General features: G+C 50.9%; 3 protein-coding genes and 1 long non-coding RNA gene across 21 annotated transcripts; 2 read left to right on the top strand and 2 right to left on the bottom strand.

The window, feature by feature from the left end:
• Nucleotides 1–6,757: 6,757 nt before the first annotated feature.
• On the bottom strand, nucleotides 6,758–84,710 carry KCNQ2 (potassium voltage-gated channel subfamily Q member 2). 18 transcript variants are annotated; one of them, XM_075438427.1, is made up of 18 exons: nucleotides 84,397–84,710; nucleotides 59,723–59,813; nucleotides 58,342–58,468; nucleotides 57,007–57,182; nucleotides 55,743–55,868; nucleotides 53,377–53,487; nucleotides 52,617–52,712; nucleotides 51,795–51,889; nucleotides 48,499–48,528; nucleotides 43,933–44,001; nucleotides 41,923–41,952; nucleotides 36,311–36,364; nucleotides 28,505–28,728; nucleotides 27,961–28,069; nucleotides 27,296–27,427; nucleotides 24,349–24,456; nucleotides 18,419–18,542; nucleotides 6,758–17,672 (listed from the first exon to the last, which is right to left on the bottom strand). In XM_075438427.1, the coding sequence occupies exons 1-18, from the start codon at nucleotides 84,690–84,692 to the stop codon at nucleotides 16,953–16,955; spliced, it is 2,718 nt and encodes a 905-aa protein (XP_075294542.1). In that variant the 5' UTR covers nucleotides 84,693–84,710; the 3' UTR covers nucleotides 6,758–16,952. The 18 variants fall into 18 exon arrangements, 16 of the variants coding, with proteins under 16 accessions (XP_075294542.1, XP_075294544.1, XP_075294533.1 ...); XM_075438429.1 differs by lacking the exon at nucleotides 36,311–36,364; XM_075438418.1 differs by lacking the exon at nucleotides 24,349–24,456 and having other exon boundaries at nucleotides 28,505–28,692.
• A 13,739-nt stretch (nucleotides 84,711–98,449) lies between these two features.
• On the bottom strand, nucleotides 98,450–113,158 carry EEF1A2 (eukaryotic translation elongation factor 1 alpha 2). Its single transcript, XM_075438750.1, has 8 exons — nucleotides 113,027–113,158; nucleotides 111,233–111,455; nucleotides 107,319–107,498; nucleotides 105,812–106,108; nucleotides 101,563–101,713; nucleotides 99,877–100,133; nucleotides 99,556–99,790; nucleotides 98,450–98,824 (listed from the first exon to the last, which is right to left on the bottom strand). The coding sequence occupies exons 2-8, from the start codon at nucleotides 111,374–111,376 to the stop codon at nucleotides 98,697–98,699; spliced, it is 1,392 nt and encodes a 463-aa protein (XP_075294865.1). The 5' UTR covers nucleotides 111,377–111,455; nucleotides 113,027–113,158; the 3' UTR covers nucleotides 98,450–98,696.
• Nucleotides 113,159–118,410: 5,252 nt separating this feature from the next.
• On the top strand, nucleotides 118,411–121,102 carry LOC142363560 (uncharacterized). Its single transcript, XR_012765816.1, has 3 exons — nucleotides 118,411–118,686; nucleotides 119,329–119,506; nucleotides 119,911–121,102. It is a non-coding gene; the product is annotated as an uncharacterized LOC142363560 (long non-coding RNA).
• A 2,807-nt stretch (nucleotides 121,103–123,909) lies between these two features.
• On the top strand, nucleotides 123,910–128,104 carry PPDPF (pancreatic progenitor cell differentiation and proliferation factor). Its single transcript, XM_075438960.1, has 5 exons — nucleotides 123,910–124,018; nucleotides 124,935–125,024; nucleotides 126,425–126,502; nucleotides 127,461–127,557; nucleotides 127,774–128,104. The coding sequence occupies exons 2-5, from the start codon at nucleotides 124,970–124,972 to the stop codon at nucleotides 127,883–127,885; spliced, it is 342 nt and encodes a 113-aa protein (XP_075295075.1). The 5' UTR covers nucleotides 123,910–124,018; nucleotides 124,935–124,969; the 3' UTR covers nucleotides 127,886–128,104.
• Nucleotides 128,105–133,010: the final 4,906 nt, after the last annotated feature.

Genomic DNA, 133,010 nt, shown 5'->3' on the forward strand with positions numbered 1-133,010 from the left:
TGGAAGAGGAATGTTCAAGGGGCTTGGCTCAGCCTATGACCTCATACTTCTCCCTCATGTGCTGTAAAATCTCTTCTGTTCTCAATTAATTTGCAACAGGATTTCAAGTTAAAAGAAAAAATAAATACAGCTTTCAAATGAAACAGAAGTTGACGCTGTCTCAACTGTTTCAGCCGTCACTTGCCAAGTTCTGTTCTGGCATAAACGGGTCTCTTCCATCTGGTGCCTATTTCCAGCCCTCTAAATTGAAGTTCTGTCCACGTGATCCATTTTCTGTAACAGAAAATTTCATGGGCCATTTCTAGCAGCTCTCTCTGTCCCTCTGTCCCTCTATTTCTTGGCTGTGCAGGAGACAATGGGTTTTCTGCCAGCACGGACCATCAGCATAGGCTGCTGCATAGCAGCTGCGCTGAGCACATGGGCTGGGACCCCACCAGAGGTTCCTGGTGCCACTTTAAAAAAATACAACCCCCAGTGGAACACCACCTCCAGCACACGAAGACACTATGAGATGCAAGAATCTTGGTTCCTCCAGGACACCGTGCTCAGATCTGGAGGATGGGATTTAAACCTCTCAAAAATGAAATGTTACCTGATTTCTGGTTTTTTTTAGTTTTGTACCTTGGCCTCCATTACAGTTAATCATAGCTGTAACTTGTTCTTGCATACATTTTTGCCTACACATTTCTTTACAGAAAGGCAAACTTTCATAAAACTCTTCTTCAAAAAGAAATTTTCTATTGAAGAAAGACTGGAGGCAGTGGATAACATTCTCTTTAAATTGTCCAATTAAAAACCAAAGTGTCCAAGAGCTAATAACCAAAGCAAATGTTAGCTCAAAATCTAAACCAATTATTTTTAAAATCTGCTCTTGATTGACTTATGTTAATGCACTATTCTATTATCATGAGAAATTGTAGCTTGCGCTGTGGTTTAACAGTCTAATTACAGAGATAACACTTGTGTTGTGTGCCCACGATAAGCCCAGACTTTCAATTCACTCGGCAAAGAGCAGCATGACAGAGACTGGCCAGGGCTCTGCATCTGCAGCTCTACAAAGGGGAACAAACAGGAGCTCTCGACATCTGAAGAAGCGATCGGAATTTCTCTGTGTCTTGTCTACATGGGGATTTAATGAGAATGTCACCAGCAAAGTATTTCTTTCAGCAGTTGTCCTTGTGGAGACCCCAAGGAAAGCTTGCTCGACTGGGCACACAGCTGGTGGCTGCGGGTACTAGGACTAACAGATATTTAGGGTATTTATTTATTTTCTATGCCCCCCCTTGCTGCTCCAGAGAGGGAGATACACTGGAGATGGTATCCTTCAGAGGTGAAGAGCAGGCTGTGATGCTCCTCTGTTGGCTTTTGATTTCTGACCAGGGAACTGATTAAATGCTTTTAAAAACCCTTGCAATGAAAGCAGATTCCTGTAACAACCCCCAGCCAAGGGGAAAATCTCTGTGCCTGTGAAAGAGGGGTCAGGATTCAGTCTGGAGCTTTCTTCACAAGCCCTCTGGCTGTCTGCTCACCTGTCTGTGAAAAATAAAGCTTGTTTTTTTTCCTTCTATTTTGCCAACATTACTAAAGATACTTGAGCCAAAGGCAAGAGAACAGAATCTCTTTTTTCCTTTGTAGAAATTGCTGCTTTTTCTTTTTTCCACTTAGCACAAATAATGCCTTGCACAAAATTGAAAACTAGAGTGCAAGGACTCACAAGCACAAGAATTTCAAGAAATCAGATACCAGTCTCATCAGTCACCACATCTATGAGATGCCTGGACATTTCTCTGACTACACATTAATACAATGTCCATAACCAGGAAGGTTTTACGACTTTTTCCAAAACCATGTAAGCAAAAGCCTGTGCATTGCCTTCAGCAGACTCTGGCTGTATCAGAGCCCACAAACTGCGATTAAGCTCACTCACAGTCACTAGATCACCCGTCCATGCACGTGTCTTGTGAAGCCCTTCATGTGCTGCTATCAACCAAGCACATACCTGGTTTGCTTAGTGGCATGTGGGCTGTGCTTGGAGCATCTTCGTTGCTGTCCCACAAGCCACATGCAGCATTGGAGAGAGTGTCCCTGGGCAAAGCCCAGCTATGTGGCTCCTGAGAAGGATGCTGGGCATCCCACATGATGTGGATTAGAGGAATGCATGCGGGCAGGGGTAATGGGGGACCTCATCAACTCTTCTAAATGTGAGCAGCTCCAATAGAGGTGCACCCAATGGCCAGCAGATAAATGAGAACCATGTTCAGACAATCTGAACTCTTCGTCCAAAGGGCTGAATAGGACAAAGAAATCACGGCACGCCCTCTGGAATAAGTCTTTCTTCTGATTACAGAGGCAAGATCTGCTGCTTGTGTTGCCCTCCTGCCCACATTGTCTGCCCTACCTTTCTGCTCTGAAGCAGCCAGAGAAAACTGCCAGGCTATAATCAAAATATTTTTCAAGTGACTCTGACCGTTAAATAAATATGAAGGTCGTGGGGCTGTTTTCTTCCCTCCTTTTTCTAAAACACATTTTTATACAGATCGATATCTGTAAAGATCGAAGAAGAAAACAGACTTTGGGAAGCAAACCTTATCTGCTTGGAAGCAGGGCAAGAACATGACGCTGCCCAGCAGTGTTTTGTTAAGGAGCAGCATTTATCATCGCAGGCCAAGGTTGGCTTCTCTTTCATTCTTCAGCCACATCCTTCCTTTCAGTGTCTCTCATTTCTTCCCAGTACAGCAAGAGGGTGAGAGGGGAATAAAGCTCAGCACATGGCACATCCATTCCCCTACATTCAAAGGAATTTTCTCCTTGCACTGCACAGGACTGAGCGTTCATCCCACCAGCTGAATTAGGCAGTTTTTACTGGAAATCTTGGAAATTAAAGGAATGGGAAAGGTTCTTGCTTCATTTTTTCTCCTCCCTTCCCCCACCACCCCCATTTACCCAGTATGATTGAGGTGCAGTTTTGAGATTCAGCAGTTTGATCAAATTTCCCATTTTACAGGCAATGTGGTGAAGAGCCTATTTAAGATTTACTCTTAAAAAAACCTCATGATGCAGCAGATAAAATTCTCAAGTGCTGCTGAACTTTGTGTTAGTGATCCAGTGTGCGGCTTTTTTTCCTTCTCTCTCCAAGAAAAGCCTCAGCTGCTGGGCAGCAGTAGGAGCCTTCCCCCACATCCCCATGCAACTGTGTGGGGTGTTCTGCTGTCAGATGAGACAGTCTGGGATGCCGTGGGGAAATGAGATTTCTGAAGAGCTCACATTTCTGCAGAACCACTGGCATTTGCACCCACCTTTGCAAAACTCCAGCCCATTACAGCAGCTTCTCTTGCAATTTGGATAAAACCATCTTGCCCACTTTGTACCCTGGAAACCTGCAGAAATTTGATTTGCAAAAAGCCTACCTCTATTGCTCTCTCAGCAATCCCTTTTCTCTATCAAAAACCCCATCGATATCCATCACATAGCATCTCCTTCAAAGACGAGCTTCAGCCTCCCAAACCTCTTTCCATTAGGAAGACGAAGTAAATCAGCTCTCCAGCTGGTCCCGAAGGCTTCCACACTGTAGTAGAAGATGAATTGCACCATTGCTTTTTATGACTAATGCAGAGTAATCATACTAAGACTTTACAGAGTGCCATACATCTTCAAAGAGCTGTATGTCCATTAGCTAAATAGCACTGCTCAACACAGGAAAGCAAGCAATAATGCAAGATCCTCCTTCTGAACTACAACTGAATCTGTGTGGGAGAGTCATTCCTTTTTCGCAGGACAGTGTCACCAGTCTTTGGATACAGATGGGCACAACCCCCGTAATCTGCAGGACACAATGCAAGCAAGAGAAGGCAGGATCTAATTACCACCACTGCACTAATAAATATTCCAAATGAACTGAAGGATGCACTATCGACTCTGCAAATAAAGCTCCTGCACCCTCTGCTGGGGAGAGGGTCGTGGCTGCGCAGCCTGGCAGGACACTGCCCTTTCACAGGAGACTTTAGAAGTGCTTTTTACCAAGGACATACCAGCAGGGCTGTGGCTGAGTTGCCCTTCCAGGGTCAGAGGGGTCCCTGCACTCCAGAGGCACCGTAGGTTGGATGGGAGGAACTGGGACCTTTGTGCTTCACATCGCCTTTATTTCTCCCTCATTTTGAGGACAGACAACCCAGATTTTTTCCCTTACTTTCTTTCCTCGAACCTCCCAACTCAAGCCCAAGCGAGGACCAGAGCATATGGGGCATCTGACATTTCAGTGTAGCAGTGGGCAGCGTGGACGAGGTGACAGTGACGGACGTGTGTGTGCCCGGGTCTGCTGCTCCCGAAGGATTCGCACACTGACTCAGACCTCTGCAGACACTCGGCTTTGCCATATGCCACCAGCAGACAAATGGGCTGGGGCAGGAGAAGACCTGATGTGCAGGTGGTCCTCACATCACCCCTGACTCGTGCCAGGAGCCCTTCACCCTTCAGTTTAGGAGTAGCCAACTTTGCTAAAGACCTAATCTTTTCTTTCCTGATACTAGAAAAATTCATTATTTTATGCAAGAATGAAAATCAGGATAGACCTGAGCACACCCCAGACCTGAGTCCCTGCCCTGGTACCCCCTCCCTGGACTGGTGCACCCCCAGTTCACTGACAGACCTGCAGCTGTGCCTACAGGTATCTGAGCTGCAGCATGTTCAGGGGCATCGAGGCACCCACAGCAAAACCAGGTGTGAAACCCAGCTGGGGGAGACGAGATAGGATCTGCCCCTGCCCCAGACTTTCCTGCCTTGCTGCACTAGAAAGCCTGCAGACCCCAGATGAGAAGGAAGCTTTGACTACTATATTCAACGCTATCAATAAATCATGGAATAAAAAGAAAATGTTTTTCTTCCCCTACCACCCTCAGATTGAAGGGAAAGAGGCCAGGAGAAGTTAATGCTCTAGTCTTTGGTAGCTGCCCGCCCAGCAGCTTTGCACCCTTCACAGGATCCCCCATTCCTTACAGAAATACGTGTTTTGCCCCATTTAGGAAACCAGTCTCACTGGTTTTTATTTCTGTCAGCAATGCTGTTTCCACTCTACAAACAGCAAGGGTGAGACATCATAAGGGAGACCTCCTAAAACTGGGGAAAACCCCAAAATTTGCCTGTGTTCTCCCCTTATCTAGGAGAAATGAAATGCAGACACTTTGCACTGCTGAGCTGGGGTTGTGGGCACAGCCTGTGTGTGTGCTCAATTCTGGGAGCAAACTCCTGCTTCTCCCCAGAAAAAACTGCTCTGAGGTGGCTGGTCGTAAGGGATGCTTCCCCAGAACCTCACTGTGTTTGTCCAGTTGGTGTTTCACTGTAATTACTGAGCAGGTAGGTGGCTTTCTGGACTCTGGAGGACCCAGAAGTCCATCTGGAAAAGGGAGCAAGCCAAAGCAATTGCAACTCTAGAATTTGGATGGTTTGTTTTCATACGAATTTCTTCTAAGGCTCCAGCATTTACTTCTGCTCCACAAAAAGGCACATTTACCACAGCAGGGAAAAGGATCCGCCTGATTTTTCCTCTGAACCACACTATCAGGGCAGCGGAGGCCGATTGCCAAGGCAAAGCAATGCCTCCTCGTGTGTGGTCTCCACTGTTGGCTTGGCGAATGTGTGAGCAAGGACTGCAGGTCTGCTCAGCAGCTCGCTCCCCTCCAGCACGGCAGGTACCACACCTGGCTCCACCAGCATCCCCGTTCGGGTGGCAGGGGCAGCTGCAGGACCGTGTTCGGATGCAGCCCACGCCAACACACGAGCCTGGTCAGATGACAGCAGGATGTGATTCAGCAAGCTGAGAATTTTCCTGTTTATCTCACTGGTGTGAAACACAATGAGATAAAATAGAACGATGTTATTTAAGTATACATTAATGTGCTGTATCCATTGGGAAACGCTCACACCTGGCCTTCTTTAATAGCTTTGGGGAGGATGGGAGCTGCTGAAGGCTTCGAGCCAAGTCGTCTGGTACAACCAGTGGGCTGCTGTGCCTGAAGCAAACCATTTATTCCGCCAAGCCTCTCTCACTGCCTTGTCCAGATGACTGGCAGGCTTGTTAAAATCCAGGCACTGGTTCATCTAGATTCTTATACTTCATCCTCCTGGAAAAAAAACATCAGTGTGGAGAGAGAAATTTTGGGTTTTCCTTTTTCTTGCAAAATGGAACCGCTGTTTCATCAGCCAACCTCACCATGGAAAATACTGTCCATCCACCCACTTCACTCCTAGAGAGTCCTCCAAAATCCAGCATGCGCTGTCTTAATTTAGGACTGGTGCCTGGTAAGCAAGATAATTTGTGGGACAGATAAAGGTCCCTTTCCAGTGCCATTCCTTGGCTCTGAGCCCACTTGGATGACACCAGCCTCAGTTTTTAGCACGGTGATAAGGAGCTGGCATGGGGGCCAAAGAGCTACGATAACCATCCTTTATCTGTCAGGATGCGGCTGATATCTAACCTTAAGAAAATCGATATTGTTAAAGGACTCTGAAGGGACAGCGTCCTCGTGACTAAGGGCACTTGAGATTTCTGAGCTTGATTTTGTACATCAGAAACAAAATGTTGTCTAACTTTAGAAATAAGAAAGAGAGGTGTGAAGGTTTAATGCCAGGAATGGTCAGGTCCTCAGTCACCATCTTACTCTTCTTCATCAGCCATTAAGTATGTGCCCAAAGCACCAAGAAATTGCCAGAAATAAACAAACAAAGTGAACAGAAGAAGTGCAAAGAAAAATAAATGTGTATTTCATCTCATGAAGGTTAAATCTCTGGTATTTTTACTGAATGCAAATTTTCCATTCTGATGCTTTGAGGCTTAAATTAATGATTGTGATTATTTAATTTTCCTCCATTTCTCTCCCAATTGCAACCATTGCTATTCTTTTTAGTATCGCACATATACAGTTTTGCAGCTGCCACAGTCATTCGTGTGAAGGTACACGCTGTATCACGCTCAATGCCTCGGTGTAAACGTCTGGGCTACGTTGCTCTTCCACAGTGCTAATGTAAAACCATCTGTGACTGCGTCGTTCGGCTTCTAGCTATTCCCTTAGAAAACTACAGGTCATTCCCTTGGCATCTGTCCCTAGAAAATGTACATTGCACAAATTCATGATTGAAATGTACAGAGGAAATAACACATTCACCAAAAAAAAAAAAAAAAGTCCGATTGCTATTTTACAAGAGAAAGTCTGGACCGTTCAATACATACAAAATGTTTTCAAATTGTACAGAAGTACCAAAGGCATTATGAGAGATTCTTTGGAGATGAAACGTAAGTGCAAAAAAGCCAAGGCAACAGAGCAAATTAAAGGAAGCAAAGCAGCAGCTGTCTTTGCTTTCTAAAGGACAACCAAACTTTCATGCTCAGCTGAGCCCCAGATTTCTGCGAGCGCGAGGCGAGGGCATGCAGTGCCTGCACTTGTGCCAAGCGAGAACGGCCTGGCCCAGTGCAAAACTCACCTCTCAGCTCCCTGTCAGGACAAATGCATGAACCGTTTTTAGCCTAGTTAAGGCCAAACGAGCCAGATGCTGTTATCAGCCGTGATAGCTTTAAGGTATCTTAGGGAAATGGCAACATACTCCAGCAATAGATGTACCCTTTGCTTAATAGCACATTTGGGACTGAAGTGGCTCTTACAGCTGATAACTTTGGACCTAGAGATGATTTTTCAGGCCAATGCAAAAATCTGATTAGTATTCTTCCAATGGCATCCAGCAGTATTTAACTGGAAAAGTTAGCTCTTTGTGCCTTTATTTAATTTAAATTAAACACTGAAGTTGCAATACAGATCTTACATTGGTGAAAATACGAGCAAAACTAAATCCTGGAGGATGATTCATTTGATGAGGTTGGTGAAATCTCTGCATAGGGGCAGTCGGAGTCTGGGGGCTGACCAGCTTGGATAATCAGATTTATTGATTATAACTTTGTCATTTCTTTTATATCTCTGTGATAAAAAATGGGCTCTTGATGACTGCTTCTCTCACTCTACTTCAATGACTCTTAACTAGGGGCTTTTTAAATACATAGCCAAAGGTAAGAGCAGGACCCACCGGGCAGCAGGATCTCTGCCTGGGCAGTAGCCCGTACCAAGGGGGGATGTGATGCTGGGTTTGCAGGACACCGTGGCACTGCCCATCAGCCAGCACCTCTGCCAACAGGGTCACCCTGTCACGGCACAGAAAGCCTTTGCCCTTGGGTCTCCAACAGCACAGGACAACTGTTTGGCCACGCATCCTAGGAATGGGACTTGGAATTGGGACTGGCCGCTGTATTCTTTTGTTTGTTGGAAAGGAAGCCAAAGAAATAACCACTTAAAGCAGCTGCATCACTCTGCTGCATGGCGTGTGCTGCCCTCACAAGTGGGATTTCTCCTTGGGAGGGCAGTTACGCATCAACCCCCTTTGCAAATCTTCCTTTTTGATCAAAATACATTATTGAAATAGTCTTTTGTTTTGGTTTTATCCACTCTCCCACCTCCAAAAAAAGAACTTTTATCCCCCCTGTGTATCTCAGATGCAGCTTTCTCTGTTCTGAAGCGCATGTGTACATGCGTTTGTACACACGTGCACGTACAGCAATGCGTAGATGCATGTACGCAAACAACATGCCCATGCTTCTGCAGCCAAAGTTGTGTTGTCCTTTTATCTTGCGGGTTATGACAAAGATAAACTGTGAACTTCATTCAATCTGTACAGAATTTACAGTTCAGATGAACAGCAATGAAGAATAGACAGAAATACAGCAACTGTTTGGTATTTTGGGGCTGTGTGTTTCTGTTTTTATAAGAAACATTGCTGAAGCAATAGAATTTATTTTAACTTCCTGGCAAAATCTGTTTAAAGCAGCATTTGAATGCAGTGTATTTCTTAACAAAACAAGAGCTTGGTTTTCGTCTTTTCCCCTATGTTGAGTCACATCACAAACCAGGCAGGTAACACTTTGTTCGATGTCTGTTCCACACCTGTACACTTATCACATGTGGTGATACCTATCAGCGTTTGGCATGTGATGTGCAATCTGTGCACAGAGTATGGGGACAGTGTGCCAAAGTGACACCGAGCAAGATAAATTGCATAAATACGATGTCTATACTGTAGAAACCAGAATATAGTTTTAGTGTGTGGAGCATTGCTGTGTAAGAGCAGTGGCACCCACCTATACGAATTACTGATAAAAGAATAAAACATTTATAAGAATAATTTATTGAATCTCCTAAAGCATTTGACACACCACTCAGCAACTGCAACTATGTTTAAAATCTGCTCTTGATTTAAAATAGAAAAAATCTCTGCCATTTATCAGCTATATCTTCTTTTGCCTCGATGTTCCTGCAAGACTCAGGTTCTCTACCCCATGTGTGAATTTTTTGAGAAAAAGTGAAGAAATTTCAATAGTTAGGGTTTGGGTAGTGGGGAAGAGTAATGAACACAGGAGGGTCCCCATCCTGCTTGCTGACAGGAGCATGGGGTATCTTCAGCTCCAGGGAAGATGTGAATAACCAGACAGGGCAGAAAAGACCTTTGATGACTTCTCCTCAGGTCAGCAGCAAGCCTGAACACGATGTCTAGAGATGCTAAAGGACTCAGCCCTCTATATCCACATCTGTAATAAATCCTTTTCATGAGCATCACTGAAAATGTGAAACACTGGGTCACGGCCACTGTCTTGGTCAGGTTTAAGGATTTATTGTGAAATGCTGCTTCTACTTTTAACAGGAGGTGCCCATGGCATGCTAAAATAAGGAGGCATTTTCTTATCTTGGCTTGCAAGGCTTGTGCCGACCTTTTCTCGCGTGCAGTGGGAAGGAGAGAGCACCTTCCCAGGTCCACAGCCATCAGTATCAAATGGAGCTGAAATTCCAGGGGAAGCTTCACCGACAGTGTGACATTCAGCCTTGGTTTTGGGCCAGAATCACCCAAACTGGAGAGTTGGCATGGCCTCTACCTGAAACCATTAACCCTGCCCTAAAATTATAGGCATAGCTGCAGGTGAAATCTAGCCCGAGCTTGGCACTGAGTTTTGGAAAGCTTTGCGGTTGTGGTAGCTCAAGTTTCTCAGGACTAGGCAAACAGATGCTGCTGGAACAATTCATCTGCAGCTGTATTCACAGGAATTCGGAGAGGGCAAGATGCTTCCAGGCTCACTGGCAGCTTTGGAAATAGCACAGCTTGGACTAGCTGCTTTCCGTTTCTCCCCATTACCAAGCTGGAGCCTGGCATGCAAAGCCATCCATGTGGACCACTGAAGGCGACTGGGTCTCGAAAGCAGCTCTTGCTTCGGGGAGCAAAAGCATCAACAGGGTTAGAGTCTATAAGTTCTTCTCTGAGACATTCAGTTTGACAAGAAAACCAGAATTGAACTCTCCTCCCTGTTTCACCACAATCAGCTAAAGCCAAGGGGATAAACCCTTAACGGGTGCTGTACAGAGCGGGGAAATCCATCCCTGCGCTGGAAGGCCCCAGCAGAACAAACCAGGGACGTTTTGAGGCCACAGTGGCTCAGTGAGGATGCAAATAAATTGCCAATAAAAAGCAAAACAGTCTTGTTAACAAAACACGAAGGCTCCCTGGCGTATCTAATGATACCAGGCCAAAAAGAAAGTCTCAGAGCAGAGTTCTGGCATTACATCTTCACTTGTATATTGTCTGGACTAGGAAGGTGAGGATATGGGACCAGTGTCAAACCAGATTACGGCAGCAGCGCTAAGAGACAGAAGAGACTGCAAACACCAGCAAGGTGGGCAAACCTTGAAGCCTGAAGGCCTCATGAGAATCTGGTATTACAAGCTAGGAAAGTGGTGGCACAACATCTATGGAGACAAAAAAGTAGCTCAGTGCCTTTCCACGAGGAGAGTAAGAGATGTTCCCACAAGGAATGGATACGGTACAGCTGCAGGGTCCCTGAGACCCCCAAGGGCTGTAGCCAAGGGTGGATGAAATTTCCAAAGAGGGGCTTCCAAAGTTTGGGAGTCACCTTCGCCCCTGCCCCTCGGGCTGGGCTGCAGGCACGAACACGCATGCACACCAGAGCTGGATGCAGGCGAGAAAACCCTGTGGGAATTAATACAGAAATATGGCAAGTCCCACACTTTTGAGTTCATATGGCATCTCCTAAATGAAGACCAGGCCTCCATCCTTGGCACTGCCTGCCTTGTTCTGCCTGCTCATCCAAACCCTCAGAAAGGAGTATCTGGGATGCTCTTCCTCAGAGGCATCTGGATGGAAAGGAGGTCGTTACATACAGCCAGCCCATTTCGTATTTTTTCCTCCCCAAGCACACGTTCCGAGGAACCACAGGTACAAACATGGCTTTTTTACCCCTTAGTTACAAGCAGAAGAAGTGGAGTTCATGCATGCTGTATCAGAGAGATGGGGCAACGATCAGTCGCAGCATGAAAGACACTTGGTACATAAGTGTCACTTGCAGAAGCACCGCAGCACCCTACGTGATGGGTCACAGGGACGACGGCCGGTCCCAAAAATGATGCTTTTTGGCAATGTCACCTCCTCAGGTACTACAGCAATCTGGGAGTGCAGATACAGCTGGAGCGTATTGCTGTCTACTCATCTCAGGCTGCATGCAGTAGCAGGCAAAATTGAGAGTACAGTCAGTGAGATAGTCCGGAAAGCACATTCATATGTTAAAAAGGATCCGGCTGCTCCTCCTGCAGCAGCCGCTCCTTGCTGCTACCTAAATTATAAGCGTGATTACTACTGTATCAAAACGTGTGTAATCCCTCTCCCTCTAGACACTAAGATAAGGCAAGCAGTATTGTGTCACTGGGGCATCAAACACTACAATATACTAAAGAAGATTCCTATGCATTATTATTATCCTTATTTTAAAAAACCCTATTGTTATTGTTAAAAAACCGAACAACCCACACCCTTGCTCTAAGCAGGTTTTGCTCTGCCACACAGAAAAGTCGGGGTGTTTGTGAGCTAAAAGCAAGAGTTTGCTGTTACACCACTGAGCAACAGTGATCCACGCGGGGCTCGGAGGGGGCTGCTGCCCTCCCCCCCGTGCCACAGCCCTCCGCATCGCAGCCTCAATGTTACTTGCAGGTGAAGGAGCTTTTGTATCTGATTTCCTTGTTTCTGGTTCACGAAAAGGAAACTGATGAAAACAGAAGGTGCTGACCCGTGATGGAGAGGGGGTGACAGAGGACGCGGGCACATAGCCATGGGTCGGAGGACCACAGGCGTGCTGGGAAGAAAGCGATGGAGGCTCAGGGCTCGCTCAGTCTGAGGGTTCACATGAGCATGGGTGGAGAAACAGAAATCCTTAGCCTGCTCCTGGGTTTTTGAGCATTCCCAATAAAATACTCACTGCTAAGGGTCTTTATAAACGATAACTCGTGGGCATATTCCATAGGAATTTCATTTCCTCTTTGAATACTTCCATTTTGGTTTTTAGCAATAATGTTGCTGAGACCGTAGTGGTCTGACGATATATGGGAAGTGAGGTCTGCAGTAGCCCCCTCTTGAGAAAAATATGAGTACATGTGTTTTTCTTTTCTCTTGGGTAACTGTTAGGGAGGGGAGCATTCATATCTGAGGTGATGCTCTGGCTTCTCAGGCAGATTATACAAACTTTTTCTAAAAATTCACTTAATTTAAAATCTTAAAAATCAATTAAAAATGTAAAAATATACCTATTTATCTGTAAATAGCAATGACCCTGCAGAATTTATTTGGATCTATTAAGCATTTGAAACAAAATATATTTTTAGAAAACCTGATCTATCTCACAGTCTGTCTAAAGAAATATAGTGGCTTTCTGATCTCAACAAGAGGTTTATTTTCAGTGAGTTCCTTGACATTTCTGTCTTAAAAATTATTGATAAGAAAATGAATTAACAAGGAAATTCACATACAAAATCTGCACTTGAGTAACATTAAAGTCCCTTCCCAAATGTTGGGAAATTCGATTTATGGCTAGTGCTCTGTTCCTGTGTCTCGGGGTCACATTATGAAAGGCCACCTGCACAGAGATTGCAACATCTCCACTCACATCTCCTGTTCAGAGACATGAACTCATGAGACAGCTTGAACTCACACTTGGACTTGAAGCACCCAAAAACTGACTCTGGCTTCAGGTCCCGATCTCAGGGATTGCTCCATCCTGCAGGTGGGACCATTTTCAGTATTTCTCTCCAGACTTAGACCCAGATCCTGAAAAAAAAGTCCAAAAGTTTCTTGGAGACCAGGTCCCAGGCTCTGGTCCAAGGCCACAGCTTCACATTCAGCACAGACAAATCTCGAAACCAGGCTCTGTGCACACAGCCGCGTGTGGGCACGGGCACCCCCGGAGAAGTTCAAGACAGGCTGCTGGATATTTGGCTCTCACATGTCTTCAGCTCTCCCTGGTCTCTCCTCTGTCCACATTTGGCATTGTCTGAAACCCGTTTCTGTCGTCCAAAAAATATAGAACTAGACTTGGGAGGAACAGGGGAGCGAAGCCAGCCCGAGAGAGGCTCAGCAGGGGGATAAAGTTTGCCTGTCCATCCTTTTAAAGGTCTTTATCATCAGGACTGCCTTATTGGCAAAAAAAAAAACCATCTTCTTTCAATCTAGCAGTTAAAACTTCTTTCAGGAGATAATCACCAGGAGTGTGTGACACGGGCAGAGGGGAACTGAGAGACCAAAAGTGAAGACTTTGCAGGAAGTATTGGACCGTGATTTAGGACAGGAATTAAATTATTTATGTCAATAAGCAATGAAACCTTCAGTTCGAGCTGGCTCTGTTTTCATTCACACAGGAATAAATCATTTCACAGAAATAAGGAGCATTATTTGGAGTTAATTCTGGTAAAAGTTAACCCAAAAGTCTGGGTCAAGCCTCTTTGCCTGGATGAAGAAGTGATGATTTACAGCATGGTTGTGGATGTCAGAATTTCTTTGAAATTATTCTACGGATGAAGGTGGAATATTTCTTACACCTTCCAGAAAAACTTTAATGTGAAATTTGTAGCAGCAAGATACAGTCTGTACTGCACGTATTTAAAACTTGTTTTCTATTATCAGTGATTGTGGGACAAATCCAACACCTTTTAAAGCTGCAAGTCAGAAGAACTTTCTAAACTCTGGTTAGTAACTTACTTGAAGAGGGAAAACACAATTCTTCCTATACAGTCCCTAAAGGAGGTAAAAGACTGCCAGGTTCCAGCCTGCGGAAAACTCAGAGGACACAGTGGAACTGCGTCTCCTCGGGACACGCTGACTGTATCTACTTTCAAGGGTGTAACATCATCTGGACAGGAGAAAGAGATTTTGCCATGAGACCTAGGAAACGGACATTCAACAGAGAGTCAACAGGGCTTCAAAATTAGGACATGATGAAAATTACATCCAAAAAATTGTGCCTTGAAGTCCTGTTGACTTTGCCTCCTATATCAAAGACCAGCTGTGTACCCGTGCTGGAATAGGATCGCATGACATCATCCTCACCCTCATCTGGAGTTCCTCACCTTGTATCATACCCTTCTGTGCAAAATTTCCAGCAGGCCTCGCAAAGTGATTGCAAACAAACAAAATAATAAATCTTTGTTATCTCTGACTTGGACAAGATTTGCAGCAAGCAGCTGGCTGGAGCAATGTTGACTTCTGCCTCACCCAATGGAATTTCCATTCCTGTGGTCACCAGAAAACACATCACTAGATTTGGGACCTGCTGACATTTCTTGCTCTACCAGAAGGCATCTCATTTTGCAGGCCAGGGGCAAATCTGCACAATTTGCAGCCATTTTGCATTCAAAGATTTCTTGGTGTGGAAGTCAAAGGCATCACTGGGTTCAATTTGCACAAAGAAATCTGGAGACAAAAGGAGTTTGGGAGGACAAGCAGAGAGGGGAAAATTGCAGCAGGTAACAAAAAAATGGATCAAATGGGAAAGAACGGAACTAGCATGGCTGGAAGCCCAGGTTCCCTCCAAGAAAAATGTTTTTCCCTCCTGAATGGTGAAAAATGGCAGGAAAAATTGTGCAGAGCCTTTCCCCACTCCTCAATCCCATGTGAAGACCTGTGCGTCGGTCCTGAGCACTGCCAAAAGGATGGTCTTATTTCCTGTCTGCAAGCTGTCACAGTGCACCCACATCTTCCCTAAGGCCAAAATAGTCCTGAGGCTCCCCTGGTTGCTGCCTCTGGTCAAGCAAACAGGAGGAGAGAAAAAGGCTGTGATTCTCCCTTCACCTCAAGCAAGTCAATGCTCAGCCTCTCAAAGGCCACACAAAAATGTAGTTGTCACCTAAATATCCTTAACAGACTTTTGTAACACAGGGAAAATGTGGAGAGATGGGGTTTAAAATCACAGATACAGCTAGAGCAGAAAACACACATGGGATTTGGGCTGTAGATGCATTGGAGTGCTCAGAGGCATACACCGGCCATGGTGTCCCAGCCCCGGAGATGGATCCCAAACACCCTTTTCCTGATCCACCCCCTTGCAAAACAAACCCAACCAGCCTATCCATGTAAAAGGATCACTTTGTGACTTCGTTTTGGTCCCAGAAAAAACTTTGAGCATCACTTTTCCCTTTGCCCTCCCCCAGCTTGAATGCGCTGCTGAGGTTCCTGGTAATGACACAAGGATCTTTCCAAGAGAAAGTACTTCAACTACAACAAAATTGGGCAAATGCGGATTGGCACAACTTGCAGGCAAGCACAGGTAAGAGGCTTCTGAAAGACCATGAAGAAATGAAGAAGCACCTCTTAATTCAACTTCAGGGATCCAAACGAAACTGAAGGATGTCCCAAGAATATGGGTGTGAGATTCTTGGCAGGGCAGAAGAAGGGAAGATTTTCATGGGGCATAGTGTGTGCAAAAGTGTTCAGGCACAATGCAAACTGTAAGAAAAGTGCCCAGTCTGACCAAAAGGGCTTCAAAAGGACGGAGCTCAGCACGTAACTTGCAGCAACGCGGGGACCACAGCATCTTGCATATCCACCCTCTCCCTTTGGCCTGGTGGCTGTGACTCCACAACAGCACTATTGGCCATGAGAATGGCTTCACACCATGACAGCCCTCCAGAGGGGCTGCCTTTGGTTTGCCTTTGCATCTCCAGGTCCTTTGTCAATGGGAGGAGAGATAATTAAATATAATACATGGTTTAAAACATAAAATTCCAGACCCATAGTCTCTTGTCCTTCTTTGCTGTCTCCTGTCTCTGCTCTCAGGGTTGTCTCTATGCTTGCACTCAAGCTCATATTTCTGAGTTTTTCGGTTTCCTAAGATGGGATAATTTCCAAACCATTCTGGTTCAGAATGGTATCCTAACCTGTCCCACTTTGAGGCCATGTCTTCTGTTCAGGAAAATATTCCAGCGACCATCCCCCTTCCTCCAGGGGCCTGCGCAACGTTTCCATGTATTATATTGGAATTATGCCACCTTCCTGATGGTTAATGAGGAACCACAGATTAACAATCCACAACCCCCCGTAATTACACATGGCCTGAAATCTAAGCCAGAAACAGACACATGTTCATTCCACGATTCCAAAACACCTAAAAGCGTAATCACCAGTGCCATGGTGTAGCAATTCCCACGTAACACGTCAGCCACCCTTTACTGTGACCTCCAAAAGCTCTGGCTAGGTGATTTATTCCTGCCCTGCACTTCTGAAGATTCCCAAGAAACGCAAATTGCCTACCCTGCACCATGAAATATTTTCACCTAATGATCTTAGAAAGAGAGTATGAAAGAAATCTGAACTTCACAGCTCCAGTTCGCCCACCAATGTGGCCTCTTCTACAAATGCAGGCTCGGACCTGCTCATTACTCCCCCCAGAGTAAGGTGCAAGAAAGCATCTGCCAGCTAAGGATGTCCTAGAAGGAGGAAAACCTTAGCTGTCAATCTCCTTGACAAGTTCGACGCGTGGACAGCTGGAGCGGGCAGCTGCCAGCACTCAGATGTGGCTCGGCCGCTGCGAGAAGGCTTCACTGCCTGGGGGCTGACCAGCCCATGTCACTGAAGGGTCCCTCACCCGTGGCTGACCTAGGAGGAGGACCGCAGGGCGTGCAGAGGTCAGAATCGGTGTCTGATTCCCCTTCTGCAATGTAGGGTCTGATTTTTGCCACGGCTGCATAGCAACCGTTGTTAAGGATGTCCAAATTCTCTTTGGACTGGGAGATGCTAAAGCCGCTGAAAGAGCGCTCCAGTTCCTCGTGGTCTACCGAGGGGATGGAGATGGACGTGTCGCTGTCTCTCATGGCACTCTCATGGTGTTTGGTTGTAATGTCTTCATTTCTCAGGTACTCTGAGCTCGCCCTGTGCCCACCGCTGTATGCTGACAAGGAGCGCTCGTGGGAGGGTGGAGGTGGGATGCGGACCAGCGAGCCGGGGTCTCCGACGGGTGAGGAACCATGGCTTTGCCTCTGGTACACCTGCTGCTGGCATGACGTCGAGGGTGGGCATGTGTTGGTCGGGGCTGGTGGGGCAGAGAAGTTCTTCTGACCCATGGAGCTGGTGGACCTGATGATCTTGATGATGCAGCCATTCTTGTCAATGTGCTCTCTGCTGTCTTCAGGGCTGTGGTAGGGAGGTGCTGGGTCTGGTTCCTTGGACCCAAAATAAGCCTCTGTCTCCGTTGGTGGGATGCCCATCCGCTGCATGTAGATGTTCACCAGGAAGTCCAGCTTCTTCTCCATTGACTGAACCTGCAAAACACCACAATTCCAGCACCATACACTGCACGCAGGTTGAAGCACGTTAACACCCTGAGTAGAAGCAAATCCCAACCCGCCTAGGCATGAGCATGGGTCTGGGCTTCACAGACAACCTCTGCCTACACTGACCTACACCAAACTGAAACTTTTAGTAAATATTTAATTGAAGTGTTCTGAAAATAATCCCTTAATTTTCCACCTTTTTATGGGGGTTTCCTTAAGCTCCTATAATCTTTTTGACAGATACCAAATACCAGGAAAACTGGAGCACACTCGCATCCTCCCAGTGACTTTCAGCTCCTTGATGTGTTTGGCACTTCCCCGGGCTCAGGTGGTCATGGGGATTTCTGAGCCTTATCCTCTAGGAAGATTTTCACCTTCGGTGAGGCCAGCAGCTACAGCAGCCAGGCTCCTGGACTCATTTCAAACATGTCTAGTACGCTGGCAAAGAAACCAGTGTGCCTTTTCAAAAATAATGTAGACTTTCGGTAGACTCATCAAAAAACAAAGTCTGTATGTCAGAGACTCCAAAGTGCCTGTGTTGAAAGGAGTACTTAGGCTCGTCAGACATTTAGTTCCCTTTCATAACACCTACCTTGTTTCTTTTTCAAAATATTCTTAGCTCTTGATTTTTTTTCCTAAATGGTGATGTCCCACTGGGGAAAAATAAGGCAAGAGAAAAACAACACAATGCATGCAACACCCTCTGCTGAGAACTCCCTCCTGACCCAATATACCTGTTTTTCAACTTTTCCAAGCCTGCCCATCATGCTGGGGTCTTCAGGTAGCTCCCCCTCCGCTGGGCCTTTGGTCCGATCCTTGTCAGTCATGGAGGATCCTCTCCCAACGATCTGGTCAACTCTACCGGGATCAGAAAATCCCCCCCGCCCCCGGAAAAGGACCTGGAGTCAGTTGGAGGCAGCAGGCGAGGAGGGCTCCGCTTGTCGCGCCTCCGTGGGACACAGCAACAGCCCCTCTCCCAACTAACACTCCAGGTTACTCACAGACACGCAGTGGCACTGAAGTGTTAATTCAGATGCAAAATTCAGAGCAGTATTAGCAGAGTTTGAAATTATCCTTTTCTGTTTATACAGACAAAACCTGGCACATTATGCACAGTAAATTTACCCACTGCAAAGAATTTCTTTAACTGGCTTTCTTCCAGATCAATTAACTTATTTGTAGTAAGAAATTATTATTTTGGGGGAAGATCAAGTTTTCTGTCTAGCATATGTCAATGGGATTTTTTTCAGTCTTTGCAGCAGTTTCCTCTCTTCAATGCAAATGTAAGTGTGTAATTCTGAAAATGAGAATTCATGAAAATGAGATGCTTGCCCTAAGATCCAGACAACAGGTGCAGTGCTAATTGCTTTAGTGGAATTACATCAAGGCTGAATTTGGTCATAACTCACCAAACATTACCAAATTGTCTTCATCTCGATGCTACTGCAATACACAACTGTATCATGAGATGGTTTCTATCAGGAGGGCTCCAAGGCAGTAACAGCAGAGGACACTCCTGCCAAATCATCAGCTAAAGGTACTGGGCATGCTGTTTGGCACCAACTTCTTTACACATGTTACATTTGCAGCTCCTCCTTCCCAGCCTAGAAACACCTGGGCTGAAATACAGCTCTGTATGCAGAGGAAGAAGGAGGACAGAGCTAGCATGGAAGCTAGAAGTCAATTCTATTTGAGGTATCAAATATAAATTTTCTAGAGAGTAAGCACTGGAGCTTCTTGATCCCTCAGAACTCAGGAGCAACTAAATTTTGGAACAGCTTCTTAATGGCAGCCCGGTTTATAACTTAATTCTCTGTCAGGCAAAGTTTACTCTTGCATAATGCACCAAACTTAAGGGTGGTCGGGGAAAAGAAGGGTTAATTAATCTGACTGAAACCAAGTTGAGGTATCTTGAGCAGAAAACTCAAAATGCTTCTTACGCAGTTCTGCTGTGTGGGCCATGGGTCCATGCACCAGGAGGAGGAAGAGGAAGGAGCTGAACACAGACAGACAGGGGAAAATGAACAAAAAACCAAGGAAAGGAATGAGACGTGAGGCTATTTCCAACAAAAGGGCCATCTGTTTTCTTTACATTTGACGGGGACTTAATACGTATGTTGGCTGTTGACATTAAGGGACAGATATCAGTGGGTATGCACCAGCGTGGCTCCCTTGGCTTATATTAGAGCAACAGCAGTTTACAGCACCAGAAGATCTGGCTTGAGAGATGAAGTGGACGAGCACATCACACCAAAGACAGAAAATACAAGCCAACAATTGTTTTAGAGTTTATCTTTGATACCCAGAAGATACTTCATTTGGGCAAGGACGCGACAGAATACTGTTCTGTTTAAAAAGTCATGTTTGATCCTTTGCTTAGCAATATAAGCACAGGAGTACAAGGAGCACCAAGTGCTAGAATTACAAGTGTGAGGAATATGCATGCCTTATTTCTCGCTTGTAATGGGAGAAGCAGGTTACTGACATGTACAGGAACTCCCCACAAGGGATGCAATTACTGACATGACATACAGCACGAGAAATCCTACGACAATGTTGCTACCATGTAAGCAAAGAGGTATTAAATTGGATACCTTGGGCTACCTTGGTTAGGAATCACAAGTCAAGGCGTAGTACAGCCACTGTACGAACTCCTCTCCTGTATGCACAAGCAAGTAGACTAGTAAAACAATGAACATGCGTTTAAAGAGGCCCAAAGTCTAAACGCTACTGAATATTGCGGAAGGCCAAGAACAATCAGGGTGCTCTGTCCTCGTGTCCCATTTAGCACAGCACCAACACTGAAATGTGTCCACTGATGGAAATGAGATGTCCCTCAATGGTTGCTGAGTAGAGCAGGGAGGCAGGACAGACTGTAACACAGAGAGGAAAACTGAACATTGTCATGATATAGAGTATCATAAACGCAGAGATAGTCTTGTGCAACCCTATTTCTAATCTCGCAGAATTTGAGGCAGGACATCTCTCATCCATGTCCTTCAGAGAAGAGCTATCCATTAAATGAACCTCACATGACCCACGTGAAGCACGAGAGGCCAGCTGCGCTTCACAGATGAATGACCACTAATATATAGAAAAGCACTGACTTTTTCCATCACCTCCAGGCTGGACATGCCTGTAGACCTTCTGTGATTTAAAGGCAGGACTGAAGCACTTCATAGAGCTCACCCATAAAGCATTCAGAAGTCCTTGCCCATACATCATTGACACCAGAGCCCAGGAGAATTCCTGCTTGACACCCTCTGTGTCTATACTTAAACGTAGTCCTGACCCCTGAGCTGGTCATCTTCCACAGCTCTGAGAAACCAGAGACCCAGATCTCACGTTGGAGGCAGGGTCTGCACTGAGAATGGTGCGATTGGCAGCAGTGGGCTACTGATTTCAGTGCAGAGAGGGGAGAAGAAGGTGAACTGAGTCCTCCTCTCTTGATGGTAGAGCCCAGGCTCAAGGTCTCCTATGCCTCTGCTTCCCATGGCAGAAGTTAGACCAGGGGAGAGTGCTCCTACTCTCAGCAAAGTGCAGTGATTTCATTTGTGCCTCATCTGACACAAAAGAAGAGAAGAATTTCTTCATGAGCTCCCAACCCACCTGTGCCTAGCTGAGCACCACAAAAAACAGAAGGTCCTTTTAGCCGTTATAGAAGAGTTTGAGGTTTTGTTCAAATTGGGCAGCAAAGCTCAAAAGATGAAGAACAGAGAACATATTCCACCTTTGAAAGCAGAGGGGGATAGTGTGTGTTCCTAGTGCATGACAAGGGACCATGAATGTTCTGAGATGCCAAACCTCCCTTCTGCACTACTTCTTGTGGGGAGCCTTGTGCCTTCCCGAGCCTTTTCTTGGCTGTGCTGAATACACGTGTGGAGGGAAGAACTCAGCTGAGGCTTTGGAAGAATCAGCCCCGTATTCTTCGCTTTGTGGCAGCAGAGGATTCAGAGTTTTCTAACGATGCACGACAAACTGTGCCATCTGCTGTCCTTGATAGGCTTTGCTAGGTCTGAGTTTTGGAGGGAGAGAGAAAGCTCTTTAAAGTGAACTTTGATTATCTTTCCTTCTTTCTAATGACACAAAAAAAAAAGTAAAGTCTTGCATCAGCCACAGTGCAGGTTTTCTCATGCTTCATTACGCTTCATGCTAACAGTGCATGCAAAGAGGTGTAATATGTCACCCTCGGGCCAGAAGCAGACATCAAAAGGTAAAACGGCTCAAATGAGATAAAAATGAAGTGTTTGGGAATATATATTCAATTATTTTCTTTTTTCTTTACCTCTTTTAAGTTTTTGTACACAATCCAGGCATTGAAGCCAAACCCCCTTCATCCATGTCACAGGACTGGCTACTTACCTCCCCATTTGGCAACAAAGTTTGCTCTAGATATATTTTGACCAATATCTGTTGTCTAAAAACTACATCTGAGGTTGCACCTAGTCTATGCTAAATCAACTGATCAAGGGAATTTAATCCAGATTGTCTGTGTGTACAGCATGGAGCGAGCACCTTCAGCCAAACCAGAGCCATGGACATCCATGAGTCTCCAGCCGCCTTTGCTGGGAGCTACTTCCAGAAAACTCTTGGCTGAACGGAGCCCTTGTCACCAGAGCACCACAGCGCAACCCACAGGGTTCAGATAGCTCATGGGACATCACTCAGTTTTGTTTCTCTTCCTTCACTGGGTGTTTTCTTACAATCTGAGCAGCGTTTGTCTAAAACAGGGATGTGCTGTCTAAAAACGAGAGGCTGGTGCAGCCTATGTGGACCCCAGTGCATGTGTCCCACGGCAGGGACCCACATAGTGCTGAGATGATGTCAGCCATGGCAGCAGCAGACCCTGACCCAGAGTTTCTGGATTTGGGCTTGGGGCTGCTCAGAGCTCCAGTTCCCATCCATCGGGCACCTCGAGCATCTCACAGGTCCCACTGGGGTCCGTGGGAGGATGCAGCTGCCAAAAATTAAGCACAGCATAAACCTTGTAATGAGTGGGAGCAGAGATTTCAGCAGCCTTCTGTACTCTTCTACTTTCTGGAGCCTCTCAGCCACAGCTCAGTAGAGGAGAAATGAGAAAATTCAATGCATTAAAAAAGGGAACAATTATAAAAAAAGTCTTAAGGTCCCAGGAGCCTAGTAGGCATGTGCAAACAGATTTTAATCTGGCCAGCAGTATTAGAAACTGTAAAAACAGGAAGGGAAAGTCTTTAACACTACAGTGACACAGCAACAGATTTGGACTGAATAAAATAAACATTCCAGTTCGAGGCCACCTCCCCTAGCATCCATTGGTCACCTTTTCTGGGTGTGAGGCACAAGCTTTCACACTAAAATCTTGTCTGTAGTGAAGGCTTGTTGTACACATAATCTTTTAGGTGAAATACAACAAAAATCATTTGAATATGTATTTTTATTTTAAAATCAAGGGGTTTCTGCAGATAAGAAAGTCATTTCATTGTTAAAGACTAGTTTTGGGCTTCATCATTTGGCAGAGAGGAGAAATGGAAAAAATGATTTTCTGAGAGCATTTTTTCCAAAGCATAAAGCTTGGGGCTTCTGGAAAATTCTCTTATTTTTTTTAATCTTTGAGCTAGCTGAGTGGGAAAAGGTAAGCTTTCAATATTCCTTTTACTCACTTTTCTCTAGTGAAGATTACTCAGAGCAGCTTAAATAAGATCAAGAGATTTGTCACGTATTAGCTCTTAAGGAGGGCAAGTATATTTAGAAAAAAAATATTTGAGGCTAAACTTATTGTATTTAAAAATCACCTACTATCCATGCATGGAAAATGGCTTTCTGGAAAATATTTATACCTGTCTTGGGCTCCGGTGGTCTCAATATAAGGTGAAAACAGAGCATAGCTCCTGGCCCTGCTGACCAGACCTCAGAATGCCCTCAAATGGGAACTTCAGTGAGAATACGTGCCTTGTGGCATCAGCTTCATGTACGGTTTTACCTAAGGAGAGAACTTCATCAGGGCAAAGAGGAAAATCTCACTGCACGACTGAGGGCTGGGTTTGACTCCTGCTCTTCTTTCTGCTTGCAAAATCAGCATCTTATTTTTTTTAATATGAGTCCTGTGGTTCTAGTATTTTAAGACAATTTTTTTCCTCTGTGGTAGGTAGAGTTGGTATCAGCAAGGAAAAGAGACTGCTGTGTTCATCAGGTATGAAACACTTCATTCTTACTTTGCCCAATGGCATAAACTCATTTCATAGCACAACGAGCTGCAGAGGCTCCTTCTCTTGTGTGTGGAGTGTTTCATCTTTTAGAAAGCAGATTGTTTATATTGGCATTGTGGGTAAATAATCCACCTTTCACATTTGAAGAAAGTCTTATGAAATATGAGATTTTAAAAAGATGTATTTTTTGCTTTCCAACACCTACAAGAAGACTGAAAATAGAAAATATGCTGGCTGAAGAAACTGATGGTTATTGATGACTGCATGAGTGTCCCTTTTTTTTTGCTTTGGCTTGCCTAGTGTGAAAGCTCATTACTGAAAGTAAATCAGAGCATACCCAGAGTAGCCAGCCCTTCTGAGTCATGATTTAGCCAGCTGCACTGCTAAGTGATAAATGCCGTCATATAACTGGCATGAAAGGGGTTTGACATTAAGCAAATGAAAAGTCCAGAGAAAGCGGCATTTTGGTGAATCCTAACCTAGGCGAGTATTGGGGAGATTCTTTGGAAGAATACATGGGTCCTTTGGTTGGATACTTCTTATGCCGGGGAGTTGAAGGGGGCGGGGGACCCACAATCATATCTATCCTGGCAAAGTAAATAAGAAAGAAGACACCAGCAAAATGCATAATGAAGCAACATGTAGAGAAAAGTTGGTCAGAAAAGTTGCAGAAAGAAACAACTGAAAAACAGAACGACAGAGACAGAAAGAGAGAGAAATTGAAAATATATTCCGCAGGAAACAGAAGGCTCTCTCCTACGCCTGGGTGTTGGCGAAAGCCAGTCTTACTCACCCCAGGGTAAGATTTGGAGATTTAGGCACCACTGAAACATCATTAGGAGACCCCACCCCCATCCCAGATATAATAGGCAACGTGCTTTACCCTCTGGAATATATTTGCATATGTGTAGCAATATCCCATTGAGGCGGTTGGATATGAAAAACCATATATTCATTCTCCTTTCAGTTCCAGTGCTAGGTAACACATCCTCAGCTAGTTCAGAAAATCACGAGTTGTTGGAGTCGGCGAGATATGCTGTGGGATTGTATAACTCAATGAATGGGAGACATCCATGGTTGGCAAGGTGTCAGGATGAGATACCAGACAGTGTGAACACAACACTGAAAAGAGTACGTTACAGACACAGTGACAGAGGCATTCATGATTAAAGAGGAAAGTGCATGTAAACACCCCAGAAATTTGTTTGAATGCTGCTTTAATCCACCAAAGCCCTGGCTATGGGAGGTCACAGCCAGCCCTGCTGAGCTGAGCTGGCAGGGAGAACACAGTGCTTTGACTGCTGAAGGAAAGGGAAATAAAAATATCTGTTCTCCTCTGAGCTGCCCCGTGACAACCTCCCTGGGCTCCACTGTATGGGTGCACTGTACTTCTTGTGCAAGTTGGTCATGCCCCGACGTTGGCCATGGCCACCCCAGGCACACACCTCATCTACAGGGTGCCCCTTCCAGTCGTACTGGGCAGGTGACCAGCCATGGGACCTCTTGGTACCCATCTGGCTCTGATGATGAGTGCTTCGAAGGATGACCTCAAAGGGGTCTGCTCCCATCACCATCACTGGTCTCCTGCTCAGTGGGGACAGGGAAACCAGTGAAGCTGCCTGGCAGCTCTGGATCCTAAATCCAGGTACTTTACACTTTTAAAGAGGTTCCTTGTCCTCCTGATGTCCCTGCAATGAGGTGGATGGCAGCCCTAGCCTAGTCCAGCCTGAGCAACCTCAGCTGTCCCACGGGTACAGCTAAGAGAAGAATTCGGTTTTGTCTTTGAGAGCTGCAATTCCTTACCCAACCAAACCATGCCACCTTTGCAGCACATCACCTTGAAGGTTTGGCAATGGGAGACTTGGAAGGACGGTGAGGCAATCTGCTGCACCAGATCAGGGTGCTGAAAACTCAGAGGTCTCACCTGGAGCCAGTGGAGATGACAACACCCAGTTCACTACCCACTGTGGAGGCAGCCTGGAAGCCTCAAGTTTCAAGTTATTAAAGTTAGGAAATATAAATTCCCTCCTCGTCTTCTTTCCTCTGCAGATTCAGCTACACATCTTCGGTCTATAATCATTGGATTCATACTGAATGGGGGTGAGAGGATCAAATCCTCCAGGATATTTTAGTCTCCATGGAAAGGGAGAATTTACCTTCTGGCTGCATATCTGGAAATGGGAAATGCACTGCATATAGCAATGCTAACAAAGTTACCTCTGCTGCTTGAACATCAAAACCAGCAGAGTTAAAATGGTCTCTGAGAGATTAACAAAATGAGAGATTTCTCTTTTACCAGAGACAATTTTCCTATTCCGTTCCTGGCGCTCACATTAGCTGTTTGCATACCCAAACACATTTTTTTTGCACATTTGCTGACTCTGCCAGGGATCTAGATGGGTTTGAAATCAAAGCAAAACTTCTCCAATGGCTTTCAGAGAAAGCTGGGCTGCCATAGCTAAGGAGGGAAACATTTTCTTTCTCCATGTGTAAAAGCAAATGGTAAACTCTTGTGACTGGAGATAGCCTATGGCCAAGCTCTGGCTCTGTTCTAGGTGTCCTTCAAGCTCAGCAGAACTGGGGCTGCTTCTGCTGAGCCAACATAGCCAGGAGGTGTTGGGGGTTTGGGGTCTGGGGGAGGAGTGGTCAGACAAAAAGGCTTAGCTCAGATCCTACATTCAGGGGATCAGATTAATCTGGGCTTTTTCCAGGAGAAAATGCAATTTTAAATGCCCTTCTCAGTTCCATTTGTCCCTTATTCACATTTCTTCCCCTATTAAAACTAACTCATCTCCCCCTAAAATTTGAGCACAAAAGCTGAAATGCGGCTCGGCTAAACCACACCTGCCTCAGTGGGCTTGAATGAGAAATCTCCATCGGCTGTGTTTTCGGCAGGCTGTGCCATCTGAGGAGGGATTCCTCCTCAAGCAGCTTAGCATCCAAAGGGCAGGAGGAAGACACTGTTTCCTTGCTCCCCCCTCTGCCCATGGCAGCAGGGTCCCAACCAGCACACCGGATTTTTTGTATCACTCCCAGAGAGGTACCGAATGAACCACACCAGGCTTAAGACCGGGGCACCAAACCTTTGCTTATCGTGCCAGGAGGGCCGCAGAGATACGCACCTGCCTTACCTACAGGATATACTATAATGATGGAAACTCCCAAAGTAAAGGAGGAGGATGAGCCTTGTGTACGTCCTGGGGTGGGCACTACGGCAGCTTTAGTGGCATAACACCACCGTTTGCAGTCCCTGTCCTGCTCACCCCTGTGGGTTCCAGCCACAAGCGTTGACGCCTTCCTTGAGGTTTTCTCTTAGGAAGAAAAACAGTAAGTTGTAGCTGCAAAGGAAAGTGTCTTTCTCCCAGAAATACCTCCAGAATGAACAAACAACAGTGAAAAAATCAAGCAAAGAGAGGGATCTCTTGCCTGGCCTGAAGGTTTTTAATCCGGGAGAGCATGTCCAGGTGACCAGCTGAATACTGCTCGATGACGTCCATCACGTCGTAGGGCCGAAGGCTCTCCTTGAACTTGCGCTTGGAGACGAGAAATCTCATAATGCTGCAGGAGATGGAGAGGAAAGGCAAAATATAGTCCCTGGGCTGCAGCCTGACCTGCTTAGGTGGCAGATAAAAAACACCGCAGGGAGCTGCTTTGGAAGGAAAATGGAATAAATCCCAGCCTTGTGGGTTTGGGAGAGGATGCGGCAAGAGGAGAGGGGAAGGGGATGGCAGGGGCTCATGGCTGAAGCTCTGTCTGCGACAGGGGGTTCCTGATGCCCCTTGGACTATCAGCTGTGTGAGTGTCCGCTCTGCACCGCTTTTATAAATGTCAGCGTTAAATCTCATAGCTGGTGAGAACGACAATTTGGATGCATCCCCGCAGGGGATTTTCCTGTTTCTCCATTTATTCCTTCCCTCAGCAAAAATTGCCCTTTTTGGCAGAATTTTCTGCAAAGGAGGGCAGGCCACCCAGGGGAAAAACAGCCTGCAGCACAGACATTTCAGCATTTTCCACCTTTGCTTGGACTTTAAGTTTCTTTTTTTCCCTATTGTTTATTTTTACGGACCGCTTCCCCCCTCTCCCTCTCTTACCACACTGCCCTGATGCTGACTTTCAGTCCCGGTGTCAAATCTTCCGTCACAAACTCGCAGTTGCAGCTTTTGTTCTCATCGGGAATGTCTTCTCCGGGAAGGCTTGCTTCTGGGTTTGGGAGAGGGAGGAATAAACACAACGCGTTACTATTTCGCATGCTGGTGCCATGTGAGAAAAGGCGAGTCGGATCCCAAACAGCAATCCCAGTGGGAAGCACCACAGATATCTTCGCTGAGCATCCCGATGGGAGCATGTCCCAAGATGTGTTAAGGTGACATCCAGCAATGCCAACTGCAGCTCTCATCCATCTCTAGATGCCTGACTCTTTCTCCTTTCCCCATCCGTATATACACAAATATATACATTATAATGGGTGCCAGCAGAGGTTTTCTTATCTGTTATACCCCAAGCTAAAGGACTGGAAGGGGAAGGAGATCTAGACAAGCACCCTGGCTTGCAGCTCTGCCCTTCTTAAGTGGGAACGGAGAAGATGTTGGGGTTGGATGGGGCTTCAGGTTCCGGCACAGCGCCCTAAGCCCTCACCTTCTGAGTTTTGCCGTGACGCCGCTCCCTTGATGCGGAAAGCTTGCCGGGCTCGGCTGCGGTCTCCGAAGCTCCAGCTCTTGGGCACTTTGCTCGGGCTGTCCTCGATGCTCTGGTCAGCGCTGGGGGACCTCCGGATGCCCTGAGCCTGTGGAGAGCCTTTCCCTTTGGTGCCAGCACCGCGGGGACTGGAGAAGACACGATCTTTCAAACTGACCTTCTGACTGTTCAGAGAAACACGTTGAAACAAAGACAAAAAGGAGACAGCAGGAGGAGTCATTCTGGAAACCACGCAGTCCTTCCCCACCAGCCATTAGAAACCAAGAGCACTTCCAAGCAGCAGTGAGATGTAGTTTTGCTGTTGGCTTTTTTTTTTTTTAAATATATTTTGTTGTTGTTGTTGTTAAAGAAAGCATTGTAGAAATGTTTCCGCCACAATGAATGAAATGGGAATGATTATTAAGAGAGAGATAAAATAATGAGGACTTAAACAGAAGCCCCTCGTGGGATGCCAGGGCTGGCGGGACAGAATGACATTAAACAATGAGGTTATGATTCCTTAAATCACTGATCGGCTCCGATCACGAGCGAGGAAGCTTTTCTTTCACAACTGCCTTCCAAAATCCTATATCTAATAAGAAAATGCCTATAAAAAAACCCCTTTACCTTCAACTTTTAACTTTCTTGGAAACACTTCACTTCTGGTGTTCAGAGCTGTCCTTTCCCATTCTTCAGCTCCTGTATTTCCTCCCTCTTGAAACATGATCTGCCCCTTTTATATATTCCATAGAGTTCCTCTTTTCCAGTCATATATTCAAATACTTAAATATGAGCACTTAAATGGGTGACTCCTTTGTATCCTATAAAGATGCAATCCAAAAGCTAGCTACCATCTATCTGCAGGTCTGCTACGAGTGTCATTAACATGCAAAGGAAAATTCTACAAGTTCAGAATATGGTATTTTATTGCTGATTTTCTATTAGAATCCCATTATTTTAAAAAACCATGTAATTATGGTTTGAAAAGAAGATCACTCCAGCAACAGAGAGGATCTCACTGAGAAATAGTCTGCTGGCCCAGCTCTAATTATTTTCCAAATTCTGAAATTTGTAATAAAAAACTTTCTTCCAAATAAAGATGATGAATTTTCACAGGAAAATTGCAAAAGAAGATGAGTTTGTGAGTCTTTACGAAAGGGCAAACCTTATAGAGACACCACTGGGGAAACCAAACCGCAAATAGTTTTGAATAATTTGTTATCTTCTGAACAGCAATTGATTATTAAAATACACTAACAGAGGTTTAAACAACCAATGCAAGGCACTTGCACATGTAGCTAATATTTTATATGTAGGCAATTCAAAGCTGAGTAAAACCACGGATTTAATTCCCAGTACTCTGTACCACCGCAGTAGCTACTTATCATTTTGCTGCAAATGCTCTGACTCAATTTGTGGAAAGACCATTGCAGGAATTTTGATTTCCACATCAGACTGCCAGGTCACCAACCAAAGACCTGTTTTTTTTCTGTCTCTCAGCAACACCACCTCAAAACTCAGAGCCAAACAGTCCTCCTTTTGCCTTCAAAACTGGCACGAGGTTCTTCAGTCAGAATTTCGCTGCTGATATTTGAAGCAAAGCAAAATGCAACTCCCTTTTCCCCAGCCGTGTCAGCTGTACTGTGCTGACGGGAACAGACGCTCGTTTTTGTCAGTAAAGGAAGATGATGTGACTCAAAGACACACTCAGGAGGATGGGGCCAAACTCTTTTCAGTGGTGCTCAGCGACAGGACAAGGGGCAACGGGCACAAACTGAAGCAGAGGAAGCTCCAGCTGAACCCGAGGAAGAACTTTTTCCCTCTGAGGGTGACGGAGCCCTGGCCCAGGCTGCCCAGGGAGGCTGTGGAGTCTCCTTCTCTGGAGATATTCCAGCCCTGCCTGGCCGCGGTGCTGTGCAGCCTGCTCTGGGTGACCCTGCTTAGGTGGGGGTTGGGCTGGGTGACCCACAGAGGTCCCTTCCAACCCCGACCATGCTGGGATTCTGTGATTCTGTGATTTGTTGAGTAAGAAGGAGCTATTTTTACAAAGTCACTTGTCATTGCGATGTGCCGAGTGTTTACAGGGAGAGCAGGGGGCTTAGGCAGCCTTCTCCGGGGTTGCACGGTGTGATGGCAGGGAGGCAGCGCTGCCCGGATGCCGTGCCCGGGGGTCAGGGAGCGCAGCCCCTGGGCTGCAGGGCAGGGTTATCTGTAGCCACTGGCTGGGCAAACAATTTCAAGATGCATTTGAGAGAAAATCAAATTTGTTCATAACCAAGTTAGAAAAGGCAGAATTATTCCAATTAATGATGCATTTTTAATTCGGACAAGTACCGAAGATATAATTTCCAGTGTGCTGCACACCTGCAATGCAGTCATGGGACCAACAGATGTTCAGCGTGGCTGAAAATCAGATCAGAGGTACAAAACCACACAGGAATCTCGGAACAGCATGTGCCTAAATACCTTTCTGGATGTAAGCCTTAGTCACTAATGCTACCAAAATCATCATACACAACCAGTCAAATGTTTAAAAGCAATTCCCATTCTGTGTTTCTCGGATTAGAAAACAGATTGAAATTTTATTTGTTGCTTCATCCTAAATAGGCAAATTGGATTGTTTTTTTCTTTATTTTAGTTGATTTTATGGAATAGTATTCCTGGAATCTACTGCATTTCAGTAGGACTAATAGTTTGAAGTGCCTGATCTTTTTAAAAAATAAGTTTTATAAAAACAAATCAGCAATACACCAATATTCAGAATTCAAAGCAATCTCTTAGTGCCTCATCCTCTGCTGAGTTGTTCCCATCACCAACCTCTGCGTACAACCAGTTGCCTGTCACTGAGTAAAGCAGGGCCTTTTCTTTGAGGCCCCTTTTCCATTCCCACAATAAATGTGCTGCAAATGCTTGCGAGAATCACAACAGGCAAAAAAGAATGCATTGAACTCAGTGAGGAATACGAGCAAAGAGTTTCAAGCCTGATAGCATGAGGTGCAACACACACATTAAAAAATCTCATCGAAATTTGATGAACAATAAAGATCTGGGTGGGTTTTGCTCCTGAGTACTCGCTAGTCAGAAAAAACCCCAACACCTGATTGAGCTTGTTTGTTTTAACACAGATGACATGAGACAATATGAACAATTAACTGAATTTCTCCTTCTCCCATGCAATTCTCTCATTGCAAATGACACCTGGAATCACATGCAAGTACGATCCCTGCAGCGGAGGATGCTATTGGGGTCTGCAGGAGCTGGTAGGGAAGAGTCAAAAAAAAATATAGACATATATAGAGATATATGTTGTCAGCTAATCCAAGATCATGTTCTCATTCAACCAGAAAGTCATGCAGAGTGACACCGAGTGTCTCGGAGAAGTGGGATTTAGATGTCACTCAAGCAGATGGCAAATGAGCCTCAGATCAGTGGAAAGTGCACGTGTCGATGACGTGAACATGAGGAAAGCAGTAACCCAGCCACACACGACATGAACTGAAGCTTGTAATTGTGATAGCTAGGAGCGGTGCGAGCACGGGGCCAGCACTCAGCTCGTTCCAGGAGGAAGGGAAGGGAAAGAAAACTGTGGCTTTGCAACCAGAGACAAAGATTATGGGAAGCCATAACAGCGTAATAGGGTGGACTTTGGTTCCTAGGTCTTCATAACAACTTCCAGGTGGCATCTATTAAAAACATATTTGATAACAAAAAAATTATAATGTTTCCAGGCTGACTTTGGGGAAGGCTTACAAAACTTTCAGTTTTTGACTTGAATTTAACAAAGGATAGAAACTGAGTTGACTCTTTCTCTGCTGCCAGTCAAAAACGAGACCCCATGCTGGACAAACGTGCAAAGACGAAACCATGGTCCCACAGCTGATAGAAAGATGCTCACTGCTTTAGTGGGCTTTTCATTTGCGTTCATTTAGGACCAAGCGCCCAGCACTCAGCAGCAAAACGCATGAGAACTGCCCTTCACATGAGGTGCCACCAGCCTCCGTAGGATGCTGGGGGTCTGAGCTCCCGTTTGAAACCCTCCAGTTTGGAGTTCATTCCACCACCCTCTACAGTATTAAATCAGCACTTTTAAAAAATGTAGACTCATTACATTAGCAGTAATTTTGGATCAATAAAAAGTATCACCTGTAATTTCTTGTTATTGATTTTGAACTACGCTTGAGCAATTGTTTCATTTTCTCCTTCCATTTTGTAGGCAGCAAATGTTCGCCAAACTGAGCTACGGGAACATGGACTCAGACCCATCCCTGCACAGGATCTCAACCAGTAACAGTGATCTTCTGAAATGCTACGTCCTGGAGAAAGAGGCTATCTCCTATTGGGAAATGAGGCTGCTTTTTAATCCAGAGTTTGTGCTGAGCTCATGGCATATGAGAACAGCTTGTTAAAACCAAGCAGGAGTGGCAGGAGTGAATGATAGCCTTTGTGGTATCAGTGGGCTCCAGTCTGGTCACATGTGCAAATAAGGGGCAGAAAACAATTAGTGGAGACATGAAAGAATGGAAAATACATCTATGTGTGCAACACTTGCCATGACTAGAGCAGAAATCAACAGAGGACCAGGCTCTAGCCTGGTTTGCCTCCAGCGATTTCAGAAAAGCCATTACAAAGGTGATTTCAGCCCAAAGAATGGAGTTTCTAGAAGCAGAGCAACCTGGGCATAAGGAAAACAAAAGGTCAGCCAATGATCAACATCATGGTGAGCAATTCCTCTTCTCTTCCTCATCCACAGTCATGGTGTTAGACTTGGGTTGAAGGGATTCACAGAAATCATAACAGGAAAGACCGGAGTTGCACCATACCCGCAGCCACCACGTAAGCCTGACCTTGGGTGAGTGAAGGGACACTGGAGCCAGACACACTGCTTTAACCTTGGCTTTTGGTATTCTGCAGCATTGCTGTTACACCATCACCCCTCTCTTCCTAACACACAGTGTTTTTTCCCCAAACTGATGCCGAGTGCTGTCAAACACCACATATCCTGCATCTTTAGCAACCTCCTGCTATTTGCCAGCTCAGCTGTTTTGCATTTCAGGAGAAAAGCAGAACATCTAGATTGCATCTTCAAGCTGGCTGATTATTTCTAAACAAGACTTTAAGAAATATTCTAAACCCAGACCCGCAGGCTCGTCAAGGGCTCTGCAAACACCTTTCCTTCACTGGTCTGCGTGTTGTTTCTTCCCACTGTCAGGTCTCCGTGGTGTCTTCATCTCCCTGAGCAGACACCAGGAAAGTCTTACAAAGCAGAATACAATAGACCTGATAATCTGGCTTGCTATAGTTACATTACTGTCTAAAAATGCATGCATTATTGTGTTTATTGACTAGAGATCCTTGGTTTAGTACATTAAGAAACCACGGCTTCCTAAGGAATTTTCTATTAATTTACTTACATTGAGTTTTTCATGATTGCCTCATCGTTTACTGTTATCTCATTATATGCGTCCTAGATGAAAGCTTTTAGCACTCAGACTCAGAGACATCAAAGTGCTGGCATCTGCCCCTACGAGTTTGTGCAGTGGGGGATTGCAGGCAGGTAGCCCAAGGATCAGGGAAAACAAGACATTTGAATTATTTGCATGTCTCCCTAAGGTTAACCTATAGTTTTACTAAAGCACAGTGTAAAACACTACGTTCAGGATGGATGCAGGTAACACATGCTCTTGTAGCTACTCCAAAGTTCAAGGCTCCTTTTTGACTGGAAGAACCACAGTCTGTAATCCTCCTTCTCAGGGTTTCCAATGGATTAAGAAGATCTTAAGATTATCTTAAGAAGATAATAATTTGTTTCATCCTCCCTTTCCCTTGCAGAATCTAAGATGGGGGAGATTAAATAAGGACCACAGTGGGAAGGAATTCACTAGAAAACAGAAAAAAATATACTGGCTGTACCAATTAAAAATTCATGCCTAGGAAGACATGCAAGGAAGACATTAAGATCAGAGTGGCTGATTTTCCAGAAAACAGCACCGAACATGGACAGGTTGAGAGGACAGCATTACAAACATCAATGCTTGTTTTCATCTCTGCCAAAACCAACCTCAACATTAAGCAATCGAAAGGAGCATTTCTCCTGGGAGGAGTTCATGCTTGCACTACGCCTCCGCTGCCACGGATAAAACAACCTCACCTAGCAAATGGCAACACTACAGAAGTCATGATCATTTTTTTTCAGCTAGACTATTAACCAAATATTTGTCATTTGGAAATGTAATGAAACGTTGTTTGTGCAACTGATGATAACCCGATATTTAAACCTGACCTTTCAAGGACAAACTTCAAGGAAGGCCACAGTACCATCAAAATACACAGCAGGAGGCTAACTCCAAGATTCAGGCTATTTATCCAGGTACAAGGGATTTCCTACCATGAACAACTGTTTACGAAGACACCTAGGTCGTGCCCGCTTCCTCTTTGTTACCCACTCAGAGGTGGGATTTACCACACTACTTCTGAGCTGCTGGGACATGCAAGTCTCAGGTGTGAGCCTCAGCCTCTAGTCTGACAGATAATAAAAAGAGCCAGCAGGGAAAAAAACAGCAAGAAAAGAAAAGATACAAGTTGGAACAATTAATGGAGAAAATCAGAGATACATATACTTTCAAAACCGTAGTTTTATACTTTTAAAACTGTAGTTTATTGGCTTTCTGAGGGAGACAGAGACTGGTGATTTTGAGAATTAAAACGGACTCCAGAAGAGAGCATGCAAAAATCCAATTTCACAAACATGCGGCATCACTCAGTGCCCTGCCACTCCTGGGCCTTCACCTGCCCAGCTGCGGGGGGACGCGCCGATGGGGTTCACCTGCCAGCATTCACAGCATGCAAACTCTGGGCATTGGTAACTCAAGATGGTGCATGTTCGCTGCTGAGAAGCAGCATCTGGGGCTGGGGAAGAGACTCTTCCAGTGCAGGCGTGGAAGTAGACATATTTATGCATAAGTAAAATAAGATGTATGTTTCTGTGTACCCTTATGGCCATCACTAAGGGATGCTCACTGGGAATCCTCTGAAGCCACCTAACAATTATCAGCTTGATGAAAAAGATGAAAACGCTACTTGTACAAAACCCTCTGCTCTAGCTATCTGTTCCCCATGGGATCTAGAAACAGAACCATTCACAACGCCAACGTCAACGCTTAGGGGAACCCGTATCCCCTACGTCTGGTGGGACAGGCTGAGATTAGTCCTTCTCTAGCTGCGTAGTAGAGGTGCTAGATAGGCAAGCCATGGCTTCCAAAGGCCACAAGACTAGGAAAGGTCAATTTGTAGTGTTCAGAGAGCCAAAGGAACGGTGACTGAGCAGAGGTAGGAAGCTGGTATTTCTCATGCTACTAACTTGATATGGCTGTACAGTGCAATTCAGTTTGCAAGGATTCCTTGGACCTTGAGGAGGGATGGAGCAACAGGGAGGAAGGGGTCTTTTTAAAAGATTTCTTTTTAAAAAAATAAATTTCCATCATTTGTTAAACTTCTGTTCCTGGCCGCCTTCATTGCTGAGCAGATACTGGCTTACTAGCCCAGACCAAATTCCCCATCCTCGTCTCTTTGAATCACATATTCTGCATGATGAGCAGACAAGGAAGCCTCTAACTCCTGAGCGGGCAATGGAGAGGCTCTTTCACCTTTTTTTACTCATCTAGTACCTCTATTAAGCAGAGAAGTGATCAGAACAGGTGGTAGCAGGGTAGAGGGAGAATGAGCCGTGCAGCTTTTGATTAGTTCCGTGCGACGCATTTCCCGTGGTACCTAGAGTTTCCTGAGCAGCATCCGCATAGTGACTCTCTGCACGGTTTGCTTTTACTGGAAATGAGGGGAGAGTAAAAATTAGACCTGGAAGCAAATGCCAGACAGGAAACTTTTGATTACTGAGTCTAGGTTTAAAAGACAGGTGTTTTGAGGGCCGGGTTCATGACAGGATTTTTCTGTTTGAGCGTTAAGTGAAAAAAAAGATAAAATCAAAAAGGTTTCTGAAATTTGTCTCACTGTGGTCAACCAATGTCATTATTAGAAATGCCTCATTCTGTATTGAATTGGTGGCATCAGTTCATCCACAATTGACTGAGTGATTTTTTCATCTGCACAGGAAATAAAAAGTACTCTCTTCTTTCTCTCAACAGATAAAAAAGGCTTTTTTTTGTAATTCTCTAAGCCATGGAGAGACAAAACTTAAACTTGTTTTGTCCAACAACATCCAAAAGGTTGAAATTTATTCTCTTTTTTCCAAAAAACAAACCTCAGAAAGAGAGCTAATCTGTGAATTATATGCACTTCTCATACAGGAAACACATTTCATTAAGCATGGTATTTAAAAAAAAAAAAAGATGAAAACGGAGTGTGGTGCAGTCCCTTATGGGAAGGGATCTGAACATCCATGTTCATGCATCTCTTTTTTGTAACGCTTTTTAGACGGGCCCTACCACTTGTGGGGAGTCACTGGCTTTGCTGAGGCACCACCACAGCTCCCGTGAGCCCATCCCAAATCGCTGCTCAGGCACTGCCCTGCCAGGAGATCGCCACCACGACCAGGGTCCTCCACGCCATGGAGCAGCCCTCTACCTGCAGAAGGGTAATGACATGGCCCCATCATCCCACCTGGCCACCAGCGGGCATCACTTGCTGAGTTCATGGAGACGCTGAAAAGGCTGAAGCGCATAAAAACCCAATCTTGTTTGACACTTGAACTCAGCAATCAGAGGAGCTCGTGGGCAAACACAGAAGGAATTTGCAGGAATTCCTTCTGCTTCGCGGCATCCCGTGCAAGCTCAGTCAACACCACCCTCTCCATCCTGGAGACTCCCCAGGTGCCCACAATGGGACCCTGCATCCCCAGGGAGCCCCGGGGACCGGTGGTGCTACCGGGGCTGTTCTGGAGCTGGGGTCTGAGCATCGCAGTGTGGGAGTGGGATATTCAGCATGCAGAGCCTCAGGGAGACACATGGGTCACTCCCTTCTTAGTCTCCTCTGCCGTCCCTACAGAAAGATGAAGTCCCTTCTGTGCAAATAATCCGCTCCCCTAAAGGCAACCGATTATTTCCAGATTACTGTCAGTCCCAGCATGAGTCTCTGACACCAGTTTAATCGGTTACAAGGTCAAACACCAACCCAGGCTAACATTGCCCATCGGGCTCCTGTGATTGATACCAGTTTCCTTGGGCACTAGCGGTCAATGACACCTCGGACTCCCTAGGTTGGATGAGCAGGGGCCCACTGAGTCAACCAAAGGCATCCTCCAGTGCGTACAAAAGCCTTAATCACACCCCTGAACAGAGATATTAATGTCGTGTGTATCTCAGACAGACATACACATACATTGATATATAGATAGGTACACACACAGATATACATACACGTTACAAGGCGGCCCAGTCCAGCATTCAGTCAATATAATGGCCAAGGTCTTGCTGAGTTCATTAGGGTCAAGGACAAACCACAGCTGAGGACAACCTTCCAAAGAGGTTCCTCTCATCACCTACAGGGCTGAACTCATGCTGGACAAAGTAATCTGAGTTATAGCTTCCCAGTTCCCTGGAATACTTCTGTTTCTTTTTTTCCAATATTAATGTATTACTATGATCATTTGGTTCATTAATTTTTAGTTTTTCACCCAATTGTATTTTGGAAAATGCAAGAGGAAGAAACGTGGTCACAGATGCCTTCAGATGTTGATCAAACCATCTGCTAAAGAGCATCCGAAGCAGACATTTCATACAGGAGCCTCCGCAGTCCTGGCTAACCATATGTTTGTCTTTTTGACATGACAATCAGAAGACAAAATAAACAGAGACGAGATGCCACAGCAGATTTCCAGCCTGATTAACACAGGAGTAATCAAACCCTGTTACCGCTCTGAATTGCTGGCTTTCTGCAGCAGGAGAGGTGAGAAAGCCCCCCCACAGAGCAGCCCTCCTTCCCTGGGGTGATGAGGCTCATATTTGGACCCGGCAGGAAAGCAGGGTGGTCTTGGAGGCATGATGGGCACTAACTGTTCTGGCAGCAGCAGCCAGCCCAGGGAAGGGTGGGTGGCCACTTCTTCTGGCCAAGGCAGATGGTAGGATGGACACAGCGCCCAAAGCGATGGGCAAGAGAGGAGCCTCAGTAAGCAATTTTTTGAAAAGGGAGGGAAACAAAAAGGGGGAAGAGATATGCAGCATGTAGAAAAAGGCCAGCATCTTTCCTGCTCATCACAGCCTGGGCTCTGTCACGGGGAGGTGAGCTCCTGTGCCCCTGAGCAGGTCAGCACACAGCTTCCCGGCACTCGGTCACGGATGGATGCAGACAAGCTCGCGGTGGAAAACAAAACAGAAGCGATAGAGAAAGGACGTAACCTGTCTCTCCAATCAGCTGCCCCATTTTATGCCATGACCAAATCAAAAGCCACCCGAGCAATTCCAGAGGACCCCGAGCCTCCGCCACACTAAACCCATCGCTTCCCCATGTCCTCCCACCCCAGGCAGCCGCTCCCCGAGTGCTGTCTGGGCAGAAATCGGCACGGCTACAGCAGCACTGGAGTCAGAGGGCAGGACCCCGGCAGCTGCCCCGCGCATTGGCCGGGCTTTTGGGATGCTCCCTGACCTCGCAAGGCAACGCTCGTCTTGCACAGAACTTTCCCACGAGCCATGCCAGCATCCTTTCTCTAACTTAAAATATTTTAAGATGCAAAATAGTAAAAAAGCTATTTCTGTTCTGTTTGCTGTAAGGACTTTGTGGTGTATCAGTTATGGAAAGAGGGATATAGGAAATCAGCCACTCCCTACAGGTAACCACCACGGGAGGAAGATCCAGCTGTCCCCAGATGAGAGACTGCATGTTTCCTCACATCGATGGAAAGTGGTAAACCCTTTACCAGCCGAAGCAATAAAAGTGTGGTGCTGGGGTTTGCTGTGAGAGACGATTCATCCGGAGGAGTTTCCTAAGTGAAACAGTCACCAGCGACAGACCAGGGCTGGATGATTAACTGACGGGTGGGCAGAGAAACAGGACAAGTTTTCTCTTCCAAGGGCAGGATGACACACTGAGCAACACTGTGAGGCTGCTGCAAATCCAAGCAGGTGGGAGATTTGGGATGTGAATGTAAAAGATCCAGAGATTTTTATTTGGGAAAACAGCTGATTTGGGCCACTTGAATATAGGGACCCTTGTGAGAAACTCCTTCCTGAGGTCTGCGACATTATCAGATGGAAAAGAGCAGTAGGAGCAGGTAGAATTGATATCCCCCTAACAAAGCACAGAAGGAAAGAGCTTTGGTTCTGCTACAGCAGCTGAACGGTACAAATTGGAAAGGACTCTAATGCCACGTACACGGCAGCTGCAGACCCTCCACTTCAGGGTCTGGGTTAGCATCTGACAACAGAGGGCAACAAACCCCTCCGTGTCACAGCAGACAGATACACCACAGCAGGAGGAAAGCAGCATTTGGAAATGAACCTGGTGAAGGAGCTACATATTGTAAAAAATACTCTAAAAAATGGCAGTGAAAGGCTATTTTTACTTCATTCTGTGGCACAAGATTAAGAAAGCAATGTAGAAAATGAAGAGGGAAAAACCTGCAACATCTACGAAGAAATATTATATCCAACCCAGTGTTTTAACTGGCGAAAATGAACCCTGCAAGACAGGACTGAGATTCAAAAATAAGACTACTGCCTCAGAAATAGACTAGTGCCTGCAACTGCAGGGATGCTGGCTGGTGTGACCCTGCGAGGGACCGTCCGTCCTCTGATTTCCTCTGCTACGGAGCTGATCAGGTTGAACAGGTATTTCGTCTCGTTGCACAGTCATATGCCTGTGAGAAATGTGGATTTACCCTTTGATGCATCCAAAGGATGTCAGTGGCTGAGAGCCAGGCCCCTGGGATGAAATGCGGACCCTCCTGATGCCACGGGCGGGTGGCCAAGATTTCAGCCTTGGTCTGCTCCCAGAAAGCACTTCCCATGTAACGCTCCCTGCTTTAAAAAAGCTGGGTGGAGGCTGCCTTCGCTCTCACTATACAGGCTGAGACTCCAAGTAGGAAAAAACAAATTCTGCATGGCTGAAACATGATCTTGGAGATTTGGTGTATTTAGTAGGAAAGTGGATGGAGTGCTACAGAGGTTCTGCTTGCAAAGAAAAGCTCATATGAAAGACAGAAAAAAAGATTTGGGGGAAAAGAAGGAAGGAAGGATGAAATTTTCCTCCCTTCAGTCAGCACCATATCTACCCAGATATCTTTGGTTGGATTTTATGCCAGGGAAAAATTAGTTTCCAGCCTCTTATAAGCTAAAAGGCACAGCAGAAAGTTGCATCTGCAAAGCCCTAGTTATACTTTTGAAAAATAAAATCAGAGTTTACGATATTTAGGCTGTAAGCTATGTTTTCAGATACGAGATGGAAGATCTAAAAGCCACGCAAGATGATCTCCACAGATCATCAGTTCTGTGTCTCACCTCCCAAGATAAAAAAATGAGATTCAGTCTCAGAATTACTTCTTAAAAGAATGGGAAAATATCGGACAAAAAAATCCCAGAATTAAATACTTCTAAGGGGATTAAAAGTATCCTAAAAGTATTCCAAACACCAGCCCTGTTGCTTTCCCTGGGACATGTGAATAGAGAAAAGCTCTCCCATAGGTGAGATTTACGGCTGCCCTTGGAAGGTGCTCGCCACGTCTCAGAGGGCGCCCGGCTGAGCACGCTCTGCACAGTGGACTTGAGGCATGGAGGGAAGACAGAGCAGGGACTGTGCTTCATCCAGAGGTTGTGAGGCCAAAGGGGATGGGGTGGAGCAAGGGTGTCTCTGCCATGCAACGTCGTGCCGTGTCAGAGAGCCCTCCTGTGTCCCACGGAGCAGCAGGTCCACGCAGCCCTATGCAGTGCCCTACAGCGAGAGGAGCTTGGAAGAAGTTGCTAACTCGATGACACGGTGATGGCTTCGTGTTCCCATGTCACCTCCACCTGGCAAGGCGTGGGGTGATGGAGACATAGGCAAAGCATCACCTACCCATCGGCACTCATTGAGCCTGCGTTATACTTTTTCAGCTACAAGTCCAGCAACAAAAGAAAAAAAAAAAATAGCAGCATAACCCAAAGCCCTGCCATCACCCCGGATAAGTGTCTGCCAGCTCTGCCCGTGCTGCCCACCGCTCTCTCTAGTCCCCACAGCCTCGCTATCCTCGCAGCTACAGCCCGAGGCAGACTGGAAGGAAGATATGATTTAAGGTCCAGCATACACGTAGATACATTGGACTGCCACAGCACAGAAAAAGCACGTTAATACCTAGAATGCTTCCCTCGATGGCGCCACGACATGGTACACACACGCACACACGTACAGAGAAATCTACGGGTAATGCATGGGAATGGCGTGTTGGCAGTGATACAGACCTTGGCGATGGTTCGGGCTGCTGCTCTTTCCTTTAAACAGAAGCAATAGTACATTAGCATGGTGTCAGGTGGCAAAAGATGTTGCTGCTTCACTGTTAAAACATAACGAAAGGACAATACCAAACAATACAACTAAGTGGAAGTTGTGGACAGAAGAAAGGGAAAGGAGCACTTCATTCCTGGAGTTTCTGGCCCGGACAGAAGATCACTGGAGACTCACACAACCTCAGAGAAGACACATACAACGCACAGGGTTGAAGAGTTTATCCCAACCCATCCTTGTGCCTACGCGTGACTGAGACACCTGAGGGTCGTGTGATTTGTGTGAGCACAGGAGGACTTCTGTGGGCTCAGAGAGTGGCCCGCTTCGTTTGGAAACGCACCGCCCCGAGTTGTTTCTGCACATCGGGAGGGATCTGAATGGCTCCCGTCACCTTGGTGCATTTGCTTTTCCTTCCTGGCCATTGGGACAGAGCTAATGTCAGATCTCTTGGTGCACGGCTTCATGTCGCAATGCTAACGCATGGTGCTGGGGGGACATCGGTGGGAAGGAGGATGGACCCCTGCCCTGAGGTCCTGACACCCCAGAGGGGCTTCTGCCTCCAAAGCCTTTGGCAGCTACTTGGCCAAAATAGTTGGCAAAGGCTACACGGAGGGAGTGGGGAGCCACACCTTTTGTATGAGGTTTCCTACTGAGATGCCAGAACACCTGATTGCCCTGAAACATCATTGACATTGAGGACAAAGTGAGCTGAACACCTGCGAAAGGGCAGGCATGACATTGCAAGCCAAGCTAAGGCCACACTGCAAAAAAAAAACCCCTCACCTTCACTGGCAGGGCGTCTTGGTGGCATTTCCCTCCAGCAATGAGGAAAACCTGCTCTGCCTTCAACTACTCTGATTCACAGCTTCTTCACACTGGGAAATTGCATTTAATCTGGGGCCCGAAGCAGCCTTGCCCCTGCTGCCCCACAAGAGAAGGAGCAGACTGTGTTTCTCAGCAGGTAAGGGCTTGCCTCTCCTAACACCAGACAGTCTAAGGGACAAACCACACTGCGAGAAGACCTGGGCAGGAGGAGCTCGATTCTCTCTGAGCATGATGCTGTACCAGCCCCAGCCCTGCCTCCACCCAGCAGTGACCACTGAGACGCCGAGATCTGCACAGACCCCAACCTCTCTCCCTGAAGGCAGCAGCCTGGAGAGACTTCAAAAAATGCCCCTCCGCCCTCTGCTCCTTGCTCGGACAAGCCTGGAAGCCCAGCCTCAGTCACTACCTCAAACACATTCTAAAGTTTGCAGTCTGACCCATGGGTCTACAGATCTCTACTCTCCGCAGAGACACACAGCCAGGGCAGGTCCCATCTCACCCCGCCCCGGCTGGCCGCGATGCCCACAGTATGCTCAGCATCTCCCCATCCCTCCTGGGGTCTGCACATTCCCCGTTCACCAAATGGGGCAACTTCGCCTGCTTAAAAAAACAAGAATTATGCCTCCTGAGCACACATTTAAGCTGCAGGACTCCTGGCTTTCTGAGGAAATCATGTATACCTTGCCACAGCAAATTTAGTAAAAATTTCTCACCACTACAACCATGCCTGCTCTCAGGGGAGGCGAGGAAGGCTGGAGGGAATGGGGAATTAATTAACACATTGCGGGCCTGAGTCTCCTCTGAGGGCGGTGAAGAGCAGAAAGGTCAGAGGAAAACTTTGAACGCTACCTTGAATCAGACTCTTTGAAAATACGACTTTGCATTTTCAGCCAAGCATTGTAACATTACTCCAGAGCCAAGTTAGACTGAAGAAAGTCATGTAGAGTATGGGAGAGGGATGGGGAGGAGGCCACTGAACGACCCATGGGGCACCAGCTGCCAAAACCTCTTACATCTTCAAGGCTGTCCACATGCAAAAGGCAGGAAGGAAAGAAAAAAAAAGAAAAAGAAAAAAAAAAACCAGCAAAAGGAAAAGGTTGCAAAGTGTGTGCTTTCCAAGCTCTCTTAACTCTGCTGCTAACCTGAATGTCAGTCCCGATTTGCTCTTCAGGTTCCTCAGAAGCTCCAGCTGGTTCAGAGGAGGGATGAGTCTAGAGGGAGAAAATAAAGACCATCAATATTCAGGTAGAGCTGATTTCAGAGCCTCCTGTCTTGGAAACTCCACCCGCTGCCCCATCCTTTCAACTAGAACCAGCTTTGTGCCACCAACTGCAACTGGGAGACAGCTTGGGAAGGATGGAGAGGGAGTTGGCTGCTACTTCCACCAGTGTCCTAAGGCAGAGTAGTGGGGTAAGAGAGAGAGAGCGACAGCAAGAGAGAGAGAGAAACTTGTCTGCACCGCCGGATTTTGAACCTCCCAGTAAAAAAGCGGCTGCCAGGGTTTCTGAGCAGCACGGTGGTGTCTTGGCAGGAGAGCTGTTTCTCCACCTGTAGTCTAGCAATTGGCATTGCCATGTTTGGAGGTCAGTGCTTCAGCTGTTTATTAGGTGGACAGAAGATCCAGTTTCAGAGGCAAATGGGAAAACTCAACCCTGCTGCTCTTGGGAATGTGGGGACGCATGGGAAGAAGCAGCTTATGGGGCAGAGGAAATAGGGACACCAGGCTAGGAGCGTCCCAGGAGAAACAGCAGTGCGCTCTGGGGTCAAGTTTAAACCAATTCCCTGCTGTCCATGCCAGGTTTTGCCCCCAAACAAGGCAAAATCAGGTATCATTGCCTCCTAGGAACCATGGGTTTCCTTCCTTTCTCAGAAAGAAAAAGAGCCTGACAATGGTAATTCTGGTTAATAATTAGAAGAAAAAACTACAACCAAACACCCTGTTGCCTATCCTGCTTTTGTGCTAAAAGCCATTGAATTTAGCTCCCCACATCTACTTGTGGTTTCTTTGCTCAGACCCTGGGAGCTTGCTCCATAAATATTTGGCGCTGATATTCAGTCTGGCTTTCAACCATGAGAGCCGTGGGCTAGAGGTGTCAGGGGGAGGATGCAGAACACAACACGCAGTTGGGAAGAGCAGAATCTCCTCAACAGCACCCTTGAGGACCGTGCGTTCGGGGCCAAGGCCAACGGGGCTCATCCCACAGCTTGCTGCAAACTCCTTTCTGGGCCACCAACCTGCCCTTGTCAAAGCATCAGGAGTGACACATGTCATCCCTGTGGCCAGAGGGTGCAAAGTCAGCACAGCAGCCGGCTCTGGTCGCTGCTGTGACAAGCGAGCGGGAGGATGCAGCAAGGTGCATCATCACAGGGATGACGAGGAGGATAAGTGGCCACCGGTGGGGTGGGAACAGGCTGCCTGCAGCTTCGCACATCTGTGCAGCTGAGGCCACAGCGTGAAGAGCCACAAGCCCCAGGCAGCATATATGGCTTTGATGGAAAATTAACCACGTAGGTTTTAATCAAAGCATGAAGGACCTACTCAAACTGTCCCAAAACTGCAACGTAGGACTGGAAGGGAAGATATGACGTGCTTGCAGACTAACAGACTGGTCTCAGCTGAGGTGGTGTAAGAAATGGGGCTGTTGCTTACTGTCAAAAAAAAAAAAAGGCAGAGATATTCACGCCCACATTTTTTCAGCCATTATGAGACCAGTAGTTTCACATTTTTCCTCTAACTGAAAAAAACCCAACTGGAAAAGCCTCTCCTCTGCACGCACAAAACTCATCCTCCAAGGCACAGTTGTTCAGCAGAGCAGATCTGGTGTTCACGAGATTGAGGCAATCAGAAAATTTTCCAATCCCAAGTACGGAGAAAAGAATAAAAATAGGCCTGAAAATTTTGGCTCAGCTCCCCAGTCCAGCTCTGTTCGCTTCCACCCAGAGAAGAGCACATCTTGATCTGATGAATTAATGATCCTCTTCACTCAAGATGTCAGGAAGAAGCTGACCTTGGTGCAGTGGAGCAGTGCATGAGCACTGGGCTGTCACCTCCCTTCAAACCCACCACTGAGTTTGCAGATTTATTCCAGGATGGGAGAAGGTGGTACATAAAATCAAGCACAAAGCATACTTAGCAGTTCATGAAGGGTGCGCAACGGTGCTTTGGTGAGTTAGTTTCTCAGAGAGGTCCATACCCAGCAGAACATAGGACAACAGCCCCACTTTCTCCAGCTCGGACCACAAACCCAGAGCTCCCACCGATGCAAGTCCCAGACCTGAAGAGCTCATCAGCTCACTAGATTGAAGGATTCAGGATCCCAACAGGAGATCCTTCCTTTGCATTAGCCCATAACACAAGGTCTACACCGCACTGGCAACCTCTCAGGCCACCACAGACACTTTCCTGCAAAGGTAAAGGCACATGAGCAAACACAGAAAGTCACCGTTTCTGTGGTAGGGTGGTGGGCCTGGTACACATGTGGTGGAAAAAACAACGTGTTACTGAAAAAATAATTATTAAAAATAATCTAAACTCAGCCATGCACTTGACCCAAAATTTAATCTGAATGGAATGCTCAGCCTAACCTGGCATTACAAGAGCAGCTTGGGGAACAGCTACTGCATTGCACTATTTCAGCAGAGCCTCAAAGGAAAGGGCTCTGCATAGCACTTTAACCAAGCTCTGCTATAAAATGCTGGATGGAGGGCACCCTGCACGGGTGTCTGTGCCCAGAGGACCAGCGATGCAGGTGCCACTGTCCTCCAGAGACACAAAGAAAGGACCTCCAGCTGGGGCATCTGGCGTTTTCTCTCTCTCCTCCTGGTCCGTGTGTCACTTGTTAGCAAGGGAAGCATGTTTTGGTTAAAGGAGAGCTAGGTGAGCAGATCTGCACACCGCGGGAACACACACAGCTCATGCCACCCATCACAGCAACCCTTCCGAGACGCCGGCTGCTGCAGGGGACCCCACGGTACCTACAGCTGCTTCCCACCACCCCTCCCAGCATGGCACAGCAAAATGCCACATAAACTCCATGTCCCTCATCCAAAGGGAAGGCAAATTTGCTATTCCTGGTAGCACAGATGATGTTCAAGCATTTGGGAACGATAGGGATATCATGCCTCCAGCCAGGACATCACCAAAAACCCACGACACAAGGAGGGCAGCAGCACACAACAGTGGGTGGAAGCACACACAGAAACGCGCACACGCCGCGACACGCACGCACACAAAGATGATGATGATTCTTTTGAACAGCCCCAGTAGGAACAATTGGGAAGATGGTGACAAGGAGATGGATGCTGGAAAGGGATGGGGACTTAAATGACTCTCCATGCTGTGTTGGAGTTCCTCCAAGGAGCCAATTATTACCCTAACCATGACTTTATGTCTCCAGCCTAAGCTATTTTTCATAGCTGAGAAAATTTATGAAACTTGTAAAATATTTTATTATAAGAAATGGGATGGAAGGGACACATTCTTATTTCACGCCCAGCAGTAGAAAAACATCTGACTCTCACAACAGGCTGTTGTTCAGGACAACAGGAAAATACATTCATAATATTTTACTTGAAATTCATTGATGCAATTTGCTGTAAATTAACCATACAAAGTGGTAAGTGTGATTTACAAGGCTGTAAAATTTGCATTTGTGAAAAGTGGAACCAGGCTTGGAAATTGGGCACTAAATCACATCAGCTCCAGTGGCATTAATGCATCTAGTGAGGATTTAAACTGCTCTAAGAACAGAGCTTGGCCCGCAGTCTTCAAATGCAAGCCATTTATTTGCCATCTTAAAATATTGACTTGACTGCACCTTCAGATACCCACCTCATATAAAATATGCCTCTGATTTGAAAATCTACTCTTTTCTACAGAACCCGAGATAATATTATTTGTAACAAATCTTACCCAGCCACATACAGGTCTTTTTGTTTGGATTCATCCCAAAAGGCTAAATCCCAGACTGAAGAACTGGGACTAATAACTGCTTGGCTTTAGGGTGAGTCTTGGAAGAAAAAACTGAAATGGAAAAGTCCTGCTGAGGTGGGACATCCCATTCCCAAAAAATCAGACTGGATTACTAGGGGATACATCTTGGCATTCCACAGCCACTACTGATATTTTATTCTGTGCTACCACTGACGCGTCCCACGGTGCCACCACCCCAGCAAATTCAGCAAACCTAGCGTTACCTGGCGGGCCCAGCTCCTCCAGCATGAACTGAGATTAATGACATGGTGAAGGATGGGAGAAGGGAGCTGGAGAAAGGGAAAGAAGCAGGAGGGAAGGCAGAGGTGAAATGGAAGTATGACCAGGGAAGTTTTCTTGTGAAGCATTTTATGGATTGGAGGAGGTTGGTAAGACCATCAAGAAATCGACCCTAAAAAAGCAAGCTTATCAAGCGCTCTCCCATTCTCCTTCTTTAAATCGTCATTTGGGCAGACAGTTTCCCAATGCTTGCGTGTACCAATAGCTAAAATGTACGTGGAGGTGCACAGAGTGAGTCTGCAGGCAGCAGGGTGGGGAGTCTGCTCTGGGCTTTCACTCATTCCTTTGAAAAAACTGATCTTCAGAGGTTTCTTTTTTTTTTTTCTTTTTTTTTCTTTTTTTTTTTTTTTTAATTACAGGCTTTGCATGTTACAGTCCCAAACGAAGAACAAGGGGTGACATGACACACAGTTTCAGAGTCACATGCACTTCATACCTGGAGGCACCGTACGTTTGCGTTTGCGTGCTTTTCAAGTGTTTTCACCAAAGAAAACCAAAGGGATAAGAGAAAGAAAAACAGGGGGGAAAGGTGGGGTGGAGGAAAGGGGAAAAGAAACAGAATAAAGAAAATTAGCATATGAACGAAGTGTATCCCCGGGAGCAGATGCGCTGTGACCAGTGAGCATGGGAGCGTGGGCCGAGCTCGCTCCCGCTGCGGCCGGCTCCGAAGCCGCTGCGTGCCCGTGTCACCCTCGGGGACAGGCGGCTGGCACCCTGCTCCGAAAGCAAACGGGCACCGCAGAGCGGGGACGACGCGGGGGCCTCCGAGAGACCTTTCGTGCGATGTCCACAGCCCTGGGTCCCATCTGCCAGGCGCTCCCCGGGCTGGGCTGCTGACTTGGGCATGACGTGCCCGTGGGGTTTTTTTAGTGAAGACCAATATAAGAACGTAGTTGAGATCAAGGCCCTGCTCTCATGAGTGACGATAAAGAGCAGAATTTTTTTTTCAGCAAATCCAGTGGCTGATGCATAACAGGTTACGATGCTTGGGTGCATCAAGCTGTGTGTGCATTACAAGCCTAAACCACACCTGCACGCACAGAAGCCTTGTCCATATTTCAGATTCAGTTCTATCCATTTTGAATTTAAAGACGACATCTGAGGTTCTCTCGGAGGCCACCATATTTTCCCCAAACGAGCGAGACTAGCTCTACAGCAGTGACTTGAGTGATGTTCTGGAGACACGTGAGCTCCTCCAAGGCATGTTCTCATATTGCCGTCTTCCCAAGGCAATGTTCTCATATCAAGCAGCCAGTCTTTTTGGAGATGCCTTGGGAAGACAGGTAAGCTCAAGCCACAGGGCTCCTGCTATGAGGAACCAGCAGCCCAGTGTTGAGCAGAAAGGGTGCCAAGGCAGTGGTGCCTGCAGATCACCCCCAGGCACCCGGGAGGGAAACGGGGATACCGTGTTCCTCCAACCCACTTCCTAACCACGCTGTGCGCTTCAGCTGCGTGTCAGCAGCCATCACCTTCATGTGGCGCTGGGCTTGACGTGCTGTGAAGGCTGCACCAGCGCAGGGCTGCCAGCTGGCTTAGTGAAGTGGGTAGATGAGGATAGACAGACAGTGTGAGTGATGGAAGCTGCAGCCAGAACATACAGTTACTCCCTTTTTTTTTTAAATTTTTCTCCAATTAATTTATCTGCCTGCATCCAAAATATATTCAAAAGTGGTTCACTGTTTTCTTGGTTAAAAAAAATCCAATTTTAATAACGGCTGAATCCATCTGTGCACCCACGGCTCACTCTCACATTCACTTTGCCTGCGCACAGACAGGAGTTGAGATTTAAGGGTGAAACTGGGAAAGCAGAGAAACCCCTGCCGAGGGAAGCCCAGGGCAACGCTGCTGCTTGGGGCCGGCGCTGGGAGCAGCACCCGCAGCATCAGCCACCAAAACAGCCACGACCCTGCTACAACTTTGTCCTGGCTTTTTATTCAAGGTAGCTAGGTTATTCACCAAACTACACTTCTCACTCTTTCTCATCCCTAACATTTTTATTTAGCCTATTCTGGAGCTATTTAGCTTAGTTTTCTCCTGTTTATTAGCTCCATGGGAAATACGGTTTTCCTGGATTAAGCAGCGAGCAATCAGCCCAGCACGTTCTCACGCAAAAGGGAGTCACCGTATGTCTGGCTGCATGGTAAGTTTGGTCTTTCAAACAGCAGTAAAACCTGACAAAGTCTGCTGAAACCAGCCCCTGGCTTTCTGGGGTTTGCAGCGGACTTTGGACCAGGCTCTGGTTCTCGTCCTCTCCAGTAGCTGATCTCAGCCAGCACCATGAATGAACGGCAAGAAGGTCAGATACTGGGAGGAAGATTTTCAATGGGTGGGTTTACGGCTATTGGAAAACAGGGTTGTCCTGTTTTGTTGGGTTGCTGGTTTGGGGGTGCTTTTTTAAGCAAGATCTTGAAGTCAGTTCATAAATGTCTTAGGAAAATGCAACCAATCAGACACACACTGGGAACGAATCCAATGAAAACTTACTGACCACCACAACGTGACTTCCAACAGGATTCTAAGATGGTTTAACGGGCTGGCTGCTGTGTTTCAAATACAGGCTAATGCTTACCCTAGGCAATATATCCAGATTGTCTGCCCGAGGGCTAAAAGGCACCAGTAACACAGGAAAACACAAAGGGACTCACACCCGGAGTGGCACAACCCAGTGCTGGACCCCAGCCCTGTTTGGGAGCAGGCAGATGGGGCACAGGGAGCCCCATCGCACCCAACAAAACCCCCTGATGTTACGGGACTATCCGACCTACACCTCTGACTCCTGCAGAAACCCAGAGAGATCTGGCTAGCCCCTGAAAACCTGCCCGAAGGGGATGCATGGCCCTGCCCGGGATGCCCGCTGTGTGAAGTGGAAAACGAACAGCAATGTTTTGCATTTTAGCTTCTGGGAAAGCCACCTCCTCGATGCCACGAACCCCGAGAGTGACGTCCCAGAGGTTGTGAATTCTCATAGCCCTGTATAACCTGTTATTTCAGCTGAAAGAGCTGCCTGGTGTGATGACGAGTTACCTCTCCTTCAAACAAGCCAGACGGATGCTGCTAAAACACAGAGGTGCTGTATCAGCATCATCCGTCACGGCTCCGCCATCCTTCCCCACCCGTGTCAACAGATCGTGATGGATAAATGAAATGCAAGAAAAGGGAAAATGTTCACTGAATCCTGATTTGTTTTTTCTCCCCTTAGAGGGAAAAAAAAAAAGGAAAGAAAAGGGGGACCCAGGGCAAATGCTTCTGGGGAAAGTGTCGGGCCAGAAGTTTGCTGAAAGGCAGAAGAAGGACCATTAGAGACCAGCTGGAGTAGCAAGGAGAGCCCAGGCAAGGGCGCAAGGAGAGTGGCATTTACCTACGATCCAGGGCAGCTCGGGAGAGAGATCTTCACACCTGGGCACGGCAACTGTCACAACACAATGCAACTACCAGCAGACGTGGAGAAATAAATGTGAAAAGAAGAGCACGTACACACAGAGACACGAAAAGAAAAACAAAACAACAGGGAAATTAAAATCAAGTCAAAAAGAAATACACACAAAAAAACAAAGTAAAAAAACTCCAAAAGAAAATGCATATACCAGCCCTTAAGAGCTCTTGAAATCAACTTTTTCAACCTAAAAAAAGTAAATAAATCAACAAAACTATATATCCAAATAGCAAAAATCAATATGGAGACAGTGGCATTATGAAGGCGGCCGCGGAAGAGGGAGGTGGAGGAGGAGGTACCTGTACATGGGGACAGTGACGGTGCGTTCGTAGTACTGCCAGGTGGAGTGCAGGTCCGTCCGGGACAGGTTGGTGGCATAAAATCTCCAAGCCGCCTGCGGAGAAGGCACGGTGGGATGGTGGACCCAGGCACGGTCCTGAGCACTACCCTCAGTTTTTCAAACCTCAGCCAACAGCAAGTTCTCCCGTTCTTCCTGTGGGATGGGTCTGACATTTTGCCTTTTCCTTGATTTGATACGTGAGAAATTTGGGCTGGTACCACGCAACTCCTGGCCACATAAAGCCCAGCTAAAGGTGTTGTGGGTACCAAGCACCCGTTGCCAGGGTGAGGTCAGGTATTAAATGGGTGTTGCTGCCCATGAGGGAGTTAAAAAATTTGGGGGGAGAGGAGCAGGGGAATGTCAAAAAACTCTAATTTCAAATCTCCAAGACACACACCAAGGCCAGCCTTCTGCGCAGGCATCTGTTCTCGTGAAGAAAACGCTCCCAACTGCAACTTTATATCCGTATAAATATTCTCTTTGGGGGAGAGAAAAAAAAAAAGTTTGGTGAAAACAGACTGTCCTAATGCATTTGTCTTGCTGCGCTGGGCTGAGTTTCATTCCTTTTCTCCCCCAGACTGCCTACCACATATGCTATTTTCCCATGGCTGATTTCCTGGCATTTATTCCCAGACAAGACCAGTCACCAGCTGCTGTCTCACACCTTACACACGCGGCCCCATTTTTCACCTGCCCATCTCCTCCCCAACTTGTACAAGTCTATTAAGCCCGTCAAAATCAGGACGATCTAACCCCGAGGCTCCCTGGATGTGATCCTCACCTGAATCAGGCCCGCTGCTGGGTTTCGCCTCTTCTCAAAGTGCTTTTGTCGATGCTGCTCTTGGACCTTCAGAGCAAACCCCGAACCCAAGATGCCCTGGGGAAGAGAACGAAAATTTGCAGTCAGCGAGGCGTTAGCTAAGTTTTCACCAAAAAATTGCAGCCAATTTTCCCTCCAAAGGTTTGCCCTGGCTCATTTTTTTTACATTGAAATGTACAGGGGAAGGAAGGAGCAGCCTCCACCCAAGGCAGCCCCAGCAGACACACTCCCCACGAAGGGGCAGCAGTGGGGAGCGGACTTTGCTGGCACTCACTGGGATTGCTGCTTTTACCAAACCACCTCCAGCCAGCTGGTAAAATACAAAATGACCACACTGTGCTGGCATTCAGCAAATTATCCCCACAGGGGAAAATCAGATCCAGGCACCACACTCAAATGCAGTGTGAAAGGGACAGGAGTAATTTTCTGAAACAGCATAATCACCCCTAGGAACAGCCCCTTGCAGGAGAAAAATGGTTTCACTTCAATAAACATTTGTGCAGAGCCAAATCTAGAATTGCCATCCCGTTTGCTCATAAGGATTGTGTCTGAGCTGTGGATATTCAGACAGGGTTTCCCCTCTTCTGCCCCGTTTTTTGACTCAGAAGCCATGGAGCAGTCGCGGTATGGAGGTCTCCGCTGGAAGTAGCATTGCCACCAGCTCCCGGGGCCAGGGACGAAGCGCGGCAGAGCTCAGCCCCCCTCCCAGCGAGACGCTTACGGCAGGGAGGGCGAAGAAGGAGACGCCGATGAGCGTGAACGTAGCCGCCAGCAGCCGCCCGTTCCAGGTCTGCGGGTACTTGTCCCCGTAGCCGATGGTGGTGAGAGTAATCTGCAGGGAGGAGATCACGGTACAGCCCCCAGTCAGACAGCCTTCAAACTAAAACAACGAGGCCGAAGCTCCCGCAACACCAGAGTGGGGCTTGGGGGACCAAGTCGAGCGCAGCTCGGGCTCTGGGGACAGGGAAGCAGCGATGCCCCGACCCCAGGACAGAGCTGCCACCCTCTCTGCTCGACCCGCTGGGTTTTCACGCCAGTTGGGAGCATTTTCTCGCCTTCAGCTGACGCAGAGAGAGCTGCCATCTGGCGCAGAGGCTTGCGGCAGCTCGGAGCCTCCCGCGGGAGATGGGGTTGTGCCTTCGGCAGGGGAAGCGAACCGGCCCAGGTCCCCCCAAGCCCCCTTTCGGCATCTCCTGAAAGAAGGCAGGGCTATCCGCCAGCACAAAGACCTGATGCTGTTTATTCCTGATCTTCCCAGCAGTGCCTGGTAGCTGGTCTCCCTTGCTATTTAAAAACAGCACATTAGCTCGACAGGATGAATTATGCCTGCTTCACCCAACCTAATTTAGGGATGATTTTCCCCTTTTCAGTATTATTGCAGTACACCAAGACAGTGCTGGCAAGCTGCTGTGTGTGTGGAAGAAGCAGAGAGATTTGTTGGAGGCAAAGAATCCCCTGAACTCCAAACTGCAGGAAAAGATACATTTTCCCACTTCAGTCCATGGACATCACTAGTGGGAAATGTTGGGTATCCACTGAGGCTTCCGAGAGGATCTGGAGAGCCTGGGACTGGCAGGGCAAGGCAGAGAGAGACGGTCTGACCAGGAACATCTTCTCTGAGAGTCCTGCCCAATGGACCCCAACAGACCCTGTGACAAGTGGAAAGCTGTCCCCGTCCCACTGCCTCCGCGGCCAGAGCTGGCCCCAGGGCCGGGAGCTGACACCGTGCTGATGTGGCACAATTTCAGCTTAGAATAAAATCACTTTTACACAAATGGAAGCACGATCCCCAAGCACTGTTTAATTGGACCCACTAAAAGCCCTATCAATTAGATGCCATTTTGACAAAGCGGTTAGAAAATGCATCTACATGGCTATTCCTTACTGAGACACAAAGTCAAAGCAATGCTCTCTCCATAATCACTGCAAAGCTGGCTTACAAATCTTTTGTAACTTATGTAGACAACTACAAGGATTGGATCCACTAAGATCAGACCAAGGGACAAATTTCTGAACCTGCAGTTTGATTTACTTTGCCCATCTCTTCACATCTGTTGCTACTGGACCTGTGAGTCGAACAGTGACTAAACCTGTTTGTTCTGATGAAGCTCAAATTTTGCTCGGAGCTTCCCAGTGGCAAAGCAGCCTGGTGCACCTCCGTGCCCTGAAACCGGGGCAGCTGATCCTCTGCCAAAGGCTCGCACAGCCTGGGACGCAGGAGGAATAAATCCACACATGGCTCTCCCTAGACGGAGCTCGAACCCGGGCTGTCACTTTTTCCTCATTGTTTATTTTCTAGTTATGCCAAATTGGGCTTTGTTTTTATTTTTCTGTCATGACCAAGGGGCTTGACAAGCAATTTACTGCTGCTTTCCCTTTGTTGGAACTGAGGAGCTGCTTGGTCAACCGATTCCTCCCCAAGCCTGTTGCTGGGATTTGATCAGATCTGGGATTTTCATTACTCGCTTTGTAATCAAGGCCAAACTAGCGCCAGTGTCAGAGCAGAACAACAGCAATGCAAGAAGATTATTATGTCCTTAATTCTCTCTTTGTTAATCGGGTAATCCAATAATTCACACACATGGAGCAGACAAAAAATATTGTCCTCTCCTCCTTTGTCAGCAAGGATGCAAAAGGGGGGGGCTTTCAGCACTGAAGTTTTTCTGGTACCGAGACCCTATTAATTTTATAAAATTTATTCCAGCGTGTTTAACAGTGCATCGCCCAAGTATGATTCTAAATAATTAAAAGGCAGCAATAATTGCCACAATGATGATCAAAGCATCCCATAGCGTGGGGTCTTTAGCTGACCTGCCTCTACTGTCATGACAGAGCTAAATCCCTCGACTGAGAGCGCGCAAGATCCCAGTTTCTCTGCAGCTCCAGCTAATTCAAAAAATGCCATCCTTTCACATTTTCTACGAGGTTTGTTTAAGAAAAGGAGCTAAATGGAGAACCCTGAAGCCATTTAATAAAAATGTTAACTAAGCACTCCCTAAGTCGATTCCTCACGTAAGTGATAGAAGATGGAGGGTTAATGGACATTTTATTTTAATAACCAGCAGCTGTTCTAGGAAAATTACTTACCAGACCCCACCAGAGTGCATCGGCGTATGTATCAAAGTGCTCATTTTCTCCTTTCTCGGCCAAGTATACCAGGAAAGAGGCCAGAATGAGGCACAGGAAGCCAATATACCAGGCAGTAATCAGCTCCTGCAAGATCGTTAAGGGAGAGAAGAGAATAATTGCAACCCTGGTGCGCATCTCCAAAAGCTGAGTTACTCGCTCGCGGTTGGCCTCAGATCTGAACTTTCCCTGCATTTGTTTCGGCTTTGGGGCTGCGGCTGGAGATCAGTAGTGCCACTTTTTGAGACAGGACCACTTACTGGTGATGGCCCCGCCACGCACACGGGGCAATCCCTGTCCTGAAAATGCCAGTGTCCAAACACATAGAGCAAACGGAGTATTAATAGCTCCATTATTTCAAGATGTGGAATTGAGACTAAAAAAAATAATATACCCAGTTTGCACAGGGAAGTGGGGTTAAAACTGAAACAGAAATCCCCATATCTTCTTAGGGCAGGTCCCTTCCGCTACCTGGAGAGGAGCTGCAAAGCTGGGGTCTGGATACAATATCCTCCAATTTCAGGGAAGTTTAAATTCAGGATTCACAGGAGTGATTGTTTTTGGATTGAGTTAATACAAGGGTGGACAAAAGACCCACAAACTCCCTATGATTTTTACATAGTTCTGGACAAGCTGGCTAAGTTCTTCAATGGAAAAAGTGCAGGAAAGAGGAGAAAAATTAAATTCATAATTCAGCAGCAAGTCAAACAAATTATCAACAAACTCTTCCCAAACCAGAGAAAGGCCAAGGTGTGTTACACCAGGGATCATCTCCGTGACTGGTATGTGATCTCACGTTGGGAAGAGGAACCCAGCACAGTAATCGTGTCTGCCAGAAGCTGCTGCTCACAGGATGCGCTTTCAGAAACACGTCCTCTTTGAAATGTGCATCCTAGACAAAGAGCTCCCAACACCACCTGTGCTTAATGAGGCTGCTGGCTAATTGCTAACTCTTTGAAATGAGCTGTGCCAGTGGGCAGGTGCTCATTATGTTCAAGATATTCCCTGCAAACATCTAAACAACCCTCCTTTCTCTCTTCTACTGCTTGGAGAGCTTCATCAGACCTTGTGTCTCTGACTGCATTGCTCACTCTGTTGCTCTATGGTGACTTTCCAACCACCCCAGGCCTGGGAGATATTTGGGGTGGAGAACTAACCAAAGTTGTGTCTCTGGTGGGGAGAAACACGAAAAGCGACTCAATATCTTCACTTGGGGCTTGCTCACCTTACTGTGTGCGTAGACCACAGAGCCCAGGAGCTTCCAGGTGCCGCCCCGCCGGTCCATGCGGATCATGCGCAGGATCTGCAGGAACCGCAAGCTCCTGAGCGCCGAGGTGGCAAAGACGTTCCCTTGGGACCCTGCCGCCAGCACAGCGATGGACGCGATCAGCACCATGATGTCTGCGTGAACAGAGGGCATTGAAAGCTGAAGAAACGCTGCTGAACCCCGACCAAATGGGACGGCACTCCTGCTGCCACCGGCAGCAGAAGGCTGCGTGTGAAAGGGGTATTCTGTCACTTGTATCTTGTGCTGGAAGGACACGGCAGAAATCATAACCTGGATGAAAGGAGCCACCACACCCCTTATGGAAACATCCTAGTTTCCTTCTCCACGCTCATTCTTCCCATAGAAAATGTGTTAAATACTGCAAAGCCCGAATTCTGATATGATTCAGTGTTAACACCGCTAAACTGCAGTAAATCCTTGCAAAATAAATGCCCTTTTTTAATCAGCCGCATCTGCCTGTTACACAGAGCTGTCTAGAGGTGTGAATTCCCCCATCTAAATCGGGAATGAAAATCTCAAGGTCCACCATAGCAATCCTAGGGTGCTTGTGGACAAAGGAAGGCCAGGAAAAAAAGCCTTGCTCTACATATTTCCGATTCAAGGATCTTGAAAACCTCCCTCTTCCCTGGTTTTCTATGCAAATTTTATAGAAGTGCTATTCTGTGGAATAAGCTAAAATCCTGCCTATGACCATTCCCAGCTCCCGGGCATTTGAAAGCAGGCTGCATGGCGAATGGCACGGCCTCTCTGCCCACTCCTTATCCCAGTAAAAATAACTGCGTGCACAGATGGCCCCTTTCTCAAGAGGATCGCCGAGTACTTTACAAACAAGAATTAATTAAGTCTCATAACTCCCTTGTGAGGCAGCTCATCAGCACCAAGGAAGGGGAAGTCAGACAGAGAGTTTCAATGACTTGTGAGCGATTCGGTGTTGAGGTTGGACACAGGATAACAGGATCCCAGCTCCTCCGCCCAGCTTCTCCCAGCTGAACCCCATTTCTGTGGCTGTGGGTGGCTGTCAGCGATGCCTACAGTACCCAACGGGATGGCTCCCAGGTCTGCAGAAAACAGGGGGGACCTCATGCAGAATAACAAAAACCATGTCCACGGATTAGGACTTCGGCCTTTGTGCTCTTTCTCTGCTCAAGGTGACCATAGAGCAGCTGAGGATCAACCCCTAAAATGCATGTCAGAAACCAGAGCACCATGGAAGCAAGAGCTTGCAACAGCCGTTTTGGTTTGGGAAATCCCATGCAGGGAGGCCGGTCTTACCGATGACGCAGAAAGGCTTGCGGGCAAATTTTAACCTTCCCCTCCAGCCCCGGTATCGGCAGCAGCAGCCGGCCGCCCAGATCCTCACAAAGTACTCGACTCCAAACACCACGATGGTGACGATTTCCTGCAAGGGAGACAACGCCATTAATCCAGAAAGCAGCGTGATGGAGAGCATGCTCCAGAATCAAGTACAAACCCATAATCTAAACTCTGCACACCCCAGAAAACGTATCACAGAGCTGTCTGCATCACTAAATGGAGAGCCCAGGCTTGAAAGGTTGTCAGATCTTTGCTGTTGTGTCTTCCCTCGCCTCTCCCCTGGGGTGGTGAGAGGTACTGCACGTTGTAGCCATGAACTAGTTTAACACCTTCTCGTATTGTGTTTGTGTCTCTCATCATAGGACTGATGAGTACTGCTTCTCTCCCTACCATCAGTCTCCAGGACTTGACTAGGACAGTGCTGAGCAGCTCAGGGCAGACCAGAGATGGGAATCACCAGCTACTCCATCCTAGGACTCTTCACAGGGGATTTAAGCTTTTTCCCTAAAAAATTGAACTGGGTTGTCTCTGTGTGCTGGGCTATCCAGTGCAGGGGCGTGGAGAGCCTCTATCCCTCGACGCCAGGCGAGCACACCGATGCCGTGCATCGCAGCTCTTCCCATCGCCACCCCAACACCCTGCGCACGTTCCCTTCCCTCTGGTTTCTTCACAAGTGGCCCTTGCCTCGGCTTCCTCACGTATCAAACCTGACGAAGCCCCAATTAGTCTGCAGCACCTTTTGATGTCGGTGTAGGGCAGGGACTGGGGACGAGGAAGAAAGACAAAAGGAAAGGAGACACCTGAACGTGGCAGCCCCGCGACGCGGCGGTGCACGCAGCATCTCAGCTGGATCCTCATCGACAGAAGCCACATTGCAAGGGATGCCGGGCTATCTGAGGAACAAAACTCTGCAGCTTGATGTCAGATCAAATAGTTGCAGGGATGTTACAGCGTGGGAGAGGAGGCAGCTACACGGGCGGCTCCCTACACAGCACATCCACAGCTTTAAACGCTGGGAGCTGTTGGACATCCAACTGCTTTTCAGTTGGGATCAGTCTTGCTACTGTGTTTTGCAAGTGAAGATACATGCAGAAAAAGAAAAAGTTTATGAAGAAGGGTTTTAAAGGATCCTTAAAAACATTTTTAGTTTATTCCAGATACAGATTTCTCCTTTCCACATTTTCCCTGTTTCTTACCTGCAGGTCCCAGGATTCCTTTTCTCACAAGCGACAGTTTAAATTCTTGCCCCAGTTCAACACCCCCAGACTCAGGTTTTTTGTGTGTGTTTGACTTTGTTTTAATGCCTCACTGATGGCTTCATTTGCAGCCCCCCACTTACCAGGATGTAAAGGGCCCCTTCTGAGCTGTTCTGGTACTCATCAATGGTCGAAAAGACAGACAGCACCAGGCAGGAGAAAACTAGTAGAAAACTATATAACACAAAAGTAATAAAAGAAAAAAGAGAGAAAAAGAATGTCAGTCTTCAGCACAGGAATTTTTCAGACTTCCTCATGGTAGTCCAGAGAGCATTTTTGGACACATTTCTCCAGGAGTATTTACTGTGCTGCTGCTACAACACCACGTAAAAAGAGAAAGTAGAGTCCCTGATTTTACTGACCGGAAGGATTGTCAATGGACCCACTGGACTGCTCCCAGTTTGGCCATTGCCAACTCCATTTCCTCTCCCAGCTGGTGACCCTGATCACCTCTGACATTATTTCCCCAAGGAACTGTCAGCTCTGACTGCAACAGGCTTTCAACAAGCATGCAAACAAGCAGGGAAATCTATTAATGTGATTAATCAGGTGACCAGACTGGCTGATGAGCAGGAGCACAGGCTGAACACAAACCCAGAGAAAACTCCACGGATGCTCCGCTTCTGCATTTGTGTCTACAAAATCTTACACAGGAGTGGGACTGCATTTCCCATCCTTGCCAGGGAAGAACGTTTTTGGGTGGTTTTAATGTTCTTTTCTTAGGCGGGTACTCCAGACTAACTCCTTACTGCCTGGAAAGGCTGGCGACGTTTCAGATTTGTGGTAGCATCACTGGGAGGTGGATGGTTGTGCTTTGGCTGTTCTGTGGCCAGACATGGGACACAGCAGGCTTTGATCCAGGCCAAGGGACATGATCTTGGTGCTGTTAGCACTTCAGTATGAAGCCAGAGACACCCTGCCACTGGGGAGGGAGCTGGGCTGGTGTCTCTGTCCCAGCCCTGCAGGGACACACAGGAGCCCCATCCTGCCAGGAGCTTGGGGGACCCAGCTTTGATATCAGCTCACTCCATCTCTTTTGTTTGCCACAAAAATGATCGAGGAGATTCTGAAAACCCCCTAACAGTACGCGTCCGGCTCTCATTGACATCGCCTTCTATGGGCTGTCCCAAAGCAGCCTCAGAAGTGCCACACCACCCTGTCACCCACAGGCTGTCCCCACCAAAACTGCCCGCCCTGCGCTTTTCGTTTTGCTGGATGTACTAATGCAAATCAAAAGGCACGAGATGAATTACAAGAGCTCAGCCCTCTTCTGACACTTCATGCCTGATTCTGCAGCTACAGAGGTGTCCTGGCATCTGCTCATGGACGGAGAAGGTTTCCACCAGCCCACGATGCCCACTGCTTGCTCAAACAAAAGGAGGGAAATGAATTTACTAAAGATCAATTTACTGATACAATAAAGTAGGCCAGCGCAAGGAGAAACTAAAAGCTGCATTCTTTAAAAGCATTAAATAATTCATCTGTCTGGCTTTGTCTCACATTCCTACAAACTGCATACTGAATATTTATAAGGTACGGTTCAGCTGGTGGGTGCTGTTCCTTTTTGTTGTATAAAGAAAAGGAGTTTCACACCACTGGGTCTTGCTTGTGGCTTTGCAATGACCATTAATGTCACAGTAACAAGTAAAACGGGTGGATTTGCAAGTATTTATTTGAACCACAGGCTGAAACGTCCCTGCCTGCTGGAGGTAAGGGACCTTCAGAGCCATCTCAGCAAAGGCTGAGCTTTGTCAGCAACAAGATTAATTCAGTGCAGACCAGAGAAGGACAATTGCCTGATTTCTCACTGCAAATTTCCTCTTCTCATACTAGGTCTGGTACCCGGAGACTTAAAACAAGCTAAAGAGAGTAAGGAAACATCCCTTGCAATACCACTCGTGATGTCCCTTAATGTCTTCTCTGTGCCTTACTTCAAATTTTTTCTCCCCAAGTTGGTCTTTCAAAACCCTTGCTGTAAACGAGCCGACCACAACCTGCCCTGCAGCCAAACGGGATCCATCCATCCATCCATCCATCCATCCATCCATCCATCCATCCATCCATCCATCCATCCATCCCTCCCTCCCTCCCTCCCTCCCTCCCTCTGAGCAGCCTGGGCCAGGCGGGGGGAGCTGGAGACGGGACCCTGCTGCTGCCCGCAGTGTGGCAGGGCAAGAAGAGCCCCACGCCGCAGGGGGAAGGAGCTGCAACTGGGTCAGGCAGCCCCGCTCCCAGGGTGCCCCAGATTTTGCTGCAAACTCCTATGTTGGAGTGAGAAACAAATGAATAATCAATGAAAGAAGAAAGAAAAGAGGAAAACAAAAAAAGATAATGGAAAGGGATCAGGGGGAAAAGAAAATCCTGCATTTTGACCTGGGGTGCATCAAGAAGAGTGTGGCCAGCAGGACGAGGGAGGTTCTCCTTCCCCTCTACACTGGTGAGGCTCCATCTGGAGTACTGTGTCCAGTTCTGGGCTCCCCAGTTCAAGAAAGATGAAGAGCTACTGGAGAGAGTCCAGCAGAGGGCTACAAGGATGATGAGGGGACTGGAACATCTCCCCTACGAGGAGAGTCTGAGGGAGCTGGGCTTGTTCAGCCTGGAGAAGAGAAGGCTGAGAGGGGACCTTAGAAATGCTTATAAATCTGAAGGGTGGGGGTCAGGAGGACGGGGCCAAGCTCTTTTCAGTGGTGCCCAGTGACAGGACAAGGGGCAATGGGCACAAACTGAGGCACAGGAAGTTCCGTCTGAACATGAGGAAGAACTTCTTCCCTCTGAGGGTGACGGAGCCCTGGCCCAGGCTGCCCAGGGAGGCTGTGGAGTCTCCTTCTCTGGAGATATTCAAGACCCGCCTGGACAAGGTCCTGTGCAGCCTGCTGTAGGTGACCCTGCTTCAGCAGGAGGGTTGGACTAGATGACCCACAGAGGTCCCTTCCAACCCCTACTATTCTGTGATTCTGTGATTTTCTGATTAAAGCTGTAGAATGTGGGTTGGATTTTTGTGACCAAACACCACAGTAAAATGCCTGAGGAGGTGCTGAAAGCAAAGTGCTAACATCAACGCGGACTTGCACACTGTGTTTGCTCAGGTGACCAGCTCAGACGGATCCAGGATGACGCCACGCTCAAATGATGAGTTCTGGCAGGGACAAACACCACGAGAAAGAGGATTCCTGTATGTTAAATTTGTCACTAGACATATATCAATAGAGTAGAAAAAAAGAAAGGAAAAAAAATCGTTTTATCACTTCAAGTCCCAAGGATGGACTGTGCAAGCAGTGTTCAAGCGGGGCGAGATGGAGCAGCTCGGGTGCTGCTTCTTCCCCAGCACATGGCTGCAGCCTTGTCCCTGGCCTCTCCATCCCCTCATCTCCTGGGGCCAGCTCAGTGCCGCTGTAATTTCGGCTCTGTGCTCCCCTGGGCTCTCATTGCCGGGGAGACCTGATGCAGATCACGCTTGCACGGCCAGCTTTAATTACAGCACTGCCGAGCATGGGAGGCAACAGGGAAGGCGCCAGCTTCTTCAACGAAGCTTGAGAGCTCCACGGCCAAACCCCACATGGACCAAAAGCTCTCCCTGTCTCAGTCCCAATGGGGACGTTCAGCCCCGATGTGAGGAACGGTCCCACCAGCAAGGGATGCAGGCACTGGCTCATCAGAGGTTGAGCCGCACAAGCATCCCAACACAGCTCCACAGCGATGCACAGCAGCTCTGCTTGACCTTGTGGTCCACGAACCTCTGGGAGGCTGTAAAAAGAGACTAAAGGAATGAAACCTTTCTGCAAGGAAACTGAATTCAGGGGGTTGGGGTCTGTATGGCTCCTGGGAGACTCTGAAGGATCTGTAGACCCCTTACGAACAGGGGGTGGAAGAAGAAAGCTGAGAGGTATGTCCACACCAGAGATGGTGTAAATCCTCTGAGCTCCAACGGAGAGAGGCCAGCGGGGAACCGGAAGGCTGACTCTGCTTTAATTTCACCTAATCTACCCAGACAGCACAGGCAAGGGCTCCAGATCATAATGGATAGCTAGGGAAAGGGAAACAGGCCAATAAATAGTGTAGAGGTTGGGATTAATTTAATTTTTAAAGCTACATATCTAATCAAAGAAAATGATGTCTGCAGCCTGACTCTGGGTAACGTTAATGTGCAATAAGGAACGTTAATTATGTCCCATCTAATGATTTTTACATTTAAGATGCCAATTCTGCTTAGAGCTTTGGAGAAGACAACATCCTCCTCCCGACCAGACAGGAGCTGGGTCCTACACGAGGCGCAGCTGGAGCCAGCACCAGCCTCTCCCAAACCCAGGTTTGGACCACTGTCTCCTCTGTGGAGTGATGGCACAGAGGAAGCCGGCTCCAGTCTCCCGGAGCCACTGGAGATGGACACATCACATCACTGCATCTTCTCACCCACCACCCATTACGACGGGCACCCGGCACCTCCTGCTCCTCCAGGAACCCCCACGCCTGTTGCTTGGATCTTCAAGCTCAGCCAAGACTCAGTTGTGCAAACCTGCCTGCTGCTAATATTAATAAATCCAAAGTTCTCCAAAGCCTGGCTGTACTTCCAAAGGTTATGTTGACTTAAAACACCCGTGCAAGCTTCTTATTACAGTTTATAAATCCCAGAACAAAATCTGCATATCCAGGTTTCATATCCACTGTGCTTTAGGTTAGCAATGAAAAGAGAAAATAGTAAACTCCCCCTCGGAAAAAAAAAAATACTTAAAATTACTTGAAACGGGAAAGAATGTCCTCTTTTTTTTTCTCCCTCTCACTAAAAGCATAATACGGAATCATCATAAATCTTTTCAGGTTAATCATCTAATTTGCCTTCCAAAAGAAACCCTCATGGAATCTACACAGCCATTTACAAGAATTTTAAGAGACCTTTAAATTTATTCCTGAAATACTTGTATTCAAATAACACTTGCCAACATGCAAAAACATTGGGCATCCTCTGATGGAGCACCAAGAATTGGCAGCTGGATTCCTGGATGCGATGGAGATGGATACAATGCAAGGAGGTGGCACAAGCTTGTAACAAGCCACTGTGCTTGTTACATGCTTTGCTGGCTTTCCCTGGAATTGGGAAAGGGAATTAACAATTTGTTTAATTAGAAAGGGCAAAGCTGGAAAGGAGGGAATATTTTACTACAGGCTTTTGAGAGCTGCACAATGGAAGACAACTGAAAACATTTAAAACATTTAAAAATTACTTTGGGGATGTAAACAAGGTGCTGATAATTGTGCTAAAATACAACCAAAATGCTTACGGGCAATCCACCTGTAATCCCAGCAACCCATTCGCTGTGGTCTCTGTAAAACACTGGCTTTCAACTATCTAAAACTTTAATGTAAAATCAAAGGCCATGAAAATGCAGAAAGGACAATAAACCAAGGTGAAAGAACCTCCACACCGAAGAGAAACAGAGATGATCCAACGCCTTTCAACGCTCAGAGCGCCTCGTAATCAGAACAGGACTATTTACAGCTCCTCTTAACTCTCCAGTGAACCAGAAGAAAACTCTGATAATGCCATGACTTTTCCAGGGCTAAAGACATCGTAGTATTACACCTACTCTTAGCCAGTAGCATCCATCATCTTTATTCATGCGGGCAGTCCTGCCACGGTTTGCAACCCAGCTATTCATTTACAGGGCTGAACACGAGCCTCAGTGCCTCACTCCGGCTTCCTGCATCCCTCAGGCTTGGCCAAAATCAGCTCTCCCAAGGCGACTTCTGTCACCAGCCGAGCCGAAAATAGAAGCAGGGAGTCCTACCTTTTGGTCTTGCACCTTAAGAAACGCTCTCCTTTCCAAAAATAACTCCTCAGGGTGTCTCATTCCCCGCAGGTTCAGCCATGCCCAGCTCCATCCTCGCACCCGAGCCCAGCCCAGAGCTTGCTCCTCGGAGGAGGCTGGAGGATCCCCGGGCTCCCATGCGAGTAGAAAACATTGTTTATGGGCAAGACGCAGGCTGGCTCCAAGGCAGGGTTTCTCACGGTTTATAAACTTTTTAATAAATCTTTAGCAAAGGCCTCTCTGGGACAATGTTAATAGCTCCTGTGCCTTCTCGGTGCGCTGAGACGATGGCTGAACAGCCCTGGTAAGCACCCTGGTTGTACAAAGCCATAAAGTGCACTGAAGACAGTGGTGTGCAATGGAGCATCTCCAGAGGACCAAAAGCAGCATCCCAGCGGAGGCTGCGGTGTGGACAGCAAGGCTGCGTTAAGCGACGCTCCAAGAGGCAGGCAATAATACAGGGACCTAAGCAGACTACAGAGAAGCAGGTCTTGGAGACCCCAAACCTTGTTATAATGGCAGTACTGGGATGGGAAGGAAAATGAGAGGGTTTATTTTCACATTCAGCCCTATTGCTCCACCACCTGCAAGCCCCCAGGACACGTTCCCCAGCCCCTGCGCATGGATGCAGCAAACCTGCTCTCCTCGCTGCGTGACAGCAGCGTGGCAAAACCAGGAGGTGATTTTCCAGCAGATCAGGTTTTCTGAGGTCTTCCCCGGGCGCGTGCCCGGGCGCGGGAACGCTGCTGGCTGAGCACAGTGCCCTGCTCCCGGGCTTCGGCTGCCCTTGCAGCTATCGAAACACGCCCACACATTTACATCCCAGGGAAGTAAAGGGGGATGAGATCTCCCTTGCATCAGGTTTTTGGGGAAGGTTGTTTTCTGCTTTACAGGCAGATAAGGAGCATTCACAAATCCATCACAGCAAACTAAGGAAAAAGGAATAGGTGTCCATAGCTTCACTGTACAGGCACAAGTCACAAAACTCCTCTTCCCTGCCTTCCCTCTATTCAGGCAGCACATTAGTCAGTTGGAAAAAGGGCAAGACATGGGTTCACACATATTTTCTCCTTCAACATCGCCCATTTTTGAGATCAGTTCCCACTTCAAGAACTCCTCCAGCCTTTCTCTCTTGCTTATAACTGAGTCAGGGAGCAGAAATGGCACCATCTGCCCTAGCACCCAGAGCCCCGACCTGAACCCATGAATTGCAGAAATTTGAGTAGAAAAGGGTTTTGCATGACATATCTCATCCCTAGTCCAGCAAAGCATTATGTATTTCCACACTTACAAGCAACAGTGAGCTTAAGAGCTTTCCTGGACTGAAGCCTCAAAGACCAAAAGCCACCTGGAAATGACGGGGAACGGAGATGGAGATCTGAACATCTACAGCAGAAGTAGGGGTTGAATTGCAGGAATCGGTTGTTTGTTTCACAGGCTGGCTCTAATCATTTAACTTACTCAACTCAGAGTAAAAGCCTTATTAATAATAATTGCCGCATGCAAGGTTCTAGCTCAAATGTTCCTCTTGCTCCTCACCTAACATGAATCACTGGGAAATGCTTGCCTGCATGTTCTCCTCGCCCCGCGCGCGCAGCCTCAGAGGAGCCAGATGTCTGGAGGAAAACCCAAAGTATTAATCAAGCCCGTCCGCCTGCCAGCAGAGCCTGTCTGCTGCGATTCTGCGCTGCCGGGCTGAGGTGGTCTTTGAAAAACTTGCTGGGGAGAAATACATCCACGCAGCTGCAGAAACACTTCACAGGAGAGGATCCTAAAGACCACGGCGTAATTATGGTGCACTGGGAGGTAGATTGTGAGTATAAAATACCGGACATTTAAGTAATTCTCAAAACGTCTGCGTAGGCATTTATTCAGAGCACGTTCATTGATTTTAATGCGAGGGAAAGCTGCTGTCTCATGCCATACCCGTATTCTCCAGATTGAAATCTGAGCTCTGCCTCCGTTTCATCCCACAGGGTATTCCCCTAAAAGAGCCTCTGCTTCCTCCCTACCTCTGAGAAATCATTCTTCGTGAGTACAGGAACACAGGCCTCCCTAATCCAACCTTTATCTGTATATGAAGATTGAGTTCTTTCTGCCTCTTAAGGGGAAAGCGCTGCTTTTCCGCAACACCTCAAGAAAAAAAAAAAATGAAAGCAATTTAAGAAGCCAAGGGCTATGCTGTGTGATTGGAGCATGCAGGAAGAAAAAAATCCTCTTGCAGAGGTCAAGCTTCTCTGACTGACCTGGGCAAGTCGCTTGACCTGACTTAACTGAGCTCTAAAACTGGGTTAAAAGCAAGATGTCCCTGTAAAATGTAATGCTGCATCTCCTCTAAACATTCCTCGAGGGAATGGGGTATACAAAAATAGGCTCTGGTCTAATTGCAGATAGGAAGATTGTCTCCAAATGTGCAGGGCTGGTTCCCGCTGCAGACAGGAATAGTAGCCGGTTTCTCAAAGGTTTGTCCCAGAATCAGCGATTCAGCAGGAGCCTGAGGTTTCCTACCCGTGAAGGACAAGCTCTGTCTTGCTGAGCTCCTTTGGCTTCGCTTCCCCGTCTCTGGCTTTGCGCTAGTTTCATGGCACCAAGAATTACAGCACCTCAAAAACAAGCATCCTCTCCAAGAGCATCCGCAGGGAGCTGCCGACACGGAGGCTCGGCAGCTCCCAGCATCCCCATGAACCATCCTGAACCCACCGCAGGCAACTAAATTGATCAAAATCCTCATGTTGACTTTAAAAATTGCACTTTTCCCTATGCCTCAGCCCAAGGTTTATACTTCTGTAAAGGCCGGACCCCAGAGCCGTGCTCTCAGGCTCCCTCCCAGCTAACAGCCAAGAAGGACAGCTGAGATTTTGGGTCCAGCCCCAGCTTTGCGCTTCGATAATGAGAAGACAAGAATGTGTTTTCTTGGAGCCAGAGGCTAACAGATAATGCCGAAGCGTAAAACATAAGCCTTACCAAAGCACTGCTAATTTCATTTGCTCATCAGTTTATTTAATTGAGTCTTCGGGAAAAAGAGAGAAGTATTTGCAAACTGCCCATATAATATGTCTCGGAGTTGGTAATTTTGCCATCTGTTTAATTTCACTTCTCTTGTCCCAGCTTGTGACTAGGAAGGAGCTCAGAGCCAAGAAGCAGGAGAGCTGGTTCACAGCCTTTTGATTTTAGTCCCTAGAAGACCATGACCCCCAAGCTGGATAAAAAAAAACATACCCAGAGGAATAACGGGAGTGCTACAATCAGCAGGACCACGTTCCCACTCCGCAGCTCTTCCCAGCTCTCACCGGTGCAAATCGGGAATAACCCCATGAAAGCCACAGGCACTGCGCTACCTCGGCTCAGCCAGGTCTGAACCCTGAGACACCCGAGTTTGGCACTCAGAAAACCAGAGGATTAGGTCCAGCAACGTGAAATAAAAGGCCAGTGGCCAGTTTTGGAGCTCTGCTTCCTTTCCCCGTATCAGCAGGACAGCATGCTCTTCCTCAGCAATGGCAGCAGACTACGGCCCCGGTTCTTTTCATGTCCATGAAGCTGCTCGGGGTGAAGGCATGCAAAACAAACTCTGATCTCCAGAGACCTCAGGCTTAAAAAGGCAGCGCTCTTCAGCCCTAAAAACCTGCTGAAACAGCCAGTTCTGCCGCAGGGAGGGGAAAGCATCGCAACAGCTGCCAGTCAAGCACCGTTTAACTTCACCACTAATCAAACTATTTTGGGTCTTCCAGGAGCTTCAAAGTCCCTTTCCGTCCAGCTCCCCTCTGCAGCAGTGGTTTCCCCGAGCTGCAGCCAGTTCTGCCGCAGCCAGGCTGCTCCCCAGGAGCGGTGGAGGGATCCTCCTGCCACCACCCACGTCGGTGCCTCCTTTGCTCATGGCAGAGAACGGCCAGCTCGTGACACCAGCCCTGACAGGAGCGGGGCAGCCCCATCTGCACAGACAGCACCAGGTCCGCCAGGGCACAGCCTCTCCTTCCACCTGATAAATTAATCCCCACAGCCAAAGTGCAATTAATCACTTCTATTCTCTCTTGCTTCTTCTCCAGCATACATCAAACACAGCAAGTGGGTGGCCAGGTGTGGCTGGGTGAGTGGGGGGCAGCCCCCCATCATCGAGAGCCCTTTGCAGAGGGACAGCCTGCCCAGAGAGGAGAGGAAAGCGATGGTCCTGACAGCAGAAATAAAGGCAACCTCAGCTGCAAGGCAGACTCCTTTTTAGAACCTTTCAGGTTGGGCAGCTGTGGGGGTCTCATTGCAGTCAGGGCTGAGGGGTGAGAACCAGCATGTGCAGATCAGGGCTTTTGGGCTCACCTGGACATTTGCAAAGGCAGCGGCATCACCTCATCCATAGCTCCCCAAAATCCTCCATCGGTGGGAGAGGGGAGGAGTGGTGCGTGTCCGCCCAGTCCCTGCAGCGCAGACATTCGCAGCCCAGCACCAGGCTTTCATCCCATTTAAGGCCACCCTACCCAGCCGGTTCCCAAGCCCCGTGCCTATCCCTCGCTGCTGCTCACAGCTACGACCCAGCCAGGCACCGGCAGCTGAGCACCAGCCCCAGCACCGTTCGGGTGCACGGATGGACCTCTCCAGCTATCCCACTTCCTAAGGCAATGAAGCTCGTACAATCGCCCTGTCTGGCTGCCCCACTGTCCCTAGCCAATATTTGGACCCATCGGCCAATTTTCACCAAATTTTCCAAAGCACAGAGACCCAGTGACGGGCAACAATGAGAGGGGAGCACCCTGGTTTTGCCCCTCGGAGGAGGCTGCCATGTGGGGCTGCCTCATGGGAGAGCCACGAGCTTGCAGAAAACAACTCCCCCAAGTTCCCCTGCTTAGCAAATGACAGGTTTGTTCCCTCTCCCATTTCCCCATGCCAGTAAACACAACAATAAATAGCAATCTGCAGGAGGCAGATGATTGTGTGGTGAAAGGTGGAAAACATCTAAAAATGATTTAAAGCAGAGAGGAGAATAGGAATAGAGGGCTGCGGATTCTATTCTCCAAGGAGGAGGAGCTGTTTGGCTGGTGAAAGGCAGCAGAGGCAGGGAAGGTTTTCCTGCCCACCCCACAGCTCCTTGCTCCGTGTGATGCTCAGGTCCCCAGACCCAGCCCTGACACGGGAGCCCACCAGCTCCAGCCCCGGGATGGTCTGGGAGCAAGGCCAGCGACGCAGGGGCTGGACCCATGGTCTTTTAAAGCTCACAACTAACAGGGACACAGGGCATGGACACCTTAAAGCTGAAGAGAGATTATCTAGCTGCCATTTCAACACGCCGGTAAATCAAAGTCGATGGAAGCCATATGCTCTGCTGGGAAGCATCCATCTCGTTGCCAGGGAAACATCCTTCCTGTTTAAAATGGCAGGCAAAGGCTTGCAAAAACCTGCTTCTAACCCCCATTTCTCAGGCATGATCCGAGCCCCCCCAGCCCGGCAGCGTTGTGGCATACTGCTGCCTGGGAGAGCTGTCACGGCTTAACTCAGGAGCTGGAGGAGGGGACGGTGCCTCTCCCACCAGGTCTGAGGAAATCAGACCCAAGCTGACAGCACTGTGACCCTGCTTCCAATTTCCAGCTTGCTCTGTAGCCGGTTTCCATGGTTTATTCCCTAGGAAAAACAGGGAATCACCTGCCTGGGCCACATCAAGCAGCTCAGCTCAGGGATGCTGCGGGTGCACAGTGCAGGCACTGCCTGGCTGGGCACGGACGTGCCCTGCTGTGGGGCAAGGGGCTTCCAGAGCAAGAGAACAACCAACAGCAGGACCTTGGCCTGGGTTACTGCTGCTCAGATCCAGCCCCTTGCAAAGCAGCAGGTACCACCTGATTTCTTAAAAGTAGAGAGCAAAAATCCAACCTTGGAAACGACAGCAAACTGCAGCCGGGGCTCCAGGCTCGCAGAAACAACGATAAACTCACCACCGAGCTCCGCAGCTGGCTGGGGTCTGCAGCTGGCGGGGGTCTGCAGCTGGCCCCGGGTCCAATTCTCTGCTTCTGCACCTTCTCCTCGCTCCCTCTGAGCTGAAGGTGCAGTCATTGCCCAGAAAGGCGGCCAGGTCAGTTCGCTAGGGTCTCTCCTGGCTGACGGAGGAGACGACCATGGGGGTGCGGGAAGGGGCACCCCCAGAGCACCATCTGTAATGCGGCATCGTGGGACTGACGGCAGCACACACTCTCCAGCCTATTAATGCTCATGAATTTGCATGTGATTGTTTTACACAGAAGATACAGACCAGTGACCACATGGGTACTGGGACAGAAAACCGGACATCTTCTGGCAAAGACATCATTTCTCTGTGTTTACTTCCAACTTCAGCCTCTCACAACTTTTTTTTTTAAATTCTTCTCATTTATTGTAAATCCCCCGAGCAGATGAAGCCAACTGCTAAAGTATGGAAACAGAGTATTTTCTATTCTGATAAATAGCTGTGCTCTAACAACCTTTATGACGAAGATCAGAGATAATATTTAATAACTGAAAGCCGAGGAAGGCCTGACGAGACAAGGGTGCATGTGAAGTCTCCTTGTGTGCATGGGAAATGGTGATTACTGCTGGAGGAGGGCGAGGCCAGGCTTACAGCACGGGGAGCAGCGATGCTGGATTATGCCGCGGGCATCCCACGTCGCCAAATTCCTCCTTACCTCAGCTCCCAGACTGGAACATGGGGACAATGATTCCCCCCAGCACACGGGGGCACAGCTGAGGTTCAGCCCACACGTAGCTCAAGACATGCCCGTGGCCCTCAGCAATCAAGAAATCATTCCAGAGTAGAATAAAACCTGGCACAAAACCACTGCAAAGCGCATCAGTAACCAAGGGCCAACAACAGCACCTGAAGTGACAGCACAAAGCCACCCAGGAGCATGCACGAGCAACGTCCTCCAGCACAGGACACCAGGGCATGCCCAGCACCGCAGCCAAGGTGCTAGTCCTCCCCTATATGACATCTCCAGGCAGTTGCTATGGCCCTAAATCCCTTTTCCTAGCTGCTAATTCGGCTTCTAACCCAGGTGGCAGCAGCCGGTGCGGAGCTGACGAGCAGACACCACAGCACGAGCTCTCCATCAGGGCATCCTGCTCCTGCCAGAGCTGGGAAGGAGTCACCTTCACTGGGTGGCATCGTAGCAAGATCTCCCCGGCGACTCATCAGCCGGCTCCAAGATCTGCTCGGGCTCTGGGGGAATTATGTCATCAGGCACTGCAAATATCAAATAGCCCTTTTACGATCCTGCGCGCTCCTTCCTACCTCCCTCTTGGCTCGGAGCCTCGCGAGTGGTCTGTGCTGTGCGTTGAGGACACCGACAGTGATAAAAAGCAATGAATGGATAACGGCCAGGTAGTATTTCGAGTCACAGCATCACCAGCCTGCTGCTGAGCGGAAGCAGGAGCAGCGCTCTGTCCTGGTTGTGTAACCCGGCCTCGCAGGACATTCCCCGTAATTACAGAGCCTTTCCGCGCAGTCCCATGGGGGCTGTACGCTGCATTCATGAAAGGATGCGCAGAGTTTAGCTCCCCCTCTAGCACATTTTTTCAGTCTTCCCCAGAAATAGCAAAGACCAAGAGGAAGCAGGAGGGAGGGGCAAAAAAACCCATTTAATTAATCTTTATTTAATCTCTGCTGTGCTTTTTAGCAAATGAAAAATAAGCAAGCCACCCCACCAGGTCTGTGCTACCTGCCTGGGCTGCTCTGCCAGCCCCGGTGTTTCACACCTGGGGTGCACATCCCACCGGCCGCTGCAGCCAGCAGGGAATGCCATCACGGGGTCGGGCTTGGCTCCGGCTGCTCTTCCCAACTCACATCCCACAGGGATGTGGCTGCAGGGTAGAGAGGCCTCCCCAGCCACAGATGGGGGCTGGCAATCCATTAGCTTAATGAATTTCTCTGGGGTTTTTAATAGCCATCTGCTCCCATGTGGAGAAGGGCCAGAAGAGCAGGGCTAGGTAGGACTGGAATTCGTTTTGGAGGTTCAGCCCGTTTCTCTGCAGGGAACTGGGGCAGGTGCTCTACACCAAGCCCACACCCAGGGCAGGCTTATTTGCTCTGCAGAGCATTTGCTAAGAGGGGCAGCAGGAACAGCAAAGTCAACAGAGGTGCTCCTCAGGTACTTAAGTTCTTGCATACAGATGGGTCAAGCCCAGGCAACGTCAAGTGCTGTCTACTAGGAGGTCTCCCGGATTTGGCTGTTCCAAAGCACAGGGTGGAGACCTGAGGCTGCGATACGTCTTACCTACTCGTAGGTGTCTACATCCCCATCCCCTGGTAGAAACTGCAGGATAGAGACATCTTTAGAGTCCCATTCACTTGGCTTATTCAGGCACTTCCATTACCTTTCCTATACTCACAACCTCAAATCGTTCCCCCCATACTACGGCAGGTTAATCCATCGCCAGCTTAAACACAATGTAGGTCTGAAACTTGGTTTATTTATCCTGGGCTCAGATGTGAAATCCACTGATTCAGACGAAGCCTCAGCAGCTCGCTCCGTGCATTTTAGCACGACTCGAGATGCTCCCACCACCCACAAACACGCATCAGGGGGAGCGCAGGCTCAGGGCCTGGAGGGGCAACTCAGAGAAGGTTTCAAATTATATCTGATTTCTGTTGCAGAAAAGAAAAACAGCAGCAGCAGCAAAAGGTCAATGCAGAAATTCTTCCTACTCCTCATTAGCTGGTACAGTAAGAGAGAAGCTGGTAAATAAGAGCAGCATTAAAAACATCTAGATGTTAAAGGGAAAAATGTGGAAAAGAAGAAAAATTCAGTGCAAAATTCTGTGACCGCATGTCAGGCCTTACAAATTACTCAGAAAATTCACCTTTTCTCTAGGTCTCTTTCCTTCCTTACAGGAATAGCCATAACTAAGAAAGACCACCACAGCGATGAGCATCCAGTAGCCACGAGGACCAAACCACGAGGTCGCATTAACAAAGTTTCTTTAGTGCTGATACGGATTAAATGCGTCGGTCCCTCAGGCCACGGAGACAGAGCCCTCATGAAGTGCCAGCAATTTAGTTCAAGACATAATGACATGAGGACTTGTCCCTCTGGCTCAGCGTGATGCTTAATTGGGTGTGAAGTCAGCTTTTGGATGAACATTGCCATTGGCATGCTGGCTTCTTTGCAGCTCCCCAGACAGCTGTTACATGAGGGGCTCTCCTTGCACCCCCAAACTCCCGAGTTCACATGCACTGAGGCAGTTTTCTGCATGGCCACCAAGCAAGCACGGGATGTGTCTGAAAAAGGCCATCCCAGGAGAAATGATGCAGTGAAATTCCTCCAAACCTGGCAGTTCCCACACTGGGGATGTCTCAGAGGAGCCTGCCTGCATTTGCCTACAGCACCTCTAGTCCCTGGCTCTAATACCAACAGAGAATTACAGCCACTCGGAAATACCTCATCTCCCCTAAACAAGAAAAATCCCACCGACCGAAAACCCAACAGCATCAGCAAATCAATCTCAGAGGAGAAAAGGAGGTGCGAATCATGCCTCCCCCTTGGTCATCAGCCACTGTAGAGCAACACTTGCTCCTGGACATGGACATGCAGTATGCTGTGTCCCTACGAGCTCTCCTAGCAGCTATGCAACTCTGAGATGGATAAATATACCATGCAAACTCCTACCCATGCTCCAAACGGCCAAGATCCTTCAGCCTGGAGAGATCGGATCAGCAGCACGAAGCTTCCAACCGATGGAGCCAGTTTGAGGGTTGGTTTTGCTGCTCATTCAAGCCTGGAGTCTTTATATAGAGTCAGGGCAGCATCCAAAAGCGGAAGAGAGACACCCACTCCCAGGGAGTGTAACACACACCGAAATAAATAGCTCCCTGCCTAAGGAGATGACTCAGGAATCTCACTAGTCCTCAAAGCACAAATTATTGCTAATAAACCCCAGGAAACTTGTAGGAATGGCCGATGAGAGGTTAGCTGGACAAGACCTGGCATTTCCAGCCTGGCCAGACACAGAGGAAGAGGAAGGATGAATAACCACAGACTTAAACCAGCGTCCAACGTTGAAGCAATGGCCACACCAGCCTAAGCCCTTCGTGCAGTCTGCCTGCTTCGAGAGCAACGAGGAGCCCTTGCTATGGAGGAGAGGCTTGGTCTTCCCCTGCCCCTCCTGGAGGCACTCAGGCTTAACCACCATATGGCTTGAAGTGGCAGGAGGCAACACGGCCTCACTCCCTGGTTTGTCCAGCTGTAATATACAGATATTTAACTCCTTGGCTCTCCTCTTGAGTGAAAGATGGAGTGCTCTTACATCCCTTATTACGTTCTTCAGATCAGGTAACGAACCTCCGAGCAAGCATAAACTCAATTAATGGCCACTTCGAGACTCCGAGTTGTGCAAAAGCCCATAAACATGCAGGAGAAACTCTCCCAGCGCTGTCATTTCACTGCCACATCTAACACTCGAACAGTGAGAAATCCGATAAGCCCAATTCACAGCCCTCTACGCGCCGTATTTGTAATGGACAGCAAGATCACACCAAACTGCCTGGCCCGGGATGGGTGATCCACACGCCAGGGCAGATGTGCCTCCACCCTCCCAGCCCAGCGTTAGCCCTGCTGGGGTCCTCAGATGATGGCATTTCCCACTAAGACAGGCTGAGCCACGTCTCTGACAATCTGCTCACCCCCACGTCCCTTTGCAAACCCAAGGAGCACGAACAGAAATCAACCCAACCATCCAAAAGCAAATAAGAAGCCGGGCAAACACTGTTAAAAAAGAAAGCAGAGGAAAGCTAACATGTACCAGCAGTCCCCCAACAACTGCTGTACACCTTTCATCTGCCTTGTCTGTTCAAGATGAGTCCTTGCAGCAGGGACTGGCTCTTGTAGGCTCGATGCACAGAACAGAAGCTTGTAGACTTCTATTTCCATCAGGGGTGCTTGCACACTGCTGTAATATTAATGGAGCATCGTTTTCCCCTTGGTATTTATTTTAGCTATTATTTGACTGAAGTTTTTCACCGCTTACTAGTTTTCCCCACCATATCAAACCAAAGTTGCAACAAACTCCCACAGCAGGTACCCAGACACCAGCGCCCGCATTCACACAAGCGAAGGGGAAGAGGTGTACGTGAGTCACCTTTGAGTCAGGATTTCTGCTAGGGATTTCTTTATTTTTTTTCCCAGGGTGTCCTAATAACTTTATAGCGAGTGACAGCGTAGCTGTGGAAGCTGCATTAGGATTGCCTGCCCTGCTGTGCTCATCCGCTGCAGCGTGTGACAGCAGCTCAGCTCTGGCCCCAGCCATGCTTTGCTTCCACGCTGTCACCTCCCCGGGCTGGCAGAGCTCTCAGCGAGCAGGCAGGACTCCCAGGCAGATCGGGGTCTGTTTACAAATGAGGTGTTTGGGAATCCCTGGGAAAGACCCTCCGGAAGGCAAAAATCTCGGCCTCTTTCAATCTTGTCCTGAAGAAACCGAGTGCCAGCCACGACGGACTGCTGTGGTCGTCAGATGGAGAGCTGTCACCCTCTACCCCAAGCATGGCCAGTCGGTCCCTCTGGCCTTGCCTCTTCTCATGTTTCTTTGCCCTGTCCCACCCTCCCCAGGGAGGCTTTAAACAAGGAGGATCTCTGAATGAATACTGACCACTGGGCACTTTCCTCCCAGAGCCTAAACACAGCTGTAGCTCCTTAGGAACTACAATCAGTGTTCATAAGGCTTGATTATCTTCTGATTTCCCCTGGGTCTTGGGTTGCAGGTCCATGAGCTGATTGGGGCTTGCTCTAAAGGTTGCTTTCTCAAAGCCATCTCTCAAACACTGCTGAGTAAATGTCGATCTCAGATCCTGGTCATTCCATTTCAATGCGGATCAGCCCCATCTCTCACCTTGACTCTACCTGGCAGAGTGTCCACAGGGTAGCTCTGGCCCTGAACTTCACAGTTCCTACAGGCTGTGGCAGTAGATAGGAGACGCCTCAACTCCAGTTTTCAGCTTGCCAGTTGTGTCAGGCTCTGTCTTCTCTCCTCATCCTCTGGACTAATCCCACCTAGCTTTCACCTAAGGTATGCAAGGGAACTTTGGCTCTCTGTCATCAGCAGAGACAAATGGGCACTTCCAGAAGGCAGACCTGCCCACCACAGATCTGCACAGAGGCTCCTATGGGATTTCTACGAGGAATCCTGCAGGTATCTGAGCAAACTCCACCTGAAAGCCCACTCCACCTGCAATGTCTGGACATCGCACATCCTGAAACAACTCAAGTGACTGCTCAGTCACAGGGCTTGCACAGGCAAGGCTGCTGCTGCACCCAGCAGTCCCAGTGACCCTGATGTCCCTTTAAATCACCTCCCTACAGCAGCAAGAGTGAGAGGCAAGATCTCACAGCTGTTCTGCTCCCCACACCTTGGAAAAGGCTGCCCTTTGACATCCAGTCCACTCAAAAAAAAAATCACCAGATGGATGCTTACCAACACCAGAGCTTTCCACACACCTAAAAAGCATGTTAAGAGGCTGGAGTGACAGCAAAGACAGATCAGAGAGAGATCTGGAGGAATGCTCCAGTTTCCCTCATTTATTGGCAGTCAGACAGTCAAGAAGCCCTGAGGCTGTAATAAAGCAGCTCTTGCCATCCCAGCCAGTGACTTGTGTGAGATACTCCCCATCAAACAACGCTGTAATTAACTCAGTGCTTTAGAATAAATGCACACGACCCCCCAAAACACCTTCAATCTAAGTGTCACAGGAGACTGCATTCTCAGCTTATCCAAGATAAGGCCAGGAGAACCACATGGGGAGCTGAGGTCACCCACATCTTCAGTGAGCTGACCAAGTAAGATCAAGCATCACACAACTTGTTCTTACTGGAGAAAAATGGCATTTTTCTTTATATCTGGGTGGATGGGCACACCCACCAAGGGACCAAATTTAAACGCCTACTCCTACAGTCCTGGTGGGGCCATCTTCTGCCATGAGTGAGTGTCAGAGTAGCCCGAGTGTTTCTGGCTTGCAACCCGATTAGGAGCCATTTAAATGTCTGGTGGTGAAGGACCCAGCTACACCAGCCAAACCACTGTGCCCAGTGTCCTTCTGCACTACCTGGCTTTGCCCTTGTGTGCTCACTAGCCAAATCACCTTGCAACACAGCTCCCATCTAAATACATTCATGGAACTCAGTTTACACCACCATAATCATCTAGTTTTGAAACACTGCTCCTTTTTGACCATCAGGGACTAAAAGCCATTGCATTACTCTGCAACAATGTGTATCTCGGTGCTGCAGACCTCCTCCCTTTGATGCATTGGGAATGGGGGACATCACACCAACAGGGACAGGCTCATGCTTGCCCGAGAAGCACACTGTATACAGAGTTTAATCCTTTGTAGGAACCACTCTCCATCTTTCTCAGTTCTTCTGTATCTTCTCTACAGGAGATTACACAGCAGAAAGAGGCACTGGAACATCTCCCTCCCATCACAATTTAAAGAGGAATCTGTCCCTCAAGAACTGGCTAAGAAACCAGCTAAGCATGTGGGCTACCTTAAAAGGGATTATGCAGGGCTAAGTGTTTGCTGCTTAAATTCCAGAAGCCAAATACCAAACTTACATGCTTTTTATCCTGGTAAGGCCCACTGATGCCTGACTGACAGGCAAACCCTCTGCCCTGGTCCCCCTGCCCCACCAAATGAATTGCAGTGTCTCACCCTACCAACATCCCCTCCCCTCTGCTGCAATACAAAAAGAAAAATCGAGAAATCTGATTTTTGCTAACTGCATCTCTAAGCGATGCCCATCTTCCCTTTAGGGATAGAATTTGGGGCTTGCTTTTTGGGTTATTCCCTTTTACAGCAAATTAAGCCATAGGAAAACTCATCTGGATGAGGTATGTTGCAGTGCAAAAAGGAGGTCATCCAGAGCATTGGTTTGTTTTTCATTTCCTTAATGTCAGTGTGGGGTGAACGTGACAACTGGAACATGACACATTAAAGCGACTGAAATTAGGTTGCTCCCACCAAGCTCTGACTAAGCAGCTGAATAGGAGCTCATGAGGCACCACACCATGGAGATGTCCCACCGTGGAGGTCTCCCCAGTCCCCAGGGCAGACATGACCACATGGCTGAGGGCATCAGCGCCGGAGGTCAAAGCCCAGCAGCTCCATTAAGCTCATCACTTACAGAAGATCTGTATTGACCCCTTCATCCCACATACTCATGAGGACATGGGGAGGAGAAACAAGGAGGTCCCTGCGTGTCACTGGTGGATGGGCCGAGTTTGGTGGCATTGCACCTGCCAGCAATATCCCTGACTGTGGGTGAGGGCTTGCCATGAACCACCCCCTCCTCAGTGCTTGGGGATGGGTAAGTGATACTGCCAAAATAAATTTACCCCTAATTAACAAATGCCATAAAACAAGTATAAAAATATGTAAACAAAACAAAACAGAAGAGCTGCCTGAAAACCCAACCCAGGCCCCAGAAAAATGGCTGGGGGTTCCCAGAGGCATTCGATTCGATGCAAAAGATTATCTAGGAATGGATCTGTGTGAAATAATCATGTTTTTGTCAGTCCCTGAGGAGTGGAAGGATTCACAACAGGGGCCACGTCTGCACTGAGAAACCTTGGACCTTCAGGGAAGTGATTGCATCAACTCTCCATCCTCCCACCGCGCCAGCCGTGGCCACGCCAGGATGCAGGCAGTGCAGAGAGGAGACTTTCTGGAGAGAGAGGTGGCTTCTGGCTGGGTTAAAAGGGGAGAATAAACGGGATGAGGATGGCACAAGGAAATTTTAACAGAATAAGACAAGGAGGAAACGTTCTTCCTTATTCTAATTTAAGTCCATGCACTTGCTTAATTAACTGAATGTATGGTGCACAGTATGCGGATGAAAAATGCACCCAAACTATTTTTAACGCAGTTAAAAAGATGCATTAAGGTTGTAAATGCAAAGCAGGATAATGCAAGAATTACGTTGGCCCTGGGCACACTGCTTGAGAAGTCTCTGAATACGGGCTGTTTTCTTGCTGCTGCCCCAAATCCAGCCCCCCCCCCCTCCCCCCACCCTTCAGCTCAGGGACCAAACACGAGCTGCTCACCCAGTGGATGAGCAAATGTTTTCTCCAGGTGTATTGGACTACGGGGGTACCTTGTTTAGGCTGGCACAGAACACCACGATCCCTCCTGAAATAAGATGGCAGGTAGGGACAAAAACCACTTTCAGCTATCACAGCCCTTCAGACTCAGCACCACCAAGCACAGCACAGGTTACAATACACCACGGTAAAAGGACTATAAGAAAAAAATATTCAAATTATTGATAGAAAGAAGAAAATGGAAGAATTTTGGAAGAAAAATGCCTCCCTGTGCAGTGAACTACCTCGAGATCCAAGTGCTGCTGCATCCCTCAAAAAGCCTGCGCTGCTATTTAGACGCAGCTCAACTTTTCAAGTTTCAGCTCAACCTTGAACAGAATGAGGCCACGTGCTGCACTGCTAAGGCTCTGTCAAAAAAAAAGGTGGGGAGGAATGGAAAAGAAAGATGCTGAGAGAAATAGTGGGAGATGATGAGAAATAGGGGAGGCTCAGACCTCCAGGAGCCAGAGTCATCCTCCAGCCACCCTCAAAAAACGGGACCCAGCTGTCCATGCGGCTGTGCAAAATAGATATATTATATATAACTTGTATACACACACAGCTCCTATGAGCAGGTCACCCAGTTGTGTCAGTGTAGGAAGAGCTATTAAGTACAAAAATGAATCACCACACAGAAATATAAAATAGTGCTTTTGCTCACAGAGGTAATAGCTCTTTTACAGAGGCAACACCCGAGATGAGACCACATTAAGGAGTTTGGCGCTGGGGGGGTGGGAGTTGCTCTGAATTTCCCTGGTTTCTTATGCATGAAATGGTGCAAAGAAGAACGAGTGATGACTGGAAGAAGAGGTGGGAAAAGAAATCAGATGGATTGGATCTAGGATGCAGAACTGGAATTAAATGCAGCTTGCACAGGCATCTCAAGGCAGTGTATCCATCGCCCAGTGCAATATCAGCCGGGGAGCTGGGCCTCTGCAGACAGGCATTTATCAGAGGTACTTACGCAGAGGCACCTCTTGTATTTATTAAAACATGACCATGCTGGAAGAGTCTCTACAGATTGTGCCCCAGCATTTGGGTGCAGGGAGTTCTGCCTGAGCAGCACAGCAGCTCCACACCTAGAAACGTAGCTGGGTCTACGAGCATCTCTGCAAGCTAAAATCCAACCTTGCAGGGTCACAAACCCATTCACACCGAAAACGGGTCCTAAACCTTCATGCAAGAAAGTCCCTGTGAGTAGCGGGAGCGGAGAAATAGGGGTGCTGGCAGATGGGCTCAGGGGTGGAGACAGGGCATCCTCTCCCACAGTCTTCTTCAGGACTCCCCCTCCCACAGTATGAAGGCTAAAGGTGCTTTTGTGCTCAAGTATTTGGCACAAAATCGGGGTTTGGGCAGGAGGAGACAGTGTGACCCCAATAGCAGGGGTAGGGCACTGCACCGGCCATCAGCACATCACAGTGGCTCCAGCCCTCCCACACAAACTTTGTGACCTTGAGCCAGCCTCTTCATCCTCCCGTATCTTTGAATAAGCAGCCACTAAGCTTTTTATCTGTCTGGATGACAGAGTTCCAGGCACAGAAACCAAACACATACAGATCTGGCATGGGCTATGTCGGGCTCACCCGGGCAGCAAAGGGTGGTAACGGGTGCATGGGTTTATCCTGGTGACTTTGTATGATGGTTATTACATCTTTCAGCTCTTTAAATAATACATTAGCATACTGTCAAGGCTAAACCTATCATACACACAGTTCAGAAGACTGGAGTCCATAAAACTTCCTGACACACTGTAAAAAATTAATTATATCACTGATGCTTCACAAATACTGGTGCAGTTACCACCTCAGCCCTGAATTCAGCCTCCATTTCCCCACGGGTGCACTGGTGGGGGGTCAGAGGATGGTTCTGCAGCAGTTACATCTCCTGGCTGCTCGGGCATCCGCCCCAAGGTGACCCAGGGGGGCTGCCCAGCTCCCGGCACATCCCAGGCCAGCGGTTTCTGATCAGAGGGCACGGCTCCCCGTGGTGTCACGGCAGGTACAAGCAGGGTCACGAGCCCAGGAGAAACGCAGCTGCTTGGGCTGGGGAGGGGAAGCCAAAAGAGACTCAAAGGGCAGCCCAGCCTGGCACCGGGTGTTCACAGGAAGGTGGGCCCTGGGCAGGGGGTCAGTTTGGGATGCCCCCGCTCCTGCCCTGTGAGGACTGATGGCTGCCAAGAAAATGTCACTGCAGAGAGCCCAATGGGCCAGAACTTTAATACAGGGTAGTTGAAGCAGGCAAAGACACTTCTAAAGCCCTCACAGCCAGGGCTACCCCTGCTGCTTGCCACTTGGCTTTCAGCCCCTTCCACCTCTGTCATTGACACCCCAATGTCCCCAAGCTGGGGTCTCCCCTGTATTTAACAGCACAGAGTTCATGTTGCACACAAACATCCCCCCCACTCTCGGCGCACGCAACGTGAATGCTCAGCCCCTTCACATAGATCTGGAGGATTTTGCAATGCAAACCATCTATTAGTCCAGAGGATGGCCCTGAGCATGGAGGATGCTCAGGAGTCCCAATGCTGGACTTCTCACTCCCCGTCACAACCACACCTGAGCTCCACAGAGACTCCCTCTTGTTCCCTAAGGAGAAGAGCTCCCCGCAAGGACCCCAACTCGCTGCAGTCCACAGCAAAGCCCCCCTGGCTTCCACCCAGCCAGCATCTCACTGACTCCGACACCTCCCTGGAAGGCCTCAATGTACAAAATGGCTGAGGACCAGCAAGCATATCCCAACACCTTATCCGAGAATAGCGTAACAGCGTATGGATGGGGAAAAAAACACCACAAAAGGCCCAAAAAATCCGCTTGCCAGGGCTGACAGAGGCCCTAGGCATGACGAAAAACACACAAACAAAAAAAATCCCATCGACACCAAGGGAACGAGCACCCAAGCCAGAGCCCAGGCCTGCAGAAGAGCCTGGTGGGACTGTGGGAAGTCCCAGAGGGAAGGGAGTTGCAGTAACACAGCAATTTATCTTGACCCTCCCTTTGCGATGCTCTGAACAACGGGATGTCACCCGCGCTCCCCTGCGCAGCAATGCTGTGGGATCTGGGCATCCTTCTGCGAGATGTGGCCATTTCTGGCTAAAAAAAAAAAAAAAGGGGGGGGTGGCAGAGGGGCAATGCGCACCCTGGGACCGCTCCTTTGTTTACCGCTGCATCGCTGTGCAGCCGGGAAGCCCCAGACGCTGAGGAGCGTTTCTTTCTAGACACATCTCCAATTCAGCCGCTTCCCATGGCAGGGGGGGGACAAGAAATATCCCCAGACCCCAGTGCAGAGCCCCCAAACCAACCCCGGCCCCAAACCCTTCGCAGCCACACGGTAGCCAAAAATGAGGCCGGGGGGGAGAAGGAGCCCTGGGGGGGGGGAAAGGGAGGGAAGTGCCTGAGCAGATCTTTTTTGTTCCTCTGCTCACAGCATTGCTATGGTGATTTCAAGCAAGACGGAGGAGCAGTCCCTACCCATCACTCCCGCTGCTCCAGCCCCCTGCACCGACCGCATGAGCAGCCCCTTCCCCCGCAAGCAGGAGCGGGCGGGGGGGGACAGAGGACCGGTGCATTGCACCTCTCCTGGGGAGCCATCCCCCCCCCAGCTCTGCAGGGGCAGCTTCTCCCCACATCCCCCACCCCCCCCCCCCCCCCCATTGCCTTCACCGCCGCCCCCCGCCCCCAGGCAGCATCCCCCCGGGGCTCCCCAGCCAGCCCTGGCACCCAGCATCCCCTCCCTGCACCCGGAGCATCCCTCCTCTTCGGCACGCATTTTTTTTTTTGGGGGGGGGGGGGGGGGAAGGGAAGAAGGGCAGATCCGGACCCGGGTTGGGGAGGGGGTCTCTCCCACCGGGTTTGCCCCCCACCCCTTTACCCCCTTTTACTCACACGTATGCGTGGTAAATGAAAGCCCAGCCCCGCGGTCTCTCCAGCACATTGTAGAGGAAATTCTGCAGCTTGCGGTAAAAAGCATTCCTTTTGGGGGGCTTCCCGCTGCCCGAGACCCCCGAGCGGGGCTTGCTGAGGATGCTGCCCCGCTTGGTGCTCTCGGAGCCGGCGATGAGGAGCGCTCCGTCCCGGCTGGAGTCCGGGGCTCCCGGGTCCAGCCCCACGAAGCCCACCTTGAGCTTCTTCTCGGCGGCTGGTCCCGGGTAAACGCCTCCGTTGCGGGATTTTTGCACCATGGTGGCGGCAGGGCCGGGGCCGGGGGCGGCGGGGGGGGGGTGGAGGGGGGGGCTCCGCCCGCGCTCCCCGCCGCTGCTCCGCGCCCGGCGCAGGCGAAGCCGCAGGAACCGGCTGCGATGCGATGCGCTCCGCCAGCGCGGCCCCGCCCGCCGCCCGCCCCCTTAACCCTCGGCCTCCCTCACGCCGGGAGGAAAAACCGGGTTCCGCACCCTCCACCCGAAAGCGAAAAGGCTCTGGCCTCCACTCAGAAAAAAAAAATAAATCAGGATCTGGCAGCATCCCCCCCAAGTCAAGTCTCCAGCATCCTCCTCCCCCCCCCAGTCGAGGCTCCAGCATCCTCCTCCTCCCCCCCCCCCAAGTCAAGGCTCCAGCATCCTCCTCCCCCCCCCCCCCCCCCCCCGTCAAGGCTCCAGCATCCTCCTCCCCCCCCCCCCCAGTCAAGGCTCCAGCATCCTCCTCCCCCCCTCCCCCCCCCATCAAGGCTCCAGCATTCTCCTCCTCTCCCCCCCCCAAGTCAAGGCTCCAGCATTTCCCTTCCCCCCCCAAGTCAAGGCTCCAGGATTTCCCTCCTCCCCCCCCCCAAGTCAAGGCTCCAGGATTTCCCTCCTCCCCCCCCCCAAGTCAAGGCTCCAACATCCTCCTGCCCCCCCCCCCCCGCCCGGTCAAGGCTCCAGCATCCTCCTCTAAAGTCAAGGTCTGGCACCTTCCCCCTACCCCCAGGTCAGGGTCCAGCGTCCCCTCGCAAAACCAGGCTCTGGCATCCCCCACTAAATCACAGGTCCTTCTGGAAAGGCCCCATGAGAAGGGCTCTGACATGGTCGCACTGGCAGCAGGCACAGGCACTGCTGCAGGGTCACCAGAAGGACTCAAGTCCATGCCCCATCTCCTCATGCCCACTCGGTCACGAGACCTGCTTAACCGCACCACAAATCTCCTTATGCAAAGCCATTTGCCTTGTCCACGCTTCCCCAAGGTCCAACCTGTCCTCTTAAGGTTTGAAGCCCACATTCAGCCTACTTCACACACTGAAACTCCACAGTGATGTGGTCACTGAGCTGCACAGAGACCAAGCCCCCAGCACAGGAAGTCCATCTCCAGATGTGCTGACCCAAATCCGCTCTTTAACACACCCTATAGCTATGGTCCAGCATTACCATTTTCCACCATGGCTGGCTTCTGCCCCCAAGGAGTTTTTCCTCCTGAGACACCTTCACAAGACTCAGAAGACACGCAGGCTGCAGAAGCCTGAGATAAGACAGAGGTACCTGCCCCACACAATTCTCCTCCATGGAAAAGGATTGTTGTACTGCAACGGGAAGACCTGCAACCAAATAAAATCAAGCCCAGGACCATTCAGTGCTACTGCAGCGAATTTTCTGTGCCTTACATCCCAGTAAGTCATGGATGATCTGTGCACTGCACACTTCTGCATGCTGCTTGTAAGTAAACAACGCTTTAGGACAAGGCTTTTTGCATGTAAATAAAATTACAAGCTCAGATGAGCTGCTGCTTTCAACACAAAGTGCCTCACCATGATGCGGGCATTAGGAAAGCAGCAAAATGGTAGCCCAAATTTTCATGGTGTGCAGGAACCACACTGAGCTGCATTTCAGTTCCCTCTCTTGCAAGGGGCAGCAGCTGGAAAACCAATCCTGCCACTCTATTATTCATAAGCTTTTCCTCAATTTCCCTTTTAAAAGGGAAAACCAACACAACCTTCCAGAGTGCATTTCCCAGATCCTGGCTTTCTGTTCCTTCCTTACCCCTCTGGAGAATCCCAACAACTATCGGACAAGAGGAGCATTGAGACCAAAACTGCTGCCACGTACTCTCCAAATGCTACCACGTCCGTTAAGAGCAGAGCCAGCGTGGAGCAGCCCTACATTTTTACGAACAGCATGTTTCCCGTGACCCATATCCTCTCCAACACACGGCTGAAAGAGAAGTCATCTCTGCAAGGCAGGCAGAAAACTAAAGCTGGGTTAAATAACGGAAAAACAGATCTGCAAGTATGTCAGTGAATAAATTACTCAATTCAGCGAGGGGCCATTCTATTCATTATTTGTGAACACTTCTAAGATCATTAGTGTTCTTTAATAGGGTAGCCAATTACAAATGTGCCTGGCACTAATGTACAAAGTGCATTATTATAGATCCAGCGACGCAGTCCAAAAGCAGGAAATATCCCCCTTCGCAAAAAGGCCAACAACAAACAGAGGAAGCAATTTTCAATTAACAAATTCAAGATTACTAATAGTCTGTGAGCCCTAAAGAAGAGTCTAAATTCATCGCACTCCTCTTTGCCTAATTAGTTGGTCATTTGCAGTGTCACGCTGCAGAACAGCAGTGGGTATCGTGTACCTCCAAGACCATCAAAAAACAGGAGTGGGCCACGGGAGGGGACGGGATTTCATCCCACCGGAGCTGGGATGGGATGAGGAAAGACACCGTGTGCTTGCAGCAGCTGTCAGGGCTCATTGCTTTGCTTTGGAGACAGGTAAAACCTCAAAGACAAGCCAGACCTTGTGAGCAAGTGGCACCAAGGATGGTCTCCTTACATGGACAGAGCGTTCCTTGGGAGGTGGAAAAGCCCTGAAATGGTGGATGAAGACCCAGCTCCAGCCTTGCCCCTTCATCCTCTTCACCTTGGGTTCTTAGGGCATCTCCATCTCCTTCCCCACAGATAATATGTCATGGGTTGGCACTGCAGGTTGTAGCTGAGTGTTCAGATGTTCTCCATCTCCTTCCCCACAGATAATATGTCATGGGTTGGCACTGCAGGTTGTAGCTGAGTGTTCAGAAGCAGCGTAGGTGCTTGGAGAGGGCTTTGCCTCAGGTGGCAGGAGAGCAGGCCTGGGGTCCCTCCACCAAATTGCGCTAAGACCTTGAGCACATGGCTTCCTGCTTTCCTCCATGGCTTGGAGCCTGCCAGCTCCCAGGAGCTCTCCTTTGATCCAGTTTGCACGGTGCCTGGCGAGTTGTGGCAGTCTCTTGGGAGCGACTGGGATACAAACACCAACCAGGCTGCGATGCCCTGCCACGGAGCCTCGGCACGTGGCTTTGGAGATGGAGCCGGTTGTGTTGCTACTTCTGCTGGGGGGGGGGCACAAGAAAAGACACAGCCACCAACACTGTGCAAATTAATGAGGTGTATAAAGGCAGTACTGAGGAGGTGCTTTTATGTGATCCAAGGACTTTATGGCTCCACAAACAGAATTACTGAGTCAGTCCTTTGCTTTCAGCAATACTGATGGCTTTAAAACATGAATACTGTGGCAGATAGCGTAGACCCTGAAGGTAAAACCAAATCTATCAAGCTGTGTTAAGACACAGAAAGTCCATGCTCTGTCCCTGGGCAATATTTGAACTGTAGTAAGAAACGACTGGTGTGAAATACGTAGAATGACTCCAGGGATACATTTCTGTTTGAAACACTGAACCAGAGCCCTTTCTCTGTGCCTGCCCAGCTGGTGGTTTGCATGAACCATGCTACCCACAGCCTAGGTTTTCTCACAGCTTTCTTCCAGAGCTATTTTCAAAACCTAAAGCAGATGGCTTTATCTCCCCTCGTACGGGAGGCTACACCATCCCCGCAAAACCAACCTGCCAAGAGCAACAGCATGAACAGCTCGGTCTTTCTGCACCCAGTGTCCACCCATGTTCCTCCTCTGCTTCAGCCACCCCCCGCCTCTCACAACCCCATCCTCTCCTCTGAGCAGCAAACAGCCCCTGGTCCCCCATGTTTATAGATTAGACACTTGTCTTCCTTGCTTGGCTAACAGGGGCTCTTTCCAACATGTGCCAAACCATTTGTGGTTTTGAAACCAGGAGCCTTGACCCAAGAGAGAGGTTGGGTCATACAAAGAACCCAATCTGGAAGGTGATGCTTCTCCAGCATTAAGGTTTGAGCCCACAGCGGAAAATGCTGTAAGGAAGAAATTCTTGTGCATAAATGTGGAGAAATCTGCAGATTTCCAAAGGAGAAAGAGGAGCATGACAAGGGGATATGTACTCCTGGCTAGAACATAGGGTGATGCTCAAAGGCTTCCTCATTTGGGATGAGGAGATTTGGGCACAGCTGCAGAGAACTTGTAGAGAAGGAACAGTTCAGACGAGTGCATGGTAAATTAAACTGAAGGGACCCTGCTTACCACTGCTGTCGTCTGAGCCATAAGAAAACGGGGCTTTTGAGACAGAAATGGGCTGAATAATCGTAAATTAGAACAAAGAGCCTTGCCCTGTTTCTGGGATTAAGGAAGGGACTAAAAGCACATTATAAATCTGGACTTGCTAAGGACACGGGGTTAATGGCAGGTGTGGTAGCATTGTCTCACTGATCTGAAAACCTTTCCTGGAGCTACCCATGACTTGGCCTGAGCCTCCTGCTGTGGGCAACACAGGGTCTGCAGCCTCCTGCTGCCACCAGAGAGGACAGTTGCTTCAGCCCTCAGGGCTGTGGCAACCAAAAGCAGAGATGAGACAAAGACACTGACATGGAAGGACCACTTCTAGGGCAAAAGAGTTTCAAACTGGGCACTGGGCAAAGAGCAAAGGCCTTTCTTAGCACTCAAACACAGTATCACCACTAATTTTTTTAAATTTTTTTTTGTTTTACAAGCCTAAAATGAAGATGCACCAGATGGTTGTCCAGTTTCAACCAAACCTGACAGTCATCAGCTGCAATGCTAATTAAGTTTGTGTCAATGTTCATGACAACTAGAACTCCCTAACACCTCCTCTTTCTCCTTCCAAAGGGGATCCTGAAGTGTAACCTCATCTTTATGAGACACCAGAGAAAGGGTCTGTGAGAAGACCACTCCTCCCAGCCACTACAATGCTTTCATCAGAATTCACAACCAATGCACCGATAAGAAGCCAGGCTTCCTTCTTCCTTGTGCTGACAGAGCTACATATTTTATATTAGATATTTACTGGATGCAAAATTTCTGTGCCACCATCCATCTTTCTGTCCTGTTCTTTGACAGCACCTGCCTCACTGGAGGCTGCTCCGGCAAAACCCAGGACAAAACATGCTGCAGGAGATCAGCTTGAGCTGCAGCTGGAAGCATCTGACTGCGCAAACAGAATTCTCCCCAGACTGCACCAAATTAACTCCAAAGGGAGACATACACAGTCTCTTCTCAGCTGGAATGTTTGTGTTTCACCTTTCCAAGAGTGATTAAAATTGCTGAGGTCTGAATATTCATTTGTGCTGTAGAGGTCTGACTGTAAAGAACATCAGTCACTGGGAGGAACAGCTACGAAGGAGAAGCAATGGGGAAAAGCAAAGTTCAGGTGAGTTTTGTTGAGTTAAAGTGGGTTACACCCTGAGCACCCACAAACCTGAAAAGAAGCCCATAGGTCACACAGGGACCAGCACCCACCCCACCTCCCGGGCACCTTGCGACCACTCTGCTTCTGCCCCACTCAGCCCCCCAAAGCCCTTTCCCCAGCCGAATTCCCCACCGATGAGGTCTCCTTCCCCATCCCTACTCTACGCACTGCCTTCACCAGCCTCCAGCTCTGACTCTTGCCCTCGCCTCCTTTGAGACCATGTGCAATTCCCTTTCTTCATTTACATTGTTACCTCAAAGGTATTTTTAGCCTGTGACCACATTGCCCCTGAGCCTGCCTTTTCCCAGACTCTGTAAGTTTAGCGCTCTTAGTCATTCCTCATGTCTCCCAGAGCTCACGTTCTACCTCCTGACCTCCTTGTTTTTTGCCTCCTCCTGCACCCACAAAGACCAAAGCCACATAACTAAAATTGCTGTTACCTCTGTGCTCTTAGACCTCAATTCCCAAGATAAAGCTGCTCCAGGACCTCCTCCCCCCACCCCTAGAACCACCATGAGCTCCTTAGCAATGACCCCTCAGAGACATGAATGGGAAGACTTCCCATCAGCAGCCCCCTCCCAGTTTCTCCAAACCAGTGCTTTGCTCTTCATAACATACAGCTTCATAGCAACAACACTAATCTGATTTCCCATGGGAGCTCTTCCAGCCTTGCCAGGTCTCAGGAGCTCAGGACTGACTCTGCTCCCAGTAAAGCACCTCCCAGAACCATAACTGCATCCTTGATGGCCCAAGTCCCACAAAGCCCATTAGGTGCTTTGTTCCTGTTCAAGCACCTGCCTCCCACCATTTTCAAAGGTGAATTGAAACCTGCATGAATATTTAGGGACTGGAGATTGTCATCCAAAAGAAAAAGCCCATGTTGAAATAGCTAACAACTCTGACTCATCTAGCTGACCTAAGAGATGAGCAGTGCAGGAACACACTTGATCACTGGGCTTTATTCTGCTGGAGAAGGAGTGGGGGGAAGCCAGCTAAAACAAATAGACTCCAAATGGTCCCAGGTGTCCTGGATTAGGAGGGGAAGGACCTTCCAGAGCTGGGCTCCACCTCACCTGGATAGGCTGCTGAGGGGATAAAAGGGGGGTTGGGGACTGAGGTGGGAGATGCTGGGGTAGCAGGTGGGGGGATTTCTGCTATGTTTGGGTGTTGTGGTACTTTGGGAGCAGTGCTGTATTATAGGGGGTTTTTGGAGGAGATGAACCCATCCTGCCCCAAGGATGGGTCAGCCCAGTCCCTGCCTGGGGAGGGTCTCTGCGAGCAGGCAGGGGCAGCATGGGGGGGGGTGATGGGCCCTGTGGCTTTTGAGATGTGACAGCTCTAAGACTGCATGGAGGAAAAATATTTTTTGTTGTTGCAAGCTTTTTTTTTTTCCCCCTTCATTTTTGGGGTTTTCTTCTTGCTGAAATGTCAAAATCTCCAGGTTTGGCAAGCAAAACAGCTGAACTCAATCACTAAATACTGAAAAGCTTTAAGGCTAATTATTTTATCTTTTCATTATTGGAAGAGAGGTTTAAAAATCCCTTACAAATATAAAAATCTACTTTCCAATTTTTTCACGTAACTTTTTTCTTTTCAAAAATGTTAGAGGGGAGATTGTGTTTTGGTTTTCATTAAGAGGGTTGCTTTTGATCCATGTTTCAGGTTTAAAAAAAAATGCAGGTATTTTGTTGGGAATCTGCCAGGCAGACTGGGCTGTCTCCATGCTCCTGCCTCTGTCACAGCACGCAATCTGTCTTCTGCAAAGAAAAACCCTTAAAGAAACTAAATTCAAATTTTCTCTGTACCATGAGCTTTTGCTGCAGGCTTGCTTCAGTCTTTCAGCCTGAACACCTGGGAAATCAAGAGAACATGAAGGGGCAAGGGTTTATGATTTATTTATCTTCAACCTGAGGTCCTAAGGAAAGCTGATGCATGTGCATCTGCCTTTCTCTTCCCTCCTTCAATAACTGCGGAGCTCCTGGGCAGTATCTGTCTTGGTTTGTTAAAAGTAGGGGGGACGATTCAGGTTGCTACAAGCGATGACGTGATCAGAGAGGCCAGAAACCCTGAGGTCTCCCTGCTGAGGGACGTGGTGATGCATGGACACAACTGTATTGGACATCAGAGAACCCACCCATGACGTCTTGAAACACAAATCTGAGGGAAACTGGACCACCCTGGTTCTGCTGCTCCTAAAACTGCTTCTTTGTGGGATCTTTTTGGATCCCATGTGGGGAGCACTGGAGAGGCAGCAAGCCTCTGCTAAACATCTTGGTATTCGACCAGGCAGGCAGGACCGAGCTGGAGCGGCAGGATTCCCCGGGCCAAGCCATTGCTGTGTCTGCAGGATGACATTTCCTCACCTCCAGCCTGATTTCAATGCAGCCCCTGTTTTGTTCTTGCACATTTGTCTTGCTCACACTGGTCCAGAGGATGTTTCTGTCCTCTGGGCATCCGGACGCTCTGACTGTGCCTGCAAAACATCTCATTCAGCATCTCTGTGTACTCGCCTGTGTGCGCAGACAGCGGGCAGAGCAGGGGAGGGCAGTTTTAAAAATGAGCTGTGCTTGTAGCCTGACACCGAGCTGTTGGCTGGCAACGGCTCAGGTGCCCAGGCCACCCTGCAAGAGGGACTTCACGTCTACCTGAAGATGTGGTCAGCCTCAGCCACCCCTCCCTGTCCCCCCTCTCCCACACATTTCCCGTGGTTCCCACGGAGATCTATGGCCGGAGATGTCCTGAGGCACCAAAGCATAATGACCTGCTGCTGCACGCTTCCCTCCCAGCAATCGCTCTAATGGGAACCGCTCGGAGCGTCCAAGATGCCAGTGCAGCTCCATTAATCACAGCTGCTTCCCGCCTGGCACGAGCTGCCCTTGCTCGTCACCGCGGTCCTTCAGGTCGGTGCCGGAGGAGAAGTCCACGCTGTGTCCTTGGAGCTGGAGCACATTGGAGAGGATCATCACATGATGCTGATGCGTGAGCGGTGGCAGGGTCTGGCACAGGCAACGAACCCCCCTGTCCTCCCACTCCCCACCAAAACACAGGCTCAGAAACCTGCAGCCTTCACTGAGTACCAGCTATCAGCCCATCATCTCCCCAGAGAGATGATATTTGGGGATCATCCTCCCCTCTTTCCCCTTCTTGCAGCCCCATCCTGAAGGCTGGCCCCTTCCAGACTCATCACTCCTAAGTGCTCGGCGGGCAGGCGCTCGCTGCCGCTGGCCGGGATTGCAAAAAGCATTTAGCAGATATGAGGCATGAAGAGAGTGCCAGAGGAGGGGTGATTAGAAATCATTTAGACTAGGCAGAAACAGGCCATCCTAAATTCGCAGGCAGCCTGACACACGGAAGGGTTTGTGAATGGGGCCGAGATGCGTTATTTGAAGATGCTGCAGCATCTCTGCGTAAAGCACCCGAGGTATCCGAGCGCTCCCTCGCAGGCGGGCGGGCAGGAGGGGCTGGCTGGGAGCTTGGCCCTGGGCTGTGTCACAGCTCGGATTTCTCCTGCAGATCAGCAATATCTGTGCACGGGGTGAAGGCGCAGGCCAAGAGGAGGATGGGGCATGGCGCATCGTCCTGGCCAGAGACGCTGCTTTGTGTTCCCCCAGGCTTGGGCTCACAGCGGCAACGTGGATCTCAAACGGGGGGATGCAGAGGGAGGTGGTTAAAGGAAATGAGTAAAACCCTCCCAGGTTTGGTCCTTGACAAGGTGTAAAATGCTGGGGAGGGTCTGGCTTGCTACCCTCCTCCCTAAATTTGTACCTCTCTGGGGCAGGATCCGGCCAAGCGTGGCTGATGCACTTTGTGGCGAGGGCACGGAGAAAACAGGATGGAGAGATGAGTCCCACCCAGACACGGGAGGCTTTTCTCTGCCCTGATCATCCTTCTTCTCCCTGTTTGGATCTGGCCCATCATCTGTTTCCCGAGGATTTTTACCCCGAGGGTTTTGTGTTACCAGCTTGCTGTACAGAAAGCCAGTCCCAAGGATGAAAAGCCCAGGGCCAGGCACTGCCCAGGCTGGCGTGGGAGCCCCAACCCCATCTGCTCAGACATGGGTGCTCAGCACCGTGCAGATCTGCTCCAGGGAAGAGGCCAAGCCCAGCAACATGTGCTGGGGAGCAGAGCAGCGGTGGTCTATGTCCATGCTGGATGGAGATCTACTCACCGGCAGCAGAGCTTTGGAAGGTGAAACGTGCCATGAAAGTGCCCAAGGAGAAGGCAAGCGGCTGCTGTTAGGACACAGCCCCCAGGCAAAGGTGTTGGTCGGTGATAAACTCGCTTTCCAAGGTCGTGTAGTCATGCACTTCATGCTGCATCTGCATCATTCCCACCTCTACCTTAGATGGTTCATCACCTCCATCGCCAGCAGGCGACGGCAGGACCCGCTTAGGTGATGTCCCCTGGTGATGCTGGTGTTCAGGGAGCTGGAGTGCACCTTGGCTTCCCTGGCAGTTGGTGGCATTGGCTTCCAAGGTAGCAGGAACGTGATAGAAGGTCAGGAGATCTCCACTTGGTCTTCCCCCATAGTGGGGGTGCATTTCTAAATGCTATTGAAATGCTCCAGATGTCATCATGGCTTTTGAGTTAACATGAGACAGGCAGGACCTCACTGCCCGCATGGGGTCAAGGTTCAGCAAAACCTACTGGGAGACTGGTGACAGATGAAGGGAGAAACTGGAAAGGAGCTGCCTTAACCGGAGAGGCTTTCTCACATGTCCAAGCTGCCACGCAACGCTCCGCACTGATGTGCCGGGGGCCGGGACCCTGCCTGGTGACGTGCTGCCTGCGCTGGGTTTCTGCAGGGACGTGCCCAGGCAGGCGGGAGGTTGCGGCTGATGCTTGAACTCGGCCTCCAAGCGCGGAAGGGCAGCGGGCAGCTCGAATTCACCCAGCTCAGCATCTGCAGCATGAATTCCACTCGCAGTCTTGCAACAGCCTTATAAATTTTTTAGAGCAGCTCAAAGTGCCTTCTGAGTTGGCCAGTCGGCTCTGGTGGATTAAGGAAACGTACCTTAAATTATTAACAACACACAGCCAGACACAAGGCCTGTGGGGTAGACGTGGGAAAGAAGTTACTCATTCCTCCTTCTCCAGTGGATGCCGAGAGAGCGGCCAGCACCAGGCTGGGGGTGGGCAGAGGTGTCCGCTGGCACCTTGGAGGATGGTCCACTTCGTGGGGTCTTCCCTTCTCCATCAGGAAACCCCAGTGAGGCATCAGTGCTATGCTGTGAGAGAGGCGTGCTTGCATCGTGACGATGACATCTCTTTCGGAAACTGGATGCTGGTCCACATCCAGCCCCACCGCACCTCCCTCTCCTTCCCTCTTCTTCCAGATCCGTTGGTTTCTCAAACACTCTCTTGAACAGGAGCTCATCAGCTTTTTGAGAGCCAGCCAGCCCTGATGCTCCTTGGCTTTCCTGCAACCTCTAGTAGTTTTCCCCCTACAAGCTTTAAATTTCAGGTAATATAATCACATTTGCAAACTCTGGTCTCCAAAGAAACAACAATAAGCACTTTGCAGCTCTGCTTAGGACGCGCTGCCTGCCAGGGCCAGGCTTTGCAGAGGTGGGATCTGGGACTGGGTTTCTTCTCCTTGGCACCTGCTCCAGAAGGACTTTGTCCCTCTTTCCACGAGATGGCATCGCTGAGGCTGCTACGGAGGGGAAGCAGCCACCGCGGTGCCTGCAGGGAGGACAGCGATGAAAAATGCCTCCAAAAAAAAGAAAGTTGCTAGGAAAAAATGCCTCCGAGTCCTCGGTCGTGAGGTCCCAGCGCACCTGGCAGTGGCAGGGAGGAACTGGAGGAGAAGTCAGTGTTTTAAAATGCATCCCAACAGCACAGCCCTATATATAACCACAGGCCACGCAACACCCACCTGCTTTCACACGGTGCTCTCGGATCAGCTTGGGTTCACAGCAACGTTTTCCAAAAGCCATCTGTGGCCCGGTTCAGCGTGGTGCTGGGTTGGTTATAGTGTTGGTAGAACCCCAAAATGGGTCACCGACCCCAAAAGAAGCATCATCCCCAGGGTGCCTGCAAGCCCTGTGGGGTCGGGCAATGATTGGCACATGGTGGGTCGCTGATCCAGTCCTAAAATCCAGATCCACCACGAGTCCTCAAACCCAAGGTTTGGATGGAGGCAGGTCATGGCTTCATTTGATTTTGATTTGAGATCCCCAGAAACTCAGCATACTTCATTTTCATTTTTGAACCTCATGCTTTGAAGTGGGTCTAAATTAGAATATTTTTGCTAATTCTGTCTCTCTACAGAGCCTGATCCAAACCTCCCAAAACAGGGGATGCTGCAGCTGCAGACACCTCGCTTCAGGGCCTGCCTCTTCTTTCTGATCCTGCAGATGGGGTATCAACTGCGCTGAATGAGGCTGAAAATTTGGACCTGCTGTGAGCAGGTTTGAGCGAAATCCTCTGGGTTTTGTGTTTTTCCTTTCCTGCAGCTACACTGTTAATTACCGCACCGCTTGTGCATCACTCCCAGAGCATCTTTCACAGCTCCCCTGGCAGATTTCTATGGAAACGTAGCTGTGGTTTTGTTAAACTTGTTTTTGCTTTTAAAATAGCTGAGGAGGACCAAAGGCAGACTGTGCGCCTGCTCCGCTCTGTCCCTCACCTGACCCCAAGGCTGTCCCCACTCCTGCTGTGCCGGGGACTGGCTTCCACTGGGGACCAGAGAGATGGAGGTTCCTGAACAGCATGGGAGGGATGTTCCCGCAAGAGTTCCTGTTCCTGCTGCTTTTAAAAATGAGGGAAAAACATGTACGTGATAATGTTCTCCCCCCCTGCTTGGAAATACCCGGGAAGGGGGACAAGTCCGCCGTGCTGGCTCAAGGACAGCATGCCTCAGGAACTGGGAAATGCAGGAGGAGCTGGAAGATGAGATTAAACTATTAGTGGTGAAACAGCCTGCTCCCATGGCCGTGCTGTGCCTGGAGGGATCCCCAGATCCCCTTCCAATTTGTGGCACGCCAAGGACACGGCTCTTCACAGAGTCCAAACACTGCAAAGACCTTGGGCATCAAATCGATTTCTACGGATGAAGCTGGTGGCTCCTGGGAGTGTGCAGAGGGGCGAGGAGCCTTGGTGGCCTGTGCTCACAGATTTGGGGAGGGTGGCTCAGGAGGTCGGTACGTGTCTGTCTGCTGTCAGACCAGGACATGGGATGGGGAGGGTGTTGGGGGAGCAGGCGGTGGTGGCTTCATGCAGCGCTTTCTGTAATTCAACTTGGTGACGGCTGCTTGAGGCTCTGCCTGGGGACACTTAGCGCTGCAGAGTGTCAGATGTTAATTAGGATCATTAAGGCCTCCTATAGCACAAGCAGTAATGATGCTTGTGTCTCTGGAGCTCTCCTGGGAAGGCCCTCGCATGATGCTGTCCTTCACAGAGCCTGCACACGGCGTCCACTCCCAGCACTGTCTTCTCCTAAAAGCCAAGCCATGAGCACAGACAGCCTCAGGATGCCCAGCACGCTGCTAACCCCCTCGTCAGGGAGGAAAGGTCCCTTGGAAATGTCCCCAGAAGCACCCTCACCCCTCCTCCCTCCACTTTCCTGCCCTGCCCTACCACCTCCGGCGCATGGTGCTCCCACCCTTTGCCCCTCAAAGCTTCTGGCCATGGTGTTTGGGTCAGTCCCAACCACATCCCTTTGGATCGGGGCAGCTGGCACAGGGTGGGGAGAGGCACGGACCTCGCCCCAGGCTGCACGTTTGCAAAGGGAGCCAAGACACCGTCCCGGGTGAAGACCATGAGCTTTGGGGCTTCTTGGGAGTCCTGAGTCTCATCTGGGCTCCAGCACATGGCTTCGATCAGGGAGAAACTTCTCTGCCATGTTTGGAAAGGGCTGGGGGATTGGCCACGTGTGAGGTGAAACAGCACGTAGAGAGAAGGCAACCTTGGCCACGTTTCCCAAAATGATGGGGTAATAAAGAATAAAAGTGATGCTGCCAGCCCTTCCAGGAGGTATGGGGTGTGCTATTTTCTCTCTTTACATGGCATAAATTTAGGGGGTTAACATAAGCTTGTTTTGCATGGAAAAAATTATAATGAAAGCCTTGATAATTGACATTAGAGGGCTGAGCAGGTTAAGGAGAACATCAAAACCCAGACTGCTGTGAGAGCAGCCCCTGATTTAGGCAGGGGGAATCAGACCAGACACCTGCACCAGTCGAGGGGCAAGAGCTGGGGAAGGGCTGGGCCCGGGGTAACATCTTGAACAGGGGTACCAAGCTCCCCTCCTTCCTCCAGATTTCCATCCCAGCTCCACCTGAGCCCATCCCCACCATCTGCTCTAAGTGGGACTACACAAAACCCAGCAACACCAGCCCCTCTCAATGACAGACAGACACACAGAGCTCCACACCTTTTGGGTTGGTTGGTTGGTTTTGCTTTTTTGTTTTTTTGTTTGTTTTCTTTTTTTTTTTTTTCCACTGTGGATGTTGTACCAGTTTTATTGGTAAAATTAACATGAAGCCTCACAAACGCTGGAACATGCTTTTCCTTTTAAAGAATTTCCACTGGACCTTAATGGTGAGCATCCAGTCGTTGACATATAAACTCTTACAAGCTGATGTGCACACATGCGCCCGGGGGAGACGGTGGCAGCGTCCTGGTGTCAGGGATGGTTTCTGCGCGATGCACTGGGAGCCCACGATTCATTTGCCAGCCTTCTGGGCCTTCTGGGCAGACTTGGTGACTTTACCAGCCCCACCGCTTTTCTTCTCCACGTTCTTGATGACGCCCACGGCCACGGTCTGCCGCATGTCACGGACAGCGAAGCGGCCTGCGGGGTGGAGAGAGGGGGGGATGTGAGCGAAACGCGGCTGCCTTGCCCTCCCTAAGGCTGAGATCTTCTGGGTGGGTGACAATGGGATCTGCACCCACCACTCATGGTGCCATGCGTTACCCCTGTCCTTGGAGCAGGTTCCTGCAGGCAGCAATCAGCCCTGAGCCACCAACGCTTGCTCTGACCACCAAGCCAGCCTGATGCTCCTCTCTGTTTAAATGGCTATTTATTAAGCTTAAACCACGTCTGCTCTCTGCAAGCTCATGGCATTCCTAAAGCTTCCAGATGTGCAACATCATCCAAGGAAAGCATAGCACTTCCCTGCATTAAAAGGTGTCCTCTCCTGAGCAAACTCCACTCTTTCTTCTCCTGACCAGCTGTGGTTTAGGACAGAGATAGGGAAGCTGAAAAATATTTCTGTATTCAGAAACTGTCAGGGTTCAGGAACTTTGAAGGCAAGGCCCTGTTGCTCCCAGAGGGAAAACCCTTCCCTAGCTTTGGAAACCCAGCTCAGCAGATAGCCCGTCCCACCCCACCAGCCCTAACATAGTTCATGCATCAGATTTTGCACCCCCAGCACGTAGGGGAGCAACAAAACATGCTCAGGTCCCTCCCCAGTCTAACTGGTGGGGAATACTGGGAGAGGCTCAGCATGTCTGGTGTGAGCTCTACAATCATAGAGATTTTCTGCTCCTCTGCAGGAGACTTCAAAAGAGCCATTCCCTTACCGAGGGGTGGGTACTGGGAGAAGCTCTCCACACACATCGGCTTGCCGGGGATCATCTCCACGATGGCCGCATCGCCCGATTTCAGGGACTTGGGGTTGTCCTCCAGCTTCTTGCCGGAGCGCCGGTCGATCTTCTCCTTCAGCTCAGCGAACTTGCAGGCGATGTGTGCGGTGTGGCAGTCAATGACGGGCGAGTAGCCGGCACTGATCTGGCCGGGGTGGTTCAGGATGATCACCTGGGGGACAGAGCAGTGTCAGGGCAGGGCCAGGAGCCAGTGGATGGTGACAAACCCTGCGTGGTGGCCCCACAAGCTCTGCTGACCTGAGACGTGAACTGCGCTGCCTCCTGAGGTGGGTCTGACTTGCTGTCCCCACAGACGTTCCCACGGCGGATGTCCTTGACGGAGACGTTCTTCACGTTGAAGCCAACGTTGTCCCCAGGCAGAGCCTCGCTCAGGGCCTCGTGGTGCATCTCCACGGACTTCACCTCAGTGGTGATGTTCACAGGTGCAAAGGTGACCACCATGCCTGGCCGCAGGATGCCGGTCTCCACCCGGCCCACGGGGACCGTGCCGATCCCTGCGCAGACAAGGACAGAGCAGAACAAAATGTTACCTGATTTGCGTATTCCTCGGCCAGAGCCTGGCTGCAGCAAAAGCAAGATATTTCCAGTGGTTTTCACTAAAGAACACGTTTTCTTCTTGCCCCAAAAACACATTTTTTAGCTGCAAGATCAACACTATTCAAAAATACCGTGAGTCCATCCTTTCTACCCCATGTTCTGTAAAAAAGGAGTAACACCAGAATCAGAAGGCCCTGAGCAACCCACGTGCCCTGAGAGCTCTTCCTTTGCAGCAGCTGTGGCATCTTCTACGTGGAGGACTGGGCACTTCGCAGCGTGCACACAACACAACACTGATGGCCACACCATTAACATGGGAGGAAGCTGTGCCAGGGAACGAGGGTGGCTAATTAAATGAAGGGGACCTTTTATACCCTGTGTCTTCAGGAGACTTTGGGAAAACTCACCTTTGGAGTCAGGTGAAGAATCACGAAGAGAAACAAACTTGAAAAGAGGTCAGGAAGGTTGGCTGGAACCAACGGCTCCTCCACGTCCACCCTGCTGCTTCCACCTCCCCCTTCCCACGGTGTCTTGGCTCTCTAAGGACCTGCCTACTGGTAAAAGCATATCTCTTTCCCCCAGCTGGGCTAGGGAAGGACACAGACCTGCTCACCATCTTTCATGGTGAAATGCAGTCAAAAGGCTGCATTAAAACACCTGCTAAAACCCATGTCCTATCCCTGCCTGGTTTCTGCAGTGCACATGTCCTTGGAAAAGTGGGGAAAAGGGTTGGAGACGGCTGCGCCTGCCTGATCCGGCAGCCGGGGAGTCAGCAGGGCTGCCCGCTGCTGCCAGCGGGTCAGAGAGCTCACAGGGTATTTATAGCTCAGAAAAGTGTCCCCGTCACCGCTCCGGAGGGAAAGGGAGATGCGCCAACCGATGCTCTCCCTACATGGCTGGCGCCGCGGTCCAGCTCGGCGGGCGGAGGTGCTGGTGATGGACACCAGCATTTGGGAAGCATGGGCAGATCGCGGCCAAGCCGCCGTGCACCAGCCTCACCGGTGGCCCTCCCCGCTGGCCTCGTCCCTTATCCATGCCCCAGCACGTTTTTGCTGCCTCCATCTTGCCCTGGCAGCCGTGACCTCTGGGACACCCAGATTTGCAGCCGTGTTGGCATCACGAGTTCCCTGTGGAGAGCTCACAACCTGCTGCTCCTCTCTGGTCCTCGGGCACCTTTGGGCATGTTGACCTCCAGCCCCAGACAGCCCACTCTCAAATGGGGTCTTTGCCCTGGAGCTAATACCCTTCTCCCCAACATTATCTCAAGTTTTCAGAGTCCAGTCCCTCCAGTCTTCCAACACCTGGAAATGTCCTTCCCAAACTCCTGCGGAACGAAGGCTCTGGTTGAAGCAGAGAGAAGAGGGGCATGGCAAGGCTTTTGCTCACCTCCAATCTTGTAGACATCCTGGAGGGGCAGGCGCAGAGGTTTATCTGTGGGGCGGGTCGGGGGCAGGATGGTGTCCAGGGCTTCCAGGAGGGACACCCCACTGGCATTGCCTTCCTTGCGTTCCACCTTCCAACCTTTGAACCAAGGCATCTGGAAACAGAGCAACAACAACATGCACTGAGTGTGCCTGTCCTCAGCATCCGGAGGTGATCCCAGAGAGATGTCCCACCAGAACAACCTTCATGGAGTCAGTCCAGCTATATCCTGGCTTTATGTGGGGGCTGGGGAGCTCCTTTCACTCCACCATCCCTGAAGGCTTATCTGCACCCCCTTGCTCAATCTCCCCCCTGTCTCCTAGAAAAGTGCAAAACATTCATTATCAGGAGAAAAAGGATGGAAGAGGTTAAGTCCAGCAAGCTCATAGCCCCTGTTCCCACCACGGGTGCTCCACCAGCTGCCTGGATCCTGCCCTCCAGCAAAAGGACCACAGGGTCTCCAGCCAAGTCCCAGCTACAAAGTGCCCAACCTTCACTCCTGGAAACTGAGTTTCTCCAAGGTGAGACCCAGACAGACGCTTCTCCCCGCTCGCTCCTGCTACAACCCCTCACGGGTTTGGTTTTTAACCCTTGGCTTGGGAGGATGATGGAAACCTGGCGCTTACACCAGGGCTGCGAAGGGGCAGGATCATTTTCACAGATGCTCTCTGCTCCTGGCCTAAACTGGACCCTTGAAGCTAAAATCGGCCAGAAAAGAGGCAGAGAGGTAGGGAAATGTGCTCAGCAGAGGCCATGGTTGAATGCAGGGAATGACAGTGCTTTCTTGGGCTGGTGCTGCACATCTGGAAGCTGTAGCAATGCCCGGGGCTTGCCGGCAAGAAAAATTCAGTCCTGGGTCTGAAACAACCCTGCTACAACTAACAGAGATCAGAGTCTGCACAGTTGTTCCCCCTTCCTCTGCAGGAGGTTGTTTAGGCAACATTTTCCCACTCAGACGTAAAACGCTGGCGGAGCACCCCAGCTCCATCGCACACGTTACGGCTGCGGCTTTTCCCTTCGGCACCAACGTCAGCGGCACAGCGCGTTGGGTACAGGGCTGGGGCTAGGGGTGACTCGGGACCCCCAGAGTGCCCCCGGTGCCACAGCCATCCCGGGAGGACACAGCTGTGTTAGGGCTGGTTTCCCATCCCGCAGTCTGCACCGCTTCTGGGGAGGAGCGAGGGGAAGAGCTGGGTCCAGCCGGGGAATTCAGCCGGCATCGAACATGTTCAGGTCAGCCTCCCTCGGAGAGTCTCGTCCGACACCGATCGCCCTCTTTGGTGACAGTGGCAGGAGGAGCCTGGGGACACTTTTGCAGAGGGATCCTTCCCGGGGCACTGCAGCCACACAGCCAGCCCCAGCGCCGGGCTAACAGATCAGCGAAATGATAAATCCGTCGAGCCGGTGACGGAGCCGCATGTGATGCGTGGGATGACTCAGACCTTCCCCTGCCTGCTGTCCACTGCCCGGAACGCTGGGCAGGCGCCCATGGGAGCAGCTGCTTGCCCGTGGGCTCTGCTCTTAAGGGTGACAGCAACTCGAGGGTGACGGCCACCGTGTGCCCGCAGCTCTCGTCCCTCTGCCCCTGCACAGCTCGGGGACAGGGAGAAATGGCAACCCCTGTCCCATGACACCTGGGTGTCGGAGCCATCACTTTTCCTTTCAATCCTTTATCCAAAAAACTTCTGACATCCCAAGCATATGACAAGAATGCTCTTTGACAGCACCTGGGAGCAAATTCACTCTGTGAAACCTCAGCACAGCACCAGGGTGAGAAGCATCTGCAAAGCCGGGTTTGCGCTGCCTCCTGGGGCCACCGAAGTAAAAACCTCTCTCATGCATTCCCCAAATCTGCTTCCCAAAGAGCAATTCCTATTCCACCACTCCTACGGCAAAAGCAGGATCTGACCAAACCCCGCAGCCAGAGCAGTCGCCTTTCTCTGATTTACCCAGCCCGTGAGCATCCCAACGCACCCACCCCACGCAGCACAGGGGCTGCAGCCCCGGGCCACCACGCTCCTTTGCGCCGCAGATTGGGTATTATTTGGGTTGTAGAATCCCACAGGGTGAAAATCTCTCAAACCACATCGAATGGCCCAGTTCTGCCGGCTGCAGCAACAGAAAGCTGGCTTCACAGAAAACCCTATTTGCCAAAAAGCTCTCAAATGTCAAATTTTGAAGCGAGCACAATCCAGCCGTCATTTTTTGCAGTCGGCTTGGGGCTGCTGTGCAACAGGGACGTGGGCTGGAGTCTTCCATGCAGAGCTGGCTCCAGCCTGACGTATCACCACACCTCCCCTCACCTCGAGGTGACAGGAGCTGCAGGGACGTCACAGCTTTAATCCCCACTTTTGGATAAGTCCTCTGACAGACAGACAAGTCACTTGACTGCCTTGTGCCTTAATAAAACCCTGCCAGAAAAAAAATCAGAGCTTTTTCAGGCAAGGAATGAGAGGAGAGATATCTACACCAGCTTCTTGCGTGAGCTTTCCTAGATGAGGTGCTGTATGGGGAAGAGGCATCTGTCCCAAGCCGGCGTCCTGCGAAGGCAGGATGGGGACCTCCTGGGGAGCACAGCATGGGGAGGACCCTGCACCCTCTCCAGCAAAGCTTGTGCTGGTCCAGCCCTCTGGTCAGGCTTTCTTCCCACTCCCCCAGCTCAGGCAGCTCCTGGGAGCCCACCCTGGAGCTAGCTGCCTCCTTACAGCAAAGGGGCAAGTTATTTTGGCCCTTGCCTTCTCTTGGGCAGTGCATCACATTGAGAACATGCTCTGCAGCCCGTCCGGAGGAAGGGGGCCACCAAGGCCCGTCCTGCTCCACGTCTCCCCTCCGCAGCCTATTAATAGGAGAATTGTTCGGGATCATCTTCCCGGCCCAGCAGCTGCTGACATTTGGGCTCTGCCTGGTTTGAGGCACCCAGGAACTATGCGGCTGGCTTTGGCATGGCCGCGGCTGACCTTTCTCCCAGCTCTGCTCCGCGGGGAACAGGAATCTCCCAAGCACCCCCAAAATTCCTTCCTTCCAAGCCAGCCCCAAGCGAGATGCCTTTCTCATGCCAGGCTGCGAGCTGTGTTTCATGACGGGGTGAGCTTGCGTTGCAGCACTCCTCTAGCTCAGGCTCGTGATCCCTGAGCTCCCTCAATTGCTGCTGCACTCATGCATTGCCTCCCTCATCACAGACCCCTGACCCATAATCCACAGGTGAAGTCCTAAAGCCCCCTTAAGCTTCAAATTTTCCATAGATTTCACAAGGGATTGCTGGGAGTTTCTGATCTGAGCAACTTGCTCAAGGTCACCCAGAAGCCAGCAGAGAGCAGGGACCTTCCTCTGTCCAGAACTCTCCAGCTCATAATTTCTTTAGAAGTCAAAAGCTGGGGTAGCTTTTTCTCCAGAAAACCAGTGTCAGGGTAACAACTGCTACTGGTGGCCTGCTGGCCAAGAAGACCCCATCCTCCTTCATGCTCTTCTTTCTCCCCTGCTGTCATATGAAGTAATGGCATTGGCCCACCCAGAGCCCCCCGCCTTTGTGTGCCCACCATCCCCATCACTGATGCACAGAGGGAGCGACCTTGTAAAAATCAACTGGACAAGGACTCAACCCAAACGGAAGCTGTAGGAAACCATGCTTTTGGCGTGGGAAAGCTGGTGCCTCCCCAAGCAAAGGTCACCTTAAGAAGGGAGATCCCAGCACTGGACCAGGAGGTGTGGCTGCCACTGTGGCATAGGGCACTGACGGGAAAGGGTACCTGATGCCCAACATGCAGGAGCCCGGCTGCACAGTGGGAGACGTTCCAAGCCTGTCACCAGATCGTGCTATTTCCCTCAGAAAACAATGCCCTAAAAACATACATGACGTTCCTGCTGAGAGTGACAATTGCTGTGGATGGCTCTTACGTCACGATGGGCCTGAAGATGCAAAACCTTCAAATCTCATCCCAGAAGCAAAGCCATCGTCTCCTGAAGATGCTCATGTTTAGCTTCTGGGGTGTCTGGCCACGGTACAGCAACCAGCGTGCCCGTGAACACTGCGCCCATTCATCCTGGCTTGGTGTGATCAGAGCTACGTGACAAAGACATCTCCGCTGGCAACATGGGCCTTCATGCACAATGGGTGCATGAAATGTGCCTGCGGCTTTCAGAGCATGGAGGTCAGCTTCAGCCTGGATCACAATAGTCAGGGTGGGGGAAAAAGTCTATCACAACGCACACTTACATTGGGAGAGGGCTCCAGCATGTTGTCTCCATGCCAGCCCGAGATGGGCACGAAGGGAACTGTGGCTGGGTTGTAGCCGATCTTCTTGATGTAGGCGCTGACCTCCTTGACGATCTCATCGTAGCGTTTCTCGCTGTAGGGGGGCTCTGTGGAATCCATCTTGTTGATGCCCACGATGAGCTGCTTCACCCCCAGGGTGTAAGCCAGCAGGGCATGCTCGCGAGTCTGCCCGTTCTTGGAGATACCGGCTTCAAATTCACCGACCCCAGCCGCGACGATCAGGACAGCGCAGTCAGCCTGGGAGGAGAGAGCTAACAAATTGCTTCTGGCCCCAGACAGCACTGCTCCCGATGACACCCCCAAGAGCTTTGAGTAAGTCCTAAATGAAAGCTACTCATGGCTTGGACAGAATCCCTGCCAGCTGCTACCCATAGCCCTGCTGGTCTACCTCAAGACTGACCTAACTGTGTTATTTCAGACTTGCAGACTGTGCATGGTTTTGCAACGCCGGTTGGAAACCAGAGTGGGTCCCTCCAGGTTGCATGACTCTAACCAGGACCTTATCTTGATCATCCAGGGACGCACAGCCAAGGCCTTATCTAAAACCCTACTGAAATCTTACAAATAATCTCCCTGGGTGAGGGATGAGACTACAGCCATGCAAACTGTGCTCCCTGGCTTACTTCTGTACCCAGAGCCCGCAGCAGAAGCTGCCTGGGTTTGATGGAAAGCCATGCCCAGTCCAACTGGCATCACAAAGGGAATCTCACTGGGCATACAGCAAGGTTCATTCAGCACCCGTCAACCACAGTGAGATGCAGGAATGTCCTGCAGTGCAATGAGGAGAAACCACCCTACCCTGGAAGGTATCTCTCTGGAGATATTCAAGACCGGCCTGGACAAGGTCCTGTGCAGCCTGCTGTAGGTGACCCTGCTTCGGCAGGGGGTTGGGACTGGGTGACCCACAGAGGTCCCTTCCAACCCCGACCATTCTGTGATTCTGTGTGATTCTGTGACGTTTGGCAATGTGATGTGGTTTATGGGACAAAAGACAGCTGTTTCAAGAAAAAGAAAGGAGAAAAGACCCACTGAGTCTCCTTTAGCCAATAAAACCCAAGGGTTTGTTGGAATTTTCTTGCGTACCTCAGTTGGCTGAGTCTAAAACAATGTGGGAGACACCCTCACACAAAGGCCTGCAGGTCATAGCATCCTACCTCCTATAGAAGCCATATTCATCCTCACCTCCTCCAAGTGGAGAAAACGAGGTGCAGAAAACACCTCTCCGTGCCCAAGGAAGACCTTTCTCCCAGATGCCCAGGGAGGAACATGGCCATGGTGAGCTGGGTCCCCTGGTGCTACCCAGCCTACTCAGTGCCACTTGATGTCTGCGGTCTCCACTGCTCACCTCCAAAAGGATTCCAACAGCACCTACGTGACCCTGGGCTTGTCAGCAAGCCTCAGCTTCCCACCTCTGGCAGCCCTCCACCTTCTGGCCACCATTTCTCACCTGGGAGGTCCCGGTGATCATGTTCTTGATGAAGTCCCTGTGGCCAGGTGCGTCAATGATGGTGATGTAGTACTTGGTGGTCTCAAATTTCCACAGCGAGATGTCAATGGTGATGCCACGCTCACGCTCGGCCTTCAGCTTGTCCAGCACCCAGGCGTATTTGAAGGACCCCTTCCCCATCTGGCCAACACAAAGGCAAGAGCTGGTGAGAAACCCAAGCCCATAGCACTGGTACTGGCAACCCACCCCACGGGGAACATCCCAAGCTCACATAGGCAGAGGGCCACGTTGCAAACACTGAAGGTAAAATGCCCTAAATTCAGTGGCAGCCATGATCTATTTATGAATAAATACAGATGAAAGGAGATACTCTTCTTAATGCTTTCCTCAACAGGATGGAGGAGAGGCTGGAAGAAGAGCTGCGAAGTGAATTTGTGCGTGGGGCTGGATGGGCAGGAGCTGGAGCCAATGACCCAGGAGGTCTCCTCTGTGAAACGCCATCGTCCTGCACCGATGCTGGGAAATCATGCTGCAGTGGTGGAAAGCTGCTTCTTGTTGAATTTTCATCTATTAACCGAACCTGTGCGACAGCTGGTTAGTGGGAAAGGGCATCGTTGCACGAGTGAGCCCACAACTGACAGGAGTGTAGGAGGGGAACGGGTTAAAAGAAAATGAAATGCAAGATGGTTGCTATGAGCAGGATAGAAATGTGATTGATTTTTGCCACAGAGTGCGAATTCACACAAAAAGCTACTGTGAGCTGCCGCCAGACCAACTGCTGTTGCCAAATGGCCAAAATCTCAGCCAACATTGTAACGCACAAAATCGTGCTGGGCAAGATCAGCCACAGTAAATCTCTCTGTCCCGTGATCGAGCACACTCCTTGGTAAAAGCAAAGTCACTTCTGAACCACTTTCTCCTTCGGGCCGATGTCCTTTGACGTCATGCCACCAGGGAGAGCCGGGCTTTCCCCCCCAGCGTAGAGGTGGTGCTCCCAGTCCAAGCTGGGATCCTGCCAACGTGGAGAGGGGGCAGGGCAAGACCACCCCTCACTGACCATGCTGCATGCCGGGGCAGCCCGGCCAAAGCAAAGGGTTAACGGGCATCGATCATCGGGCTCCTGCCCTCAGATGCAAGGTTTTGTTTAAGGTGGAAAATGGAATTTAGGTCATTTGCGAATGATTTAATGGGCTCTCACTGCTGTGCAAGGACAGAGCTGCGACACCCCGCTCCCATCCATCCATCCTGCTGTTCTCTGCAATCAATTTTTTTTTTCTGGAGTATCAATGCGTAAAATTCATCCTAGCCAATTAATTATAAATCACCAGTCCAGAGGGAAGCGCTTCCCGATCGCAAGCAGCAAACGCTTCAGTGATGATCCCCGCCAAGAAGCCTAATGCAGCATCACATCTGAACCCACCCTGCCCACGCCATGCCCGGGGGCTGGTCCACCCCTGGCTCCCGCACTCCAGCCCCGGCCAGCCCCAGGAATTAACGGTGCCGGCCCGTTTACGTAACAGCTGAGCGCTGCGATGACTTTGCAGCTTGCTCTGGAGGATTACGGGCAAAATCCTAAAGCCAGGGGATGGTTTCCTCTGCGAGGAAGGGATGCCGGGGCGTAAGGCGATGCCCCATCCCCGCTGGGCAGCTGGGAGCTCTCACGCCTGTGGGAAGGGCAGTCGGGGGGTAGAAAAATCCAGAATCAAATCTCTGCTCCTAAGCATCCTCCTGGCATCGGGCTTAGTGAGGGGGCAGAGCAGAAGCTCGGAGGTTAACCCTTTCCAGCACACACATGGAACCCCTCTCGTGGCAGGGGAAGAGGGAGGGGGTCGTCAGAGGTGCTCATTTACTGCTGGAAATGAGAGATACACTGAGGAACGGCGCACTTTGTGCATTGCATTAATATCAGGTAGCTCGCGGGTAGGAGCTCAACGAGCAAATCCTACAGCCTTTCCCCCTTTGGCAGCGTATTCCTTCACTTCTGGATGGGGAAACTGAGGCACAGAGCAGGCCCCTGGCTCTCTGAGTTGGAATCAGCACCTGATCGCAGGCACCCACAACCACGCACGCAAGCAGCCGGTCATCACGTGCGAAACCCCCCCCGAACTCGGCATCGCCTGTAACTTGAAGACAAATGAGATCCTTTATTTAGCAAACAGCTTCCCTCCTTTCACGGGGTATATTCAGTTACGCAGAGCTGTTGTTGAAGAAAAAAAAAAAACAAACCCAGGGTATTATCTAGCTTTGCACAATACCTTCCCTGTTCAGTAACAGAAACAGCCTGATTTTCCTTGATCGACAGCTTTCTGTCTGGAGACCACAAATACCAATTATTGTTTAAAATAGAACAACTCTTCTTTCGGAGATATTGTTACCTCCGCCTCCGAGGCAAAAAGAAAAAATAATCCTTTCTCTTTTCTCTTAAAAAAAAAAAATAAATATCAGACCCTGGGGTTTTTGTTGGCTTTTTGGGTGCACGCAGGCCTCCATTTCCTGCGAATGCCACCTAATGGAAGCAAACCCTTCCCCAGCCCTGCATCAGAAAATGGAGTCGGTAAGCTCTGTCAATAGGCTATTAATAGCAGCTCCCAGTCCCCGCGTATTCCGGCAAGGCAGGGACAGCGTCTGCTCCATTAAAATAGCCGCAATCACATCCCCAACAACCTGATCACGCCATCTCTGATCTGTAGGTACAGGGGGGGACATACATCGAGGGATATCGGTGATCATTTTATACCAGGGAGGACAGAGATCATTTTGCATGAAGGAAGAAGCGCTTTGCTTAAGGGCTGCGAAAAAGGGCTGACAGAGGCAGGAAAATGGGTGGTTTAGCTCGGATGCTATCGCCAAATTCAAAGGGTTAAGGCAGGCAGACAGCACAACATCTAATCCAGAGTGGCAGCTCTGTAAACCTTCTTTTTTTTTTTTTTTTTCATTGAATTGTGGGATCTTGTCCAGAGGAAAAAAAAAAAAAAAAGAAAAAAAAAAAGATTGAGGGCTATCTGCATTAAAGATTCCTGGAACGATGACGACAAGCCATCTTCCGAGAGACCAGATCTGCCCTATCAGTAACACAGCCGGGCTTTTCCCCGGCTCACCCACCTCTCTAGAATTTGCCATCATTAATTTCCGAGAGCTTCCAATTCACGTTTTTCTTCCCAAGACTGTTTCTTCCTCTTTAATCTTTGTGTTTGCCACGTTAGAGGTACTGGGTGGTGCTTTGCTGTGCGACAGCCTGCTACATGCGTGCACTATTCTATTGCTACAAATGACACCATCATAAGAGTTAAACAAAAGGATTTGACTTAAATGCTCATGCTTCATACCAGATTTTCTGTATTAAAGGCTGCCCATGAAGGTACACATCAGGCCATATGCTCGAGAAAACTGAGAATGGGGATTTTAGCAAACTGGATCAAACGAGTGGTCCAGCTGATGCTGCACCTTGTCCCCAGCAGGCACTGGAAATAGATGGTTCAGAGTGAAATTCTGAGAGTCCTGCACTCGGCAGCGAGGGATTACCAGGTTTTCCTCCTCGTGCACAACATTTAGAAGGAATTTCATGCCCTGAAGCGCTATGGTTTGTGGCTCTTCCAAACCCTAACCCCATCTTGCAGACCTCGCCATGCCCCTGCTCTCATCGACAGCCCGCAGCAGGGAGTCTCCCAGCTCCAGAGAAGAGGGTGGCGAGCACCCAAATGGCCTGTTTTCCCAAGGCCAGAGGAGTCGGGAAGACCCAGAGGTACAGAGGGAAGAAAAATAGATGGGAACAAAGGGAGAAAGAGAAGGTACGAGAAGGGCAGTGCCAGGAAAAGGGGAGTATTGCCCATGGGACACTTGTGGGGCATCGGTGTGGAGCATCCCTGCGGGTGGGAGTGGGGGGTGGGGGGCACGCCGGGGGACGGGCTCCTCACCTCGGCAGCCTCCTTCTCAAATTTTTCAATGGTCCTTTTGTCAATGCCCCCGCATTTGTAGATGAGGTGCCCGGTGGTGGTGGATTTCCCAGAGTCCACATGCCCAATGACGACGATGTTGATATGCGTCTTCTCCTTCCCCATGCTGGTGGGCTACGCGGGGCTGGCCGGGGCGGGCAGCGGCGGGGAGGGCTGTGGGAACGCAGCTGCGTTTTCGGGGAGGCTGCGAGGAAGAGGCAGGCGCATCAAAAGAGCCCCCGTGCCAGCACCCTCCTAGCCCATCGGGAATGGCTCTCCTCCCTTCGCCCCACCTTCCCGCTGGACCACGCGCCCCATCTCGGCCACGGGTGCCCGGCCTCGTCTGGCAGCTCTGCCCGGCTGGGACGGAGCCAACCTGCCCTCGGAGGACGTCAGCCGGGCTATTCCCGGCTGCCACGTACAGCCTCCAAGTCTCAGCAAGATGCCACGTTTTTCGGCGCCTTGCCCTCCACCATTCTTCTGGAGACCCCCCCCCCCAATTCCCAGGGCGACGTCATCGGTGCCTCGAAGGTGCCCTTCCTCCCCAAAAACCCTTCCTCCAGCTCAGGGCCACCACCGCCGCCGCCTTCTCGGTCTTTCCAAACCCGAGGGCATCTCCTCCATGTCGTGGGTGCCCTGGGAGGAGCCGTGGGTGCCCGTCCCCGCGAGCTGCTCCCAAGCCACACACGGTTCGGGTGACAACATGGTGTCCGCAAAATGGGACGGCCAAAAATAGCCCTCGCCCGCTCCCCCGAGCGGGGCTGCCGAAAGCTCGGCGGCACAGGCTGAGCCTGCAGCGGGGAAGGGGGGGTTTCATGGTATTTTTCTGCCATGAAACAGAGGGAGGAGGCTAAAAACGCAAATCGATATATCCGGGGAGCTGTTCTGGCATCTCCCGGCGTTGCCATGGCTCTGCAGCTGCTACACAAACCCGGCACAATCAGGAGCTTTAATTTGACGTCGAATAAAATCCAATTTTACGAATCTGCCCGTAAAACCAAAGGAGGTCAGGAGGAGTTTGCTGCTCTGATGGCGAGTCAGTCATGTGGGCAATAACATCCCCTGCGAGAAGCCTCCCTGGGCAGCAACAGCCCCGGCTGCCCCGTCCCCTGCTGCCCTTGACCAGCTCCAGCCCGGATTTGGCCATTTCGCAGCTCCAGGACCCGGCAGCGCCCAGCCCCGGGTGCGGGTCCCTCTCCCCCGTGCACCCCCCCAGCAGCACCCAGGGTGGGAGATGCGGGGTCTCTTTGGGAACCGGGGATTTGTTCTGTTATTCCCCCCCCCTCAAGGAGCTAAAGGCTGGGGGGGGGGCGGTTATTCCCCACCTGCGGGAAGAGGCACCTGCGGGATGAAGGAATGGCTCAGCCCCATCCTCTCCCTCCCTACCCAGGGGCACCCCCCAACCCAGGGACTGGCAGCACCAGCAGCCCCCCATGCCCATACAGCACATCGGGGGGGTGCACTGAACCCACGCAGCCCCTGGGACAGTACCCCCCCCCCCCCAAAGCACCCCCCATGCCCATCTAGCACACGGAGGAGTGGGGGATGCACGGAACCCCCGCAGCCCCTGGGGCAGGACCCCCTCAAGCAGCCCCCCCCATACCCATATAGCACACTGAGGGGGGGGTGTACACAGAACCCTCGCAGCCCCTGGGGCAGGACCCCCTCAAGCAGCCCCCCATGGGGGTGCACGGAACCGCCGCAGCCCCTGTGTCAGGACACCCCCCCCAGAGCCCGGTCCCCCCCCCCCCGGCCCGGGGGTCCCGGAGCTCTTACCGGAGCGGCGGTCGGGGCGGCAGAGGCTGCCAGCTTGGGCTCCGGCGGCTTTATCTCCCCGGGAGGGGCCCACCTATTGACGGCGACAGCGCAATGCAGCGACCCCCCCCGCACTACGGCAATGCGGTACCGGGCGGGGGAGGAGGAGGCGCGCCGGGGGGAGGAGGAGGAGGAGGAGGAGGGAGGGAGCAGGGTGAGGCGGGGGGGGGGGGAGGGGGAGAGATGGGGGACGGGGCTGGGGGGGGGGGGGAAGATGGAGGGATGGGAGAAACGGAGGGATGGGAGAAATGGAGGGATGGAAGATGGAGGGATGGGAAGGAGGTGGAAGGATGGGCGATAAAGGGATGGGAGGAAGAATGAGGGATGGGGGAAACGGAGGGATGGAAGATGGAGGGATGGGAAGAAGGTGGAAGGATGGGCGATAAAGGGATGGGAGGAAGATGGAGGGATGGGAGAAATGAAGGGATGGGAGAAAAGGAGGGATGGGAGAAAAGGAGGGATGGAAGATGGAGGGATGGGAAGGAGGTGGAAGGATGGGCGATAAAGGGATGGGAGGAAGATGGAGGGATGGGAGAAACGGAGGGATGGGAGAAAAGGAGGGATGGAAGATGGAGGGATGGGAAGGAGGTGGAAGGATGGGCGATAAAGGGATGGGAGGACGATGGAGGGATGGGGGAAACGGAGGGATGGTGGAGAGGTGGAGGGGTGGAAGATGGAGGGATGGGAGGATGGAAGGCAGAGGTCGGAGGGAGACAGCAGGATGGAAGACAGAGGGATGGGAGGAAGGTGGAGGAATAAAAGATGGAGAGATATGAGAGATGGAAGATGAAAGCATGGGAGAGAGAAGCAAGGATGGAGGAGATGGAAAGACTGGAGATAGAAGGATGGGAGGAAGATGGAGGGATAGGGTGAGATGGAAGGCAGGGCTTTTTGGAAGACAGGGGAAACGGTGAAAGTGCTGGTCCGGGGGGAGTGGCGTAGGTGGAGGCCAAGTGGGACTGTGGCAGCCTGGGGTGAAGGGACAGGGCTGGCACGGGACAGGGGCCCATGGCCACCAAGTGCCACAGCCCTTGCTCTGACCCCAGCGGGGCCGGCGGTGTGAAGGGCTGTTTTCCCAGGTGTGTAGGGAGGGGAGGGGTCCCTGCGTGGCACACGGGGCAAACGCGTCCCTGGGCAGAGCCCCGCAGGCACTGACCCACAGTTCTGCCTCAGTGGCAATGCCCAGGAGCAAAGAGCAAAGCAAGGGACAAACAGAGCAAACCAGATTTCTGCGCCTGCAACCCGTACGTCGGTTGCTCGAGAATCTGTGGTTTATTAACGTTACCTCATCTGATGGGAGATGGGGTTCAAGTCTGAGGAGGACAAGGAAACCATAAGTAATCTCGTTCACCAATACCAGGAAATTTTCTATGCGTAAAAAAACCAATGTGTAGTGGTCAGAATATTTATACCTATGTCAGCTGTGCAATCACAAGGCTAATGCAAATTTTTCTGAGTCCCGAAACCAAATATAGGTCAAAAGAAAGGTAATTTTGAACTAAGCTATGCAATAGCCCAGGCCAATTTTCAGGCCCAGACTGTCCTTCCAGTGAATTTAACAGCTAAATCAGGTGCTCTTCTGTACTCTTATGAAGGTACTCTTACCTTCACAATCTAAGGGTTAAAAACTTACACATCATGTAGATTAAAATGTAATTAACCTCTCATTAATGTTTCAAGGGAGACTTTCTTTTTTTCTGAATGTTATAGTTCATTAGTATTTTCTTAGAAATATGATAGGAAAGGTCTCTTTTATGCAGCATTCCTTGCGCAACATAAAATGCACTGAGTGCCAGAAAAAATAAAAAGAAACTTCCAAGAGGAAGACTCTGAGAGAGCAGTTAAAGGGATTGGTCCAGCCTTGTTCTGGGGTAGGAGCAGTGGCGGTACCCCGGGTCTGGATGTGCCAGGGATGGACACCAAGTGCAATAACGTGTAGGAAGGATGGGTATATAAATCCCTTATTCTTCCTATCCACATTTTAGTGCTTTGCTAAGAAATAATCTCCCCTTTTCACACAAGGGCTGCAGGCGGCCTGGGAGCTGCCCTCGGCAGGGCAGCGGCTGCGTTTGCTAACGAAGACTCCAGCCTCCGTGGCGATGGGGTAAATCCCCGGTCCGCTGCCGCACGCCCGGCCAGATGAGCGTGTGACAGAGCTCTCCTCTCTCCGTTCCTCCTCCAGCAAAGAGAATTTGAATTTTCACCCCTTTTCCCAGGCAGGGAAAAAGAGAAACGGGCAGTGCACTGTGCTTTACTTCTGCAACGAAACAGAGCCTGACGGGCCATCGGACTATAAATAGGACTGGGCACAGTGGGAGAGAGGGCTGGCAGACCTGGCTAATCCCAGCTCCGCTAAGCCACCTCACACCCGGCTTCCGAGAAGCTTAAAGCCACAGCTGCCTGCCCAGGTCCCGCCGGTGCCCGGAGAAAAGGGTTTCACCGAACACATGAACCATCAAGCTCAATTGTCACGCCTGAGTGGAACTGTTTTCCCTTCTAGAAAATAGTGGCAATCTGTCCTCAAATGTTCAGCTATGTAAAATAAAAGAGACCTGAGCAGGGAAAACGCGGGGGCGGCTGAAGTTTCGCGCCTCCCCTCCATCCATCTGGCTTCAGATTCAGGTCCCAGCTGAAACAATTCCCATACATCCTATTTAGGCTTGATTGCCCCACCCCAAAAACCATCACCTAATGATTTAGAGTCACTCGAGAAAACGCAGACCCCCCTGAAGGGGCGGGAAATCTGCACACGTGCACGGCCGGTACCTCTTACCCCTTCCATCACCACCTCGACCCTATCCAGCCCCACAGCCCCCAGCTTAGGATCTGATGCTTTAAGCTGTGCTAAAATTTCCATTTGCCCAGACATAATAATTGAGATTTTTTTTTTTTCTTCCCCCAAAGAGGCCCCGCACGGTGTGACTGGGAGAGCGAATAATCCGCAGTGCTGGTAATTTGTATGTATCTGGGATGCGAACACCCCAGGCTGCCTGTCTGAATTTGCCTTCGAGCTGGGGGTGTTTCTTCCCGTGAGTAACGAGTTCAGCGAACTGAGCACTTGTGGTTTTGTCGCTATCAAATATATATATAAAAACATATATTTATAATAATATATTTATATATATTAAAAATATTTATAACATCTTTTAAAAGCGGGGTTTTGGGCAGAGCAGGCAGCAGCCACGAGGGATGCCTGCCCTGCTCTCACCGGGGAGAAGCTGGCGCTGGACACAGGAATGGCTATAAATTGCTGTTTTCTTCCTTCTTCCCCTGCAAAGCAACAGAGATATTTTCCCTCAAAGGAAGAAATGCCAGGGCTCATGCAACAGCTGCTGGAAAAGCAGATCAGAGGTGTGTAGGGCAGCGGGTGTCCTCTACAGGGCAGCTGTATGGAAGGGGTGAATGATGTTAGGTTTCCTTTTTCCCATGGTCAGGCTTTCAGCTCCTTCCACACCAGTTTTGGAGGCTTTGCAGAGGTTTTGCACCCAGATGTTTCAGCATTTACAGATTGCCATTTGCTGGAAGTGGTGGAGCTCAACACACCAAGACATTGGCCATCCTTTCCTCATCTACACAACATGCATCCCATGGCAATCCTGAGTGCCAGCGCCGGAGCACATAAAACAGGCATTCCCACCTCAGGGAAACCCCAGCTTAACCGGCCTTAAGATGGGATGGGATTCCCCGCTGCGTCTCCTGGAGGTTTCTAGAGCATGTTTACATGGGGTTGGCTTTGAGGTCAACCTTTCCACACTGCTGTGTCAATGTGTGTCATGCTGTCTGGATGTTTGCCTGGGAGCACTCCAAGCCCAAGGCACCAAACAGGAGAAGATTTCATCAAACTTTTGGTATGAGCAGGTTTCTCAGCTTGTGCTCACGCTGTAGACCTGGAGAGGGGAGATGAAGACAGAAGTGATGGGACAGAAAGGCATGGGAAGGAGGAGGAGGGGAGTATTTTGAGGTCCTGCACTCAGCACATGCTGCTGATACCTTTAAATTGGAGCCAGAGTTTTAAAAATAAACTTTGGAGGTGATAACAAGATGCCCAAGGCCTCTGGCCACCCGGCCAGCTGGGGACGGTGTCCGGTGTCATCCCTGACGGGACAGCAGCATGCCTTGTGCCGGGCAGGCTGCACCCCAGGACCCACCACGGTGCTCACGCTGCTGGGACATACCCCATGGGGTTTCCACGTAGCCACAGCCATCGGGTGCCCAAGGCGATCCGAGGTAGCAATGATGAAGGGACAATGCTTAAGGGCCTTTAAAGCTGTCCCCATCCCTCCTGGGCGTGGGTGCTAGCACGGTGTGCCACGGGGATGCTCCTCCTGAAACCCCTTTTCCACCAAACGGCTGAGTTATGGGGTCGAGACGAGGAAATCCTTCCACCCTAGGGCAGCTGTGCCCCGTCACCGGTGTTTGCAGGTATTCACCCCTAAAACTCGCCTCTGCCATGGAAAATCTCCGGGGCCGTGGGAGCCGAGGCAGCTCCCACGTTGGCTCCCGGTGCCCCTGCTCCCCTGGGAGCGCGGCTCCACAGCTTCTCATTTTAATGACTTTTTAATAACGGCTGGACGTCACGTGCTCATGGCGTGAAATTCCTCCTCTGGTGGTAACTCAATGGCCTTAACGACTCTCCATCCTTTATTAAAATACCACGTACGAGCAGGGGATGTTGCTAAGGCTCAGCATTTAGACTGGAAAGCAACGCAGAGATGTCCCCAGGGTGCCAGGCGCCAGGGCCATCGGGGAGTGGGGGAGGATCGGGCCCCCCCGGCTGCATTGCCCGCCCCGGCCAGTGGCACCTGAAGCTGGGAATGCTGTTGGAATAACACAGGGGAGCAAAATCTGTGCGCGTGGCATAAATCCTCGACGAGCTGGCAGCCCTGCACAGCCCAGGGACACATCCACCACCTTTCGCCCTCCAGCCAGCCTCGGTGGGTGCCGGTACAAAGATCAGCCCGGCAGTCTGGGGTGATTTTTAATCCCTTTCCTTAAGAAATCACAACATACGCATAGCCGGTACCTGCCTCTGTGTCCCCAGCAAGAAGCTTGCAGGCTCTTGGCCCAGATTCAGCCAGGTTGAGCGAGAGGTGCTGGTCTCAGAGATAAACTGGGAGCCCGGGGATGCAGTTCCTCCAGCACCCTCCCACGCTGCTGCCTCGTCCCAACTCTCCGAGCTCAGCAGCACCCCAGGGGTTATAACACAGCCTTGGGTGCACATCCCCAGGGCAAACACAGCAGCTCCTCACTCAACTTGGATTTCTTCTGAAGATTTTAACTCCTGGACTGCTCTTCACCTTCCCCACCGTCATTTTAATGTCGTGACTCTATTTCTTCCAGCTCTCCAAGATGCCACTGGCAGAGTAGAGGCTGTGGAAGGTAAAATTGCTCAATGTGAGCCGCTGTCCATCCAGGAAGCAGCCAGGATGAACATTTCCATGCTCTGAAATCTTATTTAACACCAGGGGAGGAGAAAAACACCACTTCAAATGCACCTCTTTAGGGATACCCTGACATTTCTGGTGCCTGGATGTAGCAGCTGTGAGACCCGCGAGCAGCTGATCCTGGAAACCTCCCCGTGTGCCGAGGAGGGGACAGACCCTGAGCTCGGTCAAGCCCAGGTGAGAGAAGACCCCTCTGCCCTGTGGCTTAGTGGTGTTTGCTGGGTTGCTCCTGGACCACACTGGTTTCACAGCAAGGGAGTCTGGTGCCGTATCAAGCTACAACAGATTGATGTGTTTGTTTTGGCAGCCGTGCACACCTCTGAGTTAGGAGAAGCCCACATTAATCCTGGTGATGGCTTTTCTTATTAAACCATGGCCTCCGAGCGAAGAGAGCCCTGGCTGCCCAAACCTGACCGCATTAGCTGAAGGGCTGTAACAGAGATTCCTGGCTAACAGCATACGCTCTGGATGCATCCAGAGGGAGAAATAAGGATGAAATGAGAAAAAAAATGAGAAAATTTGTTGCTGAACCAACCCCCAGCAAAGCCCAAGGATTTATATTAGGGAGAAATTTGTTTGCATATGGTGGTGGTGGATGGTAGCGAAATCTCCCCCAGTCCCGCGAAGGAGATGCTGGTCTAAGAGGCTTCTGTAGAGAGATGGATCCTGCTCAGCGCCACTGCTGGTTTCTGAAAGATGATTTTCCAGTTTTCCCAGAGGAATGGGTGGGCCAAAAGTCAGGAACTCTTGGGACCAAGTTCACCTAAAGCCTCTGGATAACAGCAAGCAGTGGTCGTCTCTCTTCTCTGCTTTTTCCAGATTGGAGACATCCCTTTCGCATAGGCAGCTCAGGCAGTTTGTGGCTTGCTCCCTAATTCTCTCAACCATGCACGTATTTGCAGCTCAGACTGGGAATTTTGGGGAGTCCTGATGCCAGTTCCCTGTGCCCTTTGGGAAATCAGCCCTGGATGCCCGCACCCCTCGGCACAAAGCGCAGGTGAGGACGGCAGAGCTGCTCCCCTCGCCGCGGGGACAGCGCTGCACGCCCCGATCGGACGTGGGTCGGTTGTCCTGCCAAGGCGGCACTTGGGTCACTTTGCCGCATCCATCCCAGAACGGCAGAGCACGATTTCCAGCCGACAGGCGAAACGTGCTGCTCACGTGTTGTGCCAAAGGAAAGTCACTCCTTGCATTTCCAGGACGTCCCCTTTTCCGATTTAAACACGCGCAGGCAGGGGAAGGTGGCCAGGCGCCCGCATCGGGCCGCGACGCGACCGTGGGTTTGGTGTCACAGCAGCTCTTGCTCCGACCTCTGTAAGGCTGCAGAGGCCGAGGGCAGAGAGGAGAGGGTGACCCCAACGCTGTGTCTGGGGTCAATATTTCCATTATTTTTATCCATAGGTGGCAGCAGCTGCCTGTGCTGGGCGGACGCTGCCCGAATCCCAAATCGATCAGGGAGCAACGCAGCCGGACAAGGCAGCGTGGGAGGAGGAGGAGGCCAGAGCTGGAGCACTGGTTGTGCCTGCTCCCTCCTCTGCAGCGAGAGGTCCTCATCAGCAGGAGAACTGAGCAAAACCCTCCGCGGTGCAGGATCAGCCCCACAGCACTATAAGAGAGCTCAAGTCTGCATTGCTGCTGTGCAGGGAGGGAGCGCTGCCTTCTTACGAAGGGGTGGCTTTCCCACCGTTGACCAAATTCCTGAAGCCACCAGGATGTCACATCCCAGAGGGAATCTGGCAACAGCATTAAGTCTCATCGGCTGGGCATTGGGGTGCCCCATGGTCCCCAGCATTCGCAAACCCCATCTGCGACGCCCGTGAGCGCTGGCAGTGCCTGGAGGCAGCAGCTCCTTCACCTCCGCAGCCTTCGCTGGCTTCCAGATGTTTCTGCCAACCACAAAATGTGACATGAAAGGCTCTTTCCCAGCGGCACACACAACCAGCAGGTAACAAAAGCCAGTTGCCAGTTGTAACATGGAGCCCGGAGACCCAGATTTCAAAAAAAAAAAAAAAAGGAAAACAGGAGCCTTGCTCAAAACCAAACTGTAAGGAAAGTCACAGTCAACTCAGAGGCTCTAATTAGAGGAAAATCGAAGCGAAAATCTATCCAAATCTTGTCATCTGCTTGCTTTTAAAACAACTGATTCTTGGTCAATACAAATGAAATTTATCTTCCTCTCCTCATCGTGCCCAGGACAGGCTTTGTCCTAGGAAACCAGACTGGACGCTCCATCGATCCCCCCCAGCTGCTCCATCCCACCGGCGCTGCTCCCGCTCCGTCATTAAGGCAAAACAGATTTGGCTTTGGGATGAAGAGCAGAGCAAGACGCGTTTTGCCGGCAACCGGGCTTCATCCACGCGAGGAGAGCGATCGCCCCGGCGCCAGCAAAGCCCCGGTTCATCGCCCATCGCTGCGGGCGCAGCATCGCGCCCTCGGTGCCGTCTGCTCAGCGAGCTGATCCTTGGAAAGGTGGCCCCAAATGTGGGTGTAAGCGGTGTCATTGCATAAAGGGACTGGGAAGTGTTTGTTCCTCTCTAATCTACCCCTAATTAAAGCAATTAGCCCACACAGGCTTGGTGGGGTACAAAGATATCCTGTACCTGCTGGGAAGAATGTACTCCATTATAGAATATAAGCTCTATATCAATATATACTTATTGCTCTGTAGATTATTAAATGCTTCTAAATATCTTCGGGTGGGTGTCAGGAGGACGGGGCCAGACTCTTTCCAGTGGTGCCCAGCGACAGGACAAGGGGCAACGGGCACAGTCTGAAGCAGAGGAAGCTCCAGCTGAACCCGAGGAAGAACTTCTTCCCTCTGAGGGTGCCGGAGCCCTGGCCCAGGCTGCCCAGGGAGGCTGTGGAGTCTCCTTCTCTGGAGATATTCCAGCCCCGCCTGGCTGTGGTGCTATGCAGCCTGCTGTGGGTGACCCTGCTTGGGCAGGGGGTTGGGCTGGGTGACCCACAGAGGTCCCTTCCAACTCCTGCCATGCTGGGATTCGGGGATTCTGTGACTTAGGGTGCAGGGATACATCTCTCAGGAAGGATTTGAGGAGGAAGCTGAGAAATTACAGCAACTTCGCTAAAACAAAAGTGACTTTTCAGATCTGAAGCACGCAGTTTTTAGCCTTTCCATCTTTCCCTTCCAGGCCACAAAAATCTCCGAAGCCTGTGCCCTAGAGCTCTCCGTGCTTTGCCGCCAGCAAGTGCTTCTGGCAGGGCTGGCCTGGGGGTCCCAGGGACCCCAAAATCAAACCACTGATCAGACCTGATCACGAGGCACAAAAGCGAAGCCTGATGCTGGGGATGAAGACAACCCCGTGGCTGTTTAAACCGCCTGTTGGTATTTGTGTACTCAGAGTCCACCCTAGCCATCAGCCAGCTGCTTCCCTGGAGAGCGCTGAGTCAGTGTCATCACCGGGGAAACTGAGGCACGGCTGGAGGAACATGGTCCCGAGCTGGATCACGCATGCTCTCGTTTTGGTCCTCAAACCTCTGGGGCAGCCTTTGAAAATAAACAACAGCCTTGTGATATCAAGGCTTTCGCCAAAGCCACCCTGGTCATGCACTGGGAAGGTGCCCATCCCGGTGGTGATGGCAGGAGCACGGCCTGGCTGCTGTGGACCAGGCGGAGTGATTGGGGGACACTGGGCACCCCGGGTGTCCCCATGTCGGGGCGGGTCTTGTCCTGCTGGGAAACACAGCCCCAAGGGGAGCTCGGCCCTTTTGCAGCCCCATGAGCCGTGCGGGGAGATCGATGTTGTCCCGGAGCAACCCAGCGCTGCCTGTCCTGCTGCCGGCTGCGTGTCCCCGGTGCTTAATGAATAACTCCGGATTAATAACGAAAATCACAGGCTGGGGGAGGAATGAGCCCCATCGCACGGAGATGCTGTGCCAGAACCACCCCCGGCTGGGATACGGGCTCCCTCCTGTCTCGAACCTTAAAATGGCTCAAGTATCACCCCCCCAAAAAATGCCGTTTCCCACAGCTGCACCCAAACTGCAAGATTTTATTGCAAACCCTCAGCGCGCCGGGCTGCAACGCTCTGCTCTGAAGCGTGATGGAACTTGGGAGTGAGAATAGATCAACGATGCTCGAGCTACAGCAGCACCCAAGCGCCTTTGGGGAGATGCCACCAGGCTCTCGCGCCTCTCCGCAGCGCTGTTTCGATGCCAACGGCGGATTCGCTTCGTGTTCTGAACCACGCTGCCCGTCCACGCAGAACGCACGTTTTCGTGAAGTTTGTGTTTCCCTCTCAGGCAGATGCCCCGGCTGCCCGGGACACGTCCCTGGCCACACCGATGGTTCAGATCATGGCGTCTCCACGGGGTGTCACATCGGTACCCAAACACAGAATCACAGCATGGCAGGGGTTGGAAGGGAACCTCTGTGGGTCACCCAGCCCAACCCCCTGCCCAAGCAGGGTCACCCAGAGCAGGCTGCACAGCACCGCGTCCAGGCGGGGCTGGAATATCTCCAGAGAAGGAGACTCCACAGCCTCCCTGGGCAGCCTGGGCCAGGGCTCCGTCACCCTCAGAGGGAAGAAGTTCTTCCTCGGGTTCAGCTGGAGCTTCCTCTGCTTCAGTTTGTGCCCGTTGCCCCTTGTTCTGTCGCTGGGCACCACTGGAAAGAGTCTGGCCCCGTCCTCCTGACCCCCACCCTGCAGATATTTAGAGGCATTTCTAAGGTCCCCTCTCAGCCTTCTCTTCTCCAGGCTGAACAAGCCCAGCTCCCTCAGCCTCTCCTCGTAGCAGAGATGCTCCAGTCCCCTCCTCATCCTCATAGCCCTCCGCTGGACTCTCTCCAGTAGCTCCTCATTTTTCTTGAACTGGAGAGCCCAGCACTGGACCCAGCACTGCAGACGGGGCCTCCCCAGGGCAGAGCAGAGGGGGAGGAGAACCTCCCTCGCCCTGCTGCCCACACTCCTCCTCATGCCCCCCAGGATCCCATTGGCCTTCTTGGCACCCAGGGCACACTCATGGTCACCTTGTCACCCAGCAGCACACCCAGGTCCCTCTCCGCAGAGCCGCTCTCCAGCAGCTCCGCCCCGAGCCTGCAAACACCCAGCCGTGGGCTGCCCTCAGACCTCGCTGCGGGCGTTTCCTGCTAAAATAACGCCCTCTCCCCCCAGACCGACACAGCCCAGCAGGCAGAACCCTCCAAGCCCCTATTTATTCATTTATTCGTTCATACCCTGATTTTAACGGGCCCTTTACGGTCACGCCGAGCCCCGCCGGTGCTCGGCGCTGCGCACCCGCTGCCCGCGCACACCCCGCCCCTCGCGGGGAAAGGAGGGGCTCGGCTTCGCCCCCCATTCCGATTGGCGGAGCGGCCTGCGGGGGGCGTGGCCCGAGGCGATATAAGGGCGCGGCGGGGGCGGAGCCGGCAGCGCCGCGGCTCAGGCCGTGCGGTGCGGAGCGGAGGCTGCGCTTCCCAGGCGGCGCCGCCGCCGAGCGGCCCCCGCGGCCCTAGTGCCCGCCCGCCGGACCCCGCCGCCGCCCGGCCCAGGTGCGCTGCGACCGGGCGTGCAGCCCCGGTGCGGGGAGGGAGGGGGGAAATGGGGCGGCCCGTAGCAGCTTGGGGGTTGTGTGGGGGTGTTTGCTTTGGGAAGGGTCAGCTGCAAGGCTGCACCGCGTCGCCGTGGGGCGAAACTTCTGGGAGACGGCTCCGTGCCTCAGTTTCCCCACTAAGGATTGCTGTGTTCCCGGGGACGCGGGTGCGCGGAGGACATTTTGTAGCAGGGCGCCCAACAAGTGGGTGTGTCGTTAGACCGGGGAAAGCCTCGTCAGGAGCTGGGGAGGGGCTGGACGCTCGGGGGTGGCGGGGGTCAGATCGTGGGGCGTGGGAAGAGTCACCATCTTAGCTGGTGCTTCGTACCGGGAGGAGAAAAATATTCCCACAGTTCAGAATTGGGCACGTTTGGGCCAGGGAGAGCGGTTTTGTTGCCGGTGGAGGGGGAGAGGCGCCGAGCACAGAGGTGTGGGGCAGGGCGGGTTGGCCCCCGGGGGTCGCCGAGGATTTTCTGGGGACGGAGCCTCTTGCACGGAAACCCCCGGTCTGTGCCCCGAGCTGAACACTCCTGCGCTCCTTACGCAACCTCTGCCTGGGATTTCGTAACTCCCGAGTGTTGGTACAGCGAGGGGAGCTGCGGGGAAGCGAAAAGCACCCGCGTGGGGCTGGGGAAGAGTTGTTCTGGCTTTGGGCGTAGCTCCGGGCTCTGCAGCTGCGGATTTAAACTGGGCGCAGCACCTCTGCTACCCCCGGTGCGGGTACGCACGTCGGATCTCCTGAGGAATCACCCTGGAACCGTTTAAACTCTTGCGGCTTTCTTGTCTGTGGGTGCAGGTCAGGCCCCGGGCGGGCGGGGGGCTGCGGGGGCCGCACCGAGGTCCGTCTGCAGTGACAGCTGTCCCTTTGCTCGCAGGTGTCAGATCTGCACAAGAACCAAGGTCGAGAGCCATGGCATCCATCCCGTCGAGCGGCTCGCTCATGGCGACGCACAACTACTACAGAAGTAAGGGCGCACGCTGGGGGCTGGGGTGGGCTTGGGGCTGGGTGGGGGGGAAGCAGGCAGGGTGCTCTGCCAGGTTCAGGGCTGGACGGGGGGGGAAGCAGGCAGGGTGCTCTGCCAGGTTCAGGGCTGGACGGGGGAGGAAGCAGGCAGGGTGCTCTGCCAGGTTCAGGGCTGGATGGGTGGGGAAGCAGGCAGGGTGCTCTGCCAGGTTCAGGGCTGGATGGGTGGGGAAGCAGGCAGGGTGCTCTGCCAGGCTTGGGGCTGGATGGGGGGAAAGCGGGCAGGGTCCTCTGCCAGGCTTGGAGCTGGATGGGGGAGAAGTAGGGAGGGTCCTCTGCCAGGCTCGAGACTGGATGGAGGGGAAGCGGGCAGGATCCTCTAGCAGGCTCAGGGCTGGATGGGGGGAAGCAAGTAGGGTGCTCTACCGGGTTCAGGGGGCTGTGGCTCCAGCAGAGATGGAGCTGAGCTCGGGTGTGAATCCCTCTTGATGCTCCTCTGGGCCACCGCAGCCACTGCTGCCCAGCTGTACCAGCTGGAGATGGGGGTTTGCAAACTCCTGCGCTTGCTGTTAAGGTTGTAGGTGAGGGGAGGTGACAGCTTCAAATGCATTTTGCACTGTTGCTGTGGAAATGAGTTGCAAAACCAGTTTGGGCAATGGCAGCTACTGGTACATCTCCAGGGAAGAGACTTTCTGGTTTAATGGGTTGCCTAAACCAGAGGGAGTTAAAGTTCAGCTCATAAACTGAAGCAGAGAAAGTTCCACCTGAACACGAGGAAGAACTTCTTCCCTCTGAGGGTGCCGGAGCCCTGGCCCAGGCTGCCCAGGGAAGCTGTGGAGTCTCCTTCTCTGGAGATATTCCAGCCCCTCCTGGACGCGGTGCTGTGCAGCCTGCTCTGGGTGACCCTGCTTGGGCAGGGTGTTGGGCTGGGTGACCCACAGAGGTCCCTTCCAACCCCTGCCATGCTAGGATTCTGTAAAAGTGTTCCTCTTGAGCTGAAACTAGGAACAGGCTCGTAGCAGTTGGACTGAAACTGCGTGGATTGTGTGGAGGAGCCTGCATCCTCTTGGCCTCCAGTCATCTGCAAAGGCCTCCCGAGTGTTGCACACAGATGCAAAGCCATTAAATAATGTCGTTGGCGTTGCAAGTGTTTTCCTGCAGAGGTATTCAGGTGCTTCTCTGCTACCTGCTCTTGGCCAGCTTGTAATCTCACCAGTGTTTCCTTCCTACTGGTTTTTATTGACTCGGCACTGAAGGTGGGCAAGTACTGGAGCGAGGAGGTAGTGATGTGACTGAGCTGTGTTGCCCCGGGGACGGCCACACCAAGGCTGTGCTGTGCTCGGCTTTTGATGGCGTGACCGAGGCTCAGTGGTGGCTCTGATGGCCGTGGTTTCTCCACAGGGCGCCTGAGCTCCACATCCAGCAACAGCTCCTGCGGCAGCTCGGAGTACTCTGGGGAGGTCGTCCCCCACCCCCCAGGTAAGTGCCACCCATCCCGGGGCTGCGAGGGAGGACTCTGCTCCTGGCCCTTCCACTGTAAATCTTACTGGAGGTGACCCAGCCTCTGCTGTGGGATGAGACCGGGGTGGTAGCTGGGCTGCCCGGCTTGCGCTGAACTGGACCTGAAGAGCTGGGCAGAGAGGAACCTGATGAGGTTCCACAAGGGCAAGGGCAGGGTCCTGAACCTGGGGAGGAACAACCCCAGGCACCAGCACAGGCTGGGGCGGACCTGCTGGAGAGCAGCTCTGCGGAGAGGGACTGGGAGTGCTGGGGGACGACAGGGTGACCATGAGCCAGCAGCGTGCCCTGGGTGCCCAGAAGGCCAATGGGATCCTGGGGGGCATGAGGAGGAGTGTGGGCAGCAGGGCGAGGGAGGTTCTCCTCCCCCTCTGCTCTGCCCTGGGGAGGCCCCATCTGCAGTGCTGTGTCCAGTGCTGGGCTCCCCAGTTCAAGAAAGCTGAGGAGCTACTGGAGAGAGTCCAGTGGAGGGCTACGAGGATGATGAGGGGATGGGAGCATCTCTCCTGCGAGGAGAGGCTGAGGGAGCTGGGCTTGTTCAGCCTGGAGAAGAGAAGGCTGAGAGGGGACCTTAGAAATGCCTCTAAATATCTGCAGGGTGGGGGTCAGGAGGACGGGGCCAGACTCTTTCCAGTGGTGCCCAGCGACAGGACAAGGGGCAATGGGCACAAACTGAAGCAGAGGAAGCTCCAGCTGAACCCGAGGAAGAACTTCTTCCCTCCGAGGGTGCCGGAGCCCTGGCCCAGGCTGCCCAGGGAGGCTGTGGAGTCTCCTTCTCTGGAGATATTCCAGCCCCGCCTGGACACGGTGCTGTGCAGCCTGCTCTGGGTGACCCTGCTTGGGCAGGGGGTTGGGCTGGGTGACCCCCAGAGGTCCCTTCCAACCCCTGCCATGCTGGGATTCGGTGACTGTTCCCCAGGTCTGCCAAAGTCTGACCCCGGCCACTGGTGGGCCAGCTTCTTCTTCGGGAAGATGACTCCCCCGGCCATGACGACCGTGTCGGAGTCCCCGGAGAGGTGAGTGCTTTCCTTGGATGCGATGACGCGGGGCAGCGCCGATGCAGCACCCGGGGCAATCGGGGACATCCCTGCTGCGTCCCCCGAGGTGCATCCTGACCCAGTGGGTGACGTCTTCACGCCCAGGGCACCGACTGCTCTGCTGCAGAAATAAATGCAGAGCGACAGCGAAACACCCTGGTGTCGGCCTGACCCTTTCCGTGCTCTGTCTTGCAGCTTGGGAGCGCTGCCAGTGGCGACGGGACCGATGCCGTGTGCCCTGGTGCCGGCCCCGGGAGCGGGACGCAGGCGCCACGTCAGCGAGCCCAGCTCCGTGCCCTCGGCGTGAGCGGGTCGGCGGCTGCTCCCCACGCCGGCGGGCACAGCCCGGGCTCCCCGTCTGCTCCGAGGCCACAGGGCTGCTTCATCATAAAAAAAGTGCAGCAAGCCCCCGCCGATTCCCACACCAGCCTTTTTACTCTTTTGTAATGCAGCTACGCCCTTTTTGCGTTTTATTTACCTTGTACTCGTACAATGGCAACTAATAAAGTTGAGTGACCTTTTAAAACCCCGCGGGTTGTTTTTTCTCCGGGGTGGGAGGGCAGAGCGGTGCTGCAGATGTCGGTGGGGCCGGCGCAGGACACGCTGCAGGGTCCGGTAACGCCGGGTGCTGCGGTCACGCCAGCGTGACTCGCTGGTGCCTGTGTGTTTTGCCATGGCTGCGGTGATGCCTCCCCCACCTTTTCCTCCTTTCTTGGCTGCACAGCCTGTCCCTGCTGGCACTGAACTCGCTCTGCTCCCCGAGCACGTCGCTGCCCTGCCCTGCTCCGGTGCCGCGTGGGGTAGGAGCGGGTGCCTGCGCCTGAGCTGGGTCTGCTCAGGGCTGGGGGATGGATATGGGTGCAGATCAAGCCCCCCGTACCGAGGGGAGAGAGAAGGCTTGCTCAGGGCTTGCATATCGTGGGTCTGATGCCAGGCTGGAGCTCGCGGTGGGGATGGCGGCTCAGGGGTGCGCTGGGCTGGGCAGCCCTGGAGCCCAGCTGGTCCCCATGCTGCTCTGCCCTAAGTGGTGGTTTGCCTGATTTTTGCCTTAAATTAGCCAGCCAGGCTGTTTGGCCCGTCTGTGATCAGCCCCATAGCTCGATGAAGCCTTGCTGCTTGATAAAGCACCGACAAAAGAGGAGCCTGCAGGTGCCTGCATGCGAGGCAGGGCGAGGTGCCAGCTGGAGGCAAACCAAACCCTGTCAGGGGTGGATTTAAAGATGCCAAACCCGCCTGCTCCGGTCTGCTTCCAGCCCCAGTGTGAGAGCTGGGGCAGTCCCTGCCTGCACTGGGCGCTGCTGGGGTCTGTGGGACCCCCAGGCTGTGACTTTGTGCTGCCGGGGTCCGGGACAGGCAGGGGCGAAGAGCAAAGCCATGTTCGGGGAGCAGCCGGGAGGGAGGTGGCTGCTCCGCTTCTCATCCACGCTGCGGAGGCATCCAGGGTCACTTCCAGCTTCGCTCCTTGCTCCTGGTAGGGAAAAATGTTGCATCAGCTTTGCCCCGAGCTCTGCGTCTGCTTGTCCTCGGGGCAGAGTCTTGTGTCCCCATTGTCCCGAGCAGGGGCCTGGGCAGCACTGGGACCTCTGCTCCTGCTGTGTGAGCGTGTGCATCCAAAGGGAATGGCTGCACAGGGCCTCGGGGACACGGTTTGGACCCCTGAGGCTGCCAGCACCCCACGGGTGACATCCACATCCACGGCAGCACTTTGTCACCCCACAGCTGGTCTGAGGTGGCTTCCAGCCGGGCAGCAAACTGCTGGTGCTGGGCACTGCTGGGGGGCTGCACCTGCACGCATGTGGCTATCGCGGGAGGCACGTGGCAGCCTTTAAACTCCACAAAACACAGGAAAACCAAGAAGAAACAAAAAATCCTTTCAAAGTAAGACAAGATGAAGCATGCTGCCTGGCTGGTGAGCTGGGAAGGGCGGCTGTGGCACTGGGTCACACCAGCAAGCGCTGCTCCGGGGTCTTCCCGTGCCCCAGCAAACCCCCTGTGGCTGCTGCTCAACCCCGTGATGCCTTGGGGGAACGGCGGGGTGTCACCTGCTGCTGGGTCACAGCAAAAGCCCCAGATTTTGGAGAGATAAGTATTTTTTCCAAGCCTGCAGCTTCAGTGGCTGCAGGTTAAAGTGTGAATGCAGAAAGGCAAAGTCAATATTGCTGTATTTGCTTGTTGGTCGCGTGATTGCGGAGGGTCAAACCCAGCAACTGGGCACCCGAGGGAGAAAAGGCACCCGTCCTGCATCCCTGGTTTTCAGCTGGGCACTTTACCTGGCCTGACCCAGCTCTGGGTGAGCTGCTCCGGCTCCTCCATCCCACTTTTGGGTGCTGCGAGGGGGTGAAGTTGGTCCCACGTTGCTGCAAGGCAGGTCGGGTTTACAGCAGGGACCGCAGCATCAGCGAGTGGCTGCCCCGATGCCAGCGGCTCGCTGTCCAGCGGAGCAAAACTGCCTGAAAAAGCCCTGCTGAATTCAAGGGCATGTTTCTGAATGTCTGTGAAGTCTCACAGACTCAGGCTGCTGTTCTGCTGGGGGCCAGGAAAGGGAATAAAAGCAAGGAGAGCCCGGCCCCCCCACAGACTGCTCTCAGGCAGCTTCATGGCATGGCCGGGAGCAAAGACCTTGGCAGTGCCTCTGTTGCTTGGGGTGCCTGGTGCTGTCGGGGCCTTTCTTGCCCCTTCGTGGCACTCAGCTGTATTCAGGAAATGTGTCTGACAACCAAGCACATTATTTTTCACAGAATCACAGAATGGTTGGGGTTGGAAGGGACCTCTGGGATCCCCCAGCCCAACCCCTTGCTGACGCAGGGTCACCAGGAGCAGGCTGCTCAGGACCTTGTCCAGGCGGGGCTGGAATATCTCCAGAGAAGAAGACTCCACAGCCTCCCTGGGCAGCCGGGGCCAGGGCTCCGTCACCCTCAGAGGGAAGAAGTTATTTTTATGCTCTTTCCATCCCCACTGCTGTTTCCAGCTGATTTCCCACCTCTCAGGTCATCACGCTGCCCACTGCGATGGGACAGCAAAGGGTTCATTGGACACCAGACGTGAGACAAGCAAAGAGGCTCTTTAAGCACCGTACCCCCCCACCCCGAGCATCCCCCCCTTTCCATCGGGCTCTCGATCGGAGGGGCCAGCACCCATCAGCCGTGGCAGCAGCCCCCAAGGGGATGGGGTCAGGTGTCCCCTCCTCTGCTCCCATGCCGCTGCCTCGTGCCGCTGGACGCGACAGCGCATTTCGACTGTTGATTAACCCACATATTTAGGCAAAAAATAGCCGGTGCTTGTCGCTCGCGCTCGGCCCTTGCAGCAGCCCTCGTGCCACCCCACCGCCCTCGCGGGAGCTCGCCCAGCAGCCCCGGCATGAGAAATATTTATTTTCATTGCCTGCCTCTTGCTGCTCGGGGAGGTTTTTTTTTTCCTCCTCTAGCAGCTTCGCTTCCCCCTCACCCTTCGAAGGCCAATGTGGGACCTTAAAAATAGAAACAAGCCGTGCAGCTCGACTACCTCGCATCAGCCCGACGCTGTTTTCAAATGCCGCTCGGTCAAGTTGAACCCGCAGACGGAGCAGGCGAGTGCTTTTAACAGCAGGCGTTTGCAGTGCCCACCTCGCGGGGGGTCAGAAAGGACCGCGACCTTGGCAGCTCTGCCTTTGCTGGATGGAGTTTGGGAAGAACCTGATCCCGGTTGTGGCCCCGATTTTGGGGGGGAAGCTGCAGTGCTGAGAAGCTGGGAGTAGATGAGAAAATCTGGGCTCCCCCCTCCCAACTCTGTCTACTTTTAGAAGTAAATAATGGCTCTGAGAAATGCCAAAACCCATGAGACCGTGCCGGAGGGCAAACCCAAGCAGTGGACAGGCTTTTAATGCAGCTGCAGAGGAGGAAGGAAAAGCTGCTGTGGGCAGTGCCAGCTTGGCCTGTGTCACGGAATCACAGAATGGTCGGGGGTGGAAGGGACCTTTGAGGATCCCCCAGCCCAACCCCCTGCCCAAGCAGGGTCACCCAGAGCAGGCTGCACAGCACCGCGGCCAGGCGGGGCTGGAATATCTCCAGAGAAGGAGACTCCACAGCCTTCCTGGGCAGCCTGGGCCAGGGCTCCGTCACCCTCAGAGGGAAGAAGTTCTTCCTCGGGTTCAGCTGGAGCTTCCTCTGCTTCAGTTTGTGCCCGTTGCCCCTTGTCCTGTCACTGGGCACCACTGGAAAGAGTCTGGCCCCATCCCCGTGCCCTCCCCTCCACAGCACCCATCGTGGCATCGCTGCAGCAGAGCGAGCTGCTTTGGGGCCGTGGCTCCGATGGGGCCGGTGCAGGCAGGAGGGCTGCCTGCAGCCCTGCCAGCCCCGCTGGCTTCTCCAGGGACCCCGGCCACGCTCCCCACGCCAACCCCACCACCCCAAGCACACCCATCTCCTCCTGCTTCATTTTTAGCTCCATCTGGTGGCAGCCAGACCTGCAAATTAATATTTTTATTGCTGCTACGCACGTGTCCCTGCCCTTTCCTGTCATGCAAGAAGTCCATCGCCCACCGGACACGGCTTCGGTCTTTAGTTTCTTGTAGGAGGGGACCTGGGCTGTGCATACGTGTGCGCTCCACTTGGGTGTCTGATCAGGCTGCAAAAGGTTTTACAAGGCGAGGGTTTCCTCTTGCAAGCGTGCCCGAACACTGCGGAAAATCCAGCCTGTTGCTTTTTCCAGCCGCGAGCAGGCTAACCCGGCGCTGCCGCCTTCCCAGGGCACGGCGGCAGCTCCCGAGGGCTCAGCAGCCGCCTGGATCGGAACTTGTCACTCGCCTAAACCACGCTCCCACCTCCCCTCGCCAGGCCCCTCGTGCACTGAGGCTCCCTCAATTAGCAGCCAGGCTCATTGCTGCCATTTCTCACAGCCTGGGTGCTGCTCGGGCATGGAGAGGATTGCATAAACTTTATTAACTTTATATATCCCAGCCCTGCTGCTGTTTCAGTCCTAGCAGGCACCCCTTCTCCTGCAAACAGGCAAAATGGGCTGGTCAGGAGGAAACCCAAGCCCAGGCACTCCCGGCTGTGCGAGGCAGCCTTGCTCCCCACCACTGCTGCACCGAGCGTGTCGGTGCTCGAGGCTGCCTGCACCCGCCCGGGGCTTTGGCACTGCTCCTCGGAGTCCTGCCACGGCTGCCAAGGACAGCCCGGCCTCCCAGAGCGCACGTCGGGGGCAAAAGGTGCTCGGCTGGAGCCAACGCTCCCCCCAGCTCGGGGGGCACGAGAGGCTCGAGGTCCTCCCGGGTCGCTGTATCCCAGGACTGGCGAGGAGCTGGGGGCGGTGGGAGCAGCTCCTGGCTTTGCACTGTGGGCGTGATGAAGAGCGAAACAGGGTGAAGCAGTGTTTTACCAAGTGCTGCCTGCACCTGGGCTAAGCAGGCATTAAATATGTGAACCCAGACATACATTTTTCTTGGAATAACCTCA

Source organism: Opisthocomus hoazin, chromosome 18, assembly GCF_030867145.1.
Source record: "Opisthocomus hoazin isolate bOpiHoa1 chromosome 18, bOpiHoa1.hap1, whole genome shotgun sequence".
NCBI lineage: Eukaryota > Metazoa > Chordata > Aves > Opisthocomiformes > Opisthocomidae > Opisthocomus > Opisthocomus hoazin.

Bases quoted from the DNA above. Each gene is read 5' to 3' on its own strand.
- KCNQ2 (XM_075438427.1), bottom strand. From the start codon at position 84,692: ATGGTGCAAAAATCCCGCAACGGAGGCGTTTACCCGGGACCAGCCGCC. The intron at 59,814-84,396 runs GTGAGTAAAAGG...TGTGTTATATAG, and splicing joins TTCATTTACCACGCATACGT to TTTTCTACTAGTTTTCTCCT. The intron at 41,953-43,932 runs GTTAGCAGCAGA...TTCTGTTTAAAG, and splicing joins AAATCGGGACTGACATTCAG to GAAAGAGCAGCAGCCCGAAC.
- EEF1A2 (XM_075438750.1), bottom strand. From the start codon at position 111,376: ATGGGGAAGGAGAAGACGCATATCAACATCGTCGTCATTGGGCATGTG. The intron at 99,791-99,876 runs GTCAGCAGAGCT...TCTGTCCCCCAG, and splicing joins CAGCGCAGTTCACGTCTCAG to GTGATCATCCTGAACCACCC. The intron at 98,825-99,555 runs GTAAGGGAATGG...TCCACCCCGCAG, and splicing joins CTCCCAGTACCCACCCCTCG to GCCGCTTCGCTGTCCGTGAC.
- PPDPF (XM_075438960.1), top strand. From the start codon at position 124,970: ATGGCATCCATCCCGTCGAGCGGCTCGCTCATGGCGACGCACAACTAC. The intron at 125,025-126,424 runs GTAAGGGCGCAC...GTTTCTCCACAG, and splicing joins GACGCACAACTACTACAGAA to GGCGCCTGAGCTCCACATCC. The intron at 127,558-127,773 runs GTGAGTGCTTTC...TCTGTCTTGCAG, and splicing joins GTGTCGGAGTCCCCGGAGAG to CTTGGGAGCGCTGCCAGTGG.